Raw genomic sequence first — 143,199 nt, 5'->3', positions numbered from 1 at the left:
TATGAATATTCTGTGGCACCCTTGCAGTTCTGATATTTATGGCCTTCCGACTATTTATTTACTTATTTATTCATTTTTGGTCTTAGAAGGTGCAGTGTAGATTCGTTTATTTTTGAGATAAGGTCTCACAAAGTAGCCTTGGTTTTCTAGAGCTTGCTGGGTAGACCAGGCTGGCCTTGAACTTACAGAGCTCCTCCACCTGCCTGTGCTTCTTGAGGGCTAGGATTAAAAGCATGTGCCACCATACTTTGCCAGTATTCTCTTTTTATACAGTTTTTATTACACTTCCTATTTATTTGGGGAAGTGTGCCTGCCCCTGTGTTAAGCGTGGAGGTCAGAGGACAGCTTGTTGGAGGTGGCTCTCTCCTTCCACCTGTGGGTCCCGGGATCAAACTCGGGTCATCAGGGTTGCTGCGAGGTGTCTTTACCCACTGAGCCGCCGTCTCACCGGCTCAGCGCAGTGTTCTTGGGGTGATGTTCTCTGTTTGCTCCACTCTTGATTCTTTCAGTTTGTGTGTTTGACGTTGCTCATTCCTGGATTTCGAGCCTTTTTCTCTTGGCTGCCTTTTTCTTCAGCTCTCATTGTCACCGAGCGGACACACACAGCCTCCTTAGTGCCGGGACCTGTAATACAGTTCCTTGTGTGTGCTCACCCACCACACAATTATTTCTGTTGTTACTTCATAACTAGCTCTGCTATTGCTATGAATCATAATGTAAAATCTGTGTTTTCTGATGGTCCTCGGTGGCCCCAGAGGGGTCAGACCCACAGGCTGAGAGCCAGTGATCTAAAGGCTCATGAGGGCCTCTCTGCTGCTGACAGTGTCACTCTGCCCTAACGGACTAAGTTCAAAGTTTGTCTAGTGACTATAAAGAACGTGACCTTGTTTGGAGAAGTATTTTAATTTCTTTGTGCCTTAATTTCATCATGTAACATGGGGATTGTAACGGATTGCATTCCAAAAGAATGTCGGGCATCAAGGGCACCTACTGAGGGCTCCACAGTTGACTTGGTGCCGCTTACTCTGTTAGCTCTGCAGTCTTTCCTTCCTGAGCTGCTCTCTGGATGGGCTGATTCTGCTCAAAAGGGTTTGTATCAGAAATGGACTTCTTCAGGAAAACCCCACTCCTGCTGTGGGAGGACAATGAGGGGCACTTCTTATATGTTTATATATATACATGTATACACACACATTACACACAAATATCAGGAAAACTGGTAATTCTCAAAAATCAATAATTAACAAAGTAAAAAGTTTTGTTAATTAAAAAACCAAATCCAAAAAAAAAAAAAAACAAAACAAAAAATTAAATAAGGAAACTGAGGAAGAATTAGAGGAAATACAGATGGCTAACAAATACTTAAAATTATGTTATAAAAAGAAAATTTACTAGATACAGTTTTTAGGGTTTTTTTTGGGGGGGGGGTTTGGTTTTTTGGATTTAGTTTTTTCGAGACAGGGTTAATGACCAGTTTTAAACTCGTTGTAGAATTAGGATGTTGAGGGATGGAGAAATGGCTCAGAGGTTAAGAGCATCGACTGCTTTTCCAGAGGTCCTGGGTTCAATTCCTAGCAACCACATGATGGCTTACCACCATCTGTAATGAGGTCTGGTGTCCCTTTCTGGTGTGTAGTCACACATGCTGGCAGAACTTTGTATGCATAATAAAGAAATCTTAAAAAATAAATGATTGGGATGTTGATCTTATCCATGGCACCTCTTAACTGTGTATGAATAGATTACATGTGAGTCAGGAGAGCCCTCTACAGTGATGTGTAGCATACTGTTGTGACAAATGATTCTGCTATAAACTGTGTATCAGGAGCCGGTGGCATAGGTGTTACTTTAATTTTTATAGATAAAGAAAGTAGAAAATAGAGGTCAAGAAGCTTGTATAATCAAGTACCAGTGTGTAATAAACTTAGGATTCAAAGCAACACTCTCGTGCCCACATCCTGATGCCATACAGGGGGGACAGAAATAATCAGTTTTGCCAATGGCCTCTCCCCATTGTTTGTCCTTTTTATTTTTGTCTGAAGGCGGGGTCTTACTGTGTAGATCAGGCTGGCCTCAGACTCACACAGGTCCACTTCCTTTGCCTCCCTGGCTCTGAGATCAGCGGCACCCACTGCCATTCCGCCACTTGTCCATCTTGTTAGACCTTTTGCCACGTTAAGTTAGAAAATCTTAAGAATGCCTAGATGTTAAGAACTTGTTAACAATGTTAAGTAATTTTTCACACCAGGCATGGTGGCCTTTAATCCCAGCACCTCGGAGGCAGAAGCAGGATGATCTAATCCATCTCTGTGAGTTCGAACAGGCCAGCCTGGTCTAGAGAATGAGTTCCAGGACAGCCAGGGCTGTTTGAGAAACCCTGTCTTAGAAAAGAAAAAAGAAATTGTTCACACATGTACATGCAGACTTTTTTACCCACAATAAACTAAAAGCCAATGCCTTCTTTATTGGTGAAAACTAGACACATCCCACCGAGGCAGAGGCAGAGCCAGATTGCTCCGTGGCATTGTTTGCTCTCAGTTCTGTACACCTAGGCACATAAAAAAGACAAAAAGGAAGGGTGCAGAGACGCGAACTGCGCTGACACAGAGCAGGCCAGCTGTGGTGGGCACGGCCTTCATCCCAGCCTTCAGGAAGCAGAGCAGACACAGCTGGATCTGCTGGATGATATGGAAGAAAAAAATTTATATAATATTTCTGAGACCCAAAATATTACAAATACTTTAGAAACATAATCTATAGATACTTCTGCCAATTAAGACTATAAATGTTATTCCTAGAACTATGTATGTACCAAAACCAAGTCTAGAATATTTTTGAGAACTAAAAATAATTCAGAATGACTAGAATTGGGGAATAATGTGTGGACTTTTGAAAGACTTTGGTTTAATACTTATGAGACCTTAATGAAAGAGCTTGTATAAATGCTGTCAGTCACCGGAATACCACACAGCGACTCTTGATGGCCTCTGTGCTTTCACTGTAAACCTTGTCATCTTTCAAGACTTGATCTATTATTCAAATGGAGAGGATGGTGCTGTGGAAACACCAGGAACTCTGGAGTCTTAATACTTATTGCCAGAGTCTGTGGTTTTCTTAAAAAGAAGAATAAAACTTAATGACTTTCATTAACTATGAGTCTGTTAAATGACCAACTATTTTGCTCCAGTGCCCACACTCTGATCATGTAACCAAGAGTAAAGAAATGCAAATCTTTGCCAAATGCCTATCCCTGTTGTTTGCCCTTTTTATTTTTAATTTAATTTTATTTATTTTATTTTATTTTGGTTTTTGAGACAGGGTTTCTCTGTGTAGCCCTGGCTGTCCTGGAACTCACTCTGTAGACCAGGTTGGCCTCCAACTCAGAAATCCACCTGCCTCTGCTTCCCAAGTACTGGGCAGGTGTGTGCTACCACCACTCAGCTGCCCTTTTTATTTTTAATAAGTCTGTGCTTTATTATGAATATGAATATATGTGTGTGTATAGTTAACACATTAAGAATATGGACTAAACTGTAAAGCACTGATTGTACTTTCTGCAGTGAGGCTGGGTGTAGCGTGGCTCAGTTGAGCGCGCGCTCTCCGAGCATGCACAGAGCCTGCCGCAGGTCTCCAGCACTGCTGCATGAACTGGATGTGGAGGCAACATTTGCTTCCCAGCATCTAGAAAGCAGAGACAGGAGGGGCAGGAATTCAAGGTTATCCTTGACTGTAAAGCAAGGTGAGGGCAGGCTGTCTATTTTTGCTTTTACATTTTCCTGTCAATTGGCTTTTGTTTTTTGTCAGAGTTGCAATTTTTATTTTGTTTTTATATGGGACTTACTAATTACTAGAGCCTCTGAGAAAGAATGGTTTGACTCTGTTTAATACTTTTTTATAGTTTATATTCCAGGGGGTGATTCATTTCTAAAACTGTCATTGAATGGTTGAGAGCAGTGCTACTTTACAGATGAGAAATTAGGGAGGCTTGATTGTCATATTAGGGTTGCACAGTAAGTGTGAAGGCAGGATTTGGGCTTCCCCTGTCAGCATCCATGGCGTCATTAACCAGTAAGAACATCTAAATCCAGCTTCGTTTGAATATCTTCCTACAGTGAGACTGGATTTTCAGTCGGAAATGTGTTAGTTACCCTTACGTGCTTTGATTTTTAAGTGACATAATAAAACTTTGTCCTTCCTGGGGTCCCCTAGGTAACTACTTGGGCAGTTCTGTTTTGGGGTTCATGTGTGAGTGCAGTGAGCTCGCTCTGTTGCGTGGAGCTTGTAAGGTGCTTGGGACAGGGCTGCCCCTCCCTGGGTCAGCCTCTATGGCATGGCTAGAGAAGCCAGGTAAAGAGCAGAAGTGTGGCTGAGCATTGGCTCCCCTGTGCACTAATGTCCATTCGCCTTAGCCAGTGGCTTGGACAAGCCCACGCTAGCAGATGGGGCTTTAGAAAGCAGCAGAGTGAAGTAAGTGTAGTAGCCAGCTCACCACCGCAGCTTGTGAAGTTAGCTTTTGCAATCCTGAGGACCCAGGTCATCCTGCATGTTAGAAGGACTATCTACTCAGCTGCACCCCAGCTCAGGGCATTACTTCATGTTGAGTTTAAAGGATCCTAAACACAGAGAATTACCTTTATAGCTTAAATAAGAACTTTGAACTATAAGTTACATGCTATAAAGTTTCCTCAGCTATTCACTATTTTTTTTTCAATTATATTCATAGTCATAGCCATATTGTTAGAACATTTTCATTCCCAAAAAGAAGCCCTGTATTCATTAACTCTCACTTCCAATTTCCTCCCAGAGCTCCAATGGTGGCAAGCATAAGTCTTTCTGAGTAGAACTGAGTGCCTGTTCCAGCTTCTCCTTTAAATAGAATCATATAACATATAACTCAGGGTTCATCTGTGTTGCAGCTTGTATCAGCATTTCATACTGTGTTTTGAGTATGTAAACATAGCTTGCATGTGTGTGCAAGTGTCTGTGGAGGCCAGAGGGGACACAGATGTCTTCTTCACTTGCTTTTCACCAGTTTTATTTTCTTACCCCCCCCTCTTCCCCTCCTTCCTTCCCTACCTCCTTACCTCCCTGTTTCCTTTTCTTTCTTTCTTTCTTCCTTCCTTCCTTCCTTCCTTCCTTCCTTCCTTCCTTCCTTCCTTCCTTCCTTCCTTCCCTCCCTCCCTCCCTCCCTCCCTCCCTCCTTCCCTCCCTCCCTCCCTCCCTCCCTCCCTTTGAGACAGGGTCTCATTATATATCATTGTATATTTGTGGCTTGCCTGAAGCACTGTACAGGCCAGGCTGGGTTTAGGCTCACAGGCCCCGCCTGCCTCTTGCACCTCCACGCTCAGCATCCCACCTTTTTTTTGAGACAGGCTCCCTCACTTTCCCTGGAAGTCTAAACTGTCTGCTCGGCAAGCACAGGGACTCCTTCATCTCTGTCTCCCTGTTTCTGGGATTAGTGGTTTAGGCAGTTTCTCAGTCTTTTTTGTGGGTGCTGGTGATCCAAATTCAGTTGCCCGTGTTTACCAACTGAGGCATCTTTAGTCTCTAGTACTTTTTATTTTTAATTTTTTAAAAAAAAAAAAACCTTCTAAATAATAGGTACTAGGAGACAGATGAATACATAAAGCAGGTTGTGTAAAAGCTAGACAGGAATGGTGGCCACCTGTAATTTCAACACTCAGGCGTCCCAGGGGAAGCTGGCGAGCTAGACTAGCTGAAATCAGTGAGCTCTGCATTCAGGAAGAAGACACCAGACATCACCTTTGGCCTCTGTGTACGTACACACACACACACACCTAATAAAAGTTTCTAATACTCCATTGTGTGTATATACCACATGTAATCTGTTGACTAATAGACATTAGAGTCATTTCCATCTTTGTTTTAGAAATAAGCTCTCACTACGTGGCCCAGACTGGCCTGAATTCACTTGCACTCTCCTGCCCAGCCTCATAAGTGCAGGATTGTAGCCACAACCACCACTTTTGGCTGGATTCACATTTTGACTATTAATGCATAAACCCGTTTAAACATTTGAATACAAGTTTTTTTTAAATTTATTTTTATTTCATGTGTATTGGTGTCTTGCTTGCATGCGTGTCTATATGAGGGTGTGAATTATACTCCTGAGCTGCCATGTGGGCCTTGGGAATTGAACCCTCCCTGGTCCTCTAGAAGAGCAGCAAGTACTCTTAACTGCTGAGCTGTCTCTCTCTCTCTCTCTCTCTCTCTAGCCCCTCGAGTACAAGTTTTTACATGACATTTCCAGTTTTCTCTTGTGTGTATATAGGTATGGAATTCTGAGTCATACCTTTAATCAATCTTTCTTTCTTTCTTTCTTTCTTTCTTTCTTTCTTTTTTTTTTTTTTTTGTTGTTGTTGTTGTTGTTTTCTAGACAGGGTTTCTCTGTGTAGTCCTGGCTGTCCTGGACCTCACTCTGTATAGACCAGGCTGGCCTCGAACTCAGAAATCAGCCTGCCTCTGCCTTCCAAGTGCTAGGATTAAAGGTATGTGCCACCACTGCCCGTCTTAAACTTTTTTTTTTAACACTTTAAAGATTTATTTATTTTTATGAGTACACTGTTGCTGTCTTCAGACACACCTGAAGAGGGCATCAGATCTTATTACAGATGGTTGTGAACTACCATGTGGTTGCTGGGAATTGAACTCAGGATCTCAGGAAGAGCAGTCAGTGTTCTTAAATACTGAGCCATCTCTCCAGCCCCCTAATTTAATTTGAACAAGTCATTTCTTTATTATTAAAATTACTTGGACCATTTACCTGCCCCCTGCAGTACAAGAGGGATATAGTTTCTGTCTCCTCTTCAACACCTGCCATTTGTTCTTTGTAGCTGTACTGCTGTATATGAAGTCTGTCCCATTGTGATTTTGACTTGCATATATTTAATGCCTGGCAATATTAAAAAATGCATATGGCTTATTGGCCATTTGTGTATCTTTTCAAACAAACACGTATTCAGAGCCATTGCCCACTTAGATTGCTTTGTCTTTTTTGAGAGAGGAGGATTTGAATCAGGTTCTCTATATTATAGCCCTGGCTGTCCTGGAACAGGCTCTGTAAACCAGACAGACCTTGAAAGCAGAGATCTGCCTGCCTCAGCCTCATAAGTGCTGGGATTAAATGTATGAGCCTCCATGCTCAGCCTTGGTTTTCTTTATTTTAATTACATTCTGGGCACAGTGATACCCACCTTTTTATTTATTTTTATTTACTTTTTAAAGATTTATTTATTGTTATATCTAAATCCACTGTGGCTGTCTTTAGACACACCAGAAGAGGGTGTCAGATCCCATTACAGATGGTTGTGAACCCCCACCGCCCGGCAACACTGTTTACTTAGCAATGCACGCAAGCCACAGTGCATCTGCAGGAGTCAGGACAACTGGGAGCTAGTTCTCTCTCCCCTGTGGGCTATAGGGAGCAAACTATGGTCATTAGATTTGCATGGAAAAAGCTTTTACCTACTGACCATCTTCCCAGCCTGGAGTTGTAATGTTTAAGAAAGTGTTGAAAAAGCCGGGCACATGCCTGTAATCCCAGCACTCTGGGAGGCAGAGGCAGGCGGATTTCTGAGTTCGAGGCCAGCCTGGTCTACAGAGTGAGTTCCAGGACAGCCAGGGCTATACAGAGAAACCCTGTCTCAAAAAAAACAAATCTAAAAAACCCAAAAAGCAAACAAACAAAAGAAAGTGTTGAAAAGTTAGACTGTTTTCCATGCTAGTGTTTTCATCCTAGGACACAGTTCTTGAAACCCATGGAACTTGTCAGCATGTTTTGTATATAATGCCTTTTTTACATATATATAATGCTTCTTACATCACAGTCTGCACCTGCACACAGTCCCTACAAATTGTCAACAAAAGGAGTCATCTATCACTTGTTGGACAGTCTTACTTCACCTATATAGTGTTTTGTTGGGGGTTTTGTATTTCTGAGATGTTGTAGAAACCATCCTGGGATGCAGAGAGAAAGAGAACACAATATTTACTTTCATTATGCAAGGCATTTGGCAGAAAATACTCTCCCACCTCAGCAGCGTAGCCTGTTTCAGGTCAGCCTGAAGAACCTGAGACTCTTGTCTAAACAAAGACAGTGACTCACCGTCCTGTCCTAGTGCATGCTCTCTTTAAATTCTAAGTTTATTAATTGTATTTTTTTAAAGATTTATTTATTTTATGGATGTGAATACACTGTAGCTGTCTTCAGACACCTCAGAAGAGGACATCAGATCCCATTACAGATGGTTGTGAACCACCATGTGGTTGCTGGGAATTGAACTCAGGACCTGTGCTGTCAGTGCTCTTAACCACTGAGCCATCTCTCCAGCCCACATTATCAGTTCTTTTTTTTTTTTTTTTTTTTTTTTGGTTTTTGGTTTTTGGTTTTTTGGATTTGGTTTTGTTCGAGACAGGGTTTCTCTGTATAGCTCTGGCTGTCCTGGAACTCACTCTGTAGACCAGGCTGGCCTCAAACTCAGAAATCCGCCTGCCTCTGCCTCCCAGAGTGCCGGGATTACAGGCGTATGCCACCACCGCCCGGCCATTATCAGTTCTTAAATACCAAGTATTTGCACTAAAGTTTTTTTTTTTGAACATCATATTATTTTTATGTCTGTGAGTATTCTGCCTGAATGTATGTCTGTGCATCACCATGTGGTGTTAGGAATTGAACCCCGCTCCTCTAAAGAGCAGTCAGTGCCCCTCACTAACTGCTGAGCCATCTGAAGGGTTTTGGTTGGTTGTTTTTTTAGTGATTCCTTCATTCTCTCCTCATCTATTTTTTTTTTTTCCTTTTTTGAGACCTGGTTTTCCTGCATTGTCCAGACTGGTCTTCATCTTGGCCTCACATGTAGTTAGCATTTGACTGTTTGGTATCTTTTTTTCTCCTATGAATTTTTGACACGTTTTCCATTAAACCTCAGCAGTAGAAATGGTTTTGGGTCTCAGAGTTCTCTTGTGTTCAGTTTTCTGTCTTAAATTGAGTTATTTGTGGCAATTGGAGAACCTTCCCACTCATTGGGAAAGAAAGTATAGCATGATGGGTAAAAAGTTGTGGCTCTGCAGCCGCATTGTCTGAGCTAGACCCCAATTTAAAAGCAAGCACTAGTCATCAAATCACATACTTTTCCAGAAATACTTCCTTTTTTTATTTTTATTATGCTGTTACCATAGTATTAATTCTAATGTGTTGATTGTAAATAAAACTCTGAGTCTTTCTTTGATGTTTAACTTGGTCCTCTTTAGTCTAGTTACCAGCAATATTTTATATTCTTGATAACCATTCCCTCTTGCCACCATGGATTTATCGTCCAATTTTAGACTGATGACCTGCATTCTCTGCTCCTTCCTTCATGTGTCTGACTGCATATTGTATGTTTGATCTGGAAAGTACAGTAGAGATTTTGAACTTTGCCTTTTCAGATATCCATGCCTTTCTTCCTGCCTCCTCCTCTTCCCTGTTACTCTGCCCTGCACCCTTTCTCAGTGGACTAGAATAGCTCAGTGCCTGTCAGGTCTGCGCTCCTTCCTTAGAGTCACGTTCAACTCTTTCATCCCTCTCACAGTGACACTCAGTGACTGCCCCAGTCAGCTAATGACAGCATGAAGGAATGCTTGCTGACGGGGTCACCGACCCTTACAGGGTCTTCTCACTGCCATGCAGTGTCCCTTCTGCACACGTGAAGCTTGGTGACTATGAAGACTGGCCCTTGGTTACTATGGTTACTAGCCACATTCTTATTATTTGGATTACAGGCCCTAATTTTGATGACTTCAGATTAATTGGGATTTTTTTTTTTTATAGAAAACAGTGACGTTCAAGGATGTGGCCATGGACCTCACCCAGGAGGAATGGCAGCACATGAAGCCTGCTCAGAGAGAGTTGTACAGAGATGTGATGCTGGAGACCTACAGCAACCTAGTAACCGTGGGTAAGGAGAGCCTTCCACTTCCCACTCGATTCCTTTTCATTCCTAGTTTGCCGATGAGCCTGGCCTTCCCTCATGGTTGCACATGCTCCAGCCCTGCGGGTGGCTACATTACCTGTCACTGTGCAGGTTCCTTGATTCTCCTTCCGAAGGCCTCAAGACCCCAGGGTTCAGCCCCAGATCTGTAGATCATCGCCAGCATTAACAGGCAAGGTCTTTCCTGTTTCCTGAACCAGGTTGTCAAGTCAGCAAACCAGATGTGATCTTCAAGTTGGAACAAGAAGAGGAGCCGTGGGTACTGGAGGAAGAGATGTTTTGGCGACGCTCTCCAGGTGAATAAGTGAGAAGTGGCTCTTGATGAGAGAGCCACTGACAGTTGAGTAAGGGCTCTGTTAGTTCCCAAGATGTCCTTAAAGGCCCTAGTCTTGTGAATGACAGATGTGTGTGACATTTCTACAGGACTGACTCTGCCCTGTTGTAGTTGTGTTCTTTTTTCAAACTTTAGAAGGGCAGAAGCCACGTGATTTCAGGATGCTCGTCTTCTGCTGTGTCCCGTTTACCTTTCTGTGATCTTTGCCCCCGCCTCTCTCGTGTTCACTTTATCTTCTTACATCGTTAGCGTTTTGTAGACTGTGGTATTTAAAACCAGCCTTAGTTTATACCTGGGGTTCCTTTATTCTTGGTTTCACTGCACTCTGAAAAGCTTCACCTTGTGTTTTATTAGGAGTGGTGTTTTCCGTTGTACGTTGTACGTCACAGGCCTCACAAGTCCTGTGGTTCTGAAGGTTACGCTCCTGTCCTGCCTTAGAAAACACTATGGTGTCTCCTCCCTTCCTACTTATCCATGTCTCCTCATCTGCCCACTAGGTTAAAAAATGCAAACCATCTAAAAATACTTATGTTTTGTTTTGTTTTGTTTTTTTCGAGACAGGGTTTATCTGTGGAGCCCTGGCTGTCCTGGAACTCACTCTGTAGACTAGGCTGGCCTCGAACTCTGTCTCCCAAGTGCTGGGATTATAGGCGTGCGCCACCACCACCCAGCACAAAAATACATTTTAAAGTGTCCTTCATCCTCCTCACTGTGTCCTCTCTATCAGCCGTATTCACTTCCTTGTTTCCAGAGCTCCGGTTTATTTTGCCATATGTATTTTAGATTTAACTGCCTTATTTGGAAAAACCATGCTGATTTTTGTTAGGACTATACTGGATGTATGAGTTTGCCACGTTCCCTGTTTGCTTGTCTGTTTTCTTTCTACTTTGAGAAATGGAGCTTTCTAAGTTCTCTTTTTTACATTTTGTATGTTGTTTACCTGAGTCTTAGACGAAAAAGAAAAACAAGTTCTTTAAGAATCGGAAGGGGGCTGGAGACATTGCCACCAGTTAAGAGCACTGGCTGTTCTTGGCACTGAGTTTGGTGCCCTCACGGCATTACAGCTGTCTGTTCCCCTGCTTTCAGGGACTTTGCTGTCTTCTGACATCCTTGGGAAGTAAATAATGTGAAATGAAAAGTTTAAAACTTTTAAAACTTTTTTTGAAAGAATTGAAAAGGAAATTATAAAACCATTTGAATTTACAGATGTTGGGATTGTCTCCCTTTAAAATGCTAGAATTGATTGAGAAGATGTGTCAAGTTGTACGACAATCCAGTGAGGTACTCGGTTGTAACACATAAAACTAATAGTTTCCAGGAGTACATCCTCAGAACTAGGAGGACATTGAAAAAAAGAATGTCCCTTTATAGCAATAGTAGTAGAAATAAAATACTCTTTGAGGTATGGGCATGTAACAACATACAAAACAAAGTCTATGTACATGAAACTTAGAACTTAGTGGGTTTTTGTTCGTGTAAATGTGTGTGTTTGGATGGGTTTTTGTTTTCTTTGTTTTAAGGTTGGATCTCTAGAGAGACCCTGCTGTCCTTGAGATCTTTTGAACTTCCAGGCCCTCTGCCTCTACCTCTCAAGAGTTGGGTTTGTGTGTCACTGGAGATCGCATGTACTGTGCGTTCTGGGCAAGCACTCTACCAGCTGAGCCACATCTCCAGCATGACTTATTTTGTATCTAAGAACACCTTTGAGTACTAGAAAATGGCTCGGCAGTCAGTAGCATTGCCTTCTGGCGGGGGACCTGGGTTTGGTTCCCAGCGCCGCAGTAGGTAACTCCCAACCACTGTACATCCCATTCCAGGGTTCTGAAACCTCTTCTAGCTTCCTGGGTGCCACATGCACATAGTATACTCCAATATAGATAAAAAAGTTTAAAACATAAAGAATACACCTTTCTAAATTATTATATTTGATGATATTGGCTGTCTTGTGAGCTTTAGTCAGTATTGTCTTATTTTTCACTTTTAAATATTGGGAAAGAAGCCTGGTGGTTTCTCCTCATAACTCAACTTGGTCTGCTTGTCCACAAAGTAGTCAGGGACTCAGATGTGGGGAGTTGCGTTGTTGCATTTTCTTTCTTTTTTCTTTTCTTTTCTTTTTTCTTTTTCTTTTCTTTTTTCTTTCTTTCTTTCTTTTTTTTTTTTTTTTTGACTAGGTTTTTTTTCTAGACAGGGTTTCTCTGTATAGCCCTGGCTGTCCTGGAACTCACTCTGTAGACCAGGCTGAGTCACTTTGTAGAGTCAGAAATCCGACTGCCTCTGCCTCCCAGAGTGCTGAGATTACAGGTGTGTGCCACCACCGCCTAGCTGTTGCATTTTCTTTAAAGCTTTAGAAATGCTGTCTGCTATGATCAGTATTTCCTTTAGACTTGCAGATTTTTTTCTTCCTTCTGTACATTTGTTTGTTTTGTTTCCAGTATTAGGAATCACACATATCCTCCCCAACTTGTTCATTCTAAGTAAGTGCTCTACCACCAAACATCTCCAGCAGCCCAAAGATTTTTTTGGGTGTCCCTTTTGTACTGTCATATACAGATTTGATAGCGTGCTTTCTGATTCTCATTGTTAGTCTCAGGAGTTTCATTGTTGGGGCATTTTCTCCTGGACCAACTACAAAGAGAACAAAATATTCTGAGCTAATAGGAAATCTTTGTGCGTCACCCTGACCATGCCATTGGGTTCAACGTTGGGTTACCCGTTGTCCCAAGCTGAAGGGACTGTCATGGTCATGATTCCTTTATCTTCAGGTCCCTCCCCTGCTCCCTCCTGTGCCAACAGTGTTTTTCCAGAGTAAGGTTCCTTTGCACCTGCTTACTCAGTTGATCCTCCCTTGCCGTTTGTCAGGACCACGTGCAGTCAGCTCAGTGCCTTCTGTGTCAACACACCAGGATCTCAGAGTTGGAAAACATCTGCCCATGGTTTGCAGAACTCTGTTTCCTAGATATCTTATCTGAGAGAAGTCTTAACCGCTGGACTTCTTCTCTACCTACCAACCCATTTTCTGTTCTTTGCTTCTATTCTGGAGTTAAAATTTCATTGAGGATGCATTTTCTAGTTCTTTCTATTTGTAGAGGGAGACATGTTTGATATACCACTATAATGAACCAGGGAGGACTCTGCTCTATTGATCCCATATAGCACCCTTCTTGGAAATAGCTTTCCTCTTTCCTCTTCTCTAAATTTGGATTTTTCTTTAGGTCCCACTCACTGTTTATTTCTTCTTGTTTTATAAAATGCTTTTTGCTTATTTGGGTTTTTTGAGACAGAGTTTCTCTGTGTAGCCCTGGCTGCCCTGGAACTCACTCTGTAGACCAGGCTGGTCTGGAACTCAGAAATCCACTGCCTCTGCCTCCCAAGTGCCGGGATTACAGGCATGCACCACCACCGCCCTGCCTATGAAATACTTTTTGCATGACTCCTTTTCTCAACTTCCCCTGGAATGTTAGGGACCAGGCCAATTGAAAACTTTCAGAAGCTCTGTTGGAAGGGCAAAGAAAACATTAATATCTGCATCCTAGCCCATGGGCAGACTTGACAAAGGCTGGAGTGGGGCCCAGGGTCTCAAGGGATTCAGGGTTTCAGTTCCTGGAAACAGACTCTTCCCCAGGAAGGGCTGTGGTTATCAGTCCCAAGGCCCCTGACAGGCTCGCTTGTGCACCATCAAGATAGCCTGACTTCCTTTGTACAACCTTTCAGGATAAGCTCCCTGCTGACGGAATGGCATTGTGTGGCAGTTGGCTGGCTTTGTCTGGTTTCCTCAGTAAACTGTATAAGATGCCCTGCTGCATAGTATTCGTGCTGGCAGGTCCATAGCTTACGCAGTCCTCCTCACTCAGCTGGGTGTCGTCTTTATGTTCCCATCTCTGGTCCTCCCGTGACACCTCGCAGTTTAGGACCCTCATTCCTTCAGGTTCAGGTCATAGGAGATCTCTGAACAGTTGTAACATATGGACACTTTGCTTTTGTGTGCCTACCTGATATATCTGTTCATCTCAGTGATTTGATGCTTACCTAGCTCTAGAAACGACAGTGTGGGACTATTACCTTAAATACCTCCAGAACCGAAGAACTCTTTTGTCTTTTCCGGGCTCATGTTAGGCTCAGTTCCCAGTAAGGGACCCTGTCTTGCTGCTCTTCAGCCACCAGAGTGATTGGAGTCTGAAAACCTAGCCCACCGAGAAGATCCTGTGTTTTGTTTTCCTAATTGATTCCTGCGTTGGCCGGCTGTACTTTGAAAGACTTTCTTTCATTGTGTGGGTTTAGCTTCTGTGTAGTGGCAGCGAAGTTACAGAGGTCCCTTGTAAGCAGGGCTTTCAACTGAACAGGTTTAAAGTAGTCTGCACCTCACAGTTGATGGCACTCGCAGGTGTGGGAACCCATAGGACCAGGTGACGGCACCTGCTGTCCCAGAACCACAGTGAATAAAGGGGCTCGACTCCTGGTCACTTTATACTTTTTATTGGAAATGTAGCTTATTCATTAAGCATGTTTTAAAATAAATTTAACTACATAGTTGACAGTCTCTTCATACTTACTAAGAGTTTTGGATTGGAGGTCGTTTGGACAACCTAATCTTCAAATGCTTTCATAATAGTTACTTTATGAAAACTAATGGGCTTTTGGTAGAGACAGTGGGCAGATTTCCCAGGACTCTCTGATAGATCATGGAAGCAAAAAAGAACTTGTGCTTTGTGTCTCCTGCTCTCGTGGAGCTATTGCTCCCCTTTTCTTTCTGTAAGTGTGTGGAGGACAGAGGACAAATATCCTCAAAACTGCCGCCTACTTCCTTTAAGTCCGACCCTCTCCTTGGCCTGGAGGCCACCAGTTGGGCTAAACTGAATGACCCTTGAACTATAGGGACCCTCCTGTTTGCATGTGCATGTTGGGGATTGAACTCAGGCCCTCCTGCCTGCAAGATTAGCACTTTACCAACTGATCATCTCCTTAGTCTGATTTCTTTGTAGGTTTTTTTGGTTTTGGTTTTTGGTGTTTGGTTTTTTGGGGTTTTTTTTTTTGTTTTATTTTTGGGTTTTTTTTTTGTTTTTTATTTTTGGTTTTTCAAGACAGGGCTTCTCTGTGTAGCCCTGGCTGTCCTGGAACTCACTCTGTAGACCAGGCTGGCCTTGAACTCAGAAATCCACCTGCCTCTGCCTCCCAAGTGCTGGGATTAAAGGCGTGCCCCACCACTGCTGGGTAGAAAGACTTCTTGTGCTTGGAAGAGATGTTATAATATTTAAGCAGATCTGTATTGTCTGATGCTCCCTAATCAGATTTTTAATTTCTTGTTTTTAGTTACTAGTTTTATCCTTTTCTTAAAAAAAGAAAAGAAACAAAAACTATGGTAAGATTAGGTTTTTTTTTTTTTTAATTCACTGGGGCATATACCAAAGAGTATGTTTACTGAATCATCATTTGAAAGTATCATTTAATTTTGTTGGCTAGTGAGATGGCTCACCAAGCCTGACCACCTGAGCCCGAGCCCTGGGACCCACATTGTGAAACTAGAAAACTGACTGCTGCAGGCTGTCCTCTGACCTCCACACATGCTACACAGGTGCCCCTCCCTCAAATAAGTACACAGGTGAACAAATGATGTAGTAAGTTTGTTTAAGAAGATATCTAGGGGCTAGAGAGATAGCTTAGTGGTTATGAGCACCAAGCTCAATTCCTGAGGTTCTGAGTTCAATTCCCAGCAACCACATGGTGGCTCACAACCATCTGTAATGGGATCTGATGCCCTCTTCAGGTGTGTCTGAAGACAGCGACAGTGTACTCATATACATAAAATAAATAAGTATTTAAAAAAATATATATATATATAGAGAGAGAGAGAAATGTAATTTTGCAAGCAGCTTCCAGACTATCTTTAGAGTAGATGTACCATCTTACATTCCCAGCAGCGGTGTTAGCATCCCTGTTGTGGGTCCTTGTCAACGTCTGGAGGTATCCATGTTTGAGGTTTGGGTTACTCTGATAGCTGCTCAGTCATGTCTCTCGCATGTTGTGGTTTGCAGTACACTCCCTAACGGCAGAGCTTCACTTGTTCACTGGGATGCTCTGTGGCAGGTAGGGCAGTTGTTCCTGTTTGGGGGAGAGCATGATCGCACTGACTCTGGATAGCCTTGCCTTTCCGATTTTCTAATTTTCCTGCTTTAACCTCCAAGTGTTGGAAGCACGGGCATGTACAGCCACGCCTTGTAAAGTGTTGGAGTTTGGGGGCTTATTTTGCTTTGTTTTTGTTTTTACGACTGGGTTTCTCTGTGTAGCCAGGCTGGCCTCAGACTCACAGAGATGCACCTGCCTCTGCATCCTAAGACCTAGAATGAAAGGAGTGCGCCAGCACTGCCTGGCTTGCTTTTGTTTTTAGTCTCAAGGTTTCTGTCTTCTTTGTATGTGTCATATGATAATCCTTTCTCATGTATGTTCTGTAAGAACTTATTGTCTGTGCTGTCTTCTTGCTCGTGTCTTTTGTGAAGCAGAAGCTTTGACGTTTCCATTACGCTCAGCTCTCTCAGTTTCTTTTTTGTTTGTTTTTTTGTTATTTTCTCGAGAGACAGGGTTTCTCTGTGTAGCCCTGGCTGTCCTGGAACTCACTCTGTAGACCAGGCTGGCATCGAACTCAGAAATCTGCCTGCCTCTGCCTACCAGAGTGCTGGGATTACAGGTGTGCGCCACCACCGCTGCCCGGCATCCTTTCTATTTCTTATGCCTCTGAAGTTTGGCTCTTTATTCTTTTTGGAAAGGAAGAGAAATAAACATCCATATTTAGTCTTGCTCGCCATGCTTAACCACATTATATCTTGTTGGCCTTTGACCCCTTACTCTAGTCCATTATGCATTTACTCCTCATTTCAATTCCATTCTTTTTGCTGATTTCTTCCTTATAATCAAGGATGCTGATTTTTAAAAAAATCCCATCAGTGCCAGGTTTTTGGTTTGCTTTGGGCTTTTCCCCTATAATGTCGCCTGTAGGAGTTAACGTCTCAGTCTTTAAGAATGAGGACATTTAGAGGCAGGTGGATTCCTGAGTTCGAAGCCATTCTGGTCTACAGAGTGAGGTCCAGGACAGCCAGGACTACACAGAGAAACCCTGTCTCGAAAAAAAAAAAGAAAAAAGAATGATGGCATTTGCATTTTAGTTTCTTATTGGCTGACTAAGACTTATAAGGATTCAAAGTTCTAAATTGTTCATAGTATAGTGCTAGAAAATTTTACAAGTAATGGTTTTTGGTCCTCCATTTTAGAGGTTTGGGAAGTTGATGAGCAGATGGAGAAACAACAGGAAACCCTGGTGAGAAAAGGCACGCCTATCTCCCGGAAAGCTCTGACTGAGGAAAATGTCACTGATTGTAAAAAGGTTGCAAAGATCTTTCCTTTGAGCTCAGATATTGTTCTTTCAAGACAAAACCTCTATGATTGTGATTCACTTAATAAGGGTTTGGAACAAAATTTAGACCTTCTTAGTTCTAAGAGCGTCTGTGTAAGAGACAAGAATTTTGAATGTGATAAGTGTGGCACATCATTTGACCCTTGCTCACCCTGTGCTGTAGCGCCCTTTATATGTAAACAGTGTGGACAAGACTTCATTCATAAATGTGACCTCCTCAGACATGAGAAAAATCATGCTGTAGAAAAACCTTATGGCTGCAGTGAATGTGGAAAATCCTTTAGCAGGAAGGAAAATCTCATTACACATCAGAAAATTCATACTGGGGAAAAGCCATATATGTGTAATGAATGTGGGAAAGCTTTCATTCAAATGTCCAACCTCATTAGACATCAAAGAATCCATACTGGAGAGAAACCTTACTCATGTAAGGATTGTTGGAAAGCTTTTAGTCAGAAATCCAATCTCATTGAACATGAGAGGGTCCACACTGGGGAGAAGCCCTATGAGTGTAAGGAGTGTGGGAAGGCCTTCAGCCAGAAGCAGAATCTTATCGAGCATGAGAAAATTCACACTGGGGAGAAACCTTATACATGTAATGAATGTGGTAGAGCTTTCTCTCGAATGTCATCTGTCACTCTGCATATGAGAAGTCACACTGGGGAAAAGCCCTATAAATGTAATAAATGTGGAAAAGCCTTCTCTCAGTGCTCAGTATTCATCATCCATATGAGGAGCCATACAGGTGAGAAACCTTATGTGTGCAGTGAGTGTGGGAAAGCCTTCTCACAGAGTTCTTCCCTTACTGTACACATGAGAAATCATACTGCCGAGAAACCCTATGAGTGTGCGGAGTGTGGGAAGGCCTTCAGCCGGAAAGAGAATCTTATTACCCATCAGAAAATCCACACTGGAGAGAAACCTTATGAATGTTCTGAGTGTGGGAAAGCTTTTATTCAGTTGTCAAACCTCATCAGACACCAGCGAACTCATACCGGTGAGAAACCCTATGTGTGTACAGTGTGCGGGAAAGCCTTCAGCCAGAAATCAAATCTTACTGAGCACGGAAAAATTCATACTGGAGAGAAACCTTATCATTGCAGTCAGTGTGGAAAAGCCTTTAGTCAGAGACAAAATCTCCTTGAACATGAAAAAATCCATACTGGAGAGAGACCATTTAAATGTAACGAGTGTGGGAAATCCTTCTCTCGAGTCTCGTCGCTTACTCTTCATGTGAGAAGTCACACAGGCGAGAAACCTTATGAATGCAGCAAATGTGAGAAAGCCTTCTCTCAGTGCTCATTACTAATTATCCACATGAGAAGTCACACTGGCGAGAAGCCCTTTGAATGTAATGAGTGCGGGAAGGCATTTTCTCAAAGTGCATCCCTTTCTATACATAAGAGAGGCCATACAGGTGAGCAACGCCCCACCTGCTAAATGAGTTCCTCTCATCTGTTGTTCCCCGATTTACTTGAAGTGTCTGATGGGGTGCCAAACCAAGGTCTCAGGAAAAGTTGGCACTCCTGAGTACATGCAGAGAAATGTGTAAATAGATAAATGTACCATTGTAAGATTCAGTTCTGAAAGTCTGTAGACAATACAGTTTCAGATAATCTCATACCATTTTTCTATAGTATTTATCAAATTATTCTAAAATTCACATGAAAAAGAAGTGAAAACTAGACATGTGAATGCTTGCCTATAACCCAGGCATTTGGGTGGCAAGGAGGATTGCCACAAGATGGAGGCCAGCCTGCTCTGCATAGTGAGACTGTGTCTCAGTAAATTAAAAAATGCCAAAGATTGCCGAAATCATTTTAGAAAAAGACTAGTACAAACATACTTGTAATCCCTACAAGTCTGGAGTTCAGGGCAGGAGGATCTCCAGTTTGAGGTCAGCCTGGGCTATGTAGTGAGACCCTCTCTCAGAACAAAACAAAAAATATACCCAAGTATATTCTAAATACCTGGTTAGTTCTTCGAACAGCTGTGTTTATAATTAAATTTATAGCCACTGAACAGTGTAGCACAGGAGCATAATGATGTGGGTAAACACAGGATGCCCAGGTCAGAGCTGTGTGACGTGGGCTTGCTGCTTATCATACGTGACCTCGGGAGCCGGCAAAGAAAGAACAGTAATCTAGTCATTTGTTTCTGGAACATTTGACTCATGGAGAAAATAAAAGTACAAACAGTGCTGCAACATAATAAACACTATTCCAACGTCAGACTTGAACACTGAATTGAGAAAACGTCGAACCTTGAAACCATTGGGTAATGGTTAATGGTGCGTGCATACAATTCCAGTGCTGGGGAGATAGAGGCAGGAGGCTTAGGAGTTCAAGGTCAGCTTGGATTGAGGCAAGCCTGTGTGTGCTACATGACCCTCTTAAGAATATACAGAAGAGGCCGGATGGTGGTGGCGCACACCTGTAATCTCAGCACTTGGGAGGCAGAGGCAGGTGGATTTCTGAGTTCGAGGCCAGCCTGGTCTACAGAATGAGTTCCAAGTCAGCCAGGGCTACACAGAGAAACCTTGTCTTGGAAAAAAAACAAAACAAAAAAAAAAAAAGAAGAAGAAGAAGAATATACAGAAGAGAAAGAATGTACAATATTTAACTTGGAGGCAAAGGATCAGTTTTGAAAATGAAAAAAGATCCTACAGTTCTGGTTCAGATTAGTTTCATTTCTATTAGAGGCTCTAGAAACTTGCAAATAATGAAGAGGAAACACACATACATAAATTGAAAACCTGGAGACCTAGCAGTGGGCTAATGAATTTATAAAATATGGCCTTTCCCAAGAAGCAAACAGCATGTAGCAGTTAGAAACAAGTAGATCCGTATTGTGTTGCAGAGATGGTTACCTAAAACAGTGCTGAGTGGGAAAGAAATGGCAGTAGAGCATGCTGTGTATGTGTCTGTATGGGTCACAGACAACATTTGCAAAGAATAGAACTGCTCTCATTGAAATCTGTATGGAGTAAAGCTATTTAAAATAGACTAGAAAGATACATGCTCAATTCTAGTTCTGTCTCTTCATTAAAGGCGGTGGTGGTGCCACACCTTTAATCCCAGCACTTGGGAGGCAGAGGCAGGCAGATTTCTGAGTTTGAGGCCAGCCTGGTCTACAGAGTGAGTTCCAGGACAGCCAGGGCTATACAGAGAAACCTTGTCTCGAAAAAACCAAATTCCAAAAAAAAAAAAAAAAGACTAGTAAAATTAAAAATAAATCTTAAAAGTTAGTGATACCCACTAATAATATTTTCTAATATCAAAATAGAACTATTCATTCAAACTACTTGAGTATGATCTATTGATTCTCTTTATACAAATGACCTATATGACACACAAGGTGATTCCTTTTTTCCTCCAGGATGATAGTTTTTCTAGTTCTTTCTCACTAGTAACTGGCTAAACCTGTGCCCATAAAATGTTCAGAAGGATTCGTGTGGCCTTTCAGATGCTGAACCATTCTATCAGAAGTATTTCCATCTGCCTCCTAGCACCCCATGAGCTGACACAAAGGGTTAAGACTGAAGTTACTCTGCCTCCATGGTGAGATCCCATCCTGGGAAACAGACTATGACTGGGAGAAGTCGGTAAAGCCCATTCTGTAAACAGGAGAGCCTGAGTTTGATTCCCAGAACACATGCTTTAAGAAAAAGAAAAATAGCAAAGCTTACTGATTCATATTTATAATCCCAGCATTGAGGTGAGAGGCATCACTGAGCCCTGCTAGCCAACTAGCCTAGCCTGTTCTGCAAGCCCTTGGCCAGTTAGAAATTCCTTGCTTTCTCCCAGAAGTGAAGAGCCCCTGAGGAACAATACCCAAGGTGTCCTCTAACTTCTCTGACCTGCACACGTGTGCATGCACAATGAATCCACACGAACATGTGTGCCCACACAGTGCTTAGAATGGTACAGTCAGCGTGCTTTATTCTGTGGTTTGTTTCACACTTTATTATTTTTGATATTTGGATGCTGTGGTTTCACATTTTAATATTTTTGATATTTGAATACTTGCAATTAATGATGTAATAAATTCAAGTAGCTTTTTAGTATGAAAACGGAAGGATGAACTCAGCCTTAGCAGACATACCGTGGTTATTTTCTTGGGAGGTTTGGGTGTTTCTTTGATAAAGTGCTGAGGATTAACGCCAGGACCTTGCTTATGTTAGACAGCTCCTCTACTGAGCCAGTCATACCCAGCCCCTTCATTCAAATCAATCTTTGAAGCAATGATGTCTTAGGTTCAAGTAAATCTTTATCATAAATTATTTACTTCACACAAGGCCTGGTCTTGTATCCTGGCTTGTCTTCAACTTGCTGTGTCGCCCAGAATGAGCGTGAGCTGCTGGTCCTCCCAGTGCTGAGAACTGCAGCGCTGCCTGACTTAGGAGTCGCTCATTCTTAAACCCAGGGCTGTAACTGGGCCACATCCCCGCCCACATTATCTGAAGTTAGTGCAGTAGGAAATGTGCTGCTTGTTTCTTGGTGGTTATTGGGTTCTGGGTGTGGACAGTGCTAGGAATGGAGCCAGGGCTTTGCATATTTGGCAGGCACTCACTGTGTCCCCACTGTAGTTTTCCCAGACAGGTCTCCATGTGTATGTAGCTCAGGCTGACACTGAACTCCTGATCCTCCCTCCTCAGCTTCCCAAGGTACTGAGATCATAGTGTGCCCAGCTGAAGATGTGTTTTGTGTACTACTTTAGGATATCATCAGCTCTACATGTTTCCTGTTCCACAATGGACTTGTTAGGCTGTTAGCTAACCAGTTACTGATGTGTTTAGCAACATGCAGATTTACGATGTTCTAGGGAATTCGCATTGTGATGTTATTGTTCTTACCCTGTGAGTTTTGCATATGGTTAACATAGGCATTAATTTCATTGTTAACTGATACATTTTGGAATGAAAAGCCCTTTTTAGTCCCTTAGGTGGCTATACACAATTTTGTTGTTCAGTCTTAACCCACACCCATGTGAATCCTTTCACAGCCATTAATTTAGTGGCGTATCTAGTTTTGGCTGGAAGCAGGGAGGGTTCCAAATTCTGAGCAACAATGTTCTCCACCAGGGCCTCATTCTCTTAATGTATGAGCCAGGCTTTAAGATGTTTGCAATTTCATCATCTCTACAGTATTATTTGATGAGCAAAAAGCCACTAATGTATTTTTAACATCAGGAATTAAGGATGTTGGTCAGAGGGGTCTTTAGATTTTATAATTGAGCATTAATTTCATTTGTTTGACGTTAATTTCACATAAGTAAATCTCTTTCAGATAAAACTTCTGTAGTGTAATTATGACTTGTAGCTTGGACTGTTACATACATGGAACTCAGGATGATGGGCAGAGGCTTGTCATAGATAGCAGGGATCGTGCTAGTGGACACTGTTTACTAATAAACAATCGTCACGTGATGTACTTTGTTCTTCACATAAGAACCCTATGTAAACATTCTCAGCTGTCATGCATTGGGTTTTTGGTTTTGGCTAGCCTGTCTTTTTCTCGGTGGTTTCTTTTTCCCCCTTCTCTGTGTTCTTTTTTTACTTTGGGCCTGTATTTCATATAACACATAAAGTTGTGTGAAGTGCACAAAATGCCACCTCTACCCCCTGTTCCTCAACGTGGCTTCAAAGCAAACAGAGAATAACTTGTCACTGCAGATCGGAAGGGGCTTTCCCTGCCCCAGAAAGGTGGGCTAAACTCGCAGGATGAGACGAAGTGCCCAGCTGTGAACCGACCCTGGAGTCTAAGCGCGGCTTTTACTGATTATAACTGTTCACCAAGGGACAAGTGATCAGTCCTCCGTGTGTTCACACCGCTTCCTTCCTCTGCCTTAGGAGGTAGGACCAGAGAGACCCAGTAGACGGGAACTCGGCAGGATTTGTGCACGTGGAAGATAAACATGCACACTAAGCTCCTGCCCTCCTATGGTGAGCATGCGGGGTGCAGAGAGCTCAGCTGTCTAGGAACACAGTAGGGAGAGTCGCCTATAGCAGCGCTCTGCTCTCCTAGGCGAAGGGTGTTACAAACCTGGCCCGCTGGAGGAACGAGCATCTGGCACTAAACACTCTTTGTCTTGTATTGCTAAAGAGGCTGAAGGGACAGACAGGTAAGCTTCTGAAGGCCACACACTCCTGACAGTACAGTGAGTGCTTCCCCTCCCTCCTGCACACGGAAGCTCTGCAGCAGGAGGACACCACACACAGCAGTAACGGCATGGTTATGAGATAGACTATAGAGACCTTACTAGCCAGGGGATGAGAGGACCCATGAGAACTAGAGGAGACTCAAGCCAGCCTCAGAAACCTCAGAACAGTCTAGCATGTTTACATCAAATCCTTTCAGTTAAACTCTGGAGGGCATGTTAAAAGTCGGGAAAAAGCCCAAGTACACAAAGACGAACAGAACCAGACTCAGGTTTGATGCAGATTCAAAAGTAAGAAATTTAAGATTAGTATGATTGAAATAGGAGTGTTGTGGAAATTGTAGTCAAGTGTGCAAGCAGATAAGTAATGTAAGCAAAGAGACAGGAAGATTCCCCACGGCTCAAAAGGCTCACAGTCTACTGAGCACGGCCACAGAGAGATGCAGGAGGCTGGAAGTGGGTCAGCTGAAATCCCCCAAACTGAAGTGACAGAAGTGGCACTGGGATGTCAGAAGGAAAAGATAAAGGAACAAAAATGTTGATAACGAATGACTGAGACTTTTCCAAAATTAAAGATGGCAAATTACAGATCCAATAGGCACAAAAGAATATCAAACAGATTAAATATGAAAAACTGTATCTGTTTACCATACTAAAACTGCAAAAGAAAAGAGAAGGAGAGGGGGGGAGCAAACCTTGAAAGAAGCCAGTTGGGGAGGGCTTTTCAAAGATTCTATTTTATATGGTGGCTTCATTTTGTAAATGTTAGTAAACATTCCATAGAAGAAGGGTTAAGAGTCATATTGGATTTCTCTCTTTAAAAAAATTCATGGATGTAAGTATAGTACTTAATGTGTTTTTAACAGTTTGAATTTTATAGTGAAGTGATTAAGATGAAAGGAAAATTTAAAACTTTCTTAGAGCCAAACACTTACAACCTATGTCCTTGTTTCCTGACCAAGAGGCCTTTGTGGCTGTGCCCAGGGAGCCTCTACCTTATAGGGGTCCCTTCCTCCAACAGTCACTGAGAATGAGGGAAGAGTGGTTCTCAGAATGTGTGTTCCTTGAATTGGAAAACATACAAGGAAGAGGAACATACTTTCTAACTCTTCCTGTGAAATCAGCATTATCCTGATAGAAAATACAGACTGGTACATCCCTTATAAACACAAGTGCCGGGGAGATGGCTGTGGTTAAGAGCACCATCTGTTCTTGGAGGACCTGGGTTAACTTCCTGGCTTCTCCACTGCAGCTCACAACTGTCTGTAACTCCAGTCCCAGAGAATCTAACATCCTCCTTTGGCTTCTGTGGGCATTGCACATATGTCGTACATAGACATACTTTTAGGCAAATGACCCAAACATGAGAAGATTTCTTTTTTTGTTTTTTTAATTTAGAATACTGATGCAAAAAAAAAAAAAAAAAAAAAAACCAAAACCTTGTTAAAACACTTGAATACAATTTAAATACATGTTTAAAAGAATTGCACTCCATGATACTTCTGGAATACGACGATGGCTTATATAAATCAGTAAATAAAGCCATACCACAACAATACACTAAGGACACACACAGTCATTTTAGTTGATTAAAGAAAGGGGCATGTGACAGAATTCAAGCCCATTTCTCTTAAAAATTGAACATCTGGGTGCTGAGTATATCTACAGTCCTAGACTTTGGAGGTGGAGGCAGGAGGGCCAGACTGTGCTACATGAGAATGAGCCTCAGAAAAAAGCAGAGTCCTCTCTATAAAATAACAAAGAAACGTAGTCGGCAGGTTTTCTCTACTCAAGGAAAGGACACCTAGCCGACCTCATCTCCCTCTAGCTGGTTTACCTCACTAAGGAAACAGCCCAATGGCAGCATACGAAAACTTCATTGGGAGTCTTAGTGGTGGGCTGGGCATGGTGGCACACGCCTTTAGGCAGATATCTGAGAGTTCAAGGCCAGCCTGGTCAACAGAGCAAGCTCCAGGGAAGTCAGGGCTGATACACAGAGAAACTTGACTTAAAAACAAAAAGAACCTTGGGGGCTGGAGAGATGGCTCAACAGTTAAGAGCCCTGACTGCTCTTCCAGAGGTCCTGAGTTGAATTCCCAGCAACTACATGGCTCACAACTGTCTATGACTCCAGTTCCAGAGGCTCCAACAGTTCACAACCATCTGTAATGGGATCTGATGTCCTCTTCTGGTGTGTCTGAAGACAGCTGCAGTATGTGCATAAAATAAATATATCCTTAAAAAAGAAATAGCCATTAAAAAAAAACCTTGTTGCTGAAAGACAAGCCAAGGTAAGGTGCCTTTGATGCAGCCCATCAGACGCATAATGTCCAGTCTGTACGTAACAATGGGATATCATTTAACAATAAGAGATGGAATCCTGGTACATATTAAAACATGGAGAGTCTTTGAAAACATTATGCTAAGTGAAGTATGCCAGACACAGAAAGCTAAGTTTGTATGCGTTTCACTTATTGAAGTAAGCACCTAGAATATGAGAATTCAGAAGTTAGCATAGAGGTTATCAGGGCCTGGGATGGGAGAAGTGGAGCGATGATCAACAGGGGAAAACGAATGTATTCAGAATGAGGCGAATCATGTGGGCATAGTGGTGAAGAAGGCTGTATAATGTTGAGGATGCACTGAATGCTACTACATTCAGTATATGTCAAATGGATATGCATACATGGGAAATGAGTGAAATGATCAGTCTTCACACTCAAGTTTAAAAACTCCTCTCATAATTCCAGAATCTACATTGTCTTCTGGGTCATTTTCTTTGGTAGGTTTTCTTATTTAGTCTTCCTTATCTTTGATGTCTAGTGCTTTTGATTGTTTTGTAGACATGGCGACTAATACATTGCCAAGATGCTAGACTTGTTTTTGTTTCTTTTCAAGACAGGGTTTCTCTGTGTAGCCCTGGCTGTCTTTGAACTCACTCTGTGGACTAGGCTGACCTTGAACTCAGAAATCCGATTGCCTCTGCCTCCCAAGTGCTGGTACTAAAGACGTGCGCCACCACCACCGGCCTTAAAGATATTTTTAAAGGAAGTCTAATTACATCACTTTCTGCCTTCCCTTTTCTCCCTCCAGTCCCTCCCATGCCCCCTACTCTCAAATTGATAGCTCTCTTTTCTTTATCACTTTAAATACACATGCACAACATACATACACATGCACATGTACATATACACATGGACAGATATTTAAATACAACCTGCTGAGTCTTATTCTTTATGTGTAAATAGTTTCAGGCTGACCACTCTGGCTTGGGCAGTAAGAAGGGTCATCTCTGGGTGGGAGAGGCTAACCTTCTCTTTCCAGCAGTTGTTACCTGCCATTGTGTAGGGATGGGACACTTCAAAAACTTCCCTCCTCCACTTCAGTGTGTCCTTTGATACTGCCACCGATCCCGTGCTGTTAATGCATCGTTTCACAGCCGGCCTCCTGTTCTTTTCAGCTCTTAGAACCTCCCATCCATCCCCTCGTCCTCAGTGTTCTCGGAGCTGTAGACTGGGGAGCTGTGGTGTGTGGATAGATCTACCTTTGGGGCTGGGCGCCATACGACCAGGTGATCTCTGCATTGTATCCAGTTGTGGTTTTCTAAACCGGTCTGCATTTGCTGCAGAGACAAGCTTCTCTGACCCAATTATCTGTGGGACTCAGGTTAGGATATAGAATGTAAAGTAGTAAGGAATTATGTTGATCTAGCAAACTGGTGATAGTAGTTGTTTTCTAGGGTCCACGACCTCACTAACCCTGAAAGATTGGCTATGTTTCCAGTAGCAGCCGGGATTTCTCTCCTGTTGATAGGCCTCGAGTCCGGTTAGATGGCTGTTGGTCACACCACCATGTGATCACTACGGCCTTACAGACAGCTTGCCATGTTTTGCTCATTGTCGCCATTCATAGTGTCGCAGTGGGCAGGACTGTTCCGTTGCTGCTGTCTACTAGCAGCTGGCTTGATAGTTTCTAGTACCATAGAAACTAGATGGAAGGAAAGAGGCTGTCAGACCAAATCCAGCTTGCATTATCCAAGACTTGTGTCTTAAGAGTGTGGTGTCTTTAGCACTGGGACCTACCCTCAACCCGCTAGAGGCAGCCAAGGACTACATTTGATTGCCAAGGACAACCCCAGTCCGGTATGGAGGGTCCCTGGGATGAGGGTTCTCGAAGTCCAGGTGGGTAAGGATTCGGTGGTGACAAACAGAAACAAACACAGAGGCAGTTTGAATCTGAGTGTATTTTGCAGCTCTCAATCAAGGGTTTTTATACATAAAAAGACAATTATTACAATTCTGAGATGTGTTCAGTGAAGCAGTCATGGATAGGACAGATATCATCATAGTCGTGGCATAGTAAAGCACAAAATTATCTAAGGCTAGTGGCAGACTTCCAAGAGCAGGTTAGTAAATTTTTATGGTCAGTTATTATTTAATATCTAATACCTGCTCTTTCTGTGACTCTTCAAAACGTAAATTTAAACTATTTTAATTCTTTTTATTTAAAGCTTTCTAAAACAATATATATATCAAAGCCTGCTTCTGATGACATACTTGTAACCATATGAAATTTTATTGTTGGGAAAGTTTTTTCTGTGAATACTCTCTTGTAAATGGTCTATAAAGTGCAGCGCTAGTTTCCCGGGAGAGAAAGTCATGGCTCGTGCCCCCATCTCCAGGGAGGTCTCGGACCCATTATTCTCGCTCAAGATCTTGGCTTAGGCCATCAGGTACATCTCGTAAGTAAGAAAAGGAATAAAAGAAGATAAAGCAGATAGATTTTAGTATTTTTTTCTCTGGCCAAGAGTTTCACAACCGGTTCCAAGGGGCCACCTTCTTTTGAAGTTTTCCCCTCAGTTTCTGGAAGTTGTCACACAGATTCTACTGGGGTTGGTGTGACAATTGATAATCCATATTGATTTGAGAGTCACTTGTACTTACTATCCTGCCACTCATTTGAAAGAAGGCTTCTCATGCCTGGTACTGGGGGCTTTGTTAGACTATCATTCTTGTGGGAGCATTCTTGTGGGTCAACCCAAGTGGCTTAACTTCCTTTAAGATATGTATCTTATATGTTGTATAAGATGCATATACATATAAATGTATGTGTATACATTTGCATGTATTGCATATAATATAATTTTAGGTGACTATAAATTAGTATTATTCCTTGAGGCTTTATCAGTGAGCTTGCTGTTATTTGTCCCTCGCCCCTCCCCAGCAGTGTCCACAGCCACCCTATTTATATTATATCAGAGTCCTTTAGCGGATGAGTGGATAATGAGCATGTGTTACATTTACACAAATACTGTTCAGCTGTAAACAGTTTAAATCATGGACTTGGCAGGTAAGTGGGTGGACTTTTAAAAGATTATATTGAATGAGGTAACCCAGACCCAGAAAGACAAACAGCACATTTCTCTCTTATCAGTAGTTCTTAGCTCCATGTCCTCAGATGTGATATATGACACGGAGTTAACTATAGAAACCAGTAAAATGTAAAGGGCATGGGCTGGGAGCTGGGGAGGGGAATTGCAGGACTCGGGTGAGCCAGAAAGATGCTCGAGGTTGTTACACTTCTTGGAAGAGTCTTGACTTTTGTCTTCAGAAGTAGGACTTGGCTAAAGTTAAAACCCAGTCTATCTTTCCTGAAGTAGGCAATAGCAGAAATGAGTTTTTCCTAAATATGGAAGGCTTGGGCATCTCTCAAAGATCTGAGATGGCTCAACCAATAAAGGCTCTTGTGCCAAGCAGGACACCAGGCCTTTATCCCTGGGACCATAGGGCGGGAGGACAGGTCTGATTCTCTCAAGCTGCTTTCTGATCGCCATGCACATACCGTTCCTCCATCTCCCAAGTGAAGATTTGTACAGATCGTACATGTAGGTCTAGAATCTGAAAACAGATGTCTGGTGATGGTTTTTTCTTTCCTGGTTTTTGTTTGTTGTTGTTGTTGTTGTCGTTGTTAAGATAAGGTCTCATGTAGCCCAGGAAACTTGCTACCAATGTAGCAAGGCTGGTCTTAGAACTCCTGGTCCTCCTTGACTGATTCTGAAGCCCTGAGACTGGATAAGCAGAGAGCCGTGGTCTGAGGCTTTGCGGAGCTTCAGCATTTGTAGACAAAGAATGAACAGAGCAGCAAAGTCAAGAAAGCGGCCATGGAACTCAGATGGGCCCAGAGAGGGTGACTGAGGGAGCAGTGATGAACTTCCTTGGGTTCCCTGGTGAGCAGTGCTGAGGCACCGAGACAGGCCTTGGTGGGAGTCAGGCTTCATTGAAGTGATGGCTCAGTGACTGTATAGCTCACGGTTCTCCTCCGACCTTCCCTCCTCCGTCAGCCCCTCTCCCCCTGTTTGATTGAGCAGACAAGAAGTTGCTGTGTAAAGTAACTCAAACCCATGACTAAAAGACTGACCAATTGGGAGTAACATCGAAGATACGCACCTGAAAAAGGCAGCCTCTACATTCCTTAGTACAAGAGAAGGAGCAGGTAGACAGTGGTCATGTGACGATCAGCCAGCGATTATGAGGTTGCAGTCTTGAGAGACGCACACTGACAGCAGTGCCCTTAGCTGGGCACGCAGCAGGAAGCCTGCGGCTTTGTGTGTCAGGAAGCAAGAACTATGTTGAAGACTACTGAGACTGGAAGACTGAAAGGGCCTTGAAGGGACTCACAATGATGCAAAAGAGGGTTCCTTTGACAATATTTATGGCAACAAATTGATGTCAGCCTAAATTATTTAAATGTCTAAAATGTGGGAATCTGCACAAATCAGATAATCCTGGAAAAGCACAAAGAAACCAATATTCAACTTTCACCACTGGTTAGTGGTGAAATAAGAGGATTTGAAGAAAATAATTAAAATACATCCTCCTTTTTTTGAAGACTTATTTTGTGCGTGGTGGGTGTGAATGGATGCTATGTGGAGGCCGAAGGGGGCACTGGATCCCCTGGAGCTGGGGTTGTGAGCTGTTGTGATTTGGCTGACTTGTGCTAGGAGCAGAACTCTGGTCTTCTGGAAGAACAGGGAGCATCTTAACTGCTCAGCCATCTCTCCAGCCCTCCTCACTACCTTTCATGTAGTTCTGGTTACTAAGCAGCTTCATGTATGAGTGCTTGTTCTAGGCTATTGACGTTTGCACACATGCATGCGTTTGTTTGATTGCTTGGTGTGTTATATGTAGGTGTACGTGTGGTCAGTGGACAGTTGGTTAGGTCACTGCGATTGAATTCATCTTGTTAGACTCTGAGTTGATCACCTTTACCCGATGAGCCGTCTCTCTGGTCCTCAACTGCTAATATTTCTCGGGCTCTGTGTGTGGAAGTCAGGACAGCTTGTGGGGTTGGTGCTTTCCTCTTATTATGTGGGTTCCAGGACTGAACTCGGGCTCTTGGGCTTAGTATCTTTTACCCAGTAAACCATCTTGCTGGTCTCCTGACAGTTTGGGGGTGGGGGTGGTTGTTGTTGTTTATGGAATGGTAAAGTGTTCGTGCAAGCCTGAAGACCTCAGCTCAGATTCCAAGCTCTTTGGTGTTTTATTTTTACTGTGCCTTGCAGTTTGTTTTTTATTGAAAAACTATACATTTCTTGACAAAAGTAACTCGAGGAAACAGACCTGTAGTGATATGGTGGTCGGGTGTAGGCAGAGAGGAAAGAAACTCTGGGAATCTTGTGTAGCATCTCCATCCTGAAGTCACTTTCCGTCCTTCCAGTGAGTCTCCCCTGTTCTAGCAGCTGATGGAAGGGAATGTCTGATCTCTGCTCCAGTGAACGCCTGCTCTAAACTGAGAGCCTCCCTGGTGCCTCTGAGTTTTTCCCTGCAGGTGAGCAGGGTGACTACAGTGAACCCCTTATCAGGCCACTTAGCCTCAATTCAACCCCTCTAGTTTAGACTCTCGCCTAAGGCTCCTGGGGTTTGCCTTGTGAAGAATGGACCATCCTGGGTGCGTTTCAGAAGGTCGCTCCCACCCTCCTGTCAGGCACAGTGAGGCGGCCTGAGATCAGACGGAGCTCTTGACCTTACACGCCAGGGACGGCCTGCTCCTCCAGTGTCTGTGTCCACACACCAGCCATTCCTGACGCTAGACAGACTTGGAGAGAGGCTCGAGGAGGAGAGAGGACAGACTATGACAGCTACAGTTTATTATTCCTTGTCCTGTGAGTACTGCTCAATAGACAGCCGGCAAGTCAGACATGCTGAGAAGCAGGTAGAATGAGGCTTGTGTGTGTGTGGTTTGTAGCCAGGCAGGGTGACAGGTGCTGTTGCCCAGGCTGGGCTGGACGGGAGGAAATGGCTGTTCCCACTGCTTGGGGTCCCATCCTCCACTTTTCTACTTGCCCCGCGCAGGCTCCCCTCGGTCTCTGTATTTGGCTTGAGTCACATGTCCCACATAGGAACAGGGGCAAAGCATATCCTGTCTGCTTACTCTCTGGGCGTCTCCCTCCTGAGTCTTGGGCACATTTGCTCAAGAATGGAGTGACCACACTCTGCTTGGGAAGATGTCAGGGCAGCTATGAAGAAAACACTGACACTGGCTACTCTGCTCCTCCACAGGGGCAGCTGCCTCTGTCAGTCACAGTTGTCAATTTACCCTTCAACTTCTGCTTTGAAATGTTGAAACTTGAGCTGCCAGATGCAGTACTGCCTGAGGATTTCTAGAGAAAGGGAGGGAAATTGCTGGGTGTAATGTTTCAACCACCCAAACTAAACAGTCTCTTCACTCTTGTGTTTAACGTTCAAAGTGCTCTTGGCCTGCCAATTTGTGTGAGGGCCCTAAAATCCTGTTATCACTACAGGCCAATTTTATTAACCAAAGTGGACGCCACCCCCACCCCATATTTTAAATAAAATCCACTTTATTTTTTGCTCTGAACTAGTCTCCGCAAACCAGACGTCAGCCTCTCATCCCTTCTCTCAGCTCCTTACCAGCCCTGGACTCCAGAAACTGTATTTACCTCGTTAAAGACTAAAAATTTTCCTTTTTAAAAAATGGAAGCATTTTACAGAGTCTTAAGTCTGCATCTTGATAAATATGTCCTCAGAGACATATCATATGAATGTTTAGTTCATATAGAATAGAATATTTCACTTTGCCGCAGTGTCCTCTGCCCCTTCCCTCAGAAGCCTCCAGTCTAGAGTCTCCAGCTCTAGTTTCCATCTGGTGGATTAGTTTGCACATTCCGGCACTTCACAGAAGTGGAATCTCGCCGTCCGTGGCAGCTGGCTTCAGATGCTCGGATCCTGGGAGCTCTGCACAGTGCTGTCTGAGTTCTTTTTATTAGCAATGTTCCCACGACTAACTTACCAGTCACCTGTCGGTGAACAGCTGAACAGCTTCCCGGGTGGGGCTGTCAGAAGGAAGCAGCCAGAACCTGTGAGCGAGGCCTCTTACAGAGTAGCTTTTCATTCCTCCTGACTAGATGAACAGAGAGCCAAGGGCCGCTGGGTAACGGGAAGCGTGTTTATGAAAACATCATTTTTATGCTCTTAATTCCATCTCAATAGTTTCTTTTCTTAGCTCAGCAAGCCGTGGAAATGCTGGTCACAGTGGTAATTTTGACTGATGACTGCCCCAGCAGAGAACAGATGGGTGTCAGCTGTGCAAAGCGCCTGTGCCGGATCCACGGGAAGCTTCAGCAGCTGCCGCGGGACGTGACCGACACCGGTTCCTAGGGAACCGACCGAGTTGCTCCAGCTAAATTTAACAACTGAGCAGCACAAAAGCTGTTTACATTTCCCAAGTGTTCCCGATATAATCTCTGTTAGAGAGCTCTGCAGAAGAGTGGTTGGTCCCTAGTTTAGATTTGTTCCGCATGATTCACGATGCCTTGTTCTCATCTTTCTATGTATGAGACTTATTAAAAGTTAATAACGTCACAGAGGACAGACAGGCGGCAGCACGATGGGGGCTCTGAGGAGCACTCAGCCCATGTGGCACAGTGCCTGTCTGTCTCTCCTGTCAGTCTCAGGAGAAGGGGACACTCTACAGCACATGTCTGACGGAGAGGTCCTGAGAGTTTGAGTGAGGCTGTCTCTGTGACCTGGAAGCGGGGAAGAGCAGGAATCTAGGAAACCAGTTTGCAGAGGGCCTTAGACACTGGCTTGCCCCGGCTAACGTTCTTGAGGGTTTGGGGGTTTTGGTTGTTTGTGCTAGTGGTGTTTTTTTGTTTTTTGTTTTTTTGTTTTTTTGTTTTTTAAATTACCTAGATGAAAGGTGGGAGGGGAGACACTTGTGAATTGAGGTGGATAAAGACTTATTAGGGAAGTCTTAGGCCAGTCTCTACACTTATTAGGGAGGTCTTAGATTTCTTGGGAAATCCTAGAGAAGGATACCATGGGGGAGGGGTCCTTCCTCAGTGGCCTCCAGGCCAGCTGATATCTGCTAGCCACCTAACCCTAAAATTTAAATTATGTCAGTGGACAGTGAGTGTCCCTGGGCAGTGCATGGGAACAGGCATCAGGTACACTCCGGAAGGGTCAGCAGACAGTGAGTGTCCCTAGACAGTGCATGGGAACAGGCATCAGGTACACTCCGGAAGGGTCAGCGGACAGTGAGTGTCCCTAGACAGTGCATGGGAACAGGCATCAGGTACACTCCGGAAGCAGCTGCTGAGGCAGCTGTCCACACCCAGCTAGAGGTGGGACATGGATGCATTTAGGGTCGCCGCTCTCGCTGCTAGGCATACAGGGCAGCTAAAGAGATTCAGATGGAGGGAGTTAGGATGTCTCAGGACCATGAGTGAGGACGGGCATTCTGAGGGACCGAGAACGTGGTACTTGTCTGGCCGAGAGAGCTACAAGTGGAGGCATGGTGGCTTCCTCACCCCAGGAGCAGCGTGGCAGGCTCCTAAGCTGGAGGCAGGCGCTGGCTACACAGCAAGTGTTCACTCCCTCAGCTTGGGAAAGAAGCAGGAAACTGGATCTCCAAACACAGAGAATGTGGCTAATTAGTCAGATCCACTGGAGAAGGATAAGAAACAATCTTCCTGAATCTTTGCTCCCTTCCTAGTGTGTGACAAATGTCACAGATAATAAACGAAGGGAGACTCAGTGTCCGTGGATTAAAGGCAGTGGTTCTTGTGCAGCCTGGAGGACACTGACCAGTGCTGCGATGCTCCAGACAAGTCCACTCACCGTAGCTTCCAGAAGGCTGGCAGTGCTGGTGCAAGCCTTAGTCCCAGCACTCAGGAGGCAGAGGGAGGTGGATCTCTGTGAGTTTGAGGCCAGCTTGATCTACAGAAAGAGTTCCAGGTCAGAAAAACTAAGAAGGGGGGGGGGCATGGAAGGAAGGGGAGGAAGGAAAAAAGGAAAGAAACCAATACTGAAGATGAAATGAGCCATAGTGCTAACTATACTATGAGGAGTTGAGCCTGTCTGATCTTCATATCAAATGATAAAATTGAGGTCCACCGGAGAAATGGTTGACAGCAGGTGATGCGTGAGGTATAAGGCACGTCCTATGGGATGACTGATGTCACTAGTCGAGGTGGCCTCTCATTTGTCTGCGTTCATACACTTTTGCTGCAGCAAACATAATTTGGGTGTTCTCTAATAAAAGTGAGTTCTGATGCTGTCCCCACCTCAGAAGTGGTTTTTAGAGTTTGGTCAACTGGCTGTAAGCTGAGGCCCACATAACCTTTCCTCAGACTCAGTTACTTTGCTCAAGTAGCTCGCAGAGCTCAGACTGGGGGAGAGTAAACAACAGAGAGAGTTAGCAGAATACACCTTACTAATAGCAGTGACTGAGTTCAGGAAAAACTGGGCTGTGCCTTTGGGAGGCAACAGGCTGCAGAGCTCTGGCTTGCTCTTGCTCAGTCTGTGGGACTTGGTGGGACATGGCAGCAGTGAGAAGGGGGACAGGGGAGGTGACTGAGGAACCTGACCTCAGGAAGGAAGGTTTAGGTCACCCTGCTTGTATCTTAAGGGCGTGAGTAGTCCTTTAAATGCATGTACTGCCAGAATGTTGAGTACCGTGTGCAGAATGCAGTCATGGAAAGGAGTCACAGCCGGGTGGTGGTGGCGCACGCCTGTAATCCCAGCACTCTGGGAGGCAGAAGCAGGCAGATTTCTGCGTTCGAGGCCAGCCAGAGCTACACAGAGAAACCTTGTCTCGAGAAAAACAAATCCAAAAAACAAAATAAACAAAAAACCAAACAAAAGAAAAAAGAAAAGAAAAAAAGAAAAGGAGCCCTGGCCTCAAGCACAGCATGTATCCAGTTACGAACGGAGAGGTTACGCTAACTTTGTGTGTTTTACCTTGTTACATATGTTTATATATTGTCTATGCTTTTAGATTTTTATTCTATATACACATTTTTAGAACTTTTCTGGTTTTGCAAGACAAGGTTTTTTTTTTTTTTTTTTTTTTTTTTTTCTGTGTGGCCCTGGTTGTCCTGGAACTCACTCTGTAGACCAGGCTAACCTCAAACTCACAGAGATCCACCTTCCTCTGCCTGCTGAGTGCTGGGATTAATTAAAGGCATGCACCAAACGCCCAGCTATAACATACTCTTTAGGTAGAAGAGTGTTCAGTGTAGTGTACCTAAATTTGAAAAGTAATTAATATAGCTAGTTAAAAACTAGTTAGCCAGTTAGTATTGCTAGCAAACTGTTAGGATTGTGCATCTTCTCATTTGCTTAGCTGAAGTTGCTAGGAAGGACTAAAGAGCTGGGTTGTCATAGGGAGCCTAAGTATGTGTCTGATGCTGTAGAGGAACTGAGGAGCCAGAGGGCGAGAGTGAAGGTTACTCTAGGCACGAGCTGTGATTGGTCGCTTACCAGCGGGTGTGAAGCTAAGTTTAGTCAGTAGAGGGCGCACAAGGGACCCTGAAGGAGGAGCTCCTCTCTGCTCTGCTTGCTGCGTTTTCTGTTTCCTTGCTCCTGTCTTAGGGACATTAGTAGGTGTACTTCATGATGCCCAGCACCAGCCGTGCCCCAGGGCACGGAGTCTTCCTTCAGTGAGCACAGTGGACTCTTCTCTCGGTGCTGGGTCTACACTGGCTCCTGCTGTGCTTCAAGGACCGCAGCACTCTCTCCAAACTTCCCCTCGCAGCTCTGCAGGGGTTCAAGGGGGAGTTCTGGGACCCTTAGCGCTCCCTCCCCTCATCTGCCGGGGCCACACACTGAAGGACCGCGGTGCACACACTCTTGGGCAGTGTCTGAGAGCCAGGCTGGGGCTGCCTTGCCGTGAAATGCTGGGGCTGAAGACAGTGGAGTAAGGCTCTCCCTCATCCACAGACTGCCCAGACAAGCCCAGCCCTGCTTACCGTCTGAGATGAATGAGATCTGACTTGTTAAAGATGGGGGCTGCAGACAGATTTTTCTTAATAAAACTACCTTTGGGACTCTGCTCCAGGATCCCAATCCAGGTCACGAGGCCACCTTTTTACTAAGTGAAAACTGGAGACAGTGGTGAGGTCTGGGCCTTCTTGTCCTCTGGGGGGAGGTGGGATGGTGCAGGAGGATGCTGTCTCTGAGCAGTTTCCTAACCATTGCCCATGTCTTTCTTTTTCCAAGAAGCTGCAAGAAGGGGAAGGAAGAGTTACGCCGCTAAGGACATGGCCAAGGTAAGCCGCATTCCCACTTTGTTCCTGGAAAAGCTTCTGTATGTAGAGACTGAGCGTTGGCACAGCTTGGAGGTGTGACTGTCAAATGTTCTTTGGAATAAAAGAGCGCAGCATGAGACGGGAGGCATACAGGTAGGTCATGGATGTGAGGGCTCAAGTCTTAGTGAGACTTTTAGATGTAAAAATGGAGAAGGGCAGATTATTACAGGTGCAGAGAAGAGCACAGTGAATCCACAGTTAATGCACAGTTATAGCTAGGTTTAGAAAAGTGACCAGTGAGAAAAGTTTAACAAAGATACACTGTTGTCTTAGTTCACACGTGGCGTGTCTGCATGTGGTTTCAGGACCTGCGGTTCGAGGACGTGGTCATCTACTTCTCTCTGGAGGAGTGGGAGTGCCTGCACCATTCCCACAGGGATTTGTACCGAGCTGTGATGCTGGATAACTACAGCAGCCTGCTTTCTCTGAGTAAGCCATCCCACCAGCGTTTAGGGATGCCGGGGGTGGTGGTCATGTCCTGTAGGGAGAATGCTGGCCTTTTTAAAATTATGCGTATGGGCCTTCTGCCTACATGTATGTCTCTGTATCACTTGCATGCCTAGTACCCATGGAAACCAGAAGAGGGCTTTAGATCTCCTAGAATTTGAGTTACAGTGTGAGCCACCATGTGGCTGCTGAGAATTGAACTCCAGTCCTTGTGAGGAGCAGCCAGTGCTCTTAACTGCTGAGCCATCTCTCTAGCACCTATTGATTTGTTTTGTTTGAGACAACATCTGCTGTGTAGCCCAGGGTGATCTTAAACTGGCAATTCTCCTGCCTCAGCTTTATATGTGCTGGAGAAATAGGCATGTACCAACGCCAACAGCTTTTGTTGAGTTTTTCATGAACACTTTTCAAGCACTGGGTTAAATTAATGATGTTGCACATGCACAAAAACACACACAAGCACGTTATCTTCTCCAGTGCTGTAATGTTCCTTCACGTTGACCCTTAGAAATGATGTTTTTCTTTATCGTTATAATTATTGGATTGGGTGGCATGCACATAGAGGCCCATACACAACTCTGGTGTGGGTCTTCTCCACCCATCTTTACATGGGCGCCAAGGACTGAATTGAGCCATCTTACAATTCAGTAAGCCGAGTTTCTCCCTCCCATACCTATATACCCCACCCGCCCCTGCCCCCCTTTTTATTGAATGGAGATTTTTTTTTCATATACTATATGCTGGTTACATTCTCCCTCCCCAAATCCTTCCAGATCCTCTCTGCCCTCCCCACAACCCATAGCCACACCCTTTTTTTCTGTCATTAGAAAACAAGCCAGGATAGGACTAAACAAATGGGGGTGGGGGCCATGGGTATAAAAGCAGGACAAACACACATTTATACATATAGAAAACCAATTGGAAACCATAATATATAAGCAAAAGATCTGTTAATGTTTAAAAGAAAAAAAGAAAAAGCTCAGACAACCCATCCTAAGATCAAGAGACAAAACCTCCAACAATGCCATTGAGTTTGTTTTGGACATCTACTACAGCGCATGCGGCCTGCCAGTAAGCGGTTTCTATACCCACTCTACCCAGTGAGAGTCCTTAGAGAACATTTAACTTCTCCCTGTGGGAGTTGTCAGTTCCAGAAAACAGCTCTGGGTTAGGTGTGGGACTTCTGGCCACTTCCCCTCTCATGGCTGAGACCGTTTTTCTCTCTTGGCAAACATGGACCTAATTTCTACTATTAGTAGCCCAGGCTTGCCTTGAACCCACAGAGATCCGCCTGCCTCTGCTTCTAGAGTGCTGGGTGTAATGAAATATGCGGGGAGGGAACCTGGTGGGCCCATGCCAAGGTGTGCCCCAGTGAGTGATCATGCCATGCACAGGTCTGGTGTAAGGGGTTATTTAGGGGAAGGGAGGGGAGTGAGGGCCTGGAGAAGGGGTAGAGGCAGACAGAGCCATGAGGGCAGAGAAGGGGGAGTGGAGGGACAGAGAAAGACAGAGAGAGACAGAGACGGAGACTGACTGGGAATAATACGTGGGGACACACAGAGAGAACTGGGGAGTCGAAGTCCTTTTCTATGTGGTGGCAGGTGATGGCAGTAGGTAATGACTTAAGCCATAGCCTGCAAGCCAGCACTAGGACTAAAGGCACGCAGCAACTCTGACATGCACAATAAACTTCCCCTTTTGTCTTTGGACAGGTCTTGCTGATACTAAGCCATGTGTGGTCTCCCTTTTAGAGCAGGGCAAAGAGCCCTGGATGGTTACAAGGAGTGACACAAAAGTTTGGCATCCTGGTAAGTGATGGAAGTCCTCAGGAGGGGACTGGGGAGAGCGGGCAGACCTCGCCCAGGCCCTTTGAGAAGGCAGCCTCTGAGGAGCGGCTGGGAAAGCTCGCTGCAGCAGAGCCTAGGTGGGGGAAGGGCGTGTAAGTAAGCACAAGCCCTGACCTCCCCCTCCCACTCTCACACCAGTATTCTGTACTCAAGAGAAGAACACAGGACAAGCATTTACCTGTAATTTGAGTCTAGTTTTCTCTTCGTTTTTTGGTTTTTTTTGAGACAAGGTTTCTTTGTGTAGCCCTGGCTGTCCTGTAACTTGCTCTGTAGACCAGGTTGGCCTCAAACTCACAGAGATCTGCCTTCCCCTGGCCTCCCAGTGCTGGGATCAAAGGCGTGCACCACCGCATGCACCGTCATTGAGATACAACTCATGGATCATAAGACTCATCCATGTAAAGTGTGCGGTGGGGTAGCTTCAGTGTTTGTGAACCTCGGTATCCAGCCAGCCGTAAGAAGGTGTGCTCACCGCAGCCATACTTGGTAGTCTGTCCACACCCAGCACAAGCAGCTGTGTGCCTGTTCACGTGTCTCACATTAGGAATGGCAAGCAGGATGTTGCTTGCTTTCGTGGGGATACAGTGTAACAATGCTGTCCCTTTTGTCACTTAGGATCATTGTCATTAAAAGGTTTTAGAATTTTTATGTAAAAGCACACATTAAAAGAAAGCTATGGATAATACTGGCCTTTGAACTAGCTGGGAAAGGCTCCTTCCTTTTCTGACTTTAGAGAATTTTTTTTTTTAAGAATTTGTGTTAAAAGCTGAGAAATAGCGCAAGTCAGTAGAGTACACACTCCTCACTAGAATGAGAGCTGAGTTCAATCCCAGAGCTCACAAAAATGCCAGGCATGGTGATGTGTACATATAATCCTGACTGGGAGACAGACAGCAGGCTCGCTGGGCAGACATATTCTAAGGAATATCACGCTCTACAGTGTAGACAGTGCACGATTGGTCAGAGAGCTGGAGTGGAATCAGCTGCACACGTTGTCTGTATGTGCACCACAAGCGTGCTTACGGAGGCCAGCGAGTCCGAGGCTTTGGACTTACAGTGCTGAGAAGCAAACGCACGTCCTCTATGAAAGCAGCAAGTGTTCCGGACTGCTGAGCCATCTCCCCGCTCCGTTAAGAGACCATAGATGTTTTTATTTATGTGTATGGATGTCTGCCCGCATGTATATCCGTGCCCCTCTTAGATGCCTGATGCCCGTAAATGTGAAAAGAAACGGTGTTGGTGTTCTAGATCTGGAATGATGGATGAAATTGAACCCAAGTCCTCTATAAAAGCAACAAATATTCATAACTCTTGAGCCATTTCTCCAGCAATAAGTTTAATTTTGAGAACTGACCATCTGCACATGGTCTGAAGCTGGAGCTGCTGGTGACTGCCCATTGTTTATGTTCTCTGTTTTCGTGTGCCGTTCCTGTCTGACGTGGTCGCCATCAGAGTGGACAGAACACGGTCTTCCCTGTCCTTTGGGCTCTCTCAGTCTCTCAGCGCCCATCTCTCCCTCTGGAATCTAATGCTGTTACAAGTTGTGTAAACTATCATTGCCTTTAGTTGTCACTTCAAACATATTCCCTTCTGAAGTGTGAAAATAACACTCCACTTTCTTACTGTCTTACAGATTGGGAGTCTAGGACAGAAGCCAGGAACTTCCTTCCAAAGGCCAGTTCCAAAATTAAAACATTGCAACAAAAGATGGCCAAAACCCATACATGCCCCAGCCCTGAGGACAGCAGGGCCAGAGGTGGCAGAGAAGTCACAAGCAGGCTGGAGAGTCAACAGGTCCATCAGGAGGGACACTTGAGACAAGCTTCAGTAACTTCTGTCGCGAGGCCAGGTTCCGCCCAGTGCACAGCCCATGAGGAGGCTCACCCTGGCGGAAAACCCTGCAGGGGTGAGCAAGGTCAGAAAATGTCCCCGTGCCAGGTGCCTCCCATTGACAGTGCACAAATTCACAGTAAGGCAAAGGCCGGTGAGCCCGCCCAGCGCGCCAAGGTCTCTAACAGCGCATCAGACATGGCCGTGCGTCAGAGGCCTCCCGAAGGCAGAAGAGAAAGTGAGAGTAAGAAAGGCGCCCCCGACACCTTGAAACCTCAGAGCGCGCAGGGTAGTGAGAGGCCCCATAAGTGTAAGGAGTGCGGGAAGGCCTTCCACACCCCGTCCCAGCTCAGTCACCATCAGAAGCTGCATGTAGGTGAGAAGCCCTACAAGTGTAAGGAGTGCGGGAAGGCCTTCCCGTCTAACGCCCAGCTCAGCCTTCACCAGAGAGTCCACACTGACGAGAAGTGCTTTGAGTGCAAGGAGTGCGGGAAGGCCTTCATGCGCCCCTCACACCTGCTCCGGCACCAGCGCATCCACACCGGGGAGAAGCCTCACCAGTGTAAGGAGTGTGGGAAGGCCTTCCGCTACGACACACAGCTCAGCCTACACCTGCTCAGCCATGCTGGCGCGCGGCGCTTTGAGTGTAAGGACTGTGACAAGGTGTACAGCTGCGCCTCCCAGCTCGCTCTCCACCAGATGACACACACTGGTGAGAAGCCGCACAAGTGTAAGGAGTGTGGGAAAGGCTTCATCTCTGACTCACACCTCCTTCGCCATCAGAGTGTCCACACTGGGGAGAAGCCCTATAAGTGTAAGGAGTGTGGCAAAGGCTTCCGCCGGGGCTCAGAGCTTGCCCGCCATCAGAGAGCCCATTCTGGTGAGAAGCCCTACAAGTGTAAGGAATGCGGCAAGGCCTTCACCTGCACCACGGAGCTCCTGAGACACCAAAAGGTTCACACTGGGGACAGGCCCCACAAATGTAAGGAGTGTGGGAAGGCCTTCATTCGCAGATCGGAGCTAACGCATCATGAGAGAAGCCACAGTGGGGAGAAGCCCTATGAGTGTAAGGAGTGTGGGAAGACCTTCGGCCGAGGCTCCGAGCTCAGTCGACACCAGAAAATCCACACCGGCGAGAAGCCCTATAAGTGCCAGCAGTGTGGGAAAGCCTTCATCCGCGGCTCCCACCTCACCCAGCACCAGAGGATCCACACAGGACGGAGGAGCGAATGAGCTGCCTCAGAAAATCCATAGTTCATGAACCCTGTGCTGCCTGGCAGGGCAGGAGGACAAAGTCACAGCGTTGCTCATCGGTTAGAATTCATACTCAAAGACCAGTTAGGTCCAGAAGGGACTGGACGCATGTCACCAGAAAAACCTCAGAACTACAGAAACTGGAAGCGACTTACTGTTTCAGAATTTATCATAAGGCTTTAGTTGATGAAAAACTGAAAGTTGTGCCCAGCAGTGGTGGCGCATGCCTTTAATCCCAGCACTTGAGAGGCAGAGGCAGGCGGATTTCTGAATTCCAGGCCAGCCTGGTCTACAGAGTGAGTTCCAGGACAGCCAGGGCTACACAGAGAAACCCTGTCTCAAAAAACAAAAAACCAAAAAACCCCTGAAAGTTGCAGGAATGTAAAGAAAGGAAGAGTGGCTCTGTGGCCCAGCGCCGATCAACAGCCTCAGGGGACTGACTCATAGCAGGGGCAAGTGCGCAGGGTGCGGTGAGCATGGCGGAGAGATTTAGCAGATGGAACATGTCCACTCCCGCACCCGGCAGCCCTCCAGGGAGAGAGCTCCATCACACAGCTCGATCCTCCCCGTCATCCCTTAGATCATCCCTCAGGCCACGCTCGTGCGACCGCGCAGTGCGCACCATTCACCCCCACTGCTCATGGGATGGCCTCTGCTCTATAGTCAGTGAGCTGTGGAGTGTGGGGAGGACTCAGGCGTGTTGACTTTCTGCGTGTCCTCAGGAGTCAGGGCAGACTTTGCTGACTGCTCAGTTCTTCTGTGAGGTAGCAGTGCTGGCCCCATGGTTCTAGTTACGCTGTGGGTGTGTAGAGTTTATAGAATAACATCCAGCTCGTATTTAAAGTGTGCCAAGTACAGCAGGCATGCTGCTACACACCTGTGACAATGCATCGGGCACACTGTTACACACCTGTGACAGCGCAGCGGGCACGCCATTACACGCCTGTGACATGAGCACCTGGAAGCCAAAGGTAGGAAGATCACAAGTTGAGGAGACTCTAGTAAAAACAACAAACAAAATGATGCCAAGTGCAGCTGCTGTCTTTGCTATTTTCATAACTGTGACCTTTTATATAACAGTCCTACAAGAGGAAAGCCTTACATGTCCAGTATCTCGAGGGACGTCTTGCCTCCCCTCTTTGACTGTTAGAGAGTTCTCATGAAGAGTGACGTAACGCCGAGTTTACCCTTCCGCTGGTCGGAAGCCTCATATTGGAGTGTGGTAAGGTCAGCGTGACAAGGGGCTGGGATAACTTCCTGAAGCCTCCTGAGCGAGGTGTGGTGCTACATACATGCTGTAATCCCAGCACTTGGTAGGTAGGGACGGGACAGGGATTCAAGGGGTAGCCTGGACAACAAGTCCTGCCTCTCAGAACTTGAATAAACTGGAGAGCTGGAGAATAGTGAAGCTGTAGGCAGTCCGAGCCTCTGTGGGATGTCACAGTGCCTGCGTAGCACTTTCTATCCAGAGGTTCGTTAGCAATAAACTACACTACATGCTGGGATGTGTACACTGAGACTGAAACTATGCTCTGGGGAAAATGAACATCCCTCCATCTGTGTAAGTGGGGGTTGGAAGGTCTAGGATTCTGTTTATTATGCCTGCTACAATACCTAGTCCTGGTAATTCCAGTAAGTATTCTAAGTTACACTAGGGCAAATAAATACTCAACTCCAGCACACAAAGAAGCTAACAAAATTAAACTTGGCAAAACTAAACCTTGGAGTAGATGAGACACACACACAGTGTTGTGCAGGAGATGAAGCTCTTAGGAAATAAGACCAGCTTGACTGGGCAGAGAGCACAGGTTCTACCCGTCCACAGGTGTTAGCCAGTCTCCTGCAGTGTCACCACAGTGTGTCTGGATCTAATGTCTGTGCCCTTGTCCCACATGTGACTGACTGGGCAGGAGACCACCATGGGCTTAGTAACGAAATCCAGGGACATGCATGGCCTTCCAGCTGCAGGGAGCACATCTGAGCCTCCTGGGATGCACACATTGTCATTGACACCGTGCCTTCTCTCCTTTTCCTGGACCTACGGAATGAGAACTAGACACTGACAATTAATACTCAGCTCTTTACAGTATGTGCAATGCTTGGAAATTTAGCATTTAAAAATATTCTTACACAGATACATTGTTTCAGTAACGTAGGATGTTTATATTCAGCTTTTTATACTATATCTGACATAGAGAAGCATTATTTTCCAAAGTATTTTCTTAGCCATATTACTGAAATATATATACAACTTCAATTTAGTAAGATGTAGTATATTTACTTAGAGCATTTGATAGTGTTTCTATATTCTGCTTTTTATTGTATATCTTAAATCCTGGAAAAGTATTGTTTTCCGAAGGACGTTAGAGCCACGGAGAAGCTGCTTAAGGAGCCCCTCATCGCTCAGACGCTGGTCATGTGACAGCCGAGACACTGTCTACCTCTCAGGGCAGAGGCATTCACAGCTGGGGAGGCAGCAAACACTCACCAGATGTGGAAAGGGGCAGCAGCATCTGCAGTCAGGCCGCTAGTTACCAGTCCACCGGCCTTAGAGGACTTGGATTGCAGCAGCGTGTAGTGCCCAGCAGTCCAGGAAACAGCAGTGTGGTGCTTTGTGCAAAGGACTTTGTTGAAGTGCTAATGAGTGAGAGAGTGAGGACTGTACAATCACTTGAGGCTAGCAGAGCCTGCGGTGAGGTCCCCTCCTTGTCCTTCCTCCTGCTCTGTAGCAGTCCATGTTGAGAGCAGTCTGCTTTCTCCTGGAGCTCAGCTGCCCCGCCCTGCAGAGCATCACCTCATGGGAGGGAAAGCTGCTAATTACTAGCCAGGCTCCTGCAGAACAGTCCTGCCGGCAGCGTGTGGGCGTGGGTGCACACACGAGGGGCGGCCAGCGGTCAGGTCAGGGCGTCTGCCTCAGCAGCCATCTACCTCGGTTTTCTAGTGCAGGGTCTCACGAGGAGCTGGGACTAACCCATTACATTAGGGCCAGCCGACTGGCCAGGGAGCCCCAGGGACCCACTCAGCGCTGTCTCCCTAGCATTGGAATTAATGCAGGTGCACACATCACCTGGCTTTCTCATGTGGGTTTTGGGGAGATTTGGAGGTCAGGTCCTCACACTTGCACAGCAGGCGCTTTACTGACTGACCCAGTACCCCAGCCGGGCAGTATGTTTTAAAAGGGAGAAATGATAACTGAGTTTTAATCTGCACTGGTATATTAATAAACCTATCTAAAATTTTTAACTATTCTTCTAAGAGGAGAACTTGCACATTTTATAGGAATTAAATAAATTAATGAAAGTTTTTTAAAAGGGTGCTTTTAGTACTGATTTCAGAGTTGGAATGATAGCTTATTCATTTTCTGCTCCTATATACATATTTTTTCATATCTTGAATGTCCTCTCCCAAGTGTGTCATGATGCACCTGAAACCAAAATATCCTGCAGTGATGGACTTAGAAAACCCCATGTGTGCACTGTTTGTAAGTGCTAACAGCGGGCGTGGCCCACCGTTCTCTGGTTGAGATGCACTCACAAGCTTAGACTTGTCTCAGGAACAGAGATGGTGGGCACGAGTGCACCAAGTGGGAGTGCGCACAGGAGTGCAGGCTCTTTTCCCACACAGTGCCGTCCTGGGGCCTTCTGGTCACTACTCACCACTCTGCCATCCCACGTAACACAGACAAGCCACGTGCGTGTGCTGCCCGTTCTTTCCCAGCAAGGTTAGCTTCACCATCAGCGGTGCGAGTTCAGACACACGCATTACCTCATGGTGCTGCCTCTGTTTCTATAGAGCAGCTAAATCCCTGCCTTAGCATAGTAGACTGAAAATGTACTTGGTGCCTTATTGTTTCCGTGTGGAGCTCACTGTCATCTGAAAGCCAACCAGTGTGTGCTTCTCAACTGTGTTAACCAGGACTGAAAATGTACCTTCTGTTTGCACTTCCTTGACTGTTAGAGAGGAGGTGCGGGTCATGTGAGCTTTGTTTCTGTGAATCGCACATTGCTATCACTCTGGCTTTGTAACACGCCTAGGAGCTCATATTACACAGGGTAACTTGTCATCTTAGTCTAGTATATGTCATTTACCCCTGCTTCTGTCAAAATAGTTACCAAATGTTTTCAGGTTGGGGCCTGCTTTTATGCAGCCTTTGCTACAATGAAGTGCCTCCTGTATAAGCCAACAATTCACAGCCACTTCTAGTAGACATGTGCTAATGCCCACAGTCACTTTTTGTCACTTTCAAGATGACTGCTGCTTATGTCTAGTGGGCAGAGGCCAGAGATCCTTCTCGGTGTCCTGGGGTGCACAGCACAGCCCCCAAAACAAATCATGTCACACTCTAAAATGTCAGTGTGTTTCTGGCCAGAACAGAACTGGATACCACTGTTTATCAATAAAATATTCACAGAAACAAGCAGCTGGCTACATCAAACCTGTAAGGGTGCCTTTCTACCTGTTTTAAATAGCATTTATCTGTATTGTTAGTTTTGTTTCTGAAATTTCTTTTATCTCAAGTAGTTTTCCATATTTTATGACTTTAATCTTCTTGTCTAAAATTGCAGAGAATCAGTAGCCTGTGTGTAATATCAGCTCAGCATTTCTGAAGCATGGGTTTGTGTTTGCTTGGTTTGGGTTGATTTTTTTTTAAATAAAATAAATCATTTCAGAGAAGTATGGTGAAGTCTTAATTTCTTTTGTGAAGCCATTTCCTGTGCCTGCAGGACTCTGGTGTCTGTAAACCAAATTCGGATTACACGTGGGTGATGTATAATCTGTTCGACTTACATCCTCTTGTAGCTCTCTGTCAACTGCGGGATCGCCCAGGACAGACCAAATTCTTGGTGTACCTGCTCTTTCCCATTTTATGTGTTGGATTCATTGAGAGAACAACAGAAGCAGGTAGCATCTGTACATAAGCACTGAGGGATGTAATAAAAGTTTTTCATTTAAAGACCATTTAGTAAAACCAAGGAGCCATGCTTACAAGCTGTACAACCTAGGAAGAACGTATAAACACTACTGGCCTGAAGTGCTGCGGCATGGTCAGGAAGTACTGCACTTAGCTTTTACCAAGAGTGACAGGTGAGAGACACGTGTGCTGCCCTGGTGCGTGCTGGCTGGAGATCTGAGGTGGTGTCTGCCTAAACCAGTGAAGTCCCGATGAAAGGTGACTTTTAAGACCCGAGTAAGGTTTACAAGGTGTTCCAAAAATTGCTGTGGAAGTTGCAGATCCATAGAAGAAACCTGAGGTGGCCTAGACTAAGGTGCACTGGCACAGGAGCTCCACAGCCTCAGCACACACTACAGACAGGAGACCAAAGATGACCAAGGACAGTATGTGACCTCAGGAAACTAGGGCTAGAGTTCTGGCCCTAAATACCAGTGCCTCAAAGAACACCTCAGCCCCATGACTCAAGTCCATAGTGCACATTCCACAGGAAAACCAGGAAATTAACTCCAGATGGTTAAGTCCCATAGCAGAAACAGAAAACAAGATAACATGTCTTCTCAAAAAGTTACCACACACACTGGTGGATCCTCGTGAAAAGGATTTGGAAGAACTTGACGTAGTTAAAAATTACTCTTTTAAGCCGGGCAGTGGTGGCACACGCCTATAATCCCAGCCCTCTGGGAGGCAGAGGCAGCCTGGTCTACAGAGTGAGTTCCAGGACAGCCTGGGCTACACAGAGAAACCCTGTCTCAAAAAAAAACCAACCCCGCCCCCTAAAATTACTCTTTTAAACAAAGAGGACATGAATGTACTCTTAAGAGCAGAGAGAAAATAAGGGCGTCAATCCAAAATAGAATAGAATTCAATAAAATAGAATTAGGAAAAGCCAAGCTGGGTGCTGGAGAGATGGGTCAGTAGCTAAGAGCACTGGCTCCTATTCCAGATGGCCTGGGTTCAGTTCCCAGGGTTCAGTTCCCAGCATCCACATGGTAGCTCACAACTGCCTGTAACTCCAGTCCCAGGAGGTCTGACACCCTCACATACATGCAGTCAAAACACCAATGTGTATAATAAAGCTTTTTACTTTTATTTATTTTCTTAAAAAAGGCAAATCATTTTGGGAATGAAAACTTAAGTAAATCAAATTAAAGGTCCAACAGAAAGCCTTAGCAACAGAGTGGGTTACCTGGGAAACAGAAGAAAAAAAAAGTAGAGGAATGAGGTCACTCAGTAAAGGTCAATTTGTTTAAGAGTTAAAAGGGAAGAATTTGGGCTGGAGAGATGAATCAGTGGTTAAAGAGCTTTTCTAGAGGTTCTGAGTTCAGTCCTCAGCAACCACATGATGGCTCACAACCATCTGTAATGGGATTGGATGCCCTCTTCTGGGGTGTCCAAAGACAGCGACGGTGTACTCATAAATTATTGATAAAAATTATTTTTAAAAGGGAGGTGTAGGAGAGATGGCTCCAGTGGTTAAGGCTATTCTTCAAGAGAACTTGGGTTCAATTCTAGCATCCCCATAGTGGTTCAGGATCCACAACTCCAGTACCAGGGATCCGACATTCTGCTCTGGCCTCTGGGCACCAGTCACACAAGTGGTGAACATATAGGCAAAACACACATACACATACGGAAAAAAAAGTTTAAAAAAATATGTTGGAAGTATGTGATCTGCTTTTTGATTTTTTTCTTCAGAAATTACAGTTTAGAGATTGCATGAATGTCAGAAGAGACTTTAAACTTTGGCCTTTAAACATTATGGAGACTGTGATAGACTGGGGATTTTTGAAGTTAGGTTAACTGTATTCATTGTTATGCTATGGCTAGGTGTGGGCCCCATAGATGCATGTGTTTGAACAAGCCTATGGGGGCAGGGAGTGGAATGTGGGGTTTGAATATGCTTGGCCCACTGAGTGCTCTTGTTGAAGGAACTGTGTCACTGTGGGGGTGGGCTTTGAGATCCTCCTCCTAGATTCCTGGAAAACAGTCTTCTGGCTGCCTTTGGATCAAGATGTAGACCCCTCAACTCCTCCGGCATCATGCCTGCCTTGCGTTTTGCCTTGATGACAACAGACTGAACTTCTGAACCTCTAAGTCAGCCCCAATTACATATTTTCCTTTGTAAGAGTCGCCTTGGTCATGGTGTCTCTTCATAGCAATGGAACCCGAACTAAGACAGCTCCTAAGGTATGTATGGATTATGTATCTCTGTTGGCTTCTGCCACCCACCATATTTGACAACAAACTCTACAGCACTACTCTTCAACAGCTTCTTCCTTCTACCTGCTAGAACATCCCCTCACCTACTCAGTGTCTCTGCTATGCCCATTAGGTGGCACCTCTCCCTCTGTTGGAACTCTCCCTTTACCCAAAAGTCTCTCCCAGACCACCATTTCAGCCATGTCTCTCTTCTACTAATGGGTGTCACCCTGGAGTAGCCAGCTTTGTCTACTACTGCTATAAAGCTACACTGGTGTTCCAGAAAGTTCCTCTTGCCCTCCTGTGCCATCAGGATATCTCTCCTCTGTGATTGGAGATATTTGTCCCTGACAAGTCTCTGAGTCCACTTAGGGATGAACGGGTTTGCTAATTTTTTTCACTAGGACAGTTACTTACCCTTCCCTCTCCCACCCTCCCCTCCCTACCCATATATTCTTAGCGCCCACAAGGAGTTGCCTCAGTTCCCCCTATGAGCTGCCCGCTCTGTGTGAACATCCTTGCCATGGAGTTCCCAATAGTGACCCTCTTCCCTCGTGGCAACCCTGTCCTGTGTCTCAGCTCCTGTGCTTCCTGGAGCCCTCCCTCCAGCAGACCTCTAGTGACCTTTACTCCTGAGGTTTCATTAAAGCCTCGCTGACCTAGTGCAAATGGCTTGGCCTCAGTACAGCTCAATCCATGGCTGAAAACTGACACTTGATCTTCAAATTCTCTCATATGGTAACAACACTGCCACTGTACAGACACATGATCCCCACATCTCTTATATCTAAACTTCCTCTATATTCCCAAAAGACTCTAATCTATAAGCCTTTTCTCCTTTGCACTTTTAAATCTCTTATCTCTATAATTTCTTTGCTTGCTACTCTCAAAACAAAAAAACTCAAAAATCGTTTAAGACCATTGTCTAACTCTTTATCTCAGGATTTGTAAGTTCATTGGGTATAATTTAAAAATCTCTAAAATCAGGTTGGAGAGATGGCTCAGTGGTTAAGAACACTGACTGCTCTTCCAGAGGTCCTGAGTTCAATTCCCAGCAACCACAAGGCAGCCACACCATCTGTAAAGGGATCTGAAGCCCTCTTCTGGTGACTGTGGTTTCACATAAAATAAAATCTTTCAAATCTGTAACAAAAATTAGCTTAAAACTTCTAACAAAGGCTGATAGTTGATAGGTGTCATGTTTTGTGCAGTGTGTAAAGATTATCCTTGTGTTATTCCAATGCTGATTTCTCTGCCCCTGTATCTTGTTGCAATCCAGACATGGCATTGTAATGCTTAATCCAATATCTCCTGTTTCAAGTGGAGGGGTAGAGGGGTGGTTCACTATGAGGAAGGGGCCTGGAGACATCACAGAAGAACACACCTGAAGTCCAGAGACCCAGACCAACACAGAGTATCTCATTGGTTTTGGCTGGGAAGTAGCCAGTTTAGCTTAGAGGATTAGAATAGATCAACGCTGCCCAGCTATTAATGTACAGAGCCATATTGGGGCAGTCTTGCACTTGGTCAGAGTTTGACTTTGGTCAAGGTTAACTTCTCCCAGTTAGCCAGGATCCTGCTCCACCTAGGGTGGAGCGCTCGTAGTAAAGGTTAAGTTCATTGTTCCTCCAGGTATAGGAATTCCTGAATTAAACAGGTGACCCACCCAGCTGCCGGAGCAGTCAAGACGAAGACCTCCAAGAGAAGCTAGACAACTTCCACCGGAACTCAGCCTGGAGTCTGGGGGGAGGGTTTGCCCAAACTGTTAAAAGGTCCGGCGCCATTAAAGTTTAGGGCTTTGATCAGTGAACATTGACTTGGCCGCACGTTCTTTTCGCTTCTCTTCCCTATGACCCCAAAATTCTCTCAACAGGTAACCCGGTTTACATGTGGCTGCGGGCAGCTACATATTAACACTCTAAAGCTAATTAAATAAATCATATAGTCTCAGTTTCTTTCATTTGGAAGCTAGCCAAGAATAGAGAAAAACATGCCGCTTGTAAAAATGCTTTTACGCCGGGCGGTGGTGGTGGCACACGTCTGTAATCCCAGCACTTGGGAGGCAGAGACAGGCGGATTTCTGAGTTTGAGGCCAACCTGGTCTACAGAGTGAGTTCCAGGACAGCCAGGGCTACACAGAGAAACCCTGTCTCAAAAAAAAATGCTTTTACAAATCAATATAGATGTGAACTTAATTTACTATAGCATACTGTATATGTAACTTGGCTTCAGCTCTAGTTTAGGAAGATAAATGTTTTTAAACAGCAACATATCGGTTGAGGACCTCAACAAGATGGAAGTGGCCATGCAGCTGGTAGCCATCTTTACTAAGGTTAAAGATACAGTATATGCCATATAACTCGGTCACCATCTTGATTAATACAGCCAGTTCGGATAAATGAAGTAAGGCAACAGTCATAAAATGTCTTGTCTACTGAGCACTCTGCTTATCATTGTATCTCCTTTTTAGAATTAGGAGGCAATAGTAGGTATCCAAATGTTTTTAATTAGGATGGACTTTTGTATAATTATAAAAAACTATAAAGATCTTGTCAGGTTAATAGAAACAGACTTAGAGATATGTGTCTATCCACTTATGTCTTTGTTAACTGTCCTTAACACCAGGATTTGGGAAAATCTTAGATAAGAAGCAACATGTGTTTGATGAATAAGGAATAATTAATAAGTAAGATTTATAAATTCCTAAAATTATAAAGGCCTACTCAGATTACTAACAGCTGGCTCAGAGCTGCATGTCTAATGGTGAATAACTCTGCCGTGTTCAACGGCAGATGTCTAGAAAAATTTAAATAAGGAACAACATATGCTTGATAAGTAAGATTTATAAATTCCTAATGTCTATTCAGGCCAGCAAAAATTGACTTGGAGATAGATGTCCAGCCTTAGTCTTTACAACTGTATTTATCATTTAAACTTTGGTTTTAATGCCAAAGGACTTTCAATTCCATTTTTTTGTTGTTGTTTTGGGGGGTTTGTTTGTTTTTTTCAAGAAAGGGTTTCTCTGTGTAGCCCTGACTGTCCTAGAACTCACTTTGTAGACCTGTCTGGCCTCGAACTCAGAAATCTGCCTGCCTCTGCCTCCCAAGTGCTGGGATTACAGGCGTGCGCCACCACCGACTGGCCTCAATTCAAAATTTTAAGGCTAAAACTTAACAGAAATAAAATTGTAAAATCCTAACTTTATATGAGCTACTAACTTGTAAAGTGTTAAAGATAATTAACAAGTTAATGGGCAGTCACATTATAAATGATCAGATTCTTTAATAAGTTCAGAACTACGCACATAGCCATCTGCCTTACTCATGATTGTTATTGCTGTGATGAAATACCATGATCAAAGGCAATTCGGAGAGGAGAAGGTTTATTTGGCTTACACAACTGCATTGCTGTTCATCGCTGAAGGCAGTCAGGACAGGGCCTTGAGTTCGGCAGGAACCTGGAGGCGGGGGCTGATGCGGAGCCCATGGAGGGTGCTGCTTACGGCTTGTTCCTCACATCTTGCTAGCCTTGCTTACACACCCCAGACTCCCATGCACCGCCTTGGCCCTCTCGGTCTGCTGGACCTTCTCTCTCTCTCTTCTTTTCTCTCTCTCCTCTCATGGCCCGGATCAGTCTGCTGTCCATGTCCAGTGTTCTTTCTCTCCCTGCTCTGGAGTCTTCCAGATGCCTCTGGCTGCACTCTCCCTCACAGCTACAATAAGAACCTCCTCGGCCATACCTTAGAGCAATCATGTCCTCATGTTATACATGAGGAGGTAAAGTTTACAACTCTTCACTTAGACCTAGGGAGATGTCTGAGGGGTTTACTGCTGTGAACAGACACCATGACCAAGGCAACTCTTATAAGGACAGCATTTAATTGGGATTGGCTTAGAGATTCAAAGGTTCAGTTCATTATCATCAAGGTGAGAACATAGCAGCATCCAGGCAGGCATGGTGCAGGAGGAGCTGAGAGTTCTACATCTTGTTCTGGAGGCAAATAGAAGACTGGCTTCCAGGGTGCTAGGATGAGGATCTTAAAGCCCACACCCACAATGACACATCTACTCCAACAAGGCCACACCTTCTAATAGTGCCACTCCCTGTGCTAGGCATAGACAAGCCATCACAAAAGACACGGCTTGGAAGCATGAAGCTTGTCTAGATACTGCTTTTCAGAGCTTCCCCCGCCCCCCCCCCCCGTGTGTGTGTGTGTGTGTGTGTGTGTGTGTGTGTGTGTGTGTGTGTGTGTGTGTGTATGTGTGTGTGTGTGTGTGTGTGTGTAGGCGTATGTGGAGATGAGGGGATGGGGATGAGAGGCTGACATCTGGTATCTTCCTCAGCAGCCTTCCATTTATCTTACGACCGAATCTCACTGTCTCACTGTGGAGCCCCAACTGGCCAGGGATTCCTTATGGAGAAACCAGGGTCTTCAAACTCAGAGATCCACCTGCCTCCGCCTTGGGGTGCGGGATCACAGGCGTGCATCACCACGCCTGGCTGACCTTGTTGTTTTGTGACAGGGTTTCTCACTTACCCTGGAGCTTCAGTGATTACCAGACAGTCTTACAGGCAAGTTCCAGGGATCCAACAGTGCCACACGCCACCACTGCCCTGCATGCGCTGCCGTTACAGGCAGATGAAAAGACCTCGCCACGTGTTTCCATTGTTGCCAGAGATCCCAAGTCACCATGCTTCAGCAGCATGTGCTGTGCCGAGCCATCTCCCTAACGCCGTCTAACTTTCATTGTCATCATTGTCACTTTTATTACTGTTTCTTGAAACAGGATCTTGCAATGTAGCTGACCTTGAATTCTAGTATGTCCTGTACTGGCTTTCTGAGTACTGGCATCACTGGAGTGACTTCACACCTAATATATATGTATAAAAGCAAGCTTATTTTAACATGAAGATAATTTGAAAAACTTCATTATGAGCTGTCTGTTTCCTAACGCTTTCCTTGCTCTAGCACTGGATGTATTTATTTCATGGTTCTTGATCATCAACAAGTATTTCATGTGCCGAGTCCATAAGGAGAACTTCCCTGATAAATCAAAGGCTATCACTTGCCTTCCTGTTGCGTTTTACATTCCTGTTCTACATTTAACCAGTGTACATACGCAGGCAGCTTACTTTCCAACTAGTTCCCAATTTGTTTTTTTTTAAATAATGATATTTCAAACACATACAAAAGAAAGAGAACTGCCCTCCATGATCAAATAACCCATGCAGTCACTTGCAATGCTTTGCCGCCCTACACTCTGTCATATGTATGTATGTATGTATGTATGTATGTATGTATGTATGTATATATGTATATAGACAGGGTTCCTTTGTGCAGCCCTGGCTGTCCTGTAACTCACTCTGTAGACCAGGCTGACCTCCAACTCACATAGATCTGCCTGCTTCTGCCTTCCGAGTACTAGGATTAAGTTGGGCACCACCACCCCTAGTTTTGTCAATTGCCTTCCTTTTGCTGGGTTTTCCCCTTTCACTTCAGACACAGCCCTCCTCTGGGGCCCAGTCTAGGATTCAACAAAGATCACCTTCCGGGCCCATTATGGCACTAGAATCTAGAAAACAGCGAATCCCTCATTTCTGTTTTCTTCTTCCGCATTCACTGATTAAAAGTGTCTAAGGAAAAGACATTTGAGTTTGATGAACATTTGTTAACAATGCAAAGTGGTTCACATGGAAGAGAAAAATGAATGTTCACTTTGCTTCCATCTGCTAATGTAAGATGAGGTCAGTCAGGCGTGGTGGCACAGGCTTTCATCTCAGCACCTGAGGCAGGGGCAGAGGCAGACGGATCTCTGTGTATTCTAGGCTAGCCTGGTCTACACATATTTCCTGGTAGGACGCTGTCTCACAATATAAATAAATAACTAAACACATTTATAAATAAATCAGTTGGTATCCTGCCATCATCTATCTCTGGGTAGACTGGTTAGCCATAACTTTGAGAACTACTAACATACTAGCAGGATCCTGTCAAAAGATCCATCTTGAAACATGGATTGAAAAATACAACAATCTGGGCTGGAGAGATGGCTCAGCGATTAAGAGCACTGACTGCTCTTCCAGAGGTCTAGCAACAATGGAAACACAAGGCAAGGTCTTTTCAATTCCTGGCAGTCACATGGTGGCTCACAACCATCTGTAATGTGATCCGATGCCCTCTTCTGGTGTGTCCGAAAAGAGCAATTATGTATTTTACATACATAAAATACATAAATCTTTAAAAAAAAAAAGAAAATACATCTAGCATTTATTGACTATAAAACAATTTTATATTAGTGTATGCAAGGTATTTATTTGTATTTGTTTACACGTGTGTAGTGGACTTGTGCACAGGTGCATGTGGAGATCCTAGGTTATCTCAGGAGCCATCTGCAATCACTCTTCCATTGTAAGCACTGGGGCAGGGGCTCTCAATCCAACCCAGAGCTTGCCGATATGGCTAGATACGGTTTTGCTAGCCAACTTGCTTTGGATAGCTGGTCTCTCATCTACAGAGGCTGGAATTGCAAGTGAGTCAACACATCTATCTGGCATTTAACTTGCATTCTGGGGATTCAAAGTTGGGTCCTCATGCTTACATAGCAAGCGCTTTAACCACAGGAACACATCAATGGTCCCAACACCTACATATGTGTGTGCATGAAAATGAGACCCCCCATGCTGCTAGCTGTCCCTCATGCTATCCTAGAGACTGTGTGATTAAATGTGAATTTGGTCAGAGAGGGGATTCTACATGAGCTGCTGTTTTGAAAAGTGAAGCAGTCCTTCCATCTGATTCCTTAAGTTAGGTTTTAACAACCCACATTCACTCAGTCTATTCCAACATGAAGTTTTTGCTCTAGTGACAAAAATCTCCCATTTACTATAACTCCCTAGGTCTTACCTGGGAGAAATTATGTTGAGGTTTATAAATGCAGAGATGTGAAAAAAGGCACTTCTACATTTACTACGTCCACGGGATCATTTTCCTTTCACATGAATTGACAATACTGGCGGTAAGAATTAGACTTCATTATAGGATACTTGCTACCGTGACGGTCAAGTGTCAGTTACTTCATCCTTAAGTCAGTGCTGCGGTGCAGTACAGCAGGTGGGCTCTAACCTGGTCCTCACTCACTAGCCTCCTCATGATATTCAATTCCATGAGACTTGTAGAGTGTAAGGCTCTGATAACTATATTTAACAAGTAGAATGTGGTGAGATGACCGGATGTTCCTTCTGTGATTAGACTGCACTGATCATCACCTCGGTCTGCCTGGATGGCTTCCACCCTGCTAGCAGCCCCCTTTCTTGGCTTGTGCAATCTTGTTAGGGCAGCAGCCACAGCGGGACAGCCAATGCGGCCGGGTACTTCACTCATCTTCCAGCCAGTGGCCATCCAGAAACTGAGAATCCCAATGGTTCAGCTCTTAAAGAAATAAGTTCAGGTGTCTAACCTGTTCCCTCCGATGTAGAAGCCTCCAGTTAAGCTTTCAGAGGAGAGCCAGCTCTTAGCTGAAACTCAAAGACCCATCTAAGGCATACTGGACTCTTGAGCTATAGAAATTTTTAGATGATACAAGTATATTATTTAATCTACTGTTTTTATATTAATTTGTTGTATAATAAATAGTATGTGTAAGTGCTATTGTCACAATTTTGACAGTGAGCAGAACAAGGTATTGATGCCTGGAGCTTCTCCAGTGTCCCCTGGAGGAGAGAGGTCGGATGTAGAAGACAAGGGGTGAGGCAAACACTTCCCTACATTCATCAAATATTCCTTCACAGGAATTTGCTGAAGAAATGTAACATTTAAGTGAGGATGGTGGGCTTTTAAAGCAACACAGTCCTTATTTATGCTTACTTACGAGCACAAAATAAATTATTCTTAAAAATGGAATCCTGACATCTTACAACTTGGTATAGAGCTGAAGTTGTCAGGTTCCACTGTGGATCTTCTGGTGCTGGGTGAGGTGTGAGTGCTGTCTGAAGGCCTTCTTGCACTCCTTACATTTGTAGGGCTTCTCACCAGTGTGGATCCTCTGGTGCTGAGAAAGAAATGAATAAAGTCTAAAAGTCTTGCCACAGTCCTTGCATTCATAAGGCTTCTCTCCCGTGTGGATGCTCCGGTGCTGCGTGAGCTGCGACAGTAGCCGGAAGGGTTTTCTGCACTCCTGGCACTCATACGGCTTCTCGCCCGTGTGGACGCTCTGGTGCTGAGCGAGCTGCGACAGCAGCCGGAAGGCCTTCCCGCACTCTTCACACTCATAGGGCCTCTGGCCGACATGAATGCTCTGATGTGCGATCAGCTGGGAGTAACTGCTGAAGGACTTCCAGCACTCCAGACACTCGTAGGGTCTCTCGTGGGTATGGATTCTCTGATGGCGAACAAGCTGCTGCCTCAGTCTGAAGGCCTTCCCACAGTCCTGACAGCCATAGGGCTTCTCCCCAGTGTGAATACTCTGATGGACGGTCAGCTGTTGGCCTATTCTGAAGGACTTGCCACAGTCCTTACATGCATAGGGCTTCTCGCCAAAGTGGATTTTCTGATGTACTCGCAGGTCCGGGCCACACACGAAGGCCTTCCCGCACTCCTTACATTCGTATAGTTTCTCGGAGGTGTGAAGTCTCTGGTGTCGGGTGAGGTGTGTGCACTGTCTGAAGGTCTTCCCACAGTCCTTGCACACATAGGGTTTCTCCCCAGTGTGGATCCTCTGGTGCCGAGCCAGCTGCTGATGCACACGGAAGGCCTTTCCGCACTCCTTGCATTTGTATGGCTTTTCGCCGGTGTGAAGCCGCTGGTGCTGTGTGAGTTCCTGGAGCACTGTGAAGGCCTTCCCACAGTCCTGACACTCATAGGGCTTCTCACCGGTGTGAAGTTTGTGATGCCGGATAAGGTGTGCCCGCTGTCTGAAGGGCTGCCCACAGTCCTTGCATTTGTATGGTTTCTCGCCGGTGTGGATCCTCAAGTGCTGACTGAGAGTTGAGCGGCGGATAAAGGTCTTCCTACACTCTCGACATTCATACAACTTCTCTCCACTCTGGGCTCTCTGGTACTCAGAGAGGAAACTGTGCATTTCATACGCGGCTTTTTCAGAGGTAATTTTCAATTGCCCAAAATAACTCTTCTGTGGTTCCTTCTGTAGCCCAGTCCTGGGTTTACATGCTCCATCATCACTGAGACCAGAACCCTGAGGGCTAAGGCTTTTAAATTTCTCAATCAACTCCCATTGTAATGAATATACTTCACAAATGTCCTTGTCTGGAGACGAAGAATCGGTCTCGAATCTGGACTCCAAATCTGAAAGAGAACAAGAAAGAAGCACGGTGCTTCCCTGTTCCAGAAGGAAGAAAACTTCTTTAGACAGACAGCAGGGCCTAAAGCAATGCCCACTATAAGTGATAGACTGTACCGCCTTGTAAACAGCCATTTCTGAAAAACAAAAAACTGCCTATGTATGCCCCCAAACCCATATCCTACACAAAATCCTGCACCAAAAATAATTAAGTTCATGGGGAAAACATTAGGAGTTGACACACAACTGTACACAGCTTTATCAGCAAAACACTAATAATACTATAGTTGCTCCTGTAAGGGGTAAAGGTATTCACTGTGGCCAAAGCTCACTTCATGAATATTAAAATAATTAAAAATTAAGCCCCTGTTTCAGGTGCAGAGACCGCACATGTGAAAATAAACCCCAGCAGACTCACAGTTTCAACACCAACACTCAGGGGGATGCTGCAAATGTAAGGCTAGCCTGGGCTACACAGAGTCTCCAGACAGCTTGAGCTACAAAGTAAGGTCATCTCTAAAACTAAAAAAAAAAAAAAAAAAAAAGAAAGAAAGAAAGTTGAATTGTGTGTGATGTGTGCTTATTTTCCCAGCTTCCAGGGAGGTTAAGAGAGAAGCATTATGTGACCCAAAGAATTAGAAGGCAGTGTGGGCAACATAGGAGATAGATAGATAGATAGATAGATAGATAGATAGCAAGCTAAGTGTGGCGGTGCTTAACTATAATAATCCCAGCAGGGAGATGGAAGCAAGAGGATCAGAAATTCAAGGTCCTCCTTGGATACACAGTGAGTTCAGATCCAGCCTGGGAGACGTTGGAGAGAGAGAGACAGAGAGACAGAGAGACAGAGAGACAGAGACAGAGAGAGACAGAGAGAGACAGAGAGACAGAGAGAGACAGACACAGAGAGAGAGAGACAGAGAGAGACACACACAGAGAGACACAGAGATAAAGACAGAGACAGAGACAGAGAGACAGAGAGAGACAGACAGAGAGAAAGAGGGAGGGAGAGAGAGACAGAGACAGAGAGACAGAGACAGACACACACACAGAGACAAAGAGATAAAGACAGAGAGAGACAGAGAGAGACAGAGAGACAGACAGAGAGACAGAGAGAAACAGAGAGACAGACAGAGACAGACAGAGACAGTCAGAGAGAAAGAGGGACAGAGAGGGAGAGAAAGGGAGAGAGAGGGAGAGAGAAGAGAAGAGAATCGTAGCCAGGTATGGGGGTACATTTAGCCCCAGTGATCAGGAGACTGAGTCAGGTAGGCCTCTGGGAATTCTTGGCCACCGGAGGGAGGGATGGACAGACAGACGGATGGAAGAGGGCCTCAAGGAGCTGAGACAACAGCTGAGTAAGCACGCAGCCCCAAGCTTATTCCCAGCTCCATGTAAGAAGCCGGGGTGGCAGTAAGAAGCCTCTGTAGTCCCAGCACCAGGCAGGAAGAGGAGGAGGAACCGGGTTTTGCGAGCATGCCACGCTAGCCAGGTGAGTTCCAGGCTCGCCGTGGCTGTGCCTCAAAAAACAAAGTGAAGACGCCACTGAAGAAGGTACCGTACATAGACCTCCGCCTCCGCATGCACGTGCACACAACACAACACACACAGATGCACATCCTCACAGGTGAGCACTTTTTCCTCAACACACAAAAGAAAACAAACCCTAAGACCAACAAAAGAGGCCACGCCTATTCCTGCCTCCACCAGGCTACAGGCACACACCACCACTACAGCCCACAAGGAGGCTGGCTGGTTTGCCTGCTTTGGATCACGAATGTATGCTGAGTTTTGTGGTGTAATATCTTTACATTAACACAGATAACCATATAGTCTCTTTTGTTGATCTTGTTTAAAATGGTGAAACACTATCCACTCCTCGGGGTCAAAAGCTGGGCTTCATTAGATAAGCAGCGATGAGGTCTGCTTGATCCCTGTAGGTTTTGCTGAACCTTGGTATTATGAAAAAGACTTACAAATATGGGAACAAGTGAATCAGACTTTAAGCAGAAGCAAGAGGGTAGTGTGTTTGTTTATTGCTGGTATAGCAGCTTTTATTAAGTTAATAGCTAGTGGCACTGCTTTTGCAATTGCTTTTTTAAAGATTTACTTATTTATTTATTTATTTATTTATTTAATGTATTTATTTATTTATTTATTTATTTATTTATTTATTTATTTAATGAGTACATTGTTGCTGTCTACAGACACACCAGCATTGGATAGCATTGGATCCCATTACAGATGGTTGTGAACCTCTGTGTGGTTGCTGGGAATTGAACTCAGGACCTTTGAAAGAGCCATCTCTCCAGCCCCCAGCAATTGCTTTGATGCAAGAAGTTAGGCAGCCACTTTTGTTTATCATTTAACAGAAAATGTTACTAATGCTCTGAGTGTTCAAGAGGATTTAGATAGGTGTTTGGAACAATGAATTGATGCTCCTTATGATACTATTCAAATTATTGGAGAGGAGAGTCAGAGTTTAAGACTAAGAATCCATCATGAGTGTCATGCTAAATACCAATGGATTTGTGTCACTTCTAAAATGTACAATAACAGTCACTATAATTGGGAAAAAGTTCAAAGACACTTGCAGGGTATTTGGCATAATTCTAACACCTCTTTTGAAATTTTAACTTTGCAAAGAATAGGGTCAGTTCTGAGGCAAAAACAAAGCAGTCAAGGAACAAACAAGGCATAAGCAAAGCTCCCCTGGTATTCAGGGACTTATAAAGATGATCGAGATCTTGAGCCTATTTCCTTGTCCTAGCTAAATGTCAAGTTCTTGACAGTGTCCTTGAAGCGGCACTAAGAGCTCTCCACATCTCTCCCTTTTTTATCTCATAAACAAGACCACATCTGTCTTAGGTTATACCAAGAGTATAAATTTAAAGAATGCTGCTGTGCTGAGCTTTGATGCTGCAGATAATGCTGATAAAATTATTCATGGCTTAAGGTCAGTATTTCCATCTTGGTCAAGCTTCAAGAATGGCTTATATAGCTTGATCATGTTGGCCCTTCTTATCCTAGGAATACTTTTATTCCTGACCATTGTGATAAAACTTGCCATTAACAGCATCCACATGTTGACAGCCAAAATACATGGCTTGAAATTTAAAATGGATTCCCAAACAGAATTATTAGCTTAACAGGCTGGCAGTCAATGACGGATAAGATTCTGCACAGATTCTTACCAACCTAAGACAGAAGTGCACTGCCTTGGATAAATGCATTTCCAGTGAAGGGTAATAAAGGCGTTCTCATCAGAACAACCTAAGAAACCTAAAAGCAGATTGGGGAAAAATAAACCCACTTCAGCAACTGCTGGAGTCATGTTATTGTGTTGTCTAGTTGTCTCTTTTTTCTTTAATCCTCATTCTCCCTTGAGACCCGGTTGACTGACTGAGCAGGGTTGGTCACATCTCAGTTTTCCACTGTTAGAAATGAGTGTCTTTTGTTGTTCATTGCTGACTTCATCAGGTCCCGAGTGCTTCCATGGGTCTTCCTGATTCTCCCTCCTACCTCACTGTAGCACTGCTGGGACTACAGGTACACCTCCTGCCCCATGTTCCATGCCTCTGGGGACTTGAACTCAGGCCCTCACGTCTGCATAAATGCTTTACCAATGAAGCCATCTCCTCAGCACCCACCACTTGTGCTGGAGTGTTCTCATCCGTGATGAGCATGTACACCATCTCTCTCAGAGAAGCTGTGAGGATGTACTACTGTGCAACACTCAGAACAGCACCTAATCACTAAGTACCAAGACCACATGCACCTTAGCTATGATCTTTACTCTGTTCACTGGGCTGAGAGGGTAAGACGCTTCTAGAGACAGTGTCACACCCTTTCTAGTAGATTGTCCCCCAGAAAATACAAAATGCTTAGACTTTTTGAAAATTTATGTATATGAATGATCTGTTGTCACACACACCAAAAGAGGGAATCAGATTTCATTACAGATGGTTGTGAGCCACCATGTGGTTCCTGGGAATTTACGTCAGGATCTCTGGAAGAACAGCCCATGTTCTTGGCTACTGAGCCATCTCTCCAGCCCCCTTGCACTTTTAACTATTTTTGCAGCAGTGGGGATCGAACCCAAGGACACACACGCACACGCACACGCTAAGCAAGTAATCTAACACTGAGCTACAGTGCCAGGCCAGATTTTAACTTCCAGATGTAAAGTGGGAAGAGCACCAGAGGCCTGTCCCCAGAGCTGAACCAGAGCTCGCTTGTCTGTCCCTAGAGCTGAAGCAGAGCTCACTTCCTTGAGCTTTAAGTTTGCATCCACCCACATTCATTGCCTTTGAAATCAGAAAAAATAGGGAAGTGTCTACATTGATTCTGGGTACAAATGCAGTATAAAACCTGCTTTCCAAGGCTGGAGAGATGGCTCAGCGGTTAAGAGCACTGGTTATTCTTCCAGAGGTCCTGAGTTCAATTCTCAGCAACCACGTGGTGGCTCAGAACCCCCTGTAATGAGATCCAGTACCTTTTTCTGTATACATAATAAATAAATAAATTTTAAAAAAAAAACTGCTTTCTGTAGAAAATTCTTCTGTCATATCAAAGTCAGATCCCAGGGAAATGTGGGCACAAAGGAATCAAAGTCTGGAGAGAATGAGAAGGGCTCCCCCAGCCAAAACAACTAGATGTTAGATGGAAACACTTATTTCTAGTTTACTGAAGAGAAAATAAAGATGAAGCATGCTGGCACTGGAGAGAACACTGGTGCAGAGAACTCACCCAGGGAGACAAAGTTGCTGTAGGTCTCCCACATCACATCCCTGTACAGGGCCTTCTGAGCAGGGTCCAGGAACTCCCACTCCTCCTGAGAGAAATCCACAGCCACATCCCCGAACGTCACTGAACCCTGGGGCAAAAACAAACGAGTGGTCCTGCATGAGAAAATCCCTTTTTTTTGTTTATTTTAAGCAGAGGGTTGAGACTGAAGGAGGACCTCACGGCTGCGGTGAAGGGGGAAGGCCAGAGCACACACAGCGTGGGGCGAGCAGTACAACTGGGACAGAGACAACAAGAAACTCAGTGTCTCAGAAGCAGAGTGATGATATATGCTCCTATACAGTCCTGCACATGCACATAAACCAAACCTTTAAAATAAATGTTCATTTCACATGTGTGTGCACATATGTGCAGGTCAGAGGACAACCCGCAAGAGCCAGTTCCTCCTGCCATGTCAGAGCCTCATCGCTGACTTCTAAGCTTTCTTGCTGCCCAAGATTAGATTTTCCATCCATTTTGGAAATGAATATGGTGAGATCCACAACTGAGCCCAACTGCATAGCAGTTACATGCTATATACACTGTGTGCTCCCATTATAAATTCTACAAAAGGGCTGGTGAGACGGCTCAGTGTTTAAGAGCACTGGCTGCTCTGCTGAAGGTCCTGAGTTCAAATCACAGCAACCACATGGTGACTAACAACCATCCATACGTAATGAGATCTGACGCCCTCTTCTGGTGTGTCTGAAGACAACTACAGTGTACTTGCATATAATAAATAAATCTTTCAAAAATAAATAAATTCTACAGAAACTTCAGCTTTATAGATTATAAAGGCACACTGGTAAAATTTTCTTCAAAAAAAAAAAAAAACCTCATTCCATATACACTACAAAATATCTAAGACACACTGGCTCAGGTTCATTTCAAAGTCAGGTTTTATTTCAAACATGTTCCCTGGTACAATCAAGTCTTAAAATTTTAAACTTTTAAAATTTTGCTAAAAAACTTGATCTCATCTTGGCTACATTAGATATATCTAATGGTCCTTCTAACATTTAGATATTTGAGCGAGCACTTGGAAGGCAGAAACAGGTGACTTCAAGGTCAACCTGGTCTAAACAGGGAGTTCAAACCCAGCCAGCCATGGCTCCATAGTAAGACCCTACCTAAAACAAACAAATAAACAAACCAACAATTAAGATGTGTGAACTTAGCTGGGCAGTAGTGGGGCACACCTGTAATCCCAGCACCTGGGAGGCAGAGGCAGGCGGATTTCTGAGTTTGAGACCAGCCTGGTCTACAGAGTGAGTTCCAGGACAGCTAGGACTACCCAGAAATACCCTACCTTGAAACAAAACAAAACAAAAGAAAAAAGATGTGTGAACTTGGCATAAACTCACATAGCTATTGTTTAGTGTCTGTAACCCTCACAAATCTCCGTCATCTGCCTCACCGTGCCTAGTAGGTCTCACCGAATGTCTTCTCTGAGTTACAGTAAGCCATGAAAATCCTGAGGGCACTCCCCTGGAGGGTGGTTTCTTTCCTTCTGCATCCATGTATTCATTCAGTGTATGTGTGTCCATCATAGGGCAACTCACTAGAACCAGTCTTCTCTCCACCACGAGTCTCAGGGCTTGAACTCACGCAGACCTTAAGTCCTCCATGTAGACAGTGATTACAATAATCCTCCTGCCTCCACACCCCAAAGGGTCAGACTGCAGGTGTATTGCCAGCATGCTCAGCAGGACTAGTGTTTTTCAACAACGATCAATTTTGTTTCCTAGGAAGGCCTGATTGTCACACTGTAGGTAAGGTGTGCCCGTGTTCCAGGGACCTAACAGCAGAGACCAGAGCTTCTGTCACATGGCCTACTGTGCACAGGTAATCCTCTGCCATAAAAGATTTTCTGGCTCAAAAAGTCAGTGGTCACAATTTAAGAAATCTCGCTCAAATCAAGTGCATCCCCCCCTCCCGAAAAAAAACACTTTTAAAAGGCTTTTTAAGGGATTCTTCTCTCTAGAAGAAATTCACCTTTTCTTTCTCTCTCTTTTTCCTTCCTTCCTTCCTTTCCTTTCTTTTTTCTTTTTTGATGTAACTCACCACAGGGTCTTTATTGTATTACCTTTTCTTTTTGAGATAGGTTCTTACTATGGAACTCAGGCTGGTCTCAAACTTCTTGCTTCAAACTCTCTAAGCACTGGAAAAATAACGGCTGATATGGTACAGTGATATGATAACTACCTTATACAACATGGTAGCCTCATAGCATCCAGGAAGACTTCCCACAGCATGCAAGGTCACAAAAGGTCGCCCTTTAGAATGAGGGCCAACGTGTGCACTGTATAAAGACTGTCCTTGTATTATTGACTGACTTCTGAGCCCCCATATGTGGTTGTAATCCTTATTCTAAGAATCTACTATCTCAGTGTTGTATAAACACTGCTCCCCAATTATTCCCTGAATGGTCAACAAAGCTAGCTGATTAGCCAATGACTGATCAGGGGAGAAATAGGGTTGGACTTCCTCCCAGGCAGGGGAGGGGCAGAGAGAGAAGGGAAGTGGGGATTAGCCACAGGGAGAACATGAGAAAACACCCGGAGCCTAGAGAGTCCTGTCAGTACTAAAATGCTAGTATCTTGAGGACTTTGACGGGGAGGTAGCCAGATTAGTTTAGAGAGCTGAAATAGAGAGAAACTGCTCAGTTGTTGAGCCCTTTCAGCTTAATAAACAGATATAATAGTCCAGTCTCGATTATTTGGGAGCTAGCTGTATTAGGAGAAAACTACAAAACACACAAATGAAAAGCCATTGACAGGCCCGTGGAGAGGCTTTGAAGGAGGATTAGGTGTCGTCCCTGGTTCCCACAGGAAATATGAATGGCTCATATGAATGTCCTGAAACCTATAAAGGTGCAAGAGAAGGAGATGGAAGCAACCCAGCAGACAGCAGAGCAGGCTTAGCAGGAAGGCTTCGGAACCAGCTACACAATGCACAGCTGGTGCAAGCTCTAACAAAGACGACAACAAACTACTTAATTATTTGCTGAATTTTAATTTCTGAGGCAGGGTGTGACTGTGTAGCCCTGCCTGGCCTGGAACTCTCTGTAGACTATGCCATCCTCAAACTCACGGAGATCTCCTGCCTCTGACTCCTGAGTGTTGGGATTAAAGCTGTGCACCTCCATGCCTAGTCTCACATGGATATTTAGATTTTTATCACATAAGCCCTGGATTACATCCCGACCTAACCCATCCAAGTGTAAAGCCTCAGACAGCCTCAGGTCTGTCTCAGCACGAGTGGAAGCCGGGGTGGACTCCGTCTGGGGTCTTTCTATGCATTCACACTACTGATCCACTCACTCGAAGACAGCCGCTGCTGGTCTGAGGCCCAGCATTCTACTCAGAATATTAGACTCTCCTGGGCATTTTTAAAAAATGTATTAAATGATGTAATTCCATTTACAGTTCAAAAATAAGAACTGACGCTGGGTAGAGTCACTGTATTGTTCATCTAAAGTGGACACAGGAGGATCGCAAGATCAAGCTGGGCAACACAGTAAGACCCTGCCAAACGGAGCAGAGGGGAAGGGAGGCACGGGGAGGGAAGACAAGGGAGGAGTGGGGAACGAAAGGGGGTGGGGAGAAAGAAAAAAAACAAGAAAAATGAAGTAAGTTCAAATATAGGAAAAATTAATCTGTGGTGCTTAAAGTGACAACTCCGTCTGGGCAACTGGATGGGAAGGGACTGAAGGGGACAGCTGAAGTGCCATTCTGGGGACTAGAGAGATGGCTGGTCAGTAGAGGACTTGCGGAGAAGCATGAGGGGGACGGGGTTTGGACTCCCAGCACTCATGCACAAGGCAGGCATGGTCCTGTAATCACACGCTGCAATCCGTCACGGGGGACAGGGGACAGAAGGACTCCTGGGGCTTGCTGGCCAGCGAGTCTAGATTAGATAAATGACTGAACTCCATGTTCAGGTAAACTGTCTCCAAAAAAAAAAAAGGTGGAAACCCAATTGAGAAAGACACGCAGCGTCAGCCTCTGGCCTCACACACATGTGCACAGGCAGATAAACACATTTTAAAAGAATGAAGATGATAAACGCCACACTGTATACTGGGGATACAAATAAGAGGAATTTTCTCCCCTGGGATTTAAATACTAAAATTAGGGCTAGCCAGATGGCCCCGTGGGTAAAGATGAATTTGATCCCTGGAACTCACATGAAGTTCAAAACAGAAAACCAATGTCCTCTGACCTCTATATGTGTACCACAGTATACACATACACACGCACATGCGCACTCACACACAAAGAAAATGATATACTCTGAAAAAAATGAATTAGTAAACCAAATAATTGCTCTGCAGAGCGCATCTGAGGTTTGCTCACGGGTTTTATACCACAGCTCACTCTCTGTGGCTCTAGAAGGAGCAGTGCAGGTGGGAGAGGCTCAGCCTCGGAGGCAGTGTGTACACGGTGGGCTCTGTTTCTGAGGTCTGGGGAGGGTGCTTTACAGAGCTCGCTAGATGAGCAGGTTCAGGGGAAGGAGCGGCTGTACCTATTCAACTGTCTAGAAACCGAGTGTTTCGGAGGAAACAGGTACCACGTGTGCCATGCACACTTGCGGTTCCAGCACTCAGGAGGCAGATCATACATCAAGGCCAGTCTGCGGGGATGGAGAAAATCCTTGACCTACCCGAGCCAGGGCCGTCATGTCAGAGCTGCAGGAGCTGGTCGGTCTCTTTTCAGTATTTCTTTACAGAAAACTGGGGCGCAGGCAAGCAAAGCTGGAACAGAAAGAATCATGAATCCAGATGTTCCTACAAGTTCTCAAACTAATTTATGTAGTAAGAGAAGTTCTTTTCTGTCATTCCTGCTTCCAAATCATTTCCCATTACTATACTTACACCTAACCCCAAACCCATCCCCAAACCAGAGATTTCTACAGAAAGCTCTAAGGGGACCCAGTAGTGCATTGCTGGTCTCCTGCTTCTGTGGAGGACCCAGGCTCAGTTCCCAGGACCCACACAGTGGCTCACAACCATGTGCAACTCCAGCTCCAGGAGACCTGACTCCTGACTTCAGTGCCAGGCATGGACAGGGTGCAGGTAAAACACCATACACATAAAATAAGCTAAGAAAAAAATGTGCCACCAAGACCAGATGACAGGCAATTCTTGACTATCAATAATCTAAAAATGGAGGGTACATGGATAAAGAAAATGTGGCAAAAATATTCATGATTTTTGAACCCAGGAGATGAGGAAAAACACAATGTATTATTACAGCTAACAAATGTGTTGAACCCTTCCAATATTGCCAAGTATTACCTATTGGTTTGCCATTTTTGTTAGTTTCCTAGGGAGGTGTTGTCATTGTTATGCTGAGGAGGGCATCTCTGGCTCTGGACATGGTAGGCAAACACTATACCATCTTCCCAGCTCTGTTACTCAGAACAAACACAGCAGGCCTTGTCTCAGACATGATGGAACTGCACACAGCACAAAGAGAGAAAACAGAGCGGCACAAAGCTACGGCCTGAGCTTAGTGCCCTGGCAGCTCTGACTCCTAACCCACACTACTGTTGCTATGTTGCCCTGCTGCCTCGAAGACATAAATCAGTGGCCTCTAATGAGCTCACACTTTGAAAACGTTAAACCTCCTCTCGTTACCACAGACCTCTCCCTAGGACCCTATCATCTTACCTCTCTCCTCATGAGCCTCCAAAGCAGAAGGCTCAGAGGGAGAGTGCTTGCCTCAGCACATAGGGGCCCAAGTTTGAACCCCAGCACTAGAAAGAGGGGAAAGGGTCCTAAAGTGAAAGACCCTGTCGTCAAGTTTTGTAACTTTCCTGGGCAGCTGATGTCAGTGAGAACCCATGTGACGCTGGCTGAGGCAGGCGTCACCCAGGAGGAAGAGGCAGGCTGCTCTCGGGGTTGGAGGCAGCCTGTAATTTCCTCTCCAAATTAAATCCTGTAAAAGTAAGGCTTTCCCAGAGGGTGAAGTAGCTGTCCCAATTTGTGGCAACTGTCTGATGATATATTGCCAGTTAGAATATAAGTTCAAGTCTTCATTCACCGGATGAGAGAAGAGCCAGTTACAGCACCTAACACCACTCTGAACTGAGGCTTCCTGATTCGCCCATGAATGACCCTTTTGATCTACTGTTTTTACAGCTGTCGAATTAGAGGAACCATCTGTAAAAACCAAAGCAGCTGGCTGAGGCAAGGATTCCTCTGATACTCTTGAAGGAAAAATTATGGGATGTAATTTTAGGAGTTGTAAAAGAGGGTAAGAAGAGAGATGATGTAGTGTCTGTGCTGCGAAATTAATCAAGTTTATATGCCATGAGTCACCAAAAATAAGACGACTTATTTGTTCTTCATGGTGGGTTATTACAAGACTAGAAACATCCTGCCCAAAAATGTCTTTGCTCTGAGTTCTTAAGAACCAGAGAAGCAATCAGAGAAGGCTCTGAGGGTATAACTTTCTTAGCTGTAACTTGCATATGGACCCATTCTGCTAGAGCATCCAGTAGGAATGTGATACTATAGCCAGGCTCCAAGGCTGTGTGTATAAACGATTCTCTCTAGCTGCTGGTTAGATATCTCTGGTACTAACTGTAAGGCTTATCTTGCTTCTTTAGTCAATATTCTGGGACAGTGTGGATCAGAATCTCCTCCTAACATGTCATATAGGGACTTAAGTTCAACAGTAGTGATTTTTAAGAATGGGATAATCCTATTTATAGCTCCTGAAAGTTTTTGAAAATCATTTAACATTGTGAGCTTATCTCGTCTTTTTATTTTTGGTTGTTTGTTTAGATTTATTTATTATATGTAAGTACACTGTTTCTGTCTTCAGATACCCCAGAAGAGGTCATCAGATCTCATTATGGATGGTTGTGAGCCACCATGTGGTTGTTGGGATTTGAACTCAGGATTTCAGTCACTGCTCTTAATCGCTGAGTCATCTCTCCAGCCCTCTAGTCTTAATTCTAAAGGCTTGTGGGTCACTGTCTGTATCCTTAAAGCACGACCCAAATAATTAAATGGATGTTTGCACCTGTATATTTTCTGGCGCCACCTTAAGCCTATAGGCAGACAACTGAGGAATCAGTTGTTGTAATACTTCTTGTAGGTAGGCTCTGTCCATGTGGGAAATAAAAAAACTTTTTTCAAATGATAAGCTCTGTCTATTTTGATTTTTGTGCAGGGTGTATGGGTTCTATAAGAACCTATTTTTTCTTAGTCCTATATTAGATCAAGTTTCATTTGTATCATTTGAGCAGTAACTTTATCATTTGGACTCATTAGAACCCCCAGCTGTCCCAAAATATCTCTCCCCCATAACATGAAAGGTAGACATGGAGTTACATGGGACAAAAGGAGTTAGAACCCTTGTCATGTGTCCATCCATGTTAGGATCTGGGCACCCTTGGCCACACTAGCAGCCTACCCCAGGCCAGTTAAAGTGGATGGAGTGACCTGGGGCGGCTAAGAAGACGGCTGATCCTTTGCAGCATCAGAAGCAACATCAGCTCCCGTGTCTATAAGACCCTCCACAGCCTTACCCTGGACCTGTAAGATTTTTATGGGGCGCTGGGCGGTGGTGGCACACACCTTTAATCCCAGCACTCTGGGAGGCAGAGGCAGGAGGATTTCTGAGTTCGAGGCCAGCCTGGTCTATAGAGTGAGTTCCAGGACATCTAGGGCTATACAGAGAAACCGAGAAACCCTGTCTCTAAAAACCCAACTCCAAAAAAAAAAAAAAAAAAAAAGATTTTTATGGGGCATGAATTTTTAACTTCCTGCATCCAAAGTGCCCTATCACTAGAACCGAAGCCTCGGTTTCTCCTGTCTTCAGGGGAAGCTGTTTTCCTAATGAAAGATGAGGAAGCAAGAGCAATTATAACACTGGGGTGTGGCATGGTTCCGGGTGTATTTGGTTTGTTTGGTTTTGGTGGAGGGCTGAAACATAACCTCGAGCTCCCCTGTACTCCGTGTTTCTCCTTGAACTCTTACAGGAGGCAGCAACATGCCATCCTTATGGTATCTGGAACGGCATTCTTTTCCCCATGAAATCCTGTTTGACAATGACGGCATACTATTTTTGTCATATTAGTGTGAGTTGTGGTTGCCTGTGGCATTCTGCAAGAGTCTGGAAATGTCCCTGTAGCACAAAATATTTTCCCTTTACTTTGGGGACAGTCCTTACCGCTGAGCTATCCACATGCAAAGCAAGCCTTGTTTCTTTCCTCCCAATTATTTTCTTGATTCTTAAAAAAATTGAGCAGTGGGCTGTTCATGAGAAGCAGTTGTAATAGTTACTCCCTGCAAGTAGGAGGGAGTGACCTCCACCCATGGGTAGCGACTCCCTGAGAATGGGATGGGGGTGACCCCCACAGGTGGTCTGTTGTTTTTTTTCTAACTGGTCTCAACAGTGTCTGGCAAGCAGGGTTCACATTGTCAAAGGCCAACTGTCTAACCACAATCTGTGCGGCTCCATCTTGTGGGCCCATCTTATGTTCCATCAATCCAGACAAGACGGCTCCCAGGGCTTCATCAGCCTTTGCCTGACACTGTCCTGTAGCTTTATCATCAGCAGAGGGCAGCCTGCTCCACGCAGCTACAGCAATAGTTAAGCAGAGAGCCTCCTTGGTAAGATGTAGCTGGTCTCATACCAAAAACCAACCCCTGACCCCATTAGCACAGGCACATCAGCTTTTTGGCAACTTTTTGAGAAGTGACATTTTTTTTTTTAGCCAATTCCTCATATTCCACTTCCCATAACAAAAAGTTCCCTCCAGACAAACATGACCTAGCAACCCAAACCATTGCAGGGGTCATCCATCTCCTGTATAAGGAGAGGAGAGGCCGTGGCCTGCAGCGACCTGTTTAAGTTCCTTGAGGAGATTATAAGGCAGGGCTCCCATGAGGGCCCCTCATTCCATTCATCATTAGAGAAGATGGAAATATCCAACTGCTCTCACGACTGGTGGCCTTGCTTAAGAGCTACCTCCCTTTCATCCCACTCAAGAGGTAGCAATATTCTCCCTTTTTCAGGCTTGGTAAGTTGGGATGGGGTCTTAGAGGTTAAAGGAGGCCAAACTGGCCTCTTCTTCCAAGTCTACTTCCTCATCAGGAAAGAGAGGCTTGTCTTCTTCTTCTTCTTCTTCTTCTTCTTCTTCTTCTTCTTCTTCTTCTTCTTCTTCTTCTTCTTCTTCTTCTTCTTCTTCTTCTTCTTCTTCCTCTTCCTCTTCCTCTTCCTCCTCCTCCTTCTCCTCCTCCTCTTCCTTCTCCTCTTCCTCCTCTTCCTTCTTCTCCCCCTTCTCCTCCTCTTCAATTTTGAACACTTTCTTAGAAACAGTGATTATATTGAAAGATTTACTTTGAGGTTTATGATTCAATACTGGAGCCTCCTCACGGCAATGCATCTCCTTCCTGTGGTTTGCCAGTATCCAAAGCCTGTGTAAGCACATCCCAGTAAGACAAAGTCTCAACAGGCAAACTTTCAGGTCTGCATTCTTGATTAGAGACTTGGATATCTCTCCCCACTCTATCCCAGTTATCCAAATCCAGAGTCCCTTGGTCTGGGAACCAAGGGCTACACTGCAGCACAAACTGCCAAAACATTGACGGGTATTAACCCTGATCCCGTTCTTCTTTGGGGTGTGCTGTGTTATATCTATAAAGAGTCTTCTTTCTGTACTCATTGTGGCCCATGGTCTTCTTGTAGTTATATTCTATTCACCCAACTCTAATTCCTGGTCTCTCTCTTACCCAGGCGGCTTATGAAACCCTTGGGTGAAGTCCTATCCTTATCACAAATGTCGGGGTAGGGCTGCCTCTTTGGGTCCCTGTTCAGGTGACAGATGCTGTGGGGGTTACAGGGGACTGCCCTGCCAGTTGACAGGTTCCAGAGAGGAGACAGGAGTAGGTGGGGAAGAATTGAGTCAGGCACAACAGTCTGGAGACTTGCAGCCTTAACTGACTGACACTCAGGGCATTTCTTTATTTATAGAGAAGTCAGTAGGCAGGGATAGATTCATCTGGTTCCAAGAGATGGAAATCGTATCATTTTGTTTTCCTTCCCCCTGCATGTCTGGGGCCATGCGTTTGGTCATCATTGATAAACTGTGCTAAGACAAAGTAATCCTTTATATGTTTATATTTTATATCTTTGTAGAATTTATTTACAGGTCTAAGCTTCATATTTTGTTGTTGTTGTCCCTTGGTCATATGACACCACTGTAGCCCTGCATTAGGTTTTCTAAGAAGGGGACGGTCCCGATACCTCACTCCTTTATCTTTTCCCACACCATTCTTCCAGACAACAGTCTGGAGACTTGCAGCCTTAACTGACTGACACTCAGGGCATTTCTTTATTTATAGAGAAGTCAGTAGGCAGGGATAGATTCATCTGGTTCCAAGAGATGGAAATCGTATCATTTTGTTTTCCTTCCCCCTGCATGTCTGGGGCCATGCGTTTGGTCATCATTGATAAACTGTGCTAAGACAAAGTAATCCTTTATATGTTTATATTTTATATCTTTGTAGAATTTATTTACAGGTCTAAGCTTCATATTTTGTTGTTGTTGTCCCTTGGTCATATGACACCACTGTAGCCCTGCATTAGGTTTTCTAAGAAGGGGACGGTCCCGATACCTCACTCCTTTATCTTTTCCCACACCATTCTTTGGACATCAGTATAAGCCTATAAGCTTATACTGATCGTATCATTTTGTTTTCCTTCCCCCTGCATGTCTGGGGCCATGCGTTTGGTCATCATTGATAAACTGTGCTAAGACAAAGTAATCCTTTATATGTTTATATTTTATATCTTTGTAGAATTTATTTACAGGTCTAAGCTTCATATTTTGTTGTTGTTGTCCCTTGGTCATATGACACCACTGTAGCCCTGCATTAGGTTTTCTAAGAAGGGGACGGTCCCGATACCTCACTCCTTTATCTTTTCCCACACCATTCTTTGGACATCAGTATAAGCCTATAAGCTTATACTGATCGTATCATTTTGTTTTCCTTCCCCCTGCATGTCTGGGGCCATGCGTTTGGTCATCATTGATAAACTGTGCTAAGACAAAGTAATCCTTTATATGTTTATATTTTATATCTTTGTAGAATTTATTTACAGGTCTAAGCTTCATATTTTGTTGTTGTTGTCCCTTGGTCATATGACACCACTGTAGCCCTGCATTAGGTTTTCTAAGAAGGGGACGGTCCCGATACCTCACTCCTTTATCTTTTCCCACACCATTCTTTGGACATCAGTATAAGCCTATAAGCTTATACTGATCGTATCATTTTGTTTTCCTTCCCCCTGCATGTCTGGGGCCATGCGTTTGGTCATCATTGATAAACTGTGCTAAGACAAAGTAATCCTTTATATGTTTATATTTTATATCTTTGTAGAATTTATTTACAGGTCTAAGCTTCATATTTTGTTGTTGTTGTCCCTTGGTCATATGACACCACTGTAGCCCTGCATTAGGTTTTCTAAGAAGGGGACGGTCCCGATACCTCACTCCTTTATCTTTTCCCACACCATTCTTTGGACATCAGTATAAGCCTATAAGCTTATACTGATCGTATCATTTTGTTTTCCTTCCCCCTGCATGTCTGGGGCCATGCGTTTGGTCATCATTGATAAACTGTGCTAAGACAAAGTAATCCTTTATATGTTTATATTTTATATCTTTGTAGAATTTATTTACAGGTCTAAGCTTCATATTTTGTTGTTGTTGTCCCTTGGTCATATGACACCACTGTAGCCCTGCATTAGGTTTTCTAAGAAGGGGACGGTCCCGATACCTCACTCCTTTATCTTTTCCCACACCATTCTTTGGACATCAGTATAAGCCTATAAGCTTATACTGATCGTATCATTTTGTTTTCCTTCCCCCTGCATGTCTGGGGCCATGCGTTTGGTCATCATTGATAAACTGTGCTAAGACAAAGTAATCCTTTATATGTTTATATTTTATATCTTTGTAGAATTTATTTACAGGTCTAAGCTTCATATTTTGTTGTTGTTGTCCCTTGGTCATATGACACCACTGTAGCCCTGCATTAGGTTTTCTAAGAAGGGGACGGTCCCGATACCTCACTCCTTTATCTTTTCCCACACCATTCTTTGGACATCAGTATAAGCCTATAAGCTCCCCCCCTTCCCCCCCCTTCCCCCCCCTTCCCCCCCTTCCCCCCCCCCCCCCCCCCCCCCCCCCCCCCCCCCCGTGTAAGGAAGAGACAACTCCAGCCAACTCCAGCCAATCTAACTTTGTTGCTATATCTTTTCCTAGATGGGCTTTTAAAGATGTATTTACTTATTTTATTTATGTGAGTACATTGTAGCTGTCTTCAGACAACCCAGAAGAGGGCATCAGATCCCATTACAGATAGATGTGAGCCGCCATGTGGTTGCTGGGAATTGAACTCAGGACCTCTGGAAGAGCAGGCAGTGCTCTTAACCACTGAGCCATCTCTCCAGCCCAGCCCCCAATCTTTTAAGCTACCTAATCGCCTGAGTGTATGGCAGGGGGAAGGTTGTAATCTGATCTGCTGCCAACTTCTCTAGCCCGCTGAATCGCATTTACCTTTTTAAGTTGACTTTGTTGTGGTTCTCTTGTTGCTGAGTAAGAACAGGAGCAGATGTTCCAAGAATACCTTGAAGCCAGGGAGGGCTTCATAAAGAGATCTCTGGCATCTTTATGTCACAACTTCCAGGGCGCAAGGAAGACCCTTCAAGTGGGGCGGGATGAGGATCTCTGCCTGAAAGCAGGAAAGGTGGCTTACTCAGGACTTTTCTGGGGAAGCTCAGAAGCAGTACTCCTGGGAGAAGGCACAGGTGTTTCCTAAGAAGTTTCCCATCGGGGCTGGAGAGATGGTTCAGCGGGTAGGAGCACTGACTGCTCTTCCAAAGGTCATGAGTTCAAATCCACATGGTGGCTCACAACCATCCGTAAAGAGATCTGACTCCCTCTTCTGGCATCTAAAGATAGCTACAGTGTACTTACATATAATAAATTAATAAATAATATATGGCTTCATGACTGTCCCATTTGCTATGGCTGTGCCAGTCAGCTACAGCTGGCTAGCTTCTCTTTAGGTTTCTTTGCAGACCATCTAAACGCAGCTCTCAAGAGAAACTTAAGACGTTTAACACGTTTCGATCCTGTGAGTGACTACTGGAAAGGAAGCATTCGCAGACTCTAACACCATTCGTCACTGAGGCAGAAGGCCAAAGCACTGGCTTAGGAGGTCACTTTGGGTCTTAAAGCTTGAGGTTAACTGGCAAAAGCTCGTGTCCTGCTACAAAAGCTTGACTGATGGATGAGGATGGGAAGGACCAGGAGCCATAAGAACGTGACGGATGAGATACAGGTCAAAAGGCCCCTTAGTAAGCTCCCCAGCCACCCCTGCAAAGGGCTGGTGACAAGCGCACACTTGCTCTAAGCTAGACTAGCTCTCTACCAGTGAGGTACCCATCCAGCCCCCAGGCAAAAGGCTTTGAAGAGCCTTGGTAACCTAGGGGTTGGGACCTGGCTGCTGTGGCTGAGATGGGATTAGACGAGACATAGATTAATTGAAGATTAAGTACTATTCTGGCTGGACACTGTGGCACACATTGTAGCTTAGAGGCTGAGGCAGGAGGATCACCTACAAATTTGAGGTCACGAGGGTTATAGTGAATTCCTGACCAGTGTGAGTACCAATTGTTTAAAACAAAAACAAAACTGTGCTATTCTGGTAAGAAGCGTGGTTTAGCAAATGACACTTCCACAGTAGTTAAAACAAACTAGCAAAGAAAGCTTCATGGGTAAGAAAGCGGCAGCCTGGAACGCAGAGATGGGTCAGCAGGGAAGGGCAACGCTGAACGTTCTTGCAGAGGGCCCGGGTTACATACCCGGCACCTACATGGCTGCTCTGACTCCAGTTCCAGAGAAGCCAATGCCCTCCCCAGGGCTCCTCAGGCACAGTCACACACAGTGGTACACAGAAAGAAAAGCAGACAATAACACTCATACATGTAAAAAATGAAAACCTTAAAAATGATTTCTTTTTTAATTAAAAACCTGTGAGGCTAGAAATAGCTCAGCCATTAGGAGCAGTGGCTCCTGCAGAGGATGCAAATTTGATCCCCAGCACCCACGTGGTGCTCCAGAACCTTCTATAACTCCAGTTCCTGGGAATTTGACTAGCTTCCTGGCTTCTGCTGTTAGGTGTATACATACAAATACACACACACACACACACACAAAGAGATAAAATAAAAATAAAAAAGAAATTTGTAACTGCACAAAGAGGGCATGGGCCAGCATTTAAAAAGAGACATAATCAATGAGTGATGGTTTCTATTAATCTGCATGAAATCTGTCTCTTCTACCCTGACCTAGTAAGTTGTCTCTTTCACAGTAATTAGTAGTAAATGTCCCTGGGAAAATAACGACTACACTTCATAGGACAATGAGAAAGAGGAAAGTAACTTGACTAATTTTTTTTTTTTATCACAGTAATGTTGGGTCTCTATGTGTGCAACAACAATCGTTTCCTGCATTTATTTCATTGCCTTCCCTAAAATGAACAAGACTGGGGAAAAGGACACTGGGGAAGGTGAGGGCTTAGTGGCCTGGGGACACACCCCCACGACCAGTCACTCCAGCACTTCCACACACAGAACCCACTGGAAATGGAGCACCGCGGATGGAGAGGACACTTGCCGCCCCCGGAGGGGCGGGTCTGAGAGGCGACCGCCATCGGGGCTGCCTGGCGGGGAGGGATCGCGGACAAAGCCGCCCTGCCAAGGCAGCTGCGCTGTCTTTTTGTACGGAGGGCCCTCACTCTGGAGTTCACACACAGAACTCAGAGCCATGCTGGGCCTCTGGGCCCTGCGGCGGGAAGACGGAGGACGCGACGGGGCACGCCGTGTCCACTCAGCGTCACCGACTCCAAGTCTCTCAAACCAACCGAAAGCCAAACCTACACCGCCCCCGCGCCCATTTCCTCAATGCAAGCGACCAACTCACCTCTCGGAGTCGACTGGCGCAAAGCAGCCGGAAGGATGCCGCGCGGAGGCCTGTGGGAAATGTAGTCCATCTTGGGAAAGACTGGTCCAACACAGCTGAGTGCGCAAGCGTGGTGGGGCTGTGAGGCCTCTGGGTGTGATCTTGGACCGGCTGGATGGACTGGGAGGTTCCTCTGCCCTCTGCCGCCAACCCCGCCCCCCGGCCCCCGCCCCAAAGCTAGCTTACTTGGCTGGGGGTTGTGTTGTTGCCCTACCAGGGCTGAGAACATCCATCATCACATTGTCACATGCTTAATATGTGAGGTAAGCACACAGTAGGTTCTCCATATACACACCCCAGCGAGGGTGTAGGCATGGTCAGGGCACTCATTAACAAACATCCTCTAAAGGTGCAGCACATCTACCCCGGGAAAGGTTGCCCAGGCTCCCTGGAGTTCTAGCTTCCTCTGCTTTTCCTCTCCCCACTGTCCCTTCTAGCTGTTGAGTGTATTGTTCTAGTTGTTGGTATTGTCCTTAGGTTTTGTTTTGCAAACTGGACATGAGTATTGTCCTTAGGTTTTGGGTTGTTTTTTGTTTTTGTTTTTTTGTTTGTTTTTTTGTTTTTTGTTTTGTTTTTTCGAGACAGGGTTTCTCTGTGTGGTCCTGGCTGTCCTGGAACTCACTCTGCAGACCAGGCTGGCCTCCAACTCAGAAATCCGCCTGCCTCTGCCGCCCAAGTGCTGGGATTACAGGCATGCGCCACCACCGCCCGGCTCTTAGGTTTTGTTTTGCAAACCAGATATGAAGTCAAGGCCTCCAAGACTGGAAAGATAATTCTGCTTTCTTCTATCACAGTGGTCCTCAACCTGTAGGTCGAGACCCCCCCTTGGAGGGTCAAATGACCCTTTCACAGGGACCACCTAAGACCATCAGAAAACACAGATATTTACATTAGGATTCCTAACAGTAGCAAAATTACAGTTATGAAGTAGCACCAAAAATAATTATATGGTTTGTGGATCACCACAACATGAGGAACTGTATTAATGGGTCACAGCATTAAGGAGGTTGAGAACCATGTCTCTAACATTTTGTTTGTTTGTGCCAGGCCTCATCCCGTCTTCAGGAGACTGAGGCATGCAAACTGCAAATTCAAGATGAAGTAAAAGAAAGAAAGAAAGAAAGAAAGAAAGAAAGAAAGAAAGAAAGAAAGAAAAAGAAAGAAAGAAAAGGAGGACATGATTGCTCCCAGGGGATTGAGATAGAAGGGAGAGGACAGGCAGAGGCATCTGAAAGTCACCAGAGTGGACATGACTGGCAGACTGAACCGGGCCATGTGAGGAGAGGGGGAGGGGTGTAGGGCGTGCTAGAGGTACAAGAGGTAACAAAAGGAGCATGTGCCCAAGATGACTGGGTTATACAGGAATCAGAGAAGCTGAGAGAAGGGAAGCCCAGGCCTGGATTGGAGAGTTTGGGGGTGTGTGGGGGACAAGGTATGTCAGCCAGGATGTCTCTATAATAGGCGCTGGGGATGCTAAAAGACCCCGATCTTGCATCTTTCCAGAGTATTGGCCTTATAGGCATTCACCAGCATTCCCAGCCCTGGGACTTTAGTTTTAGGAACATGACAGTTCTGAGGCCGGAGAGATGGCTCAGTGATCGAGGGCCCTTACACTCCTGCAGATATAACAGATATGGTGGTTCACAACTGTCTGTAACTTCAGTTCCAGAGAATCTAAATAAAGCCTTCTTCTGCCCTCTACAGGCTCCAGGGATGTATGCAGTGCACATATGTATGTAGGCAAATGTTTACACACATAAAATAAAAATTAAAAAAAAAGAGAATATTACATATCTGGTTTGGATTTCTTTTCTTTTTTAAAATTAAATTTTTTAGGACAGGGTTTCTCTGTGTAGCCCTGGTTGCCCTGGAACTCTCTCTGTAGACCATGCTAGCTTCAAACTCGGAGATCTACCTGCCTCTTAAGTGCTGGGATCAAAGTCTTGAGCCACCATGCTTGGCCTTACGAATTTCTTTTATAAATGAACATGGAGTTGGGAACAGTAGCTCACACCTGTAATTCCAATAACTGAGAGCTGATGCAAGATTAATTTGAACCTAGCCTTGGTTACAGTAAAGCCCTATCTCAAAAACAGAATGAGATAAAAGAGAAACATGGGCAAAACATGAACTAGCAAGTTATATCATTTGGTCATAGAGTAGATATGTAAAGACCTCAACTCACCATTAATCAGGAAAATACTAGAATACACATTAGGTCCAGCATAGTTGTACATGCCTAAAATCCCAGTATTTGGGAAGTAGAGGGGGGGAGTGTCAGGCACTTAAGACCAGCCTGAGTTATGTAAGACTCTGTCTCAAAACGCCACAACCACCACACACATTGCAGGAATGAGAAGAGAAGGAGCAATCTTACTCGTTGAAGATACTGAAAAAGAATATAAACTGATAAAAAAAAATCTTATTTTTTGTTAAACACTTTAGAAAACTTACTGCAAGAAACTTACTGCAAGAAACATACTGATATTTAATAAGGCATTTTTTTCCAGACAATGATTATATACAGCATTGATCAATAAGTGGTTTAGGGGTGTGGAGATGGCTCAGCAGTTAAGTACTTGCCACACAGGCTTGAGAACTGGAATTCAGATCCCTAGAATCTACATAGAGGCTGGGTGGGCACGGTGGACCCACCAGTAAGTTCAGGTTTGAGAGGCAGAGACAGAGGACACACGTAGGACAGTCACACAGTCAGCCCTGGGTTTGACTGGGGCACCTTGCCTCACTGAGTAAGGTGGAAGAGTCATTCAGAGTGGTTCCCCAGTATCAACCTCAGGCTTCCACACGCATAGAAATCCTCTCACATAAACCAACCACACACACACACACACACACACACACACACACACGCATGCACAGCACATACACACACAGGAAAAGGAAAATAGGTCTGAATAGATGTGCATATAGAAAGGGCGAGTAAATTTTCTGATTGAAAAAATCACATATTTGGGTTTTTGGGGTTGTGTTTGCAGAACTGGGGTGGGGCCCAGGGCCTTATAGACACTTGCCAACCCTTTACCGCTGAGCTGTCCCGCACCCCCTAAAAATAATCATTTAGTTCCACGGGAGCTTAGCTGCTGTTTGCACATGACAAGTGCTTTCTTTGTCAGATAGTAACGAACACCTGACACCATGCTGGGGTCCCCTCCACCTGTTACCATGCTGGGGTCCCTTTTCCCATCCTTGAGTTCTGGTTACAGCCTGGCCTGCAAAAGCAGCGCCCTCCCTGTTATAGGCAATGCAAAAGGGAGTTCAGTGGTGCAGCCTGAGACACACTGATTTAGACAAAGTGATTTTGTTTTTTGCTGTTGTTTTTATAATCAATGTGATCAGTATCTGTGGCTGTTTAGCAACAGCATATTCTTCATGTGCCATGAAGGGAGGAGTGAAGCTCTATAAACACACTTTTAGACATTTGGGCAGATGCACCAGGACTATACAGAGAAACCCTGCCTCGAAAAAAGACAAATCCAAAAAACCAAAAAAAAAAAAAAAAAAATTGCTACAATACAGTGATTTTAAAAATAGGAATGGCAGGGCGGTGGTGGCACACGCCTGTGATCCCAGCACTCTGGGAGGCAGAGGCATGTGGATTTCTGAGTTCGAGGCCAGCCTGGTCTACAAAGTGAGTTCCAGGACAGCCAGGGCTACACAGAGAAACCCTGTCTCGAAAAAAAACAAAAACAAACAAACAAAAAAAAATAGGAATCATGGGGCTGGAGAGATGGCTCAGTGGTTAAAAGTACTGACTGCTCTTCCAGAGGTCCTGAGTTTAATTTTCAGCAACCACATGGTGGATCTGATGCCTTCCTCTGATGTGTCTGAAGACAGCGACAGTGTACTCATATAAATAATCTTTTTTTAAAAATAGGGATTATTGTAGATGATTAGTAGATGATTAGTCTCTTTTTCTGTTGTCTTTACTAAATGTTGACTGGGACTGCAGAATATAGACTGTTTTATTATTAGCAAATTGCAGAGAATTTCACACTCTGAATATTCTAATGAGTGGACTAGGGGGATATTCACTGAAAGGCCCTGGATTCAATCCTCAGTACTGTACCACCACAACACACTACAAACACACACACACACACACACACACACACACACACACTGGAAGTGATGAGGCAAACCTAGAACTGAAACGTTCTGGAGACTGAGGTAGGAGGAACTCAGTTCAAGGTCGGATCTAAACAGCACGTCTCAGCCTCGTCTGGGTTACATGCTAAGACTGTATAAACCAACAAAAGTAAACACTTAAACAAGTTCAGATAGCTAAAGCTCAAGGAGAGGTAAATGTCAGAAGGCATTTCTATATTCATCACACCTGGAATCATTCATATGCACTCTCAAGCGTAATACTAAGTCACTATCATAAATACCTTCAGTGTCTTTCCATAATGATCATATAGTAATTTATGATTATATGGTCGATGATTCCTCTGTTCTGAACAGTGTTAGCTGAGGTCACTCAGTGGCATTTAGTTGGTGGCTGTTCTGGAAGATCCAAAACTATTCCAGTCAGTGTCTAGCCTCACATGAGCACAGGCAGAAGTGGGTTTCAGCAAAGGCCTGTCTGTGCAGTCTCAGGGCCTCGTCAGCCAGATTTTCAAATATGACAGTTCAAGACTGGAGAGGCTTTTCTGAGATGAGGCCACACTACAGTAAAGCCTGGGCCCTGGTGGGGTCCTGACACGCTTTTACTATGCTCTCCTGGGCAACGCGGCATCTGGCCGCATTCCAAGAAAAGGATGCGGGCTGCAGGACTTGGAGTTTAGAAGAACTTGCAGCCATTTCCTACCAGTTTTAGATCACCAGTTCACAAACGAGGAAAACTACAGAGCAGAGCATCTGAGTGTCTTAATAACTAAAGTGAGGAATAGAAGTGTCACTTTCCCACCCTTGTTCATATGTAGGACTATAGAATAAGCATTACAGTGGAGAACGGACAGTGGAACACATTGCATTAACATATTCCTTTAATGATATAAAACCTCTTATGCCAGGTCAGTTACATGTATGGACAAACGAGATTAGCTGTAACATTCACAGAATGTTCTAGGTCACACTTGGACACTATGAACCTTCAGATGATGGGTGAGGTGTGAGTGCTGTCTAAAGGTCTTCTTACACTCCTTACACTCGTAGGGTTTCTCCCCAGAATGGATTCTCAGGTGTTGGGTGAGAGAAGAATTGAGCCGAAAGGCCTTCCTACAGTCTTTGCACTCGAAGGGCTTTTCACCAGTGTGAATGCTCTGGTGTAGAGTCAGTTTCTGACGCAATCTGAAAGACTTCCCGCAGTCCTCACACGTGTAGGGCTTCTCCCCGGCGTGAATACTCCGATGCTGTGTGAGCTGGGAGAGCAGTCTGAAGGCTTTCCCGCAGTCTTTGCAGTCGTAGGGTTTAACCCCAATATGGACGCTCTGATGGGAAATAAGCTGTGAGTAGCGGCTGAAGGCCTTCCAGCACTCCTTGCACTCGTAGGGCTTCTCCCCGGTGTGGATCCTGTGATGGAGAATAAGATGGTAGCCCCGACTGAAGGCCCTCCCACACTCACTGCACTCGAAGGGCTTCTCCCCGGTGTGGATCCTGTGATGCAGCGTCAGCTGCTGCCGAACTCTGAACGCCTTCCCACAGTCCTTGCACTCGTAGGGCTTCTCACTGGTGTGAAGTTTGTGATGCGCTCTGAGGCCAGAGCCACACAGGAAGTCTTTCCCGCACTCTTTACACTGGTAGAGCCTGCCGGCCACGGTGAGCTTCTGGTGCCGAGTGAGGTGCGCACACTGCCTGAAGGCCCTCCCGCACTCCTGGCACACATAGGGCTTCTCCCCGGTGTGGATCCTCTGATGGAGCCTAAGCTGTCCTCGTACCCTGAAGGCCTTCCCACAGTCTTCGCATGCGTAGGGCTTCTCGCCAGTGTGAAGCTTCTGATGTGCTCTGAGGTCTGGGCCGTATAGGAAAGCTCGCCCGCACTCCTTACAGCCGTGCAGTTTTCCAGCAGCGTGCAGCCTCTGGTGCCTGGCGAGGTGTGCGGCCTGCCGGAAGGCCCTCCCGCACTCCTTACACTCACAGGGCTTCTCGCCCGTGTGGATCCTGTGGTGAAGAGTGAGCTGCTGGCGGACCCTAAAGGCCTTCCCACAAGCGCCGCACTCATAGGGTTTCTCCACCAAATGGACCCCCTGACGTGTAGCCGACCCGCGCTTTTCGTAAGAGGACACGCTTTTGGATGCGCGCCTCACTGGACTGAGATGTCCCTCCTCAGAGCTCTCTTGCCTTTCCTGCTTTCTTCTTGACTCCCACCCATTTTTTAACAGGAGGCTCTTCAGGCCACCGCTCCCCGTTCTCTCCAGGACCTTCAACCGGGAGAAATTCATTTCATAAACACCGTCGTCTGAGAACAGCCGGTTGGTCTCCTCCTTCGTTTCCAAATCTGAAAGGAAGCAGGAAGAAAACACGCACCACTTTCATTAGAAATGAAGACAATGGAGATCATGGCCAACCAAACTCAAAATAGTCTCATATAATTTAGGGAGCAAAAGAGAGGGAGGCAGAGGAGACCTCATACGAGAGAGCGGTAACTGAGCAGTGTTTTCTGTCCCTGCCTCGGGGACAGAGGCGTGGATCAAAAGTACTGTGCTGCTTCGACAAATACCACTTAAAACTGGGCGTGGCGGCACACACAGCTCTAACCCCAACACTTGGGAGGCAGAAGGGGGTGGATCTATGCTGAGTTTGAGGCCAGATTGGTCTACACAGGGAGTTCTAGGACAGCCAGAGCTACACAGTGAGTCCTTGTCTCAAAACAAAAACAACAACAACAACAACAACAAAATAGACAACAATAAAAACCCAAATACTGTTTAAATACCACCAAAACCACCTGGATAAGACTATAATTTTTGTTTCCATTTTTCCTGTTCTGTTTGTGTGTGTGATATGCACTTGTATGCAACCCATGTTTTGCATGTGTGTGCATACACACTGCTGGGGGTACACACTGCTGGGGGCACACACTGCCGGGGGTACACACTGCTGGGGGCATGTAGAGGCCTGAGGCTGATGTCAGGAATTACTCTCAATCTTTCATTCATCTTACTCCTCAAGACTGGGTCTTTCAAACAAACCCGGAGCTCGCCAGTCTGGCCAGTCAGCCTGCTAGCTCGCTCTAGGCCATCCTGTCTGCCTTCCAAGGCTGGAATTACCGGTGGACTGACACACCTGCCTGTCGTTCACACGGCTTCTGGGGAACCAAATACATCTGTGCAGCAAGGGGCTGGAGAGATGGCTCAGTGGTTCGGAGCACTGGCTGCAGAGCATATTTATTTCTATGTATGTGTTTTGCCTACGTGTATCTATGGGCACTGTGAGCGTGCCGCGGCCGGAGCAGGGTGTTGGATCCCGTGGCAAGGGATTTACAGATGTGTGCCATCCATCATGTGGGTTTGGGAACTGAACCTGGGTGCTCTACAACAGCGACAGTCCCCTTAACCACCGAGCCGTGGCTCTTAGCTCCTACACCTTGTTTGTCTGAACCCGGAACTTACCAGTTCACCAGCAAGCCCCAGGGACCCAGTGCAAACACCCTGACTTTTAGATAGATGTTGAGACTCTTCCTCAGGCTCCCTTGCCCACACAGCAAGCGCTTCACCGCTGAGCCTTCTCTCCCATCCCACATCTCCATTATTAATAATTTTACACTTGCACAGTTATCACTGGTTTTTCTTTTCTCTGGTAACTTTATAAAAGTACTCAAGGTAGAACACAGGGTCTTACACAGATAACACTGAGCTATTCGAACCTCAGCTTCCCTTCCCTGAAAGGCTCCTGAAAGTCAGACACAATCTCAGTTTACTCCATACTAAACAGTGAGTTCACAGCACAGCAGGGGGGCTCATTTACTTCCCATCGATGCACACTTGCTCTCTCACGGCTTACTGTCCGTGCAGCTATATGAACGTGAGTGGGGCGGGGAGCTCCTCACACACCCTCCCCCGCATCTGCTCACGCCTTCCTCTTTCCTTGTGGTACTCAAGCTTCTTATGTTGTTCGGCTGGGTCCCCTCCAGTGTCCATTTCCTGTCGCAACGCTACTGGCTGCTCTCCGTAGTCTTTTGTGTCACAGCACAGCACCGAGGAATGGCTCTCTCTATTACTCATCCGTCTCACAGACATTCAGCTGTCTCTCCCTCCCTCCCCCCTCGCTCTGCTCTTCTCCATTCCCTTCCTTCATGAGAGAGAGAGAGACCTTCTGTGAATTTTCTGAGACTGTAACCAGGTAACGGCAGCAAAAGCACATATCTGAATGTGACAGGCTGGCTGACAAGGCTGCTCACTGACCCGCGTGGAAGAGGCTGAGCCTTTCAACCACTACAGCTGTGGGTCTGCGGAAAAAAGTCCAAGTCATACGGGGATACTCTACTAAAACTAGAAATAATGAAAACAGCAAGTTCATTTAAAAATTAAAATACATAAATTAAGCCGGGCGGTGGCGGCGCACGCCTGTAATCCCAGCACTCTGGGAGGCAGAGGAAGGCGGATTTCTGAGTTCAAGGCCAGCCTGGTCTACAGAGTGAGGTTCAGGACAGCCAGGGCTACACAGAGAAACCCTGTCTCCAAAAAACCAAATCCAAAAACAAAACAAAACAAAACAAAACAAAAAAAACCCCAACAACCATATATAAATTAGATAACTTTAGGTCAATAGGATAAAAAAGGATTTAAAATAGTATCCTTGTATCCTTGTTTTTTAGAAAACAAAAAGGTAAAGGTAAAAAGAAAATTACAGCAGTGGGTGCGGTTTCAGAAGCCCGTGACACTAGCACTCCAGAGGCTGAGACAAGAGCATGGCAAACTTAGTCAGTTCCAGGCTGGGCACGACAGCAAGGCCCTGTCTCAAAACACCACATGTAAAGGGACAGAGGATGGAGCCACAGAGCTCTGCGGGTCTGCCGCGGGTGTGAAGTCCTCGGTTCCACACACAGCACAAAAACCGAAACAACAACAAAAATACAAAACAACACAAAACAAAACAAAACAACCCAAGAACAAACACAGAAATAACAAATGGCAGGAGAGTCTCTCAAGACAGACAAAACTAAACAAATACAAAGGAAATGGCCACGTGAGCAGTGCTCGGCTAAAGAAGACTGACGCGCAATGGATTTTAAACTTAGCTCAAACAGCCGTTTTCCGGGAAAATACAGTTGACCACCAAGGATAGATGATGCTGGACAGAACAACTTTTGTGTGGCTGCTTGGCTTGGCTTTTGAGACAGGGTTTCATGTAGTTGTGGGTGGCACTGAATTCCTGATCCTCCTGCCTCGACCTGCTAAGTAGGATTACAGGCTTGCACCACCGTGCCTGGCTAAAATAGATCAATTTCCACAGAACAGGAATGTAATCAGATTTGCTATACTCCAAGAAAAACACCTATAAAAGCTTTAGAGAGAATCCACCTAAATTGAGCTGAAAAGGAAGAACTAAGAACCTGGTTCATGACATGACAATAAACATGGCTGTAAAAGAGCACACTGCCCGAAACATGCGGCCGTGGCATAGACATTGTTTTAACCTGGAGGTACTATGATTCCACAGAAGAAAGGCAGGCCTTCCTGGAGACTCCCTGGCTCACTAAAAACAGACACCCCACAAACAAAGATTAACCATAAATCTCCTGAACAGACTTTTTTAAGATTTATTTATTTTTATGTCATGTGCATTGGTGTTTTGACTGCATGTATGTAGGGGTGTCAGGTGCCCTGGAACTTGAGTTACAAGCAGTTGAGAGCTGCCGTGTGGGTGCTGGGGACTGAACTCAGGACCTCGGGAGCAGCAGCCAGTGCTCTTAACCGCTGAGCCATCTCTCTAGCCCAAGCCTCCGGAGCAGGTTTTTTGATCATGAGCACCATGATCACCAGCACTGAGGTGACCCCTCACAGTTCTTCCTAAAACGTTTACTCTCCACTCGATTCCCCAGGGCTTCCAGCCCCACCTTCCGCCCTTCCTTTGTCTCATCAGTCCCTGTGTAAAATGGCATATAGGGCTGGGGGGTATATAGGGCAGCAGGGAAGAGCAGGCTGTTCCCAGAGGGGACCGAGGCTCCACTCCTAGCACTCACATGAGAGGGCTCACCACCACCTTCCATGTCTATGTCCAGGAGATATAACGTCCTCTTCTGGCTGCCGTGGCACCAGACACACATGTGATGCACAGACAAACAATAATCAGTCTGAAATCTGAAACACATTTTCTCCCAAGCATTCTGAATAAGGGATACTGAGCCTATTCTAGTATTTATTATAAGGCTTCTTCAGGAAGTGACTAAAAAATGAATTTCAGAGTATAGTTGTTGTGGGCCATGTTTTATTAGTGCTAGACCCTTTTGGACATTCTTGGATTTCGGGTTCTCGGAACGGGAGTGTTATGTCTGCATAGAATATTACCCTTATGGTCTTATTTCGCTGAGAAAATAACATAAAAAATTATGGCACTATCTCTCCATTACCCAACAAACCTATACGCTGCTCCGCTCCCAGCCACAATGATCACGCATTCACTGTCTGAAACTGTTAAGTGTCAATCAACGCTTCTATACGCTGCCTCTGTTATTGTGTCTCGACAGCCACAGAAAAGAAGCTAAATCAGAACGGACTCTCTCTTCTGCCTCCTTCAGGCACCAGGCACACATGTGCTGCAAATACATACATGTAGGTGGAACACTCGCATACATTTAAAAAATAAATAACTCCTTTAAAAAGTTATATTTTGCAAGGAAAGGTGAGATCAGAATGCTTCCCTGGCTATGACTTAAAGGCTCCCTGGGCTGACCATAGAGCCCTGGGCTGACAGTAGGACGCTCGCTCGCTCGCTCGCCTAGAGCAAGAGACCAGGTCCACCAAGAGTCTCAGCACTACCAGGGAAACAGCAGGAGCACAGCAGGCTTTCCGAGGTCACTGCCCTCTGCCCTGCCCTCTGCTGGCTCTTCCTCACACTCTATAGCACCAGCCATTCTGCTTTCTAGTTCTGCGGAGCCACCATACCAACAGCCACCGTAAGGGCTGGCTGGCTCAGTGTCCAGCTATCTGGAATGTGCCCCCAAGCCTGGCACACAGTTCTTACCTGGGCGGCGGCGGCGACGTTTCCTCACAACCCTCCAGGGCTCTTTCCCTTGCTCCAGTAAGGAAATCACATCTGGCTTAGAGATGAAGCGGCCTGCTCAGAAGCAAAGAAACATGAGGCAATCAGGAAAGTAAGAGCAAGTTTAAAATGTCTTTGGCTCATTTTAGTGAAATGTGTTACAAAGTTTAGGTTAGAATGAAAACCGGTAAGTCCTCAGAGAAGGTGGGCAGTCTGGGAACACCCGCGTTAAGGCTGTGGAAGAACTCTCGTGTGGCCGTGGGCAAGCTGCCCCTGCGCTTCAGGTTCCTCATCTGTGAAGTAGCGGCAGTAAGCGTGTCTGCTACAGGGGCTGGAGGGATGGCTCGGTGGTTACCTAAGTTCAATTCCCAGATCCCACAACTCATATCAGCCCACACCTCTAACTCCAGGGGCATCTGCCACCCTCTGCTGGCTCCCTCAGGTACCGCAGTCACATGCACATACCAAAACACACATTCATGTATTGAAAAATTTTTAAAAAATCATTTAAAAAATTGTTTATTATAGCTGGGTATGGTGGATCATGCCTGCAGTTCCAGCACTTGGGGATCTAAGGCAGGAATATACTGAGGTTGAATTTGAGGTCAGTCTGAGGTACAGAAATGCTGTTTCAATAATAGTAACAATAATAATAATGATATATGTATACCTAAGCAATTCCTAACTGAACTATATATATTCCATTACATATTAATATTATTATTTTGCTGAGAGGAAAACAGTTTCTTTTTTTTTTATTGCATCTTGCCTATATATTTTTTTAAGGTTTTTTTTTTTTTTTTTTTTTTTTCAAGACAGGGTTTCTCTGTGTAACCCTGGCTTTCCTGGAACTCACTTTGTAGACCAGGCTGGCCTCGAACTCAGAAATCCACCTGCCTCTGCCTCCCAGAGTGCTGGGATTACAGGCGTGCGCCACCACCACCTGGCTTAGTTTCTTTTTTTAAAAAAAGATTTATTTATTTATTATATCTAAGTACACTGTAGCTGTCTTCAGACACACACCAGAAGAGGGCGGCAGACCCGATTACAGATAGTTGAGAGCCACCATGTGGTTGCTGGGAATTGAACTCAGGACCTTCAGAAGAGCAGTCAGTGCTCTTAACCGCTGAGCCATCTCTTGCAGTCCAACAATTAGTTTCTTAAGAGACATTTACTGATATTTCTTTTTCCCCTTTGTGTGGGTGTTTGTATATCTATTGTATTGTGTCTGGTGTGGAATATGCACTGGTTGGTGTGGATGTGTGCATGTTTGTGTATATGCATGTGGAGACCAGAGATTGACAACAGTTGTCTTTCTTCAATTGCTCTCTTTCATTTTTAGTGTGTGTGTGTGTGTGTGTGTGTGTGTGTGTGTGTGTGTGTGGTGTGTGTTCAGAGGATAACTTTCAGGAGCTGGGTCTCTCTTGTTTCTGCTGTGCTGTGATCCAGGCTGGTTGACAAGCTTCTGGGTGAGTCCCCTGTCTCTACCTCCCATCTCACCATGAGAGGGAGAGGGGGCATAGAGTCATGCCACTGCATCGGGTTTGCTGTGTAAGAGCCAGGAACTGAGTTCGGGCTGCTGGGCTCATGTTTCTAGTACTTCTAACCACTGAGTTATTTCTCTGGCCTTCCATCTTATTTTCTGAAATAACGTCCTTCATTAAACTTGAAGGTCACATGTGTGGCTAAGCTGACTGCCAATGAGCCTCTCTGTGTCCTGACCTGACCTGGGTTACAGAAGTCTGAGACCACCACTGTCTTTTGTTTGTTTGTTTGCTTGTTTGTTTCGAGACAGGCTTTCTCTGTGGAGCCCTGGCTGTCCTGGAACTCACTCTGTAGACCAGGCTGGCCTCGAACTCAGAAATCCACCCGCCTCTGCCTCCCAAGTGCTGGGACTACAGGCGTGCGCCACCACCACCTGGCGCTCACCACTGTCTTTGCGCACAGGTCCTAAGCATCCCTGACCTGGGTTACAGACGTGAGATCACCACTGTCTTTGCACAGGGGTCCGAAGCTCCCAACCCGGGCACTCACTCTTGATGGCAGACACTTTTCCAACTGAACCATGATCCCAGCCTCACCTACTTCTATTTCTAATGATATTTTCAAACTTCAGCCATGAAAGTTGGTAAAACTGATGGTTCATTAACAAAGGTGAGGGACTGGATAACCCTGTAAATACATCCTGGTGACTCCACTTAATACTCTATTAACTATATATGGTTTTCTGATAGAGACAAACTAAGAGACAAGGTGTAGCTGTTTTTCTTATACCAACAATGAAACATCTAAAGCAATGTGGAGTTCAAACACCAAGTGACGGCCAGCGGGGTGGACAAAGTGACGGCCAGCGGGGTGGACCAGCAGGTACAGACATTCTGATCAAGCCTGATGATCTGACTCAGTCCGCAGAGCCCGCATGGTGAAAGGGGCGGACCCTCTGATCTCCACGTGTCACTACACAGACATGACTCCCTCCCCATGCGCATAAATAAAGATTTGAAAAGTAAAATCTGAGCTAGGCCATGGTGGTGTGCACCTTGAAGCCCAGCGTTTGGAACATAGGGCCAAGTAGATCTCTGTGAGTTCTTGAGGCCAGCCTGGTCTACAGAGTGAGTTCCAGGACAGCCAGGACTACACAGAGAAAGCCTGTCTCAAAAAACAACCAAAGGGCACCAAAACAAAGCAAAACAAAAGTGAAATCTGTTTTCTTTGATATGATAAGCTATTATTCACCTACATTTAAAATGCAGCTCCCAGCTGGCCCTGGCCCTCATCTGTTGTGCGGGCCTGGATGCAGGGGTGATGCCTCCGTCCCTAACGGTCCACCCCTCACAGCCTGGGGCAGTTAGAACAGGCTCTGCCTGGGCAGCACAGTGGAGCCGGCTCTGGAGCAGTGGGTGTGGGTGAGCTGGAGAACTGACCCTGCATACGGTGGATGGCAGCAAGGGGTGACCTAGCTGGAGAGCTCCCCCTGGTGGTGTGGATAAGAAAGAGACCCAAATCCAGGGCTCAGAGTTGGCCCATTCCAAAAATCTAGATCATCTGCTGACGGTTGGGACCCCTGAATGGGCCAGTCCTGCTAATCCAAAGACGCAGGGTCTCCATGACACAGGGCAGCAATAGGACAGCCGAAAGGTCCCTCCCAGTGAGGATTCACTATTGATGGTGTCACAGAAGTCAGAGATCTCAACCAGACCAGTGACTCACTGCAATGACCATTTACAGGTGAAGATGTGTGGACAGAGGGGTGTACTGTGAGACATACTGTGACATACTGCAGCCTCCACGATGAGGCGGTTTCTATGCTTTGGTTTAGTGTGTGTGTGTGTGTGTGTGTGTGTTCTCATGCTAATTATGTCAGCCAAAATCCTGTTTGCAGTATCTCACACATGGAACTAAAGGAAGCCTGTCCCTAGTTGGCTTTTGACTGGAAAATAACATTACCAGAGGCCAATGGCAGGGCAGGGAGACAGAGGCCCAGACCAAGGATGGAGGAAGAGGAGATTCCACCATGACGAGGGTGTAGGAGACGGACTATGTCAGAAAGGTGCAGGAGGGGACACAGCCGACACGTAGGCGCAGGGGGAAAGCGGCTCCTGGACCTTGCAGGGCAGCAAAGATGAAATATAGATTCAGGAATGTCAGAGGGGAGTGTGTGTTAGCCACGTGGAGTTAGAGAGTGGCTCAGCTGGTTAAGGCATTTAAAATATAAGGCTATGTATGTGTGCCTTTCATTTGTGAATCCGAAACATTTGGGTGAGTGTAGTGGAGGTGTGCACCCACTGGGGAGTTTAGAGAGGATTAACAACTTCCCGCTTCGTGTGTGTGTGTGTGTGTGTGTGTGTATGTGTGTGTGTGTGTGTGCATGTGTGTGCATGTGTGTGTGTGTGTGTGTGTGTGTGTGTGTGTGTTATTTTGGGAGAGTGGTTGCAAAAGTGAAAGGTGGGTATGAGGGGACAGGGAGCTGAGTGGCACCGGGGTGCATGATCTGAAACTCACGAAGAATCAGTGAAAAGACCGATGAGATGGCATGGGTTAAGGGCGCTTGCTGCCAACCCGAGCTCATTCCAGAATGCATGCAGTACAAGAAGAGAACCAGTTTTCAAATGTTTCCCTCTGACATCCACATGCTTGCTACAATGCACGCGTGCCCTCCCACCAACACGCACAGTAGATGGATAGATACACAGAGAGATAAAGGATGGATAGACAGATGGACGGGCGGGTGGACAGACATATGCAAAATCTAATAGTTTTTTAAAAGTTGTTCTGGGACTTTCCAGAGGGCATGGTGCCGCAGAGAGAGACACCCGAGTTTACCTAGTGAGGCCACGTTGTGGTAGTTCTCCATCATCACGTCCTTGTACAAACTCCTCTGTTGGACATCCAGGGACTCCCACTCCTCCTGCGAGAAGGCTATGGCCACATCGCTGAACATCACCGACACCTGGATGACAAACCCTTGTCACAGCTAAAGCGGAAGAGAGAATGTAAAGCCTAGTTTATAGAGAAAATCCGAAAGAGGCACTGCGGGAAGTGGGCCATGTGTTTTGAGACAAAGGAACTCACTCACTATGTCGCCCAGACTGGCCTCACAGGCTCCAGCTGCTTCTGCCTCCCAAGTATTGGTATTAAAAGCATTCACCACCGTGGCTCAGAAGTGGGTCAGTATAGCAAGCAAGCCGGCCTGAGCTGGAGGTTATACGATAAAAAGCTGGCGTCCTAAAGCCAGGTTCTAACGTGCAGAAGAGGATCCTACTGCTACCTTTCTTCCCCTCCTCTTCTCCCCAGCCTCCATCCCTCTCCTATCGTTTTGAGTCAGGAATCATGGCTGTGAGCCATCACCCTCAGCTGCTATATATTCTGCATAGGTCAGCATGTCGGGAAAAGAAAAACCTGGTGCAGCTGAACCTGCCTCTGCTTCCAGCACATGAGAGGCACGGTGACCGTGCTGCCTGCTCTCTGTCCATCAGACACAAGCTCGAGCCACCTGGGAACGGAGGCCCTCAATTAACAAAGTGCCTCTAGCCGGGTGTGGTGGCCGCCTGTAATCCCAACATCTGGGAGGCAGAGGCAGGCGGATTTCTGAGTTCGAGGCCAGCCTGGTCTACAGAGTGAGCTCTAGGACAGCCAGGGCTATATAGAGAGACCCTGTCTCAGAAAACCTCCCCCCCCAAAAAAAAAGTGCCTTTGGGATTGGAGAGATGGCTCAGTGGTTAAGAGCACTGACAGCTTTTCCAGAGGTCCTGAGTTCAACCCCCCAGCAACCACATGGTGGCTCACAATCATCTATAATGGGATCCAATGCCCTCTTCTGGGGTGTTTGAAGACAGCAACAGTGTACTCACATATATACATGTAATACATAAATAAAATCTTAAAAAAAGAAACTGCCTCTATCACACCGGTCTGAACAGGTCTGCAGGACATTTTCTTGAGTGATGTGGGAGCACCCAGCCCACCGTGGGTGGGTGGTGCACCGCTGGTCCTGGGTTGTTGTGTAAGAAAGATGGCTGAGCAGGCCAGGAGGAGCAAACCAGTAGCAGTGCTCCTCCATGGTCTGCACCTCAGGCCAGGCCTGCAGGTTCCTGCTCTGAGTTCCCAGCCTGTCTCCCCTCATAAAGGACGGCAAGCTGCAAATGAAATAAAGAAACCTTTCCTTCCCCTGTGGCTCTTTTGTCATGGTGTCTACCACAGCAGCAGAGAGCCGCAAGGACAGAGGTGATGGACACCACAGGCAGGGGTCAAGAGCGAGAGACTAGGGAAGGGGGAGAGAGAACACCTGTGTATTACATGGACACATCGCCTGTCAGCCCAGGAAGCTGTGAGGAGACGGACACATGGTACCCAAACCAGCCACGTGGCAGAATGCAGGTTAACATAAATGGGCTATCCTGAGTTATGATCTAGTCAGAGAAAAGCCAGCTATATGGCGGCATTTCCAGAAAAAAAAATATGAACAGTGAACTCACACGGGCCATGGTTTAGAAACGCAACAACTGCTCAGTCTTCCTTGGAGTTTATTTCTCAGAAGAAGCAGAGTCCACGGAGGCCGGGGCTGGGGAGGAAACAAGTCCATGAGATTTTGCCTCACAAATCCCCACTGAGCCTCCCATCTACAGCCACATCTTCTTCCCAGTCTCCTTCAGTTTCAGGAGCACAGCTGCATTCCCCAGACTGAAGGACAGAAAGTCCCAAGTGCCATGCCCGGCAGCCACTGGGAACCTGCTTCTCAGTCTCTCCACAGCCAAGCAGACTTCTACACTGTGCTGATCCTCCTGCCTCCACCTGCAAATATTACAGGTAGGCACAACTCTTCCTATATTTTATGAAGGTTTTATATGTTATATTGTATCTTCAGGGTTGCTATTTAGTATATTATATTTATGCCTTCGATAAGAAAACCCACAATAAAAGAAATCAAATCAGAGTGTGGAAACTGCGAGTTGGGAAGCAGCATAGCTATATACAGAACCCTTAATCTCCCCACAAAGCCAGCTCTCATTCAGGCCCCAGCTTGCGAACCCCAGAATCCCTGCTCCATTGGCATTCGTGATTCACTGGAAAACAGAAATGATATCAAACTACCAGGATAAAAAATTTCACTTCAAGAATATCAATGCTCACATTATCAAGAATATGAGGTTGCCAGGCGGTGGTGGCGCACGCCTGTAATCCCAGCACTTGGGAGGCAGAGGCAGGCGGATTTCTGAGTGCGAGGCCAGCCTGGTCTACAGAGTGAGTTCTAGGACAGCCAGGGCTATATAAAAAAACCCTGTCTCGAAACCAAATCCAAAGAGAGAGAGAGAGAGAGAGAGAGAGAGAGAGAGAGAGAGAGAGAGAGAGAGTATCAATGCTCACATTACCAAGAATATGAGGAAATTAACATCCTAACCAGTATGCCAAAGATCAAATATAAAATTATCTACAAGCAGCATTTAATCCAGGCAAGCTGTATGACTCAGAAATTCTACTCTGGAAACAAGAGAAAATAATTATATATATGTTCATTATGATGGTTTGTATATGCTCAGCCCAGGGAGTGGCACTATTTGGAGGTATGGCCTTGTTGGAGTAGGAGTGTCACTGTGGGTGTGGGCTTTAAGACCCTAGCTGCCTGGAAGTCTGTATTCCACTAGCAGTCTTCACATGAAGATGTAGAACTCTCAGCAACTCCTGCACTGTGCCTGCCTAGATGCTGCCATGTTCCCGCCTTGATGATAATGGACTGACCTCTGAACCTGTAAGCCAGCCCCAATTAAATGTTGTCCTTATGAGAGTTGCCACAGTCATGGTGTCTGTTCTAGCAGTAAACATCTAACTATGACACTCATCAAAGATGTACATCAAAGTATGCTGACAGGGCTGGTGGGTGGCTCAGCTGGTAAAGACGCTTGTCACCAAGACTGATGGCCTGAGTTTCATCCCTAGAGCCCACATGGTAGAAGAGAATGATGCCCACAAATTGTCCTCTGACCTCTACGCATTCTATGGGATGGACACACATTCATGTACACACACATGTAAACACATGCATACATATACACACATACATACGTACATACATACACATACATACACATACATACATACGTACATGCATACATACATACACACATACATACATACATGCGCACATACATACACACATACGTACACACATACATACGTATATACATACGCACATACATAATACGTACACATGTACATACAGACATACATACATACATACATAATACACACATACATACGTACATACATACGCATGTATATACATGCATATGTATATACATGCGTACATGCATACACATGCACACGTACATACATACGTACATTACATACATACGTACACATGTACATACATACATACGTACATACATGCATACGTATATACATACGTACATATGTACAAACATATATACATAATACATACAGAAGCAAGCGGGCGAGGGGAACACAGGGAAAGACATTGTCCATAACAGAAAAAAAGTTGTAAAAAACCAAACATCCTTCATTAGGAAAGAGACTAAGTAATACAGGAGTGAGAGGCTGACAAGCAACCTGTCATTTTAAAATGATAAATATGTTCACGTGGAAAGACAGAACTGTGTTTGCCTCAGACTGCTAAGGAACAAATTCGGGTAACTAAGCAGTTGGACTATAATTCTGGGCTTACCTTTAGTTATTCGTGTGTGTGTGTGTGTGTGTGTGTGTGTGTGTGTGTGTGTGTGTGAGATGTGTGGGGGTGGCTACACGGATGCCATGGCACACGTGTGTAAGTCAGAGGACAACTTGCAGGAGTCTTGTTCTCTTCCATTATGTGGATACGGGCTCAAACTCAAGCCCTCAGGCTGGACAGCGAGCTGCTGTGCCCACTGAGCCATTCACCTGCCACCATCCCTTAACAAAACAAACACACAAAACAGAAATGAAAACACGGCAATGAGGACTAAAGAAATGGCTCTACCATAAGAGTATAGATCACAGCTGAGAGGTGGCGGCGGCGGTAGCACACGCCTTTAATCCCAGCCACCATGTGGCTGCTGGGATTTGAACTCAGGACCTCTGGAAGAGCTGCCAGTGCTCTTAACTGCTGAGCCATCTCTCCAGCCCCAGTACATAAATTTTAAAGAAAAAAAAAAAAGGAGGTGGGACACTAGCAGGAAGAGAGGATTCTGGGAAATAGTGAGAGATTAAAAGGTGACAAGAGAAAGACAAGCTAGTCAGGGACTGAGCCAAAGCACTTAATAATACGTAATCAGTCTCAGGCTCCTCATTTTGGGAGCCATAGAGGTTGGGAGGATAAACAAATTTATTTATTTATTTTATAAAAATAAATCTTAAAAAATAGATGTACATACAGGGCTTGAGAGATAGAGGGCTCTGTGGTTAAGAGCACTGACTGCTCTTCCAGAGGTCTTGAGTTCAAATCCCAGCAACCACATGGTAGCTCACAACCATCCGTAATGAGATCAGATGCCCTCTTCTGCTGTGTTTGAAGATAGCTACACTGTACTCATATGCATAAAATAAATAAATCTTAAAAAATTAATAAATGTACATCGCAATTAAATAGCTATCCATACACACTACTCCCCTAGGTGGAGGAATCGCCCAAATCACCACTCTAACAAACAGCTAATGTTTACTAAGCATTTGGTATTTATGAAGTATCAGCAACTGTTCTAAGAGTCCTACAGCGTAGTATTAAAAATAAGATCCAGTTATATAAATAAAGCTCAATCTCCTCGGAGGGAGTTGTTTTTGTTTTTGTTTCTGTTTTAGTACTGGAAAGCATTGAAAAGTGGGTATGTGCACACTGGGTGGTGTGAGGAGTTCTGACTCTGTTTCCAGGAACCAGACATTTAAAAACAACAAATGTTCTGACCCACTAAAAAAATTAAAGTGCATTTCGCAAATCAAAGGGGTAATATTTGATCACCCCTGACCTTACCTTTTAAAGGGGCAACAGCAATGTATTCCTCCCCTTCCTGTGAGAGCTTAAAGACAGGCTGGAGTAGAAGGGAATGTTATCATCCAAACTTTTCTCGGAGCCTTATCCAGCCTCGCTAAATGAAAACACAACACACGACCAGTCCGTCACTGTCTTCCATCACTCACACACAGGAGTTCAGTTGTCCTTTCCTGGCACCTAAGAAAGGCCAGGGTGGCAGATGGCCAGAAGTTTACAATAGCTTCCTAGGTGGATCCCACACAGCCTGTCCACGTGTGGCTGTGTCTGAGCATGTGTGGTGTGTTGGGGGTAACCCCAGGGAACCAGCCGAGGGTGTGAGTGTTGGGGGACGGGGGCGATCGTTCAGGTCTAGCATTCTCCCAAGACACCGGGTGGTCTTTGCTTTGTTTACTGGGAGTCCCGGGTGGCGCTCAGGTGAGTGGCTGGGGACGGTTCACCTTTGGGACTAAAGAGGCTACACCGCAGCAGCAGCCGAGCCTGGGGCCAGAATCACACACAGCACGACCTCTGCAACTCGCTCACACAACCGCTCTGCACCCCATTCACTCGCACAAATGCCATCACGCTGTGGCTTCCTGGCCGCACTCGGTCGCAGTGCCACCCGGACGCTCTGCCACGCCCAGCAGGCACCGCTCGCCACTGCCGTCCCCACGCAGCGACTCATGGCGCGGCCGCAGTCTGAGGGGCGCGGAGCCTCCTGACCCCACCTTTACTCCGCTCCCTGCAATGCCTTGTCTACGTTCAGGGGACCGGGACCCAGGCTCTGCTCAGCTGCCCCGCCCCACGCCGTGGAGGCGACAAGGGCTGCGTCTTCTGGCCGAGGGCTCAATGCGCGGGGGCTGCTGGGAGGGACAGCCGTACGCACCCAGTACGCATGCGCCGCACTGTTTGGAACCCGGACTGGGAGAGGAACAGGACTTCAGCTTTGCTCATTTGAGTAAAGTCTGGTTTTCTTTTGGAAATTTGTGTATTTAATATAATCATAGGTTTGCTGTGGAGGTGACTGCAAATGAGTGCGCCTTAGAATAAGACCTTAAAGGACATTCCTATCGTGAAGTTTGCGTTTGCACAGGTTCTTAGGTTAAGGTGTTTTCCTTCTTATAGACAGGGACTTTTTTCTTTGTTAAGAAAGACAAAAAAAAAAAAAAAAAAAAAAAAAAAACCGTAAGCACACTCTGATACCGCTAATTCAAATTCAACACCACCGATTTTTGCCTTTCGTTTTTATTTTTCTCTCCTAGTCAAACATACTTCTTTCCTTTACCTTAAAATTACTAGTTTTTAAAATGGCTGGGTATAGCAGCCTTAGTCCCAAGATTCGGAGGCAGGAGAATCTCTATGGAGTTTGAGGCCACTCAGCCTATCATGAGTTCCAGGCCAGCTAGCACTCCGTTTAAAATCATCATCATCTTAAAGTGGGTCATCTTATCAAAGTCAGTAAATAAACTGATCTCAGGAGAGATCGCTGGAGAGATGGCTCGGCAGTTAAGAGCACCGGCGACTCTTATAAAGAACCAGAGTTCTGATCCCGCCACTCACATGGTGGCTCAGAACCATTTGGAAACTGTTCCAGGGACTCCGATCCTTTCTTCGCACCTCTAGGACACCAGGCACACAGGTGGCGCACATACATGCTCGTATGTACAGACAAATCACGCAGGCACTCAAAGTAAAATAAATAAAACTTTAAAGAAAATTGCTCTGCTTGGTGCTAGCTGATACTCTCCCAGCAGCCATCTCCAGGAAGGGTGTCAGGACCAGAAATTAGGCTGTGCTCACCTGGGCTCTGAATGACACGTTCCTAGCAACCTTCTGTGTGTGCTGATTATTCCTCATAAACCACCATACAACGTGACTAAGAAAAAATTTTTTTAACTCTTTACTTTCAGTTTCTCAAGACAGGGTTTCTCTGTGATAACCCTGGCTGTCCTGGAATTCTCTCTGTAGACCAGGTTGGCCTCGAACTGAAGAGATCTACCTGCCTCCTGTTCCTGGGATTAAAGGCGTGCACCACCATACAGAAAAATTCTTTAACCCTCCTTTTTTTCTTAGATTTGTTCATTTTATATATGTGAATACACTGTCACTGTCTTCAGACACCCCAGAAGAGGTCATTAGATCCCCATTACAGATGGTTGTGAGCCACCATGTGGTCGCTGGGAATTAAACTCAGGACTTCTGGAAGAGCAGTCAGTGCTCTTAACTGCTGAGTCATCTCTCCAGCCCAAATTCTTTTAACTCTTGTTACAAATGACACTTTGCTGGATGTCAGAAAGGAGTTGCTTTCTTAGCAATCTTTACAGAGGTTAACTTGAGAGCCACCAGGAGACGCCCACACTTCTCTTACCACCCCACAGATCCACACTGTAGGAATATGCCCGTGATTCTCCTCCAGAGACCCCACACTTCTCCTATCAGTGCGCTTTAAACCTTTCTCTCCTGGAGCACTTAGTTCCTATCTCTAATAATCCAACTCTGCTTGACACTTGGTGCCCTCTGAAGTTCATTTCATTGTTGAAGCCGTGAATCTCAGTTTGGTGTAGATGGAGGCCTCTGGAAAGAAACCCGGATCGCATTAGTGTGGATCAGTGCTCCTACTGCCAGTGAGACTCCTCAGGTTGCCTTTGTAAAGGCATTCTGTGAAAACAACCAATAACTCATAGAGCTCATAAGAGCATGCTTCATAAACAGTCAAAGAATGAACCACTTTAAAAACATTAAGAATACAGCGGGTAGTAGTGGCGCACACCTTTAATCCCAGTGTTCAGGAGGCAAAGGCAGGCAGATCTCTGAGTTTGTGGCCAGCCTGGTCTACAGAGAGCACTTCAGGACAGTCAGTGCTACACAGAGAAACCCTGTCTCAAAGATACTCCCCTCCAAAAAGTAAAAACACGTTAGTGAAGCAATTATATAAATTATATAAAAAAGGACACAGTGGAAACCATACAATTACACTACCACATGGGTGGTTGGGTTTAAGATCAAAGCATTGTTTTCTGTTCAATTATTTCCCAGACTGAATAATCCTAGTCAAAAGAAATACAAGCTGTTACTAAACAGTTTCCAGAATAGACTACATTCATAGGGTGCTTCTCCAATGTGAATTTCTCTTCAGATGGACAAGCAAGTCAACAAGTAAACTGTCTCTACATTCTTCGGTCTGGAGGGATTGTACCAATTCTCTGATAGCTTCAGAGTCTTGTGGGGTTTAGTTCATCACCAATATAAGTTCTGATGCTGAATAGGTTGGGAGTCATAGTCAAAGTTCTTCCCACAGACCTCGTCTTCATAGGCTTTCTTACCACCGTGAATTCTGTAATGACTGATGAGTTGTGAACTCTGAGAATAGGCCTTCCCGCAAATCTTACATTCATACGGTTTCTCTCCAGTGTGGATTCTCTGGTGTCTAGTGAGGTCAGAACCCGACCGGAAAGCCTTCTCACACTCCTTACACTCATAGGGCTTCTCACCGGTGTGGATTCTCTGATGTTTAATAAGTTGGGAACTCTGACTAAAGGCATTGCCGCACTCCTTACATTCATAGGGTTTCTCTCCAGTGTGAATTCTCTGGTGCTGAGTGAAATTTGAACCGCTACTAAACGCCTTGCCACATTCTTTACATTCATAAGGCTTCTCACCAGTGTGAATTCTCTGATGGCGAGTAAAATTTGAGCCACTACTGAAGGCTTTTCCGCAGTCCTTACACTCGTAGGGTTTCTCGCCTGTGTGAATTCTGTGATGCCGTGTCAGGTCTGAGCCACAAATGAAGGTTTTCCCACATTCCTTACACTCAAAGGGTTTCTTTCCAGTGTGAATTTTGTGATGGTGGGTGAGTCCTGAGGGGTGGCGAAAGGTCTTGCCACAGTCCTTACACTCGTACGGCTTCTCAGTGGTGCGAATGATCTGATGGGTAGCAAACTGGGAGCCAAGCTTATAGAGCTCCCTGTTCTCTTTACTTGCACGATATCTCTCTTTATTCTTAAAAATCTGCTGCAGCCTAAAGGACGGATACTGACTGAGAGTGGGCACGTCTTCACGGTTGATGATCAGTTCGCTGAATTGTCTCTCCTGAGATCCGCGCTGTCTCTCACAGTGGCCATTCCATTCCCGGGCACTGCTGGGACCGGAGCGCGGCGGAAGGTCCTGTCTCGTGAGCTTCCTCATTATCTCCCACTGTGCTGTCTCGATCTCATCCAGCTCCTTCTTCAGGAACAGCTTCTGGGCCTCACATCTTGACTCCAGGACTAAGAGAGAGGGGGAGGGAGTGAGAGAGGGAGGGAGCAATGACTCGCATTTATATTGTTTGGGAGATGTGTACAAACCTGGGCGACCTAAAGCACAGTGGCAAACATCTATAACCTCAGCCTTCAGGACGCTAAGGCAGGATACCGAGAGCCTAAAGTCACCCTGAGTTTGAAGCCAGTCTGAATTTTATGAGACTCTGTATTAAGAATAAATTAAAAAAGAAAAATCGAGGCTGGAGAGATGGCTTAGCAGTTAAGAGCACTGGCTGCTATTCCAAAGTTCTCAGGTTCAATTCCCAGCACCCACATGGAGGCTAACAATTGGCTGTAACTTCAGTTCCAGAGGATCTGGTGCCCTCACACAGATATACATGCAGGTCAAACACCAGTGCACATTAAATAAATCACTAAAAAAAAAAAAAAAAAAAAAAAAAAAATCCAGCCAGGTTTGGTAGCATACACCTTTAATCCCAGCACTTGGGAGAACCAGGCAGATCTCTGTGAGTTCAAGGCCAGCGTGGTCTGCAAAAGGACTTCACAGAGAAACCCTTCAGAAATCCGCCTGCCTCTGCCACCCAAGTGCTGGGATTAAAGGCGCGTGCCACCACCACCCAGCTGATGAAACCCTGTCTTAAAAAAAAAAAATTAACATTATCTGAAGCTGGACATACAGCTCAGTTGTTAGGAATACTTGCTGTTCTAGCAGAGGACCGAGGTTCTGTTCACAGCACCCCTACAGTAGTCACTACTGCCTGTAACCCCAGTTCTAGACTGATAGAGGCCCTTCCTTTTTCTGGCCTCCATGAACACCATGTGTACCACATGCATACATGCAGGTAAAACCCACATATATAAAAATTTCAAAAAGATTAAAATTAAATAAACCAAAGCCAGGTGTAATGATGCACACCTTTGATCCCAGTACTGGAGAGGCAGAGGCAGGCAAATCTTTAAGTTCAAGACTAGCCTGATCTACAGAGGAAGTTCTAGGACAGCCAGAGCTACACAGAGAAAACCTGTTTTGAGAAATGAAAGAAGAGAGAAAAGTGGGTCAAAGAGTAGGCTCAGCAGTTAAGAGCACTAGGTCTTGCAGAGGATCCAGGTTCAACTCCCAGTACATACACGGTGGCTCACAACTGACTATAACTCTAGACCCAAGAGATCCCATAACCTCTTCTGATCTCTGCAGGTACCAGGCATGTACAGGATGTTCATATGCACATATACATGGAACCAAAATAGTCATACAAATAAATACCTTTTTTTGTGACAAGGTTTCTCTGTGTAGCCTGGCTATCCTGGAATTCACTCTGTAGACCAGGCTGGGCATGAACTCACAGAGATACACCTGCCTCTGCCTCCCAAGTGCTGGGATTAAAGGTGTGCACCACTACTGCCCAGCTTGAAAAATAAAGTTTTTTTTCTTTTTCATCAATAAATAATATTGATGAGAAATGGTATTTCTCATTAGAAATCTCAGAACTCCTGAGGCTATAGAGACAGTTCGAGTCAGTCTGAGCTATCCCATGAGTTCCAGGAAAGTCTGGGTTATAACAAGAAACCCTATCTCAATAAACCAAACAAGATGAGAAAATAAGATGACAGGGCGAGGACACAGGACTGCCTCTGTGAACAATGTAGTATGTCGGAGGGACTCAACGCCACTGTGGACTAAGTCTTAACACTAAGGAAAAACTCCATCTAAGGACCTGGTGCGCCGGGTGGTGGCGGCGCACACCTGTAATCCCAGCACTCTGGGAGGCAGAGGCAGGCAGATTTCTGAGTTCGAGGTCAGCCTGGTCTACAGAGTGAGTTCCAGGACAGCCAGGGCTATACAGAGAAACCCTGTCTCTAAAAAACCAAATCCAAAAAAACAAAACAAAACAAAAAAACAAACTAAGGACCTGGTGCCCTCTTCTGGCCTCCATGGGAACTGCGTCCACATGACAGACATATATGCAGGGAACACATATACTCTGTGAACTTTAGACTACTGGTCCACAGAGAAGAGTTATGGGACAGGCAGTGCTACATGAAGAGATCCTATCTCAAAAAGCAGAAATATACGTGTGCATGTGCATGTCCTGAGTGAAGTATGTATATATGTGTGTGTGTGTGTGTGTGTGTGTGTGTGTGTCCTGAGTGACCACGACCCAGACCCGGAAAGTTCCTAGCACCAAATCCTCAGATGTGAACATATTACTTTCTCCAGGAAGGGGAAAGGAGAGCATCCCAGCAGGAGCTGGAGAAAGGGACGGCAGGCTATGGGGAAACCTTTCATTTTTAACTGAGTAAGATGGTCAATACGGGACAGAAAGAAGGAGGGAAAATTAAGTTTATTTTTAAGACCATAGGGATCACATCATTTTATATTTCCCTAAAATTACATGTATTTTTAAGTGCATGTGCACACATGCACAGTAGGCCTAGACTATTAATATTTTGGGGGAGGAGGAGCAGACCTCGGAGATGAGTTGTGGGCGTCAGTGCCTCCCCATCAGACTTGAGGTCTAGAGGCCTGTCTGTGAGGTGGACCTGACCAAGCACAGGGACCCGTGGATGACAGTTCCTATGGCAGCCTCTGGGCCAGCGCTTGCTGTGGTGGAACAGGCAGAGAATTGGACATGGCTGCAATGTTATTTTAACTTCTGTAGGTTCATGCTAAGAACTGCACACGTTAGAGAAGCAGTGAAGAAGTTAGAAGTTTGGATGAATCAAGGACGGTATGGCCCTTCTGAATAAAACAAACAGATGAAAACCTTGTTCAGAAAGTGACAGAAATTGAGTCGACAGAATTGAGGTGGGTGGTATAAGGCTTGCCTAGCAGGCCCGGCCCTGGGCTGACCCGCAGAAGGAGAGAGTGAGGGGAGGCTTCAATGGAGAAGGAAAGGGGAAATGGAGGAGGACGTAACATGGATTATTTAGGAAAATACACACCCCAGTGGACAGCAGACAGCAGATATACAGAGGCTGCGAAGAAGCCTTCCGGGATGTTCCTCAGGCCACAGCCCCTGCAGCCCCCCCCCCCCCATGAAGAACTGAGCACACTGAAGGACCTACAGGAAACTAGGCTTCTCTGCCTGAGGAGGAACCAGACTCTCACTCCTTACAGCTCACACAGTGGTGCTGTCTGTGGTGCTGGGGCCTGAGGTCTCCTCAGTCTCAGCCCCACTGATGTCCATCTGTGCTTGTGTTAACAACCCTTCTAATAAACTTCTTACACCCAGCAATCCATCCGAGGGCCCCAGACCTGCATCTTGGACCTTTCAAGAAGCTTGGGAGGAACTGAAGCCCGAGTGTGCGTTGCAGGAAGGGAGGCAGGAAAGGGCAGCCCACTGAAGGAAGAAGGCCGGGTGCCTTTTGTAACTCCACGCAGCTTTCTCTTCCTTTCCGTTTCAAGTTTTTAAAGACAGGATCCCATCGTAGCCCTGGCTGGCCTAAAACTTACACAACTCTATGTGCCTCTTCCTCCCAAGCGCTGGGACCACGAGTGTGTGCCGGCAAGCACAACTATTTTTGACTCTTCTTTACTTTTATATTTTTACTTTTTGAGACAGGGTCTCACGTAGCCTAGGCTGGCCTGAGACTGGGTGCAATCCTCTCAGCCGCCCAAGTGCTAGAAGTGCAGGCATGAGCCTCCACACTGCATAGCTTCCCGTTGCTAACTCTGCAATACTTAGAAACGCTCTGTGGGACTCGGCTGAAGAAGTCCGAAGGCTTTGACAAAAGCAGGTCAGCATCCTGAGAATCCTTGGGGGAGAGGAGGAAACAGCCCCGCCCAAGGGCAAATCAGTTAGCGTGGACGGACGTCCTTACCCATTGAGAGCAGGTTGCTGTAATTCTCCAGCATCACGTCTCTGTACAGATCTCTCTGCTCTTCAGTCAGACACTCCCACTCCTCCTGAGAGAAGTCTACGTACACGTCGTGGAACAGCACTGACACCTGGAACGATGCCCACACATTACTTGATTAGTAGAAGTGGGGAGCGGGAGGGGACAAGGGGGAGAAGGAGGGGGTGTTTCTATGTAGGAAAAACAATAGAAAAGGAATGAGGTGGGTCACGCTCAATGCAGTGAGACTAAATGTCTGGAATCATAGGGAAGGCCTGTGACCAAACCACTGGGCTCCCGCAGCACTGTTTCCTGCAGACAGCCACCTGGGCTGGAATGAATTTGTCCATTATCCACAGGAAGCTGGGAAGGCGCAGGCCCAGCCTCCATGACTTACACAAAGCCTCAGGGCGTTCTCAAACAGCCGAGAGTAAAATCTCAGGGGAGACGAAAAAGGACATTAGAAGCATCCAGAAAGACAGAGGGCTATGTGAAAGCATCAGGAAGTGGAGGAGTACTGGGATTCTTAAGACTTCTGGACACAAGAGACAAAACAATTCCATACCCAGTGGAGAAAAGTAACCTCTGTCGTAGAAGTCTGTACGTGAGCTATCTTTCGTTCTGAGTGTACATTCCTGGATGTACAAGGACTCAGGGACGGGGCCTGAGGAACTATGGAGGACGCCGTCACCGAGACGAGGGAGGGCCGCAGGAAAGAGTCAGACGTCAACAGAGAGTATCAGAGCAAAACCCAGGGAAAGGATAAAGTCTCAGGAGAGCAAGGCATCTAGAGGGTAAGCAGGTCAGACGGAACAAGGACACGGAGGGAGTCTCCATGTCCAAAAGACGCCGACGCCGACGACGCCATCGCCACCATGTTTCCCAGATAGAAATGCACCAGCAGGCCAGAGAGGCTCAGCGGTTAAAGGTACTTGCTGCTCTTGAGAGAGATTGGAGTTTGGTTCTGAGCCCCCACAGCCATCTGTACTGAAGTGTGAGGGGCTCCGACGTCCCCTGCTGCCTGAATGCACACGGTGCTGACAAAGACAAGGCAGCAGACTTCACGCACAAGAAATAAAAACCGTGGAACTGCAGCATGGCAATGACATCACCAGACTTGGGGGCCTGCCCCGCCCAATGTAGGATTGGCCACCCATCCTCATTTAAAGAAGCCAATTTAATAATATAAGGCAGAAAAAAAAAAAAGAAGTATTAAACATGACCGCCAAACGGAGCGCTGTCCTTGAGAAGAAAGGTTAAAAGGAGACACACGTCTGCGCAGTCCCTGTCAAGGTGTGGCTCCAGCCACCACTGACCCACCGCTGTCGGGGCGTCAGGCTCATCCCCGTAGGTACGCTGTAAATTGTCACATGCAAATTCTCTTTCCAGGAGAGACAAGTTCTCCCTTTGGCTGGGACCTTTTTCTCCCAGCATGAGATAGCTGTGGGGAAGCCCCCACTTCAATAGTCTGATAGACTACTGATTCAGAGACCCAAGGATCTGGGACACTTTCATTTCTGCCAAGCCAGTAAACAATAAATATCAAAGATTTTAGATGTAAATATACCAATAACTAAAAAAAAAAAAAGGTAACAAAGGATAATTAATGTAGCTGAGTGCAGAGGCAAATGGGTCTATGAGATCGAGGCCAGCCTGGTTTACAGAGGGAGTTTCAGAACCTGGGTTATACAGAGAAACCCTGCCTTGAAGAATAAAAAAATAAACAGACAAATAAAGCAATTAACATACGGGGCGTGATGATGCAGGACGGCAATCATAGGTTTGAGCCAGTCACAGGAACACAACTGAATTCTAAGCCAGGTTAATAAAGAGTAAGTGAGAACCTGTCTCTAAAACAGGGAAGAAAACACAAATTCCTTCCTTCCATGACCTGAAATAAAGGCATATGCACCATGGTGTTTAGACCTAAGACTGGAATATGTTACAATCAGGTATCCCCATACAATATTAAAAAAATAAATCTTAATACTGATAGACAAATAAATAAATTAATTAATAAGCCTGGCCTGGTAGTACAGACTTTTAATCTCAGTCTCAGTGAGTTCAATGCAAGCCTAGTCTATAGACTGAGACCTGTTTAAAATAAAGTGGGGGCTGGAAGGGACATGACGGACAACTTGTTATAGTACGTGTAGAGGCACATTTACTTCAGATTAAATAACATTCCATCTTAAAGATAATAAATGCCAACTTCTCGTTCACCTGCTTGTTGTCTGGGATGAAATCCAGGAATTCAGGGCCTTTTCATGCTGGACAAAGTATTTTACCAATAACCTACTTCCCAGGCCTTGGCTTTTCAAGACGGGGCTCACGAGGCACTACAGGGTAGCTTTAACTGACTGTAATGCAAGCTGGCTTCAAATCTCCCATCATCCTAAACGCTGGGATTCATGCATGAGCCACTGGACTCAGCATAAATGACATTTTTACCTACCATTAGACATTTAGGTTAATATTAACCTTTAAAGACTTCCCTTAGCTGGGACATAGTATTTGCCCAGTATCCATGAAACTCTGGGTTCCATCCCTAAAGTTCTATATAAACTGGGCCTGGGTGGCACATGCCTGTAAGTCCAGCACCTGAGAGGTGAAGGCAGCATTAGTCCAAGGTTATCCTCAGCTAAATAATGAGTTGGAAGCCAGCCTAGAGAGTCTCTGCCTGAAACAGTCACACATAAAATATGTTGTCCACTGTCCATTCGCTTCCCTCTGGGGTGTGAGATGCCTCTGTATACCAGACCAGACTGAGAAGGGCGTTCAGAGATGGGGACAAATGGGGCTCCTGGCCAGCCAGGAATGCCAGGCGTGTAATAGCTCTTAGAAGTGAAGTGAAGGGCTGGAGAGATGGCTCAGCAGTTAAGAGCACTGACTTCCAGGGCTCCTGAGTTCAATTCCCAGCAACCACATGGTGGCTCACAACCATCTGTAATAAGATCTGAGCCCCTCTTCTGGTTTGTCTGAAGACAGCTACAGTGTACTTATATAAATAAAATAAATCCTAAAAAAAAAAAAATAAAAATAAAGCTAAGAGATTTGGGCAGCCATAGCCAGGTCCCCGGACTCTCACAGCTATAGCAACAGTGGCAGAGGTGGCAGCTAGAGCTGCTGCCACTGATGTGAGTCTCTGCAGGGGGCAAGAGCCTAGGCAGCCAGGCAGGTCCAGGATCCAGCGGGAGAGTGAACTCTTCCCCAAGTGTTCCCACCCAGTAAAGGCAACCCTCCTCCAAGGTGAAATACCTTGTGTGCTTTATCATGTGGACAGGGACTGTATAAACCTTGGGGAGTGGTGTGGGATTTAGGGGTAGATGTTTCCTACTGGCTGAGTGCGAGAGGTTAGTGGTGCTCTATTTCCACGGGGAAGGACTCTGGGTGCTACATTAGATAGTTGCAGAGCAGGTAGAGACTAGAAGCAGCTCAGCTCCTGCTGATCTCAAATCTCTGAGATTCCTGGGGTCTGAGCTCACTCTGCCTTACCAGTTCTTCTGCCTGGCTCGTGGCACGACCCACTTGCCCTACAAAAAGAGAACCTTAATATGGGAAACAGTGGTATTTATAAACACCGCTGCTGACCTCTTAATTGCCTGTTACTGAGGTTCAGGAAAATGATGGGGACAGATGCTGCTTAATACCATGGTATTGGACTGGAGAGATGGCTCAGCAGTTGAGAGCATTAATTGCTCTTCCAGAGGACCTGGGTTCAAATCCCCATACCAACAATCCAGTCCCAGGGGATCTGACACCCTCTTCTGGCCTCTGCAGGTATGGTGCATGTGGGATGCACAGACACACTTGCAGGCAAAACACCAAATGGATAAACAAATAAGATAAAAAAGAAGAAAAGACTCAGCGACATTAGAGTTAAGGTTTCACAGAGCTTTGACCAACTAGCAGTCATTCTTCCAAACCTAAAGGAGGCTCCTAAACCAGGAGACACAGATGTTCTAAGAATGAAACTGAGCAAATCTATCACACTTATTTTCTTTTGTTGTTGTTAGATTGAGACAGGATCTCATTGTGTAGCCCCGGCTGGCCCGGAACTCACTACGCAGATCAGGCTGGTCTTGAACTCAGAGATCTTCCTGCCTCTGCCTCCAGAGTGCTGGGACTAAAGGCGTGCGCCGCCACTTTTTGGCTGTGATCCCAGCTGGACCTTTAACAGCCGGACCGTCACTCCTGCCCCCAAAGCTTTTTCAGTCTGCCTACTTGAAACTCTTTCATTTAGAGACGCAGTCCTCAACCTGTGGGTCGCAACCCATTGGAGGTTATAACAACCCTTTCCCAGGGGTCACCTTAGATCAGAAAACTCAGATGTTTATATTATGATTCATAACAGTAATAAAACAGTTATGAAGTAGCAATAAAAATAATTTTATGGTTGGGGTCACCACAGCATGAGCAACTGTAACCACAGGCTTTTCTACCCATGTCATAGTTCCCCAGTGACAGCTCTTACGTAACAGTAACAAGACTTATTTATGAACAAATGCCTCGTTCTTAAGCTTTTGGGCTTGTTCTCCAACTAGCTTGTAACTTATATAATCCATTCATACTCATCTAGGTTTGCACCCAACTTCCTCAGATTCCGGGACAAACCTCCAGCCTCTGACTATATCCCAGTGTTCCAATCTCTCTCCTGGAACTCCCGCCTTTTTCTTCCTCCCACTTGCTAATAGGCCATCAGCTTTTTATTGACAGGCAAGGCTTCCAGTCAATGCACAAGCGATTATCCCCACAAAGAACAGTAGTAGAGGGTCCCCGCCTGAGGCAGAGGGAGACCCACTCACTGCCTTAGCAGGTGGCCCTTTCCATCGCAAGGACCCTAGCATGACTGAGCTACATGGCTTTAGAGCAAGGCGAGACCATGTTTATACCTAAACTGACAGTTCCTGGTTCAACACCAAAACAGCATCAAGTTGAAGAAAGCAGACATTTATGTGTACTATAGATACAAGATGACTGCATTCGAATACAAAAACCCCTATGCCTCACCTGAGCCATGGCTTTGATGGCGGCGGGTCGTCTGTGCTGCTCTTCTGGAACGGGGTAGAACTGGAGGAGACAAAGAACAGTGAGACCCCACTTGACTCAGCACACACAGCAGGCACTTCCCAAGGGCTCGCCCCATACTTTGAGGGGTCTAAAGTGGGAAGAACAGACAAAGATCTCAACATCTCTAACTTGAGAGAGCCAGGCTCTGGGATGGCACGGGAGGGGTCTGGGCAATATGGGCACACAAGGCCACACATCCTGTGAGGCCAATCCAACTCCACCGTGGGACAGGCCTCCATCTTAAAAAACAACAACAACAACAACAACAAAAATACAAAAAAAAACTTGACCTGCAGCAGAACCCAAGCTGTACCCACGTACCAGGAAGGACCCTGTGGCACGTCCTTGGCCCATTCCCCAGAGTCACTCCCTAGCTACTTCCTAGCGACAGTCAAAGATGAGTCTGGTCATTTCAGGAGTACTTTCAGGCTGTTTGTGACTGTGTACGGCCTTGCTTCAGGGCACCCTCCGTTGGCTTACAGCCAGGCCATTGGGTGCTTGACAGACTATTAGATGCTCTCCCTCCCCATCCCCTTGCTCGCTTTTTCTTATAAAATCTTGTCTTGCTGCGGGTTCAAGGCTGCTCTGCCTACCCATCCTGCTGTGTCAGAGTTGAGATGGAGGTTAGCCCCAGCCCGAGCTTATAATGAAGAGACCCTAATGGCCTTTTGGGGTTCACGAACACTTCCTGTCACAATACAATTGGTTTTTCAAGACAGGGTTTCTCTATGTAGTCCTGGCTGTCCTGGAACTCACTCTGTAGACCAGGCTGGCCTCAAACTCAGAAATCCGCCTGCCTCTGCCTCCCAAGTGCTGGGATTACAGCTGTGTGCCACCACCGCCCAGCTACAATTCTTGTATAGGGTAGATCATGATGCGAGTGTCTGAGATAGAGACAGAGGTTTGGGACCAGTCAGGCCTACACAGACTGGCTTGCCTCTCCCTCCTACCTCTTGCCCCGCCCTCTCTCAGTTTTGTGAGACAGGTTCTCTCTACATAGCTCTGACTATCCTGGAATTCACTGTGTTGACCAGGCTGGTATTGAACTTGCAGCGATCCACCTGCTTCTGCCTCCAGAGTGCTGGGATCAAAGACCTGCACAACCATATACAGCTTAAACTTAAATCTTTTATTTTAAATCACATTTTAAACCTTTTTTTTGGAGGGGGGGAGAAGGATATGGAGCAATTCCCCTGTGAAGAACTCTATGTGCATCTGCTCTGGCATGGTTTTGCATCAGTTAGAAGAGGGTGTGGGAACTGAAGCGCCTGCATCCTATTGTAAAGGTAATTATAACTGTTTGCTGTGGAGGTGCATGCTTTTAATCTCAGCACTTGGGAGCTAGAGGCAGTGGATCTGTGAGTTCAAGGCCAGGCTGGAATACAGACTAAGTCCCAGGCCATCCTGGGGTACTCAGTGAGACCTTGTCTCAAAAAAAAAAATAAATAAATAAATAAAAATAAAAATAAAAAATTAAACCAGACACGGCAGAATGTTTATAAGATTAAAAGTTAGAAATACTCAAATGTCAACTATCTGATGAGATGAGTAAGTACCACATTCTCCAGATGAATTCTGCTGACGATGGATGGAACTTGAGAACATCATCCTGAGTGAGGTAACCCAGAGTCAGACAGACATGTATGGTATGTACTCACGAATAAGTGGACATTAGCCATGAAGTGCAGGATAACCAAGCTACAAACAATTCATAAACCCAAAGAAACTGGCTACTAAGGAGGTCCAAGGGAGGACTCCAGAGTCCCACTCAGAAGGGGACACTAAATAGTCATCAGGGATGTATGGAGAGAGGGAACTGGGGAGGAGAGGAGGTGAGGACAGGACAGGGATGGCGATCAAGTGGGGAGGGCGAGAGAGGCCTGGGGGTGAGAGTGGAGGCCAGTGGGGGGGGGGAGGCGTCTGGTGACTTGCTGGAGCCTTGGGAAGGGAGAGAATCCCGGGAGCCCATGGGGTGACTAACTGAAGCTGAGGCTCCTACTGGAGGGGGACAGGAGGGTGACTGAGGCCACCTCCTGTACCCAGGCAGGACTTCCAGAGGCAAGGGGGACATCAATCCACCCCAAAAATCTTCAACCCAAAATTTGTCTTGCCTACAGGATGTGCAGGGATAAAGCTGGAGCAGAGACTGAGGGAACAGCTATCCAATGACGGCCTCAACTTGAGACCTCAGGTTTCAACCTTGGGCTCCCAGGTGAGAGCCCACCCCCGACACCATGAATGGTGCTCTGCCATGCTCGCAGACGGGAACCTGGCATAACTGTCTCCTGAGAGGCTTCGTCCAGCAGCAGATGGAGGCAGATGCAGAGACACAAAGTCAAACATCAGGTGGAGCTTGGGGAGTCTTGTGGAAGAGTGGGGGATAGAAGTGAGCGAGTCAGAGGGTGGAGGGCACCCCAAGAAGACCTGGAGTCAACGGACCTGGGACTATGGGGGCTCACAGAGTCTGGGCCACCAACCAGGGAGCGTGTGGGAGCTGGACCTAGACCCCCTACACATTTGTAGCAAATGTAAGCTTGGTGTTCATGTGGGTCCCCTAAGAACTGGAGTGGGGGCTGTCTCCATCCCTGTTCCCTGACACTGGATTACCCCCTACTTGCAACCCCCTACCTGGTTGTGCCTCAGTGGTAGAAGATGTACCTAGACCTGCAGGGTCTAGATGCCCCAGGGAGGGGTGGTACCCAGAGAGGCTCACCTTCTCTGAGGAGGAGATAGATGGAGGGAGAGATTTGTAAGGTGGGACTGGGAAGAGAGGAAGGAGGGTGGCTGAGATTGGGATGTAGAGTGAATTTTAAAAAATAAACATTAAAAACAGTTGGAAATACTCACATGGCTACCATTAATAGTCGAGATGAGTAAGTTCAGTATGCTTCAGATCCTGAGATATCAAACAGCACAAAACCTCAGTTAAGCAGCGATCCCACTTAACATGGGGAAGTCCCGCACAGGTATCCAAATAAACAGAATAGAATACAAAGGGAAGCACGGTAGCACTCACAAGAACTTCTAAAACGAGCAAAGGCTAAAGAAGAACGCACGCAAGAGACACACATCCAAAACTTCACACTCACAACCCGCAGACCCACAACAGGGACGATCAGCTATCAGAAACCTACCTACGAGGAGCCAAGAGGACGAGCCACCTGGGACTCGAAAGCTAACTTAAGCACAACTGCACTTTTACTACACAGAATCCACAGGTATCCGCGCCTGCACCGTGCTGCACGTGGTCACGACATCACACAGTCGCACACCCCTACAAGGACAGAACACCCAGCCAGTCAGGAGCTCTCCACATCCACACACAATACCACACGTGCCCCCAGCTCGCTCGCTCCCACTCACCAAGGGGTGGTGCCCGCCACCGTGTTAGCAGAAACTGGCGCTCATCACCAGTGCAGCCCTAGCGCGGCGATGACTGTTCAGGAGTAAGCCGCACAACTCCGACTTCAACTCTTCCGCCGCACAAAGCCCAGCCTCAGTGTTCGCCCCGCCTCCTCCCGGGTTCCGCACCACAGGCCTTCCTTCCAAGCTCCTCGAGCGCTGCACTGGTTCAGTGCACCTCCCCTCTTGCCAGCAAAGCTCTGGGGTCATGCCAGGCGCGTGATCTTCCCGCGAGAAGCCAGCGCGCCTTCTGGGAAATGTAGTCCGAGGTAATGCGACAGACAAAATGGCTCCCGGTGGGCGGGGCTTCTAACGGTTCCGCCGCGATGTAGACAAGTGGACGACACCCCAAATCGAAACGCATCCCTCAGGATACATAGAACCCTATATCGGCTTTCATTACTGCATTTAAAATCATTCCAAAAGTTTGAAATTTGTTAATTTCCTGGACCTTCGGTACTATCAGTAGATGATAGACGGAATCAGTAAAGGGGCGGAGAGCTGGTAGGGGGTAGAGTGTGACTTGCGTAGCAAACATATTCATCTAGCTGAGACTTCCAGTAATGTAATTCAGTGCAATAGGGAAAAAATATATTGAGGGGAAAAGGTTATCTCAATTCCTCAGAGAGCTAAGCCTTTGCTTGGCCACTTCTGGAGGCCTAGTGCCCCCCAGAAGTGAGTGTGCAGGAATAGATCTCCTGGGCAGACATGGCTTGTTCTGGAAATGCATTTGGCTTGGTACTCATTAGCAGGTCCTGTAGGTTGAAAGGGTGGATACCAGAACCACACCTAGGATCCCCATATGCCTCTAATGCTAATCCTCAGGTGGGGCAGGAGAATTGTAAAAATACGTTTTCAAAGAAGGCATTTTTGGGACAGGGTGACCTTCAACACCTATGTAGCCCAAATTGGCCTCACGTTTCTTCTGATCCACTGACCCAGCTTCACAGTGCTGCAGTTCCAGATACCACCATGCCAACCCAAGGTCTTTGTTGATAAAATTGTTTAAACTTGAGGACAGAACAGAATATTGAATCTAGAAACATGAATGAATTCGCGGAGGACTGGTAATTGATTGTGGCAGTATCCCGGTCAATGGGAAAGTCATGGATGACTGGAAAAATAATCTCAGTATAATAGTGTCGGAAAATAATAGGCCTCTGATGTCATCATTGATTTAGGAATTGCAGTGTCTCTGCAGAAAGCAGAGACAGAGACAGACAGAGAGACAGAGACAGAGAGAGAAACAGAGACAGAGACACACTGAGCCTGGTGTGGGCTTTTGAATCCTCAAAGCCCACCCGCCAGTAACACACCTCCTCTAACATGGCCACATCCCCTAACCCCCATCCCAGGCAGTTCTATAAACTAATGACCAAGCATTCAAAGGGATGAGCCTGTGAGCCAGCTCGTTCAAATCTCCACACCCAGCAATCCCACGCTTCACTTCCCTCTAACAGGCCGGATGGTGTAATAGTCATCACTGGGGTAGCCCACAGGCGGCGCTCCCTTAGCTCTATTCTGTGTGACTTCATGTCTTTATAAGATCTTCGTGTCTTTATAACCAATTTTATTACGTCATAAGTTTATAAGATGCAGGAAGGAGCATCAGGAGTTGCAGGCTAAGCAGGCCTTTGAGACCAGACTTAGCTGCATTAGCTCTTCTCTCAAAGAAACAATAAAACTGGAAAAGACTGCGGGAGAGGCAGCTGAGTTGGTAAAGTGTTTGCCATGCAGTAGAAATTTCTGGTTTCTTTAACAACTCAGTTGTGTCACGTGATGTTTTTCTGGAAACCGTCTTATGAGAGGGCATGTGATGCTTTGCTAAATGGAACCCCACAAACAGTGGGACGGTGCTCTTGCTTTCCTATTCTGGGCAAAGCTTTGCTGGTCTTCACTCTGTAGAGAGAAATGCACCAAAGAACTCCTCATGGTATTCCTGCGGATCCTGGCTGCTCTCCCTGATTTGTGCCAATTGACGGGGCCTTGCAGTTTCTGCTGCATCTTGACACCAGTACTAATCCATTTTTGGTGTGTGCTGTTGACCTGGACTGCTGGAATCTTGTCAATGAAGAAGGGATTGCCTCGAGAAACTACTTCTACATGGGTCCACAACCTCCTTTTACTATTAACCTTCTTTCTCCCCTACTTCTGTTCGGTGGCCTAGAAGGGAAGTTGAAGTGTTTAAGAACCCAAGAAATAAAGTAGGTTTTGAAAAAAAACTGCTAAGCCTGCAAGCAGGCCGCCTCTCCTGAAGTCAGGATTTCAGAGGGCAGCTTCTCATTGGCTCTTGGAGTCCCTTTTATGGGGAAGGGTTAGGATTGATAGAAAGTAGCTGGAGAGATGGCTCAGCAGTTAAAGAGTACTGACTGCTCTTCCAGAGGTCCTGAGTTCAAGTCCCAGCAACCATATGGTGACTCACAACCATCTGTAATGGGATCTGATGCTCTTTTCTGGTTTGTCTGAAGACAGCAACAATGTACTCACACATTTTAAATAAATAAGCTGGGCAGTGGTGGCACATGCCTTTAATCCTAGAAATTGGGAAGCAGAGGAAGGTGGATTTCTGAGTTCGAGGCCAGCCTGGTCTACAGAGTGAGTTCCAGGATAGCCATGGCTATACAGAGAAACCCTGTCTCAACAAACAAACAAACAAAGAAACAAATGAAAATAGCTGTAGATATAATTAGCTATTAGAATTTGGACATAAAACTGGGGGCTCTGTGCGGGGTGGGTAAATGTGGGAATGTATCATGTGAAAGGGCATCTAGGAAGGTATCTGGTAAAACACATATTGGTAAGGCATAAGGACAGTCATATATCCCAGGTTCATGAATTTAGCAAAGTACAGGGCTCACAGTTCGTGGTGGCCCCCGTTTGGTTTCACACTGGCCTGTGTGATAAGAGATAGAGAGACAGACGGCTAGAGGCCAGGAGAGCAGAAAATCAAGAGTGGTGGACAAGAGGCCAAAGGGGCTAGATTACACAGGGAAGAGAACCTGGAGAAAGCACAGCCCAGACCCAAGGGTAGGAGGCAGGGTATGTCAGATGTAAACCCCTGGACAAGCATAAGTAGCCAGGTCCCGCTCCCAGACTAATCTAATGGCCTGGCCCAGACCCTTGGGGTGCAAGAGTGTTTAGGGCCAGCATTCTAGACTACTCTACCACTGTAAAGGCTGTTTCCAGACCCGTGATATACTGGCTGACAAGATCCACTTTATAGAGGGGGGGAAAGGGGCGGGGAGGGAGATCAGAATCCCACCAGTCCCAGGCTGCCCTGGAAGCTCCGCCCCTTCTTCCGTCCAAACCCTATATAATGTCTGCCTCCTGTTCTCTTCTTTGCTGTTTCTTTCAAGCAAAGGCACCCAACTATTTTGAGCCTTTCCTAATAAACCTCTCCTGAGGTTTGTTGTAGGGTGTGACTTTGTGGTATTCCTTGACTCCTAACTGCCAGGAGAGCTTTCCTTTCAGAGCTGTAACACTTTCAAGGGGTCCTAACCGGTGCTAAGAGACTGGTGGACATAAACTGCTTTGATATGTTAATAGGCACCTCAGCGGTTTGCCCAGTTTTGGGACCTAACACCCAGGTTACACATTAACAAACATCCCACAGGACCCCACAGAGCACCTGCATACTGTTTTCCACATTGTTATACACTGTCACAACCCTAGAATATATGGCTACAAAAATTACAATTTCACAGCAGCTCATTTTCCTGCCTGTTTCCTCTGAACCCAATTGTCAGTCTCAATTCCAGCCTGGCATCAGTTGTGACACTGTAGCAATCTCTTCAGAGTTTACACCAGAGTCTGATACAACTCTCTACAGAGCCGCCAGCCCGAGGCGATGAGAACGCGAGATGCCTTCTGGGAAATGTAGTTCAGCAGTGTGCCACGGTGGCCAAGATGGCGTCTTCTCCCGTAAAACCCAGAGGATTGCGCCTTCCTGGATATCTCTCCCTGGAGGCGAGGAAAAATCTATTCTGTGAATTTAAGTTGCACTCATTATACACCTTGGCATACCACTGTCCTTTCCGATAACACAGAGTAAAAGCAGTAGTATCTGAGTTCCTGTCTCGTAATACTTATCCACTGGGAGTGGAGGGGAATTAACTAGAATCCCTGAGACTTCTGGGAAATGTAGTTTACAGTTAAAAAAAAAAATAGAATAGAAAGGAAAAAGATCCTCTAGTTCAGAGCCCTGGTGGGCAGAGACCTCTGGGAGTGCTAGCTCACTGAAAGAGTGCGCAGGCGCAGGCTTCGTGGCTCGCCATCGTCGCCTTTGTCTGGGTGAGTTTGATTTGGGGGTCTGTAGGACCAGGATTTTCCCAGACCAACTAAAGGCAAAGGAGCTGTAGGGGAGTGTTTATCCACCTTCCAGGGCACGGATGCCTGAAGAGGCGAAAATCGCCTACTGTGATAGTGGAACTGAGAACTTGGGTGGTGGGGGCTGGGGAGATCAGAAACGGGTGGGGTGAGCATACGTGTAAGGGTGTGTTTTGGTTTGTTTCGTGTGAGCGAGAAACTGGTTTCAAGTTTGTGAAAATACAGGAGTGGTTTCCTAATACTTGTCGTATTTACTTTAAAAATACAAACGCGTTATTTTTTTTTCCTGGAAAAACGGGAAAGGGAAAAAGGATAAATTGAGTAGTTTTAAAAGTGGTTTTTAAATATTAAAACAAGTGTACACTACAGTAAAAATGAAACCAACGTTCCTTTGAAAAATATTCCTTGTTACAAAAATTTCCAATAACTCATTAACGTCAATAGGCATTAACTACTTGGAAAAACTTCAGATGAGCTATTTTAGAGTAGCCCCAAATTTACAGGACAGCTCTTAGAATGAACTTTCCACCGCTGCAGATGGGACTGAATCAAGAAGGTAATTAATAGGCCCACCTTTAGCACAGAGAGGTCAAGAAAGCTATTTAATTTAGCACTTGGATTTGTCAAAGGACAGGGCTGTGTGTGTGTGTGTGTGTGTGTGTTGCCTGAATGTATGTGTATGTGGAACTTGCAGAGGCCAAAAGAGGACATTGGATCCCCTGGAACTGGAATTATCGACAGTCGTGGGCTGGTATGTGGGTGCAGGGAGTTGAACTAGAGTCTTTTGGAAGAACAGCCAGTGTTCTTAACCACTGAGCAATCCCTTCAACTCCAAATTAAGATTCCTAGTTTGTCCAGATTTATCCCATACCAAATAGCTTTTTTTTTTTTTTAACATACAGATTTTCTTCTAAGTATTTTTTTGGTCATTCTTTAAAACATGACAACAACAAAAAATGGTCTGTGTCCACAGCCCTGCTTGTCCTGGACCTCACGATAGAGACAAGGCTCCTTCTACTTCCCAAGTGCTGGCATTGAAGGCCTGCACTATTGTGACTGGCACATCCCCATCTTTATATATTTACTTATTTTGAGAGTCGGGGTTTCTCTGTATAGCCCTGACTGTTTTGGAATTCTCTCTGTAGATTATGCTGCCCCCAAACTAGCATGTTCCACCTGCCTCTGCCTCCTGAGTGCTGCGATTGAAGTTGTTGCGCACCATCTTGCCTAACTTGTTACATTTCTTTTTAAAACATATTTTTCTTTTAATTTTTTTTCCTTTTGCCATTAAAGAATTTATTTATTTATGTGTATGTGAGTGCTCGTAGGCTTGCCCAGGGAAGCCAGAAGAGGGCCTTAGACCTCCTTGAGAGCAGCTCAGAGGCTGCTGGGAACCAAACTCCAGTCTTCTGGAAGAGCAGGCAATACATGCTCTTAACTGCTGAGCCATCTCTCCAGCCCTTTAACACAGTTTTTTCAATAAAGTGAGATAGTAAAGGGTCAACAATTTTGATAAGCTAAGAAAAAACTTCAATTAACAAGGGAGACACAACTTCTTTTAGTGTGTGTGTGTGTGTATACATGTTCATGTGGGTTGGGTATATGCGTAAATGCTCATGAGTGCACATGGACATGTGTGCATGTGTATATGCATGGGAGTCATATAGACCGCAGAGGCAGGTGGCAGGTGGCAGGTGTCCTCCACGGCTCTCTGTCCTACTGTTTGCGGCAGGGTCTCTCACCAAATGTGGGACCCACTGACTTGGTCTGGATAGGTGGTCCATGAAGTCAGGATCCACTGTCCTCTCCTCCATGAAGCTGTATGCCAGCGTGTGTGACTTGTTGCATAGGTGCTGGGACCTAGATTCAGGACCCAGTGCCTAGTAAAGACTGACAGGATCTCTCCGGCCCCGGCTTGCTTTCCATTACCCCTCTGATAGCGATGTGCCTAGGACTGTGGGATTTACAGTTTTTCACCGCTAAGTACTTCTGCTGCTAGGTTTCTCTAGGTTGCCCTGGCTGTCTGGAAACTCAATGCATAGACCAGGCTGGCCTCAACCTCAGTGTGGGCCACCATGCCCCGCTCAGAGCATCAAACTGGTTATGTCCATAAGTGTCATACTGATTACTGGTAGCTCCTTCTTGAAGGAGCCGTTCCCCTGTGCATTACCTGATCAGTAATTCACAGCAAAGCACAGCACAGCTATAGCTTATATATGTCCAAGTAAGAGAATAAGCCTGCCCTTTCCATTGCCATACCCTGGAAATAATTTTTTTTTTAAAGATTTATTTGTTTATTTTATGTGACTACACTGTTGCTGTCTTCAGACACACCAGAAGAGGGCATTAGATTCTCATTAAGGATGGTTGTGAGCCACCATGTGGTTGCTGGGATTTGAACTCAGGACCTCTGGAAGAGCAGTCAGTGCTCTTAACTGCTGAGCCACCTCTCCAGCCCCTCAATTATTCTTAATATAAACAGAAGCCATGGATCAATCCGGCAGCTGTAGTTCTTTACCTTATGCTAGGTCCCAATAACTGCACAGAGAAACCAAGATTTATCTAATAGCTGAGCAGTTAAATAGCTGAGCAGTTAAATGATCCATCTTTTCTTTATGTACTAATCTGGCTGTCTCCCATCCGGTGATACTTGCATATTATTATTATTGATCTATGTAGTGGGTATTAATTTAAAAAGTCCTGCCCTGCCAGCCTCTACACCAAGTCCCTGGTAAAGCATGACTCTTAAACTTGAGTAGTTGACCACATATCTTTATGTATATCCAACTCCCAGTTACATAATGCCAATTTACAATGATAAAGTCTTATCCCAATATTTCTAACCACTCTAAAACACCAAAAAAATACCATCTGGATATCCGGGCCTCCCTCTCTGCTCCACTCATCTGGTCCCCTGAGCCCCCCTCCCCTCTCTCTCCTCCCCTCACTTCTCTTAGCTCCTCCTCCTCTCTCCCCTCCAATCACTGGCCTCTCACTGCCTCAGTGTGAATGGACAGGAAATATCTTGCAACAGATCTAGCTCTTCAGACCCCTTCCTCATGGCTCCAGTTCCTCCACCCTGCCAGCACCCCACCCTCCTTCCCTCCTCCCTCTCACTAGTGGATGTCCCGCCCTATTTTCTATTCTGCCCGCCATTGGGTGATCAGCATTTATTGACAAGGCCGAGAGTAAATGGTAAGAACTGTTTACACAAACTTGAGACAGGAGATCCTTGGTATAATTATTATAATGTCATGTCTGGATTGAAACTAGATAGGAGGGCAGAGAAATCAGCATTTGAATAACCCAAGGGTAAACTTTACACAGCATACAAAACAATACGCCTACAATACCCCACTATGAGTAAATTTTGCCATATGCAAAATAGATAAATGTTTGCTAAACTCAAGATGTGCATATATTAACAGGACCCTAAATTACATTTAATTTCTTCAACAGTAACCAAACCTAGGTAAAATATTAGGCCTCTAAAGGTTTTACAAGTTGAGTTGTTAGTATTAGCCAAATAATCTCCTATATATTTTGTTTATATTATTCATGGTTGGTGTCTTTTAAAAGAAAATATGTGTTTTTGTTTTGCTTTTGGCATTGTTGGGTTTGAGTCCCTAATCTTTTCAAAGCAAAGCCCTAGGATGTATATATATATTGTGGAGGTCAGAAAAAGATGTCAGATCCTCAGTATTTGGAGTTACAGACAGTTGTGAGCTAGGATCTTTGTCCTGGGAGCCATACCTGGGTCCCTTGCAAGAGCAGTAAGTAGTCTTAACCACTGAGCCATCTCTGCAGAATGCGGCCCTCTGCAACATCCTTTTCTTTTTTTCCTTGAGATTTTATTAATTTTCATCTTTTATCTATAGGTGTTTTACCTGCATGTATGTCCTTGTACCACATGCACACTGTGCCCAAAGAGGCCACAAGAAGACTTTGGGTCCTCTGGAACTGGAGTTACAGATTATTGCTAACTGTCCTGTGGGTGCTGGGAACTGAACCTGGGTCCTCTGGGAGAGCAGCCAGGGTTCTTAAATGGAGATCCACCTTTCCAGCCACTTTTTTTGGGTTTTCTGTTTGCTTTTTTCAAGAGAGGGTCCCATTATGTAGCTCTGGTGTCGTAGAACTCAGTGTTTAGACCAGGCTGACCTCAAACTCATAGAAATCCTCTTGCCTCTGCCTCCCAAGTGCTGGAATAAAAAATGTGTGCTACTTAACTGGGCAGTGGTGGTGCACGCCTGTAATCCCAGCACTCTGGGAGGTAGAGGCAGGCGGATTTCCGAGTTTGAGGACAGCCTGGTCTACAGAGTGAGTTCCAGGACAGCCAGGGCTATACAGAGAAACCCTGTCTTGAGAAAACCAAATCCAAAAAACTAAAAGAAAAAAAAATGTGAGCTACTACTCCTGGCTTCGCTCTAATTTTTTTTAATAGCACAGGCTGGACCTCACCAAGTAGCTGAGGATGACCTTGTACTTCTGACCCTCTGCCCCCTGAGTGCCTGCCCACAAAAGTTTACTTCTCTCTTCCCATTTGTGTGTGTGTGTTGCATGTGAGCATGTCTGCTTTTCAGTGTATATACTTGTTTTTCATGTGTGTGGACATGTGTAGATGGGTGGGGCATGTGTGCATGCCTATGGATTGCCGTGAATATGGAGGTCCTACAATGATGTCCTTCGATTTCCTTACTCATTAAGACAGGCTCACAGTCACACAGCTCTTAGACAGTCTAGCCCACTTGCTCCTGAGATTCCTTCTCTGCCCTTCAAGGCTGGAATTACAGGGAAGCCATCATGCCCACCTGACAAATACAGATTCTGGGGATCCAACACCCATCTTCATGTTTGCCGGAACAAGTTCTTTAAGCGCTGAGCCCTTTCCCCGACCCTCTATTTGCTTCTTTTGAGATGGGTAGCCAAGTCTGGCCTCAAACTCTCCATCCTCTTGCCTCAGTTTCCCAAGTTGCTACTATTAGAAACATGTGCTACCACACCTGACTTAAAATGTTGTTGAGGCTTGGCGGTGGTGGCACATGCTTCAATCACAAGACTCGGGAGGTAGAGGCAGGCAGATCTCTGAGTTCGAGGCCAGCCTGGTCTACAAAATGAGTTCCAGGACAGTTAGTGCTACACAGAGAGACTGCCTCAGAAAACAGAGCAAAACCCCTACTATGGCTGACAGTGAAATGTTAGGCAGCAGTTTGACTTCAGTTGGGAGCAAGGCCATCTTGATACCTGCTCAGAAATCACGTTTAGATGGCCAATTCGGGCAAACTCCGAAAATGTCGGTGTCATAGTTTCTCTGTATAACTTCAGTTCTAAAAATATAATGCCATCTGCTCCCCACCTCTGAGGAACATTTTGATTTTAAGTAGAATTACGGGTTGAGCCTGAATGCCAAGTACAATTGCTCGGGCCATCTGTTTTGTGCGCATGCGCGGACTCAGGCGCTTTTGTGTTGTCTTTACAGACCAGCTTCCCATGGACTCCCGAGCCAGAAGTCTCTCTCCGCTCCAAAGCTCTCTTGAGTGCTGAGGCTTCAGTCTTACTTGCGGCCGCTGCTTTCATTTGCAGCATCTGAGTCCTGAATCGGTTTACTTATTGCAACTTAAAAGTCTACAGTTTAAACAAAAACCCTGGGTGTCTGAGAAGAAACATCAAATCTGCAGGTGAGTGAAACCTTTATGTAATGCCTTAATGTCACTATAGCTCCAGTGAGTTTATAAACTCTAATGGGTTTTGTGATATTATTATTATTACTATTACTATTTTGGATCAACTTGTCCCCATTTAGGGGGACAATTCTTGAAACTTTTTAGATAGGTCAATGACATTTCCAGACAGTCCTCCTGACTCTGCTCCCTCCTCCTCACCTTCTGCAGGATTGGTTGCTCTTCTAACTCCTGTGTGGGGTGCCAGCCCCCCCACCCCCCCCACCCCCACGTGCCCGCTTCATTTGCTGGCTTAATTTTAATAATTGATATTGTATCTAGTTCCAAGGGGATCTGGGACTCTAGTGCCCATAGGCATCTGCACTTGTGTGCAAATACACAAATGTGTAAGATAAGTAAAAAATCTTTACATCTCTACTGAACGTGTAGATTTACCCTTTGTTATTACTCCCTGACCAATACAGCGTGGTGGCCATTTCCCCAGGGCTGCCACTGGGTGTTATATGTAACCTAAAAATGATTCAAACGTTTAACTGTATGAGAGGATATGCATAGACTGCTTGTCAAAGTGCCGTTTATACAAGCAGCTACGAGCTAACCTCAGATACTCAAGGATGACTCTGTAGACTCTGTACCTAACTATTCTTGATCCTTTCTTTCCTTTCTTGTGTGTGTGTGTGTGTGTGTGTGTGTGTGTGTGTGTGTGAACTCTCTCTTTAGACCAGACTGCCCTCAAACTCCAAGATCTGCCTGCCTCTGCTGGGTCTAACAGCATTCTCCACCAGGAGAAGCTCAGTCTTTTCTTACCGGTTGGCAACCATATGTTACTTTTTTATTATTGGAGAGATAGGCTTTCACTTTGTAGACGTGGCTTCCTGGAACTCGCTATGCAGACCAGGCTGGCTTCAAAGTCACAGAGATCCACCTGCCTTCCTGCCTCTTGAGTGCTGGGAACCAAAATATACCCCACCACATTTGGCCACTTAAAGCATTCTTATCTGCCAGTGTTTATTAAAAACTATTTTGCCTTTTTTTTTTTTTCTGAGACAGGGTTTCTCTGTGTAGCCCTGGCTGCCCTAAAACTCTCTTTGTAGACGAGACTGGCCTTGAACTCACAGAGATCTGCCTACCTCTGCCTCTTGAGCACTGGGATCAACAGAGTGCACCACCAACACCCTATTTTGCCTACTTTGGATTGCTCTATTTTAGATACTATCAACCTACTAATATGAAACATGGAGGAATGCTATCCCACCACCCATACTGCCCGTGCTGCTGTTATATACAACTTATGTCACTGCATTTTAAAAAAAAAAAAGATCTGCTTATTTTATTTCTGTGTGCCTGGCATGTGCCCCTCTCAGGCCAGCGAGGTGGCTCCATGGGTACAGGCACTTGCCACAGAGCTCACAGGCCTGGGTTTGAACTCTGAAACCTAGGTGGCAGGAGAGAACAGACTCCTGCAAGTTGTCCTCCGACCTCCACACACAAACTATGCATGTGGGCAAGCGCAACACACATCACAACATGAGTGTTTGCCTTCTTGTTTGTTTGTTTTTTTGTGTTTTTGTTTTGTTTTGTTTTTTGGTTTTCTGAGACAGGGTTTCTCTGTGTAGTCCTGGCTGTCCTGGAACTCACTCTGTAGACCAGGCTGGCCTCGAACTCAGAAATCCACCTGCCTCTGCCTCCCAAGTGCTGGGATTACAGGCCACCATGTCCAGCTGTATTTGCCTTCCTGTTTTCTTTCTTTTTATTGTTGCTAAAAATGTTACAGTAATGTGCTTTATGTAGCTTCTTGTGGATGGAGTTTCTTTGTATTTGAAGAGCCTGTTCTGGAAAGTGTCTTTATTCTGTTCAGTTGTTTCTCTTTTTTATGTGATGTTTCCTACAACCTACTCAATACCTTTTAGACTTCTTAGATCTACTGGTACTCCACTCGTTTTCCAGCCTTACTTTATGTCCGTTTGTTTCGTCCATTCTTTCTACTTGTTTCTTGCTCTTTTTTTTCCTTTTGCCAATCTATTAAGTGTTTTTGAAAATATTAATTTTAATTGTAATTATTAGTACCTGTGTGAGCAGGTGTGCTTCCATGGTCTGTCTGAAGATCAGAACACAGGCTGCAGAGCCTCATTCCACATGGGTTCTGGGGTCAAACTGGAAGTCAAGAGTGGGCATCAAGGAATTTTCCAATAGACGCACCTCCTCTGCCCTTAATTTACGATCATTTTGAACACATAGAGCACCTTTATGTCAAGACACTATAAAACACTTAATATTTTATTTTAAAAATACTATATTTACTTTTAGCTCCTTAGAATATTAGCGGTAGGGCTGGAGAGATGGCTCAGAGGTTAAGAGCACTCGCTGCTCTTCCAGAGGTCCTGAGTTCAATTCCCAGCAACCACATGGTGGTTTACAACCGTCTGTAATGGAATCCAGTGATCTCTTCTGGTTATACGCACGCATGCAGACAGAACATTGTATACTTAATAAATAAGTGAGTGTTTTGTTTTGTTTTTTAAAAAAATGAATATTAGCTGTATTATTTGTTATTCAGTGGAAGGGGTTTGTCTTAGTTTTTGTTCTATTGCTGCAATGTATCATGACTAAGGCAACTCTTAGAAATGAAAGACTTCAACTGTGGGCCTGCTTATAGTTTCAGAGTTAGTTTATTATTCTCATGGCCGGGGCATGGTGGAAACATGAAGATACTCATGATGCTGGAGCCGTGGCTAAGAGCCACATCCTGGTCTGCAGGCAGAGCACACTGGCCCGGTGTGGGAGGCCTTCTGGGACAAGGCCACACCTCCTAATCCTTCTCAAGTAGTGACACCCCCTCACAACTAAGCATCCAAATCTATGGGCTTATGGGGGCCGTATTCAAACCACTACAGGATGAATACCAGGATGCCATAAATGTGTAATCTTCTCTCAGCCTCCCTACCTCACCCTCCAAAGTGCTGAGAACGCTTCATCTTGATAGTTAATTTCCATTTCTTTCCAATGACAAGAGCTGCATCATGGGAGTCGGGATGTAGCTCCCTTTGTGGATTGTTTGCTTGCCATGCACTTCCGAGTCCTGCCTTTGATCCCCAGCACTGTGTATACCACGCATATTGACGCATGCCCGTGGAGGCGGAAGTAGTGTCCGTGTGAGTCATCCACAGTTACATGATAACTTAAGGCTGTCTTGGCCTTGAGGCCCGAGACCCTCACAAAATCACATCTCGGACGTTAAGAGCAGGTATCCTCTTTCACGGAAGCTGGCTTCAGTTCTCAGCAGCCTTTTTGAGAGGATCACAAAGCCCATAAACATCCAGGGGATCTGATGCCTCTGATCTCTGAAGGTATCTACACTCATGTCCATGCACACGCGTGCACACACATTTAGAGACATATAAATCAACATCAAGTCTTTTTTTAAAAATTGAATAAACAAGAAAGAGAGCCGGGCAGTGGTGACACATGCCTTTAATCCCAGCACTTGGAAGGCAGAGGTGGGCGGATTTCTGAGTTCGAGGCCAGCCTGGTCTACAGAGTGAGTTCCAGGACAGCCAGGGCTACACAGAGAAACCCTGTCTCGAAAAAACAAAAACAAACAAACAAACAAAAAAACAAAAAAACAAGAGAGAGAGTTGGGAGTTCAGTCATCTAGTTGGTTTTGTCTGCTGTTCATTTACATTCAATTTATAAACATCTACTCTTCCCGAATTATAGAACACTAGGTATGATTTTTTTGACGGGAGATCGCAGTCTGTAGCCCAGGCTACCTGGAAGTTATCTCAAGGTAACATTGGACTCAGGCTGGCTTTTGAACTTGTGGCAGTTCTTCTGCCTTTGTCTTCCAAGTATTAACATTACATACATGAGTGTACCATCATTACATACATGACTATACCATCTTTTTGTTAAGATCTATCACAGATTAATTTTGTCTGTACTTGGCACCCTTATTTGTAGTGTCTTTGTCAAGCTGTCTGTGCCTTTAGTTTCTTAAATTAATTTTATCCACGAATGTTTAGTTTCCATAAGTATTTTTCCCACCCCTTGGTCCTTTTATTACCACCTTAATGGAATTTCAAGAAAACATAGATAACTGTATTTGAAAACAAAATTATTTTTTTCCTCTCCCTTCCATCTTCGACACTACCAGCCTCGTGTGTTTGTCCTGGTTGTTGCCTAGTTTTTCTGTTTTCTCTCATTTCACATGGTGTGCACAAGCTACTTTTAAAAGCAATTAAAGCTGCACACACCTGGGAATGTTGCTGCATTGGAGCTTGCTTTCATAACAAAAGACTAGGCTTCAGCCATCTAGTTGCTTTGGTCTTTTGTTTTGTTTTGTCTTGTTTTTAAGGTGGAGTTTCATCTCTAGCCAGGCCAGCCTGTAATTCACTGTCTAGTCCATTCATGTAAGTCCCCTGCTTCAGTGTCTCAAGTTCTGGGATTATAAGTGTGACCTGCCGGCTGTGACTTAAACAGTCTTTGTTTAGTAGAACATTTCTGCATTTTGTTAGCGTTTTCTGGAAGAGTCCACAGGTTGTTAAGGATGTTAGTGATAGTGCGAGCTAGTCTATTCAATGATTTCTGCAGTCTGGACACCAACATTTTCACCCTTGTGAATTCTCTTTACTGACTTCTTCTTGTTCTCTTTTAGAAGCAGCCTCTGGAGTTTATGCTCAGAGAAGGACACGGGATGAAAGACGAGTGAGTTAAGTCTCAGCTTTCTGTATAGAGATAGACTAACAGCGAATTCAGAAAACCTAGAAAACAAAGTACTTCCCCTGGGCACAGACTTTGGTTCTGCAAGAGTTCCTCCTATACATGGGATTTAGCTGAAGAGAACTTGAACTGTGATTCACACACATTCTTCATTTATGACCATCAAAGAAACTTTAAGAAAGAACCATTGATACAAAGACAGTTCTGTATTTCAGTCCCTTGCAACCACATCTCAGGTCATTCACGTCAAAAGTCTGATATATCTGGCTTCACTGGACACTTATGAATTAATATTGAAAAGGAATTAATTTATGTATTTAGCGAATGTGGCAGAGCCTTGATCCAGTCTCAGTAGATGCTAGGAGAGAATCGCTGTGCGAATCAGAATGTTGGGAAGCCTTCAGCCTGAGTCAGATCTTCTGCGTGGTGAGCCTGACCCCGGAGAGAACCTTTACGAATGTAATGAATGTAGGAAAACCTTTAGCCTGGAACAAAACTTGGTAGAACATAAGAAAATGCATAGCGGAGAGGAGTCACGTGAGTGTACCGGATGTGATGATGACAACGAGCTGTCACAAGCCTCGTCACTAACTCTACATCTGAGAAGTCACACAAGGAGGCAGTCATACAAGTGTGGTGAGTGTGGGAAAACCTTCAGCCAGAGAGGAAACCTCCTTTCTCATCAGAAAGAACATACTGAAGAGAGTCCCAGTGAATCTAAGAAAACACCCGCTCCCGTGACAACCGCCGTTAGAAATCAGAGAAACACCGGGAGTAAACCACATGCCTGTAAGGAGTGTGGAAAAGCCTTTAATGGCAAATCATATCTCAAAGAACATGAGAAAATTCATACCGGAGAGAAGCCATTTGAATGTAATCAGTGTGGCAGGGCCTTCAGCCAGAAGCAGTACCTCATTAAACACCAGAACATCCACAGTGGGAAGAAACCTTTTAAATGTAATGAGTGTGGGAAAGCTTTTAGCCAGAAAGAAAACCTCATTATACACCAGAGAATCCATACTGGAGAGAAGCCTTATGAATGTAAAGGGTGTGGGAAGGCCTTCATTCAGAAGTCAAGCCTCATCAGACACCAGAGAAGTCATACCGGAGAGAAACCGTATACATGTAAGGAATGTGGAAAAGCCTTCAGCGGCAAATCGAATCTGACTGAGCATGAGAAAATTCATGTGGGAGAGAAACCCTATAAGTGTAATGAATGTGGCACGATTTTCAGGCAGAAACAGTACCTCATCAAACATCACAATATTCACACAGGTGAAAAGCCCTATGAGTGTAATAAGTGCGGGAAAGCCTTTTCTCGAATCACATCTCTCATCGTGCATGTGAGAATTCACACAGGTGATAAACCCTATGAATGTAAAATCTGTGGGAAAGCCTTCTGTCAGAGTTCATCTCTAACGGTGCATATGAGAAGCCATACCGGTGAGAAACCCTACGGGTGCAATGAGTGTGGGAAGGCCTTTTCTCAGTTCTCAACCCTTGCATTACACATGAGAATCCACACTGGGGAAAAGCCTTATCAGTGTAGTGAGTGCGGGAAGGCTTTCAGCCAGAAGTCCCATCACATCAGACACCAGAGAATCCATATTCATTAAAACTCTTTGAATGCCTTACATGTAAGAACACTTGAGCAGAGTGTATAGTTAAGTAATGTATCAAAGGATTTGTTTTACACTAAAGTTACATAAATGTAGGAAATGCTTCTGTAGTGACTCACACCTTAAAATACAAAGGTATTTAATAGAATAGATCATAGTATTATATACTTCCCAGACTCCCACAAGAAATATTATTAGTATTCTAATTTTAGGAGTCCAGTGATTCCAATCAGGATGGTCTTCTAAAGCTTATCAGCTGTATTAAGATAATATGAGCAATATGAAGGTTTGAAATTAAGAGGCAAAAATATTTTTGATATATATATTCCTCCGCTTTGGTATATAGATAATTTGTACAAATTGTTTTTCAGAGACGGCACTTGGGACAGATTTCCCTATGTACCTAGTTCAGGATGACCTTAAACTCCCTAGGGAGCCCAAGCTGGCCTCACGTCTCTTCTGATCCACTGACCCAGCCTCCCAGTGCTGCAGTTCCAGGCATCACCATGCCAACCCAAGGTCTTTGTTGATAAAATTATCTAAACTTGAGGTCAGAACAGAATATTGAATCTAGAAACATGAATGAATTCACGGAAGACTGGTAATTGGTGGCAGTATCCCAGGTCAATGGGAAAATCATGGATGACTGAAAAAAAATAATCTCAGGATAATTAACTCTTTGCATGGGAAAATAATAGGCCTCTGATGTCATTGATTTAGGAATTGCAGTGTCTCTGCAGAAAGCAAAGCTCTGTATAAGAATTTTCTAGAGTAGATTCTGAAACCTTGAAGTGGGAAACACACCGCAGATTCTGGATTTCTCAGCAGTTCTCGAGCATTTATACTTACTCAAGGTGCCGGTATGCTTACGCAGGGAGTCATGTACCAGTTATCTGTTCATCACAGTGTAAATTATAGTAGCAAAAAAATGGGTGCAGATGTCTGTTGCTTACAAAGTAGATGAAGAAAATGTAATGGTCATGCCATAGAATAAGCTAGCAGCTAAGCAAGATGAATCAATGTCTTAACAGCAAAAGAAAAAAATTCATCAGAGTGAAGAAAATTGAAGTGGGTAGACATGTTGTGATTCCTGCGTCAATTTGAGTAAAGCCAACTTACCAACTGTGGTACTGAGTACCAGTTATGGGACACTCTTCTCTAAAACTAGAAATGGGAGGATATGTTTTCAGTTCCCAAAACAAGCATGGCTGTTGCTGTTACAGTAACAATGGAGTTCCTTGGAAAGGAAGTTGCCACAGAGCAGGGTTAGTTCAACGCTACTACAGCTTATAGTCTTTATAGTTAAATATCTATTTTCCAAATAGAGCAGTTCCACATAAGTGTAACAGATCTATAGCCGGTTCTACATTGTAGCAACACGTATTCTTTGTTATCTTGCTTAGATAGATATGGATGGCGTGTACTAGAGACCCACATTATCACAGCTGTCCCACATGCGTGTGCTGCACATCCCAAGGCCCCTCGAGGGCATCTGAAGCCTTGTGTAGTCTTGACTCTCCGTATCAGGTTTTCCTGTGTACATACATAGCTAGGATGATGTTTATAAGCACCACAAGAGTCTTCAAGTAAAAGAATCACAGCTTCATGTTCACATCAATATTCTTGGGCTTTGTAACCATTGTTAAGTAAAATAAATGTTGCTGGGTAGTTTCCACCCATTGATTGGACTCAGACTAATAAAATTTGGAAACGTCCTGTCCTGATCCTTTGTTTTTTTCTTGTGCTGTTGGTTTGGTCCTTTTGCATGGTGCCTGGATTCCACACTGCTCTAGACCATGCCCAAAGATCGGGGATTCTGTCCTTCAGAATGGGTGAGTTGGAGGTAGTGTAGTTACCATGACTAGCTGGCTCATGAAAACTGAAAGCTCTTTGAATGTCACATCAACTTTCATTCAGCAGCTTAACTCTAGAATAAAGGTAGAATTTGACCATTATATGTCTGTCTCCCGCCCCCATCTCCCTTATCTCTCTTCCCTCAAAATCTTACTTTGTAACCTTGTCATCCTGGAACTAAATAGACAAAGACTAGGTTTGAATTCACAACAGTCCTCCTGCCTCAGTAATTGGATCACAAGTGTCAGCCTTTATGCTAAACTTAACACTTGGTCATGTCTCAGGTGTATGGGAACTCATGGAAAGGGCTAGAACATTCTCCTTTGTCAGAACCCTAGCTTTTCCTAGAGCATGGCATGATCTAAAACCAACTTCATGCATTAATCCATTCTGTGGATAATAACTTCCATGAGTACTTTTCCTTAGGATTGAAAAAAAAACCAAAGAAACTATGACCTAATCTAGAAGAATGACTGAGAAAGCCCCTTTCCTGCTTTCTAAAACAGTAAGATTAGGTATCTGATTTTTGAGGACTCAGATCTTAGGAGAAAAACTAATGGCCACTCTAGGGGAAGATGGAGGCTGGAAAAACTTCGGGAAATGAGTGGTGAGTGGGGTCTTCCTGCACAATCAAGCTACTAGTCTGCTTATGTTTGCAGTCTCTGTCATTTTTTATTCTGTTTTTAACTGGATGGACCATGGTGGTTGTTCTGAGACGGGGTCTCCCCGTGCACTCTTGGCTGGCTTGAAACTCTTCATGTAGGCCCTGGGTGGCCTTGAACTCACACAGATCTGTCTGCCTTGTCTCCCAAATGCTGGGAGTTAAAGACCCACTACATTTGGCTTGTATTTAGGAAAAGGTATGGACAGCGTTATTTTGTAGCCCAAACTATTCTTGAACTTGCTAGATAGACAAGAATAACTTTGAACTGCTGATCTTTGATCTTGCCTCCACGTCCCAAGTTCTGGGATGTCAGGCATGCCCAGTTGATGTGCTGGGAATTGAACCCAGAGCTCTGTGCATGCTAGGTATGTGCTCTCCCAAGTGAACTTCGTCCCAGCTCTCAAACCCACATCCACATTCATTTAGGCCTCTTAGGTGGACTCATGAAGAAATCCTTTGTCCTGCCTGGCTTTGTGTTAACTTGACGCACACTTGAGTCACCAGAGAGGAAAAGGAAAAGCCCCCATGAAATCTAGCTTTAAGTCATTTTCCCATTTAGTGACCAGTGGGGAAGGACATACCTCATTGTGGGTGGTGCCACCCCTGGGTAGGTGGTCCTGGGTTCTACCCTAAAGCAGGCTGAGCAAGCCATGTGAAACCAAACCAGTAAGCAGCACCCCTCCATGGCCTCTTCATTGGCTCCTGCCTCCAGGTTCCTGCCCTGTTTGAGTCCTTGTCCTGGCTTCCTTCCATGATGAACAGTGGTATGGACGTGTGAGCCAAACAAACCCCTTCCTTCCCAACTTGCACATGGTGCTCACACACAGAAACTGGAGCTCTCGACCTTGAACATCTTTTCAGCCTGTATTAATCCATTCAGGAGGGCGGGCAGGCTCAGTATGCATCTGGAGCTGGCCTGGAACTTCCTACGTAGACCAGGCTGGCCTTGAACTCACAGAGATCTGCCTCCCTCTGCCTCCTGAGTGCTGGGATAAAAGGTATGCACCACCCTCCCTGACTATAGTCCAATTCTTAACACCAGCTTTTGGACCTTAAAATTCCAACATATCTGTAGGGTGATACATTCAAACCACAGCTAATGCAACTGATTTTAGTGTATTGCTTTTGTAGCCTGCAAGTTGGCATTTTATTCACTATTCACATATTTTAAAAAAAGATTTCTAGGGTTTATTATTTTATATGTATGAGTGTTTGCCTGCCTGCATGTTTGTGCACCATGTGCAGGTCAAAGGTCAGAAGAGGACCGTAGAGTCCCTTATCCTGGAACTGGAGTCATGGAGAGTTGCAATCTGCTCTGTGGGTGCTGGGAATTGAACACAAGTCTTCTGCAAGAGCCACAAGTGCTCTTAACTAATCACTGAGCCATCTCTCCAATCCCAAATTTGTTTGTTGTTTGTTTGTTTGTTTAGATGGACTCTTGGTTTGTAGTCAGTAGCCTTCAGTTTACAAGCCTCAGACTTTCTTGAGATTACAGCCGTGCACCACCACATATGATACTCTTATTTAATACCTGATACCTATGTGCTTGAATGAAAATGCTAGATACTTGGCTAGAGAGATGGATCAGTGGTTAAGAGCACTGACTGCTCTTCCAAAGGTCCTGAGTCCAAATCCCAGCAACCACAGCCATAATGAGATGGCTCACAGCCACCATGAGATATAATGCCCTCTTCTGGTGTGTCTAAAGACAGCTACAGTGTACTTACATATAATAAATAAATAAATCTTTAAAAGAAAGAAAGAAAAAAAGAAAGAAAGAAAGAAGGAAGGAAAGAAAGAAAGAAAGAAAGAAAGAAAGAAAGAAAGAAAGAAAGAAAGAAAGAAAATGCTAGGCACCAGGCCTGCAATGGCATAATCTTATTACTAAGATTGGTCACATGAAGGGAAAGGAAGATGGAGATAGTACCCTGAAAAAGAGTGGTAGACTATGACACCCAAGCTGGGCAGTGGTAACACACACCTTTAGTCCCAGCATGGGGGAGGCAGAGGCAGGCAGATCTCTGAGTTCAAGGCTAGCCTGGTCTACAGATCAAGTTCCAGGACAGCTAAGGCTACATAGAGAAACCCTCAGGGGGGGAAAAAAAAGCAACCAAAAAGAGAGCAAGATGTATTTAATCCAAATTGGAAGGGAATAAGTAAAATTCTTACTGTTAACAGAACAGATGAAAATCTAAAAATTCCATTAAAAATAATCAAACCAAGAGCGCTTCCAGAGATGACTCCACAGTTAAGAGTACTTACTGCTCTTGTAGAGGATCCGGGATTGGGTCCCAGCTCGCAATCAACTGTAACACCTGTTCCTGTGTGGGTAGCAGGGAGGCAGAGCAGAGAGAGCCACTAGGTTGCAGGGGCATCGGGTCAAGTCTAGATGGTTAGCCGAGAAGACTGCCCCAGCAGAACGGCTAACAGGCTTGTACTCACTATACAGGTGTCTCAGTGTCTTTATTATTAAACCCCAAGTGGGGTCTCCCCAAAACCTCTGCAGAAAGCTCAAAGCACACCCTCTAGTAACATACCTCCTCCAACATGGCCATGAGAGGCCAAACCTACTCTATCTTGGGACAGGCCTCCATCTTAAAAGAAAAATGAAGCCTGAAAAGTTGATCCGCAGCAGAACCCAAGCCGCACCCACGCACCAGGAAGACCCCACAGAGTCGCTCCCTAACTACTTCCTAGCAACAGTCAATCAAAGATTAGTCTGATTGTTTCAGATGTGCTTACAGATTGTACAGTCTTGCTTTAGAACACCCGCCTGCCAGCTTACAGTAGCCATGCTCTTAGAGGCTTGCCAGGCTGGACCCTGCCCCCCACTCTGATTCTTATTCCCTATAAAATCTAGGTATAAGACTTCTGAGGTATAAGACTGCCCTGCCTTCCCTTCCCGCCCTGCTGGGTCAGGGTTGGGTTGGAGGAGAGTCCCTGAAGTGATTCCATAGGAAACAGTTCATTAGTGGTCTTTTGGGGTTTGTGAATGCATCCTGGCACAACAGCCACACACCTAACCCATCCCACGCCGTTCCACTAACTGGAGACTAAGTATTCAAAGGGATGAGCCTGTGAGCCAGCTCGTTCAAATCTCCACACCCAGCAATCCCAAGCTTCACTTCCCTCTAACAGGCCGGATGGTGTAATAGTCATCACGGGGGCAGCCCACAGGCCGCGCTCCCTCAGCTCCATTCTGTGTGACTTCCTGCCTCCTAGCAAGTTTATACTTAGCTTAAAACATCAATTTCATTACTTCAGCTTTCCTCTACATTGATAGGACTTTGGTGGCTTTGCAATTGGTGGAGACATGTTAACCCTATTTTCTGAAGAGAAAACATTGATCATAAAGTGTCAGGATAATGGGACAAGCTAATAACTACTAACAGGTGATCTTCCTGAGTTGGCCTGCTTCGGATTATTATATAATCTGGTGTATAATAACGGTGACAGGTTCACTCTTATTAAGCAAGGCTATAAGGGACTCATTTTAGGAAAGATTCCTGCTATTAATATGCTTTTCCTGTTATTATTAAACAAATATAATAATCACTAAGTAATAGCACACCCCTTTGGAGCAGATCTCTGCAGATCCACGAAGATGTACTGTCTTATCGTGATGCTATGTAGACAAATAGATGACTTCTTAAGTCTTTTTTGTTTTTTGTTTTTGTTTTTTTTTGATTTGGTTTTTCCGAGACAGGGTTTCTCTGTATAGCCCTGGCTGTCCTGGAACTCACTCTGTAGACCAGGTTGGCCTCGAACTCAGAAATCCGCCTGCCTCTGCCTCCCAAGTGCTGGGATTAAAGGCGTGTGCCACCACTGCCCGGGCGTGTGTGAACTTTTAATGAACCTTTTAACATGTGATCATGTATTCTGAAAGAAGTTTAAGTGTTGAGGACAAAGAGAAGAGTCCTCAGTTGAGCTGAGAAGAACTTTTTAGATGGAACACTTTATAGACAGAACTGAACTCAGTTCTGTTCTAAGAACTTAGAAGTACAGGCATAGCTTTTCAAGAAAAGGCATTGAGAGTAAGAGCATTGTTGTGACTTCAGAGCAGGAGGCGAGAACAAGATCAGAAGGAGAATGCTGAGTGGAATAACTTAAAAACTATAGGTAACATGAAAAACTAAGAGAGCGGGCTGGAGAGATGGTTCAGCGGTTAAGAGCACTGACTGCTCTTCCAAGGGTCCCAAGTTCAAATCCCAGCAACCACATGGTGGCTCACAACCATCTGTAATGAGATCTGACGCCAGCTGGACAGTTACTGTGTACTTAGATATAACAATAAATAAAATCTTTTTTTAAAAAAAAAAGAAAAAAAAGAAAAACTAAGAGAGCAATGTGCAGAATGCAGAGGGAAAGAGGGAAAAAGACGCTGCAGAGGGCAGAGGAGCAGGCGGGCTTCTCCTCACCACGGGGCAGCACGGGTCCTCTCTTAATAACAACGCAGGCTTAGTCTTAGTAAAGGAACAAAGCTTTTTCCTTACAAACATGGGTTTAATTCATTTAGCATTAAAAGGGTAGAAGCTTTTTCTTACTTTATGCAATAAAAATTGTAGTTCATTTTTCATCCAGAATGAGTGAGTTCTTTCTGCACCGGTGCTTGGTCTTTTGCTCCATACACATATGTAAGTATGGATGTGTATGTAAGTATGTAATTGTGAGAATGTATGCATGTGTGTGTGTAAGTATGTAATTGTGAGAATGCATGCAAGCTTGGCCCTACTGGTTTGAATGGAAATGTATAAATGAGCATGTATGAATCTGTATATGAATTTATGTGAGATTATGAATACTTGCTTATGTAAAAGTTTTTCCTTCTGCAAGTGTTATTCTCTTCTCCTGGTTCAATAGAAGTTTGTTGTTCCAAACTTCCCCCTGGCCTGACAAGCAAGAGGCATCTGGACAATAGGGAAAAGGCTCTAGCAATTAATCCTTTACTTAATCTGCGGTTTTAGGATGAGGTGCTAAGTGCCTGAGACTGTAGTCTCTGGCCTCAGAGGAACACAAAAGGCAGGTCAGCTATAATAGCATAGTAAATTAGATAAGCACACTTTTATTATTATACAGCAATCCTAAATATCTCATAAGACAAAGTCTTACCCTCCACCGAAACTCTTCCCCCTCAGCTGCCTTAACAACTGACAAGAAAAAACACCCCATGCCTGGGCTGGCCCCCAGCAATACAGAGATGTTGGGGCTTAACTTTAATATCTTTAAAATTGTCTGTTTCAGACCAACTGATTTGTTATTTCCTAGACCAGGTATATTTGTTACTTGGGAAAATCACTTTAAGCAAAGATGCTTTCTCCAAGTGTTGCAGAGCGGTTTTTAAATGTAACTACTCCTCGGTAGCCAAGGATGACCCTGCTCCTCCTGCCCACCCGAGGGTTAGGATTATAGGCATATGGGGATCCAAGGTGCAGTCCTGGTATCCAGCCTTTCAACCTACAGGACCTGCTAATGAGTGCGGAATTGTGCGGCTTACTCTTGAACAGTCATCGCGGCGCTAGGGCTGCACTGGTGATGAGCGCCAGTTTCTGCTAACACGGTGGCGGGCACCACCCCTTGGTGAGTGGGAGCGAGCGAGCTGGGGACACGTGCGGTATTGTGCGTGGATGTGGAGAGCTCCTGACTGGCTGGGTGTTCTGTCCTTGTAGGGGTGTGCGACTGTGTGATGTCGTGACCACATGCAGCACGGTGCAGGCGCGGATACCTGTGGAATCTGTGTAGTAAAAGTGCAGTTGTGCTTAAGTTAGCTTTCGAGTCCCAAGTGGCTCGTCCTCTTGGCTCCTCGTAGGTAGGTTTCTGATAGCTGATCGTCCCTGTTGTCGGTCTGCGGGTTGTGAGTGTGAAGTTTTGGATGTGTGTCTCTTGCGTGCGTTCTTCTTTAGCCTTTGCTCGTTTTAGAAGTTCTTGTGAGTGCTACCGTGCTTCCCTTTGTATTCTATTCTGTTTATTTGGACACCTGTGCGGGACTTCCCCTTGTTAAGTGGGATCGCTGCTTAACTGAGGTTTTTTTTTTTTTTTTTTTTTTGAATTTTTATTTATATGAGCACACTGTTGATGTCTTCAGACACACCAGAAGAGGCATCAGATCCCATTACAGATGGCTGTGAGCCACCATGTGGTTGCTGGGAATTGAACTCAGGACCTCTGGAAGAGCAGTCAGTGTTCTTAACCGCTGAGCCATCTCCCCAGCCCTTAACTGAGGTTTTGTGATGTTTGATATCTCAGGATCTGAAGCATACTGAACTTAGTCATCTCGACTATTAATGGTAGCCATATGAGTATTCTTTTTTTTAATAGTTATTTATTTATTTTATGTATGTGAATACACTGTAGCTGTCTCCAGACACACCAGAAGAGAGCATCAGATTCTGTTACAGATGTATGTAAGCCACCATGTGGTTGCTGGGAATTGAACTCAAGACCTTTGGAAGAGCAGTCAGTGCTTTTAACCACTGAGCCATCTCTCCAGCCCACATTTGAGTATTCTTAACGTTTGTCTCATAAACGTACTGCCATTGTGTCTTAATTTTATGTATGTATGTATGTATGTATGTATTTGCGATGAGGTCCTATTGTAAAGCCCTCAGCCTCATCTGGAGGTCAGGGAAGTCACTGGCCTTGGTGAAAGCCCGTGGGTTTATGGGTTTTGGGCCCAGGGTGATGATGACATATGAGCTAGGAGCTGGGTTTATGGTCATATAAGGTAAAGAAGCCTTCGTGGGCACTTGTGGTGGATAGCTGGAAACGCTGACATGGAGCGATAACCTGTTAGCCTGGAGTTTTCTCCTCGCTGTCCAGGTTGAGGGAAGGAGAGCAAATGGAGTTCCTTGACTTGGTTGGAGCAGGGACTCCAGCCAAACACCCTGACCTCTTTGAGTATAAGGGTGACTATTCAGATCTGGCTACTTCCTGCTGAAGCGCGACAGCATTGGATAGCAGAGTTGGGGGTCAGTGGGCCTTTCCTCTTTGCTCAGTGGGAGGTATGAATGCTGACGCATTTGATTGACCCTCGTACATTAAAACCTTGAGACTCCATCCCTGGAGAAAACAGAAAAGGTAAGGTGCTTGGAGAAAAATAAAGATTAATATCACTGACTCTGCGAACGGGGCTAGCCTTGTGAAGAGTGCAGACTGCGAAAATGGAATAGAAAGGAGATGTGCGGAGTTCTTAGAACTGTTTGTGAAGTGACTGGAAATCAGTCTCCACAGCGGGCCAGATTCATTGCCATAGTAAACAGCTTTTTTCTCCCAGGAACACACAGTTGCCTCCCTTGCCTGCGGTGAGGAGGTCCACTGCTCTTTGGTTTTGCATGGCCACCAGGGCCACCAAAGTGATCTGACCATTGAGAGGGGTCAATGACGTTTTTATGGCCTTTTTGAGCTGATCAGACACCCCTCTGATCTTAACCACCGAGTATCCCATGGCACCAGTTGCTATTTGAAATTGGGACCACCTGGAGTGTTGTGACGGAGGGCGCCCGAGAGTGGAAAGAGCTGGTCGGAAAGGAGAGCGTGGCTATTTCAGTCTTTCCATAAAGCATTAGGTTCCATACCAGTGCCACCCGTATACATACAGAGGGATCACCGGGTAACAAGCTTTTTTGATATAGAGCTGTTGTACCAGAACTGCGTTACTGGTATTGCAAAAGGTAGCAGAAAATGAATTGAATGTTCAGAGGGCTCTGGAAGAGGGGAATAGCTTGTACAGTAATAGCCTTCAGTTGGAGATCTAGGCCAGGGCACTGAGATCAAAGAGGTTTGACCTAGAGCTGCGTCAAAGGCTGTAGTGAGGTTAAGTAGGGTTACTCCCTCCTGGATGAGGCCCAGCCAGGAGAAAGGTTCATTTTCTTTAGTTTTTTTTTTTCCTGAGATCAGATGTGATCGGAAGGACTCCTGTTGTATGGTCTTGGTGAGGTTTGCCAGGCTCTAGAGGGAAGAGGGCAGCATCTGGATGTAGGTTCTCTAGATTCCTATTTGTCC

At 45.4% G+C, this 143,199-nt stretch overlaps 4 protein-coding genes and 1 non-coding gene across 14 annotated transcripts in view; 2 read left to right on the top strand and 3 right to left on the bottom strand.

The window, feature by feature from the left end:
* Positions 1-47,542, top strand: part of LOC127671830 (zinc finger protein 568) — a 53,245-nt gene extending 5,703 nt beyond the window's left edge. For 2 of the 4 annotated variants that reach the window (XM_052166879.1, XM_052166870.1), the window contains exons 5-10: positions 9,827-9,953; positions 10,187-10,282; positions 37,402-37,451; positions 37,796-37,919; positions 39,650-39,745; positions 41,418-47,542. In XM_052166879.1, the coding sequence (XP_052022839.1) occupies positions 9,827-9,953; positions 10,187-10,282; positions 37,402-37,451; positions 37,796-37,919; positions 39,650-39,745; positions 41,418-42,847 (1,923 nt within the window). In that variant the 3' untranslated portion in view covers positions 42,848-47,542. Of the gene's footprint in view, positions 1-9,826; positions 9,954-10,186; positions 10,283-17,579; positions 20,313-37,401; positions 37,452-37,795; positions 37,920-39,649; positions 39,746-41,417 lie in introns of those variants that run through there. The other 2 variants (XM_052166887.1, XM_052166894.1) reach the window with 2 other exon arrangements.
* Positions 47,543-57,266: 9,724 nt separating this feature from the next.
* On the bottom strand, positions 57,267-100,622 carry LOC127671872 (zinc finger protein 14). Of its 6 annotated transcripts, XM_052166979.1 has the most exons (7): positions 100,502-100,622; positions 99,774-99,888; positions 96,292-96,377; positions 94,640-94,766; positions 90,299-90,391; positions 84,248-85,610; positions 57,267-58,985 (listed from the first exon to the last, which is right to left on the bottom strand). In XM_052166979.1, the coding sequence occupies exons 3-7, from the start codon at positions 96,298-96,300 to the stop codon at positions 57,959-57,961; spliced, it is 2,619 nt and encodes an 872-aa protein (XP_052022939.1). In that variant the 5' UTR covers positions 96,301-96,377; positions 99,774-99,888; positions 100,502-100,622; the 3' UTR covers positions 57,267-57,958. The 6 variants fall into 6 exon arrangements, with proteins under 6 accessions (XP_052022939.1, XP_052022925.1, XP_052022932.1 ...); XM_052166946.1 differs by lacking the exon at positions 57,267-58,985 and having other exon boundaries at positions 84,125-85,610; positions 99,774-99,831; XM_052166965.1 differs by lacking the exons at positions 84,248-85,610; positions 90,299-90,391; positions 94,640-94,766; ... (1 more) ...; positions 99,774-99,888; positions 100,502-100,622 and adding exons at positions 64,067-64,193; positions 68,768-68,858; positions 76,685-76,859; positions 79,115-79,199 and having other exon boundaries at positions 57,267-59,322.
* Positions 100,623-102,527: 1,905 nt separating this feature from the next.
* On the bottom strand, positions 102,528-116,536 carry LOC127671927 (zinc finger protein 566-like). Its single transcript, XM_052167052.1, has 4 exons — positions 116,303-116,536; positions 112,880-112,939; positions 107,855-107,981; positions 102,528-104,038 (listed from the first exon to the last, which is right to left on the bottom strand). Exons 2-4 carry the CDS (start codon positions 112,886-112,888, stop codon positions 103,011-103,013), a joined length of 1,164 nt encoding a protein of 387 aa, XP_052023012.1. The 5' UTR covers positions 112,889-112,939; positions 116,303-116,536; the 3' UTR covers positions 102,528-103,010.
* LOC127676522 (small nucleolar RNA SNORA5) lies at positions 106,555-106,671 on the bottom strand. Its single transcript, XR_007975995.1, has one exon. It is a non-coding gene; the product is annotated as a small nucleolar RNA SNORA5 (small nucleolar RNA).
* A 4,000-nt stretch (positions 116,537-120,536) lies between the features above and the next one.
* On the top strand, positions 120,537-134,407 carry Znf260 (zinc finger protein 260). Of its 2 annotated transcripts, XM_052167038.1 has the most exons (4): positions 120,537-120,631; positions 126,144-126,342; positions 130,700-130,754; positions 131,000-134,407. In XM_052167038.1, the coding sequence occupies exon 4, from the start codon at positions 131,451-131,453 to the stop codon at positions 132,678-132,680; it is 1,230 nt and encodes a 409-aa protein (XP_052022998.1). In that variant the 5' UTR covers positions 120,537-120,631; positions 126,144-126,342; positions 130,700-130,754; positions 131,000-131,450; the 3' UTR covers positions 132,681-134,407. The 2 variants fall into 2 exon arrangements, with proteins under 2 accessions (XP_052022998.1, XP_052022989.1); XM_052167029.1 differs by lacking the exon at positions 130,700-130,754.
* Positions 134,408-143,199: the final 8,792 nt, after the last annotated feature.

The sequence above is a fragment of the Apodemus sylvaticus genome, chromosome 1, assembly GCF_947179515.1.
Source record: "Apodemus sylvaticus chromosome 1, mApoSyl1.1, whole genome shotgun sequence".
NCBI classification, from domain to species: Eukaryota; Metazoa; Chordata; class Mammalia; order Rodentia; family Muridae; genus Apodemus; species Apodemus sylvaticus.
This window is presented reverse-complemented; position numbering and strand designations above follow the sequence as displayed.

Bases quoted from the DNA above. Each gene is read 5' to 3' on its own strand.
- Znf260 (XM_052167029.1), top strand. From the start codon at position 131,451: ATGTTGGGAAGCCTTCAGCCTGAGTCAGATCTTCTGCGTGGTGAGCCT.
- LOC127671872 (XM_052166979.1), bottom strand. The intron at 85,611-90,298 runs GTAAGAACTGTG...GCTTCCTTTCAG, and splicing joins ACGTCGCCGCCGCCGCCCAG to ATTTGGAAACGAAGGAGGAG. The intron at 58,986-84,247 runs GTGACCTAGAAC...TCAGCACTTGAG, and splicing joins AAGGTTCATAGTGTCCAAGT to GATCCACACCGGCGAGAAAC.
- LOC127671927 (XM_052167052.1), bottom strand. The intron at 104,039-107,854 runs GTAAGGACGTCC...CCTCTCTCTTAG, and splicing joins CAGCAACCTGCTCTCAATGG to TCCTGGAGTCAAGATGTGAG.